Below are 144,179 nucleotides of genomic sequence, written 5' to 3' on the forward strand. Positions count from 1 at the left end.
AATACGTACATATTATAAATGAAAAAAAAATACATGAAAGAGATTCATGTCAAAGTAATAGGAGAATCCTGCTCCGTAAAACCCCTTCGGATGCATGGAACAGATCAATATCCAGAGCGATGTTGTTCAAATGCGTTACCGAGATATTTGCGAAAAACTTTTTTTTTTTAAATTGTGAGATTTGTAATTATGCTTCACCAACTCAATGGAGAACGCTAAGTTTGCGGTACCAAGTAGTATAATTGAAATTTGTTTTTGCAAGATTTAGAGACGGTTTTAATTACGCTATTATTTACTTAGGTTGGTATACCTTCTTAAGTAGTAATTTTTAAAATTCATATTGTTATTTTTTATATATATATTTATTTACGGTTCTATGAACCTTTTACATAATTACAATAAAAGCAGTGAAAAAAAATACAGACAAAAATAACATCATATTAAAAAAAGAACAAAAACATCAAGAAAAGTTTGCGGTGCCAAGTAGTATAATTGAAATTTGTTTTTGCAAGATTTAGGGACGGTTTTAACTGTGTTACTATTTACTAAGGTTGGTATACCTTCTTAAGTTGTAATTTTTTAAATTCATCTTGTTATTTTTCTTAATTAATTAATTATGATTTTTTTTTTTTTTTTTATTTATTTATTTATTTATTTATTTATTTATTTATTTATTTATTTATTTATTTATTTATTTATTTATTTATTTATTTATTTATTTATTTATTTATTTATTTATTTATTTATTTATTTATTTATTTATTTATTTATTTATTTATTTATTTATTTACGGTTCCATGAACATTTTACATAATTACAATAAAAGCAGTGAAAAAAAATACAACAAAAAATAACAATATTTAAAAAGAAGAAAAACATTGAGAAAAGTATACAATGGTAAACAGTATTTATTTATATAAAAGAAAGGTAAATAAAAGAAAATAGTAGTTTTTAAAAATATATTGTATAGGAGTCCGGTAGCCTGTTGTATTCACTTCAAGCAAGGTACGGCAAAAACCTTAGACCATAACTTGTCGTGCGCGATCCAGCTTCGTGAATATTTTGACCCTGTCGCTGGTTATACTGGTGAACGTCAAAATGTGTTAAATAAATTGTTAATGTTCCGTGTGTGTATGTACTTCGGATGTGGCTCTTCTAAAATAAGCGTAAAATATTTAAATAACGCTTAAGCACTATTGTTTTGTCGTGTACAAGATCCGAGTACCAGTTATAACGCCTTCACATAAACGGACAATGGATAAGTGCATAGAATTTGTCGTAATAATGTTTAGAGTGATGTTTATGGGAAGAGATGTCAAAAACACACCGTGAAATAATAAATGTTTGATTTATATGGGTTTTATTACATTCTAGAATATGTTTTTAATTTTCTGGTGTCTGTGTACGTACCAATCTGGTACCAATGGATTTTAAATAACTGTAAATACCGTAATAATTGTATGTATTTATAATTTGGCCAGAAGAATTGATTTAAAAAAAAAATATATCTGCGTTGCGCAAAGAGGATAAAACGACATAATAAATGATAAATTTGGCTGATTTACACAGCGCCACATTTGTGAAAAATCACCTCAAGGGCGCTGAACAATTATTGTATACATAAACTTACATTTTAACTAAGCCAAAATGACATATTACAACAACAACAACAACAAACCATCACGCTGTTTCCCCGTAAGGATGGGTAGAGAGGATAGAACGCCACATCACTATATATTTGCATACAGATCTCGCTTCCTCTACATTCTTACATCTTCTCATGCACGCGCGCTGATTATTCCGACTTTTAACATGTCCATTTTCAAGTATTTGTTGGCTACTTGTCTTGCCATGTCTTTCTCGATCTTTCTCTATTTCTGCATCCATCAACGTTCGCATTGCAATTTTTTTTAGCAATGCTTTCGCTGTCCATTCGCTCTACACGTCTAAACCAGTGCAGAGCTCCTTTTTTTATTTTGTCGATAATGCTTATCTCAGCCCTAAATAATGTACGAATCTCAACATGTGTGCATCTATCGTACATAGTTTTACCACTAATTCGCCTGAGAGATCGCATTTTGACAACATTCACCCTACTTTCATCTCTGTATTTCCAAGTCCATACTTCACTCCCATACATCAGGGTCGGGACCTGGACTCCATTGTGAACTGCTAATTTTGCCGCTTGCGACAAACGTTTATTTACCATGGTTGATTTAAATGCACCGTTCACTCTGTTCCCGGCACTCACCCTCCTTTCAACATCTTTCTCAGTCATTCCATCCCTAGTAAACATACTTCCCAGGTATACAAATTCCTCTACCGGTTTTCGTATAACTCCATTCACAGTGATTTCACATTTAGTCATACTTTCATTTCTTTCAAAAACCATCACATTCGTTTTATCGACATTCATCAGCAAATTGCTTCTCTTGCATACATCGTAGACCTTTGTTACCAAGAATTGCAGTTCCTCTTTGTTGTTAGCAAGAAGCACGGCATCATCAGCATACAAAAGACAATTGACAGTTAAATCACCCATTTTTAAGCATTTCAGTTCTTTCATGCAGTTATCGATACACGTTGAACAGCCATGGTGACATCACACATCCCTGCTTGACTGCTTTATGAATGTCAAACCACGATGTGTATGACATATTATATTTCCTGATTTAAAATTGATGGTATGATAAACTAAATAAGTGAATAAAGTGTCCAGAAAAGCTTGTACTTTATTCTCTCTGGGCTTTTATTTTATTTTTATTTTTGCACCACAACAGGCCAGGAAGCCCAATTACAGTGGTGAATTGCATCACAAAACACCCAGGCTTGAGAAAAATCACATTAAATTTTTGTGTTCTCGCCGGGAATCGATCCCGAAACCTTCCGTGAGTGAGTCAAGCGTCTTGACCACTGCGCCTCGGAGGCCGCCAGTGAAAATCTCGAAGATGTTGTGAGAATATTTTTTTACTCCCGTAATAAGCCTCGCTGCTGCATTGAAAACAGATTGAAGTTTATCAGTGTGGTATTTTGGAAGATTTACGATTAGTATTATTTATTTAGATTTGTTTGCATTTTGTCATTTCACTGATATCATAGATATTTTACGATCTAAATATTTTTTTTGGATATCTCTTGATGGTGTATTTGATGTTTTTTTTGTTTGTATTGTCTCCTTATTTGCTATATTACAGTACCTATATTTGCTATATATATACATGTATGTACATTTATTTGATTTTATTCAAGTACCGGTTGCCGACGAAGGAACTTTGAATTTTCATACAAAAATAGACATTTTCTAACACAAATATCAATATTAGTATATTATACCAATGAAGACGGCCGTTCATAATCGCGGTCATATAATATACGTCAATGTGTAAATGCAGTTTTCTGGCCTTTATCTGATAACTGCGTGTCTTTGTAACGATGCTTCAAAGCCACGTGTCGTGCTCATTGCACGTTGCACGCCACTTGTGTAAGAAGATTGGTCGCTAACTGCTATAAATGTCAAAAAACAATACGCGTCATAAAACCAAGAATTTATGGGATATCCCGCGGTTAGCGCCGGTTAGAATTACAAACCATTTTGTTTTGTGGTAAACTAATAAATTACTGGCAAATTAACACATTAACGTTACATAAATTAAAGATAACCGCACACTCAGAATTATTACAAAATTAAATAATGTTTTCCGGGTATTGTGTTTATAAGGTAAGATTTTTTTTCTCTTCCATTGACACAACTTATTTCATGTATTTAATATCCTAATGAAAGCACTTACCGGTATCTTTCTTGGCTTTTTCAGGGTATTTGATATCCGTTGCTTCTGCTACACCATACAGTTGCTAAAACAAACCATTTGACTATTAATAAATGTTATTAACTATTTGTATACACCCACCCATAGTCCTTAAAATTAAGCTTGATTAAAATGACAGTTGTCAGCAAAAGTGAGGACATAACTTTGTATTTACGTCTAAGGAGTGGTTTATATTGACACACGAAAATCGTTCGTATCTAGCGTGTTAATTTATTTCGTTTATACAATGCTTGGCATATAAATCAACATAAACATATAAAATCAGCTTTAAAACTAAAATAAACATAATAATTAACGACGCTCTTACAAGGTTACATCATTTTGCAAAAACTTTAGAGATGGGACAAATTGATCAATGTAAATTGACCGAATAAAAAAATTATTATTATTTGATGTTGTTCGTGAAAAAAATATAAATGTATTATTTTTGGTGAATAACTGTCTTAAGCACACTATAATAGGCTTGTTTTTGCTTTTTTATATCAATTTTTGGAAACAGAGTTTCATGTTTGCATGAATAAACTGATAAAATCGATTTGATGGGTACATAGTGATCAGTAATTTCATCACTATTGACATGAGTTTGGCAGCTGTCATTTTAATCAAGCTAAATTTTAAGGACGATAGTGACGAGAGAACCCTTTTAATACCCTTTCGTCGCTCTAATTTTCTTGACACTTCTTTCATAGTAGTAGCTGCTCGATTCTGGAATAATACCTACTAATTTTAGAGACCTTTATTGACATTTAAATCAAGATTGAAATGTCACTATCTAAATGTTTGAATTGTTCCTTTCTCCTTCTTCTTTCCTTCCTATCACCTCTCCTCTCCTCTCTTCATAGTATGGTGTAAAATGTTTGGATAAAATTATATTATTCTGTATAATAACCTAGAATATGTCCATGTATTTGTATTTTTTTCCATGTATTTGTAATTATATTATTCTTTATAATAACCTAGAATATGTTCATGTATTTGTATTTGTAATTGACTTTGAAAGTATTGCCAATCTGAATGTTGTTTGGAATTAACCACTTTTTTGGATATTTGTCACGCACTAATTTAATTGAGCGGCCTCCGTGGTGTAGTGGTTAAGACATTTGGCTCACACATGGAAGGTTCTAAGTTCGATTCCTGGTGAGAACACAAAATTGAAATGTGATTTTTCTTAAGGCTGGGTGTACCGTGCTGTAATTCACCACTGTAATTGGGCCTCACGGCCTGTTGTGGTGCCAAAAAAAAATTGGTCTTGTAGAAAAGTCCTGGGATTAAATATAACAGTTTAAATTTTTAAAAAATTTAAAAAAAGGAATTCTCTCTATATTTTTATGTATATGGCAATGTGTTGATCATCACTGTATGACTTTCGTATTCTGAAATACCATTCTTGACATAACAAGATTCCAGCAAGTTTTGTCAAAACTTGTCTCTTCAAATTTGACATAACAATATTCCAGCGACTTTTGATAAAAACTTGTCGCGTCAAATTTTCCTTTTCAACCTTCCATCAATCTTAAATCAAGTTTGTACCAAGTTTCACTGCTATCTGGGAAGTGTTAAATAAATATGTTAACATGTTAATTTGTCCTGATTGATGTTAGCCATACGCCCTAATCTCTTCATTGATGCAGAAAATCTTTTAGGGTAGACCTTGCAAGGGCACAAATACACTATATTAAATATCACAATGGTATTTTAAATATGCATATGGCGGTGTTCCACATTAAAAGGTGCATTTTTCACATCGTAATTGGACAAAGAAATAGTAGGGAAACTCGCGGCCGTACCAGACTGTCGGATACATACGATATTATTATGCAAATACGCCCCGACCACTGCCATTATGCATTAACAAATAATAGCTCCAAATTAAGTTGTTTGTCCGAAGTGTTGACAGTTTAACCCGTTCGATATTGCTTGCATATTCACAAAACGAAATTATTAATTTTGATCACGCTCCTGTCGGATTCCTTAAATGCCTTACGAAAAATCAAATCCCCTCCATCCACTTATCCTGAGGACGAGCTCTGCGTGGAAGCTCGATTTCTTCTTTCTTTATCAGAGGCGTCCAATAAGAGTATTGTTATGTCCTGGATCCCTAGCCGTTGTGGTATTCCCGGGAATGAAAAAGTGGATGCGTTAGCAAAGGAGGCCTGGAATCTGAAAAGAAAAAAATCGAAGCTTTCGAAATGTGGTGTTGACGGCGAATGCTGTGGATTCCGTGGACAGCCAGATGTACGAATGCATCTATACTCCAGGAACTGGACATAGGGCGAAGGCTTACATCCATGTGCAGGAAAAGAATCCTACAGTTCTTTGGACATATTTCCAAGGGGAAATCTGATGGTTTGAAGGAACCTATTCTCCTGGGAAGTGGCGAAGGTACCAAATCGCGTGGACGTCAACCGACAAGATGGAGCGGCACAGTAACTGAGTTATCAGAATCATCACTGACGAATGCCTATAGAAGAGCACAAGACCGTTCCAGATGGAGGGAGACTGTCCACAGACGAGCCATGCCTGGAGTCAGGCGTGATCACCATCCTCAGACATGAAGCACGGAGTGAAGAGAGCGTAAAGCGTAAAATAAATAAATAAACAATAAAATAATACATTTCGTAATTGTCACTTTTTAAGCACAGTGATAATTCTGAAGATTGCCACGAACAAACAGGCGAGCGTATTGAACGGGTTAAATTAATATGAAATTTATGCAGGAAAATAAATATTATACATCGGACCTGTGGTCGATCGCACAAAAGTTAATCATATATTTACAACATCTATAAATTATGGGAAACCTCCGCGCATTGTTGTCAAACCATAAATCAGATTTATATCTAAGAAATTGTTCATATCTTACACATAAAAAATACATGTAATTTAAGAGGATATGTGCCGTGCGCCGTGCCAGACAATTTTGATGAATTTTGATGTCACTCTTTAGCATATGCCTCCTCGATACTGTGCGAAAAAGGCGACTGCACGTCGAACTAATTATTTTACCTATTTTTATTCTTAGAGGTGCGTGTCAGTGCTATTCAAGCTTCTGACGTCACTGCGACCTGTGAAGATCTATTGTGACGGGTCCCGTGAATAGTTCTCGCCCTCCAAGCCCAGTAGCTCAATCACAAACAACTATCGACGTGCTTAAAAACATGCTAAGCATTTGAGCGATCACAATGAACAATAATAAACATGCTTAAGTTATCGCAGTCATAAGTCAACGCGTGTGTAATCTCTAAGTCAACGCTCGTGTCGGTTTGTTTTTTGTTTTCCTCGTTAATAAATACAGTTCCCTGGCGAAAAATCGGTGTTTACTATAAAAAATAATACAATATATTGCATTTGCAAAAAGAAAGAAGTATCTAATACAAAAAAGTGAAAAATAAATTACTATTACTACGGCGACTGCTTTTCTTGACATTTGGCTTGCCAACCGCTGCACAGGGGAGTATTACCAGTCAAAAAGTGCGCGAAATTATTTATTGAGGCTTTGTGGCATAATATGTTTTGAAAATAAATAAATAAATTGTTTAATATTCATTATCTTAACTAAACACAAATATAAAATACTTTCAAAGGTTAATTATGTACTCGGGTTCCATAATTTAAGTAAACAAAAAATAGGTAATTTTGAAGTTTAATTTTCGTATTTATTTCAAAAGCACAATTAATTATAATAATTTGTATGAGCATACAAGATACCTAACTAAAATATTAATTAGAAATTTGACTTAAAATCAATTTTTTAAAAAAACAGAATCTGCTGAATTTTCAGTTTCAGAATCTTCTTCTCCACTATCTTCATCTGCTGATTCGGGCAAGAGTAAATTTATTTTGCCGTAGAAAAGCAAGGGTTCTACAAAACTAATGCTTTTTTTGTCATTAACAGTTGTTTGGAGTCTTGTAGAGACTAGTGAGCTTTGAAAAAATTAGCGTCACTGTATGTATTATTCTGGAATTTTCGTTTGAACTGTTGTTGTTTGGATCTGTCACAACCCTATTTCGTAAGCAATTCAAGTTCTTTTAGTTCTTTTACAGGGAGCGCTTTAAAAACCTCTTATATTTATTTGATTATTGATTGTATGTGATGATTATACCTTGAATGATTTCTGGTCAAATCAGCATCTACAAATATTCCTAAAGCTTCAGATGGGGTGAGTTTGTGTGCAAATTTTTGGTTTGCGGAGTAAATATTTTTTTATACTTGGATGCCCGTATTGGAGTAGCTGTGATGTCTTTAAACAGTTTTGAAACCTCACTGTGCCCGGCAGATTCTTAACTTATAATGGTTGTATAGCTCAATTTATCAGTTGAAACATTTTCCTTCAAATTTTTCGGTTTTCGTCGCTTTCTACTTTCGCATAAATTTCCGAGAAATCTTTTGTGGTTCGGCCAAATTTAAATAATTTATTGGTAGGCAATGAAACACAATTCGAAAGCCATTTCTGTTTTTTTTTTAGTAAACTGTCTTTTTTATAAATTACAGCTGCCTACTTTTTTTGTAAAATTGTATCTAACATTTTTTTAATGAACGCCTCAGAATCAAAAGATTTTCACTAAGACATTTTGTATGTTTTTTTTCTTTATACTTCATATTTTCATAATGTCAAACATGTAATTTTATGTCATTTTTTTAATGTTTTCTATTCTTTCGTCTGTCTCTGTCAACAAAAGAAGAATAATAATGTCACAAAAATTTTAATTTCTTTGATAGACCTTTTTATTTTTAGTTTTTTTTTTTTAAAAGCGGAAACATGCGGAAGTTTTTTTTACTAATCCAGTACAAGAAAGAACTATATTTATCTCTGGTAAGGGTTTGGTTGCCCAGCACAGCCCAGCAAATAAACATATTCACCAGTTTTCAAAAAAAATACTGACTATTTTTCGGTTTTTTACTACCATAATATATAATATAACTGTACTATAAAAAAACAAAAAAATATATTTAAAGAAAATATGCACCTTTAGCCTTTTTTTCCATTAGAAAAAAATAGTGATACAACAAAAACTAAACGAAAGACAATATGTTACGTAACGCTCTAAATAACAAATAAAAACTGACGGCGTGTACGATCGCCACAACACTCGGGTTACAACTAACGTGGCATGCAGAGATGGTAAGAGAGAGGGTTGTAGGGGACGATTCCATGCCATGATTTTAGTTGACTTCGTGACCAAATGGTGATTTTTTGTAATTAACGATTTTAATATTTTTTACTTTCGCCCGCTTTTCGCCTGGAAATACTCCTATGTGCGCTGGCTAAAATGCAATAAATAGCATGATAAAAAATAAATAAAAATAGCAGTTTTGGAATATTTGTATTCGTTATATCTTTAATCTTCGCAAATTTGACCACATAACCGAGTATCGCACGCAACTACACTGGCTCAGTATCAGGTATAGAAGAAACATTCACATTCTATCACTTCTTCACAATATTTTTAATAATCCCACTTCGCCTGTTTATTTGAGAGAGCTCATTCAACCTCTTTCACAACACAGACTATCTCTTCGTTCTAGTAACGAGAGAACCCTTTTAATACCCTGACATCGCTCTAATTTTCTTGCCTCCTCTTTCACAGTAGTAGCCGCTCGATTGTGGAATAATCTACCCACTAATGTTAGAGACGCCCCTTCTTTATTTACATTTAAGACAAGATTGAAATGTCACTATCTAAATATTTAAATTGTTCCTTTATCCTTCTTCTTTCCTTCCCATTCCCTCTCCTCTCTTCATAGTATAGTGTTAATTTTTTTTTATATATGTGTTTATTTTTGTTAATTTTTGCTTTCATTTTTTGTATAAAATTGTAAGATTCAATAAGTCCATCTATTTATAATTTTCTCAAACTGAACAGTTTGGGTAGGTAGGAAGAAATTGCCTTAAGGCAATATGCCCGCCCTTATATAAGCTTCTAAGGGAATTTAGTGATATAAATTTACTTTCGTCCTTAATGTACCAAATTTACCGAAATCAAACGGAAATATATTTTTTAAATGTTGATCATAGATTAGACTTTTTGGGCAAAATATCCATCCAGAGCAAAATTTAACGGTTTCGCGGTATAAAAAGTTTTGATGAACAGAATGACTGGCTTGTTATTTTCAGCGTGTATTTGAATTGAAACCTCCATCAGATTTTTAAATCTTATTTGATAAATTTTTGGCAAAAAAACTAATTTATGGGCCAGTTTCAACAAAACATCCGGTTACCTCGTTTAAAACCATGTTTTTGTGGCTTCCTTAATTTTCTTTTAGATTTTCTACTTTGTTTAAGCAGCAGGTACTTGCATTTTCTCAGGGTTGGCTGATGTATTCTTTTTCTGCAATTTGGTTTTTGTCTTGGATAATGTTTTTTCAAAGTAGTATGTAGCGACAACCCTAAAAAAACTTACTTGCCTCGTTTCAATACAAACTCCGCAACAACTAAAGTTTTGACACTTTTTATAGTTATACAAAAACAGACCTTCAAGTTTAACTTCAAATTTCAAGTGATCAACCGAAACTGGAGGTAAACTGAATACTTAGTTTTGCCATGGAACTATCAAAATACACTTACCAAATGTAATTCTAATGATACCAGTAATTTTTCTTACTTTAATACATGATATTGTTAAGGATTTCGGCAGTGGGAAAAATTGTCCTGCTTGGGCAAAATTGACATGTTTGACGGACCAAAATATTTCAATTTTGGTGACCATTTCTAACGAGTTATAAATAACTCACTATTAGAAAATAGAAATCAAGTTGGGGTAGTGGGGTTCGAACCTCGGACCTCTGATCCGTGAGTCCGCAACACTAGCCACGGGACCAAAACCTGATTCAAATAATATAGTAAAACTTAACAAAAGAGATTTTGATAATAATTTTATCAAATCATTATTTAAACATAATACAACAGAGATAAAGAACCTTTAGAGAAGGTAATATAGAAGTCTAGGCATCCACAGGGCTTATGACCTGTCATTGACTGGTTTAAGTGGCCACTTTACACACTGTGTAACATTCACCATTCTGCCTATATCTGAACATCTATATTTCGTTGATTATCCATCTGTTGACGTTTGTGAAGTTAAAGAGCTGAAAACTTTATTGTTGCAGGTGAGATTCATATAATTGAATTATTTCACCTGCATACATTATTTAAATTTAGGTAAAAATCCCGCTAAAAGAAATCGACTGGTGATTAGTCGGTCTCGTGGTCTACTGATTATTGCGTTTGCCAGGCATTCAATAATTTTAAAAAATATATATCGATTCACCGTATTGTATTTTATTATACCATGTAGATTTTTGCCGTGGTGTGAAATAGGCCAATCATGCTATATCACGTAGGGGGCTTGTGGTTTGCATGTGCACAGCGGTCCAGTCTCTGTGAATGTGATGCTTTACATCATAAAAAAAGCCTCATCCTCGAGGGACCACTAGTTAAACCTGAGGATGTTAAATAACTCGCCCCCTACCTAATTGCCCGATACTTTACAGATCTGGGCTTGGAGGGGGAGAACTATTCACCTGTCACAACAGATCTTCACAGGTCGCAGTGACGTCAGGAGCTTGCATAGCACTGATCCCCACATTAAAGAATAAAAATATTTACTTATTTATTAACGAACATTGTCCATTTACACAATTTTAGGGTTTAAATATTCCATTAAAAGAATTGTTAAAAACGTTTAAAAAAGAAAAGAAGCATTGACAAACATAAGAGACACCAAAACAAGATCGGGAATATTTATTAAGTGCTTGTTTAAATCGCTGTAAACTTAAGCCAAAAAGTCCAGATCTTGTTTTGAGTTAACAATAAGAGAAAGACGGGTCATTGGAGAATTAAGGCCATGGTTTATTCTATGCTGTTCGATGAACAGTACTTCATTGTTTCTCAACCTACGAGTCGGAATATTGAATTTTACTTGTCCCAGTAATGATGCAACATCGATTATACCATTTAGTATACCGAACATATATATGGAATCAATACTAGTTCTACGTTTTGTAGACTAAAAAAAATTAACATTGACTATATCAGCATAAGACTAATTATCTCTCTCTAGTCCAAGCATCCACGCTACTTTTCAAAGCAAGCGATGTTGGACTAATTCAATGTGATTTATGCGATTGACATAGAATGGAGACCAGACCACGGAGGCATATTCTAGAAAAGGGCAATCAGTTGAGCAATAAAGCGTTTTGATTGTACGGACATTAGAAAAATCAGAGGATATTCTGATAATGAAGCCAAGTAATTTCAGTGATTTATTTACTACATTATCTATATGCTCGTTGTATGTCAGTTTAAAGTCCAAAATGACTCCTAAATCTCTGATGGACTTAACTACATCAATTTTTGAGTTTTCTATTAGGTACTCAAAGGAAATCGGTTGTTTGGTTTTATGAAATGACATTATTCTGCATTTTTTAATATTCCGTTCTAATTTATTGACTTTACACCATTGGTTAAAAGAGAAAGAAGAAAACAGTCTTGTTAAGGTTGAATTAAGAATAAGAAATCACATGATATTTTTGATAATAAACCTGAATAGGTTTCTAAATAAACAATCAATAAATAAAACACAGTATTCTTATATATTATATTACATTTAATAATTATTTAAACTGGCTTTTTTCTATTTTTTCTATTTGTAATTTGAGAAGGTGCATCTGCATCCTACTCTCCTCCTTCAAGAAGTCCATCTTCATCTTGTGTATCTCTCTCCGCTGTTCCAGCTGCAATTTCTGTAGTTCTATGACCAGGGCGTTTTCCTTTTTCTTCATAATGTGTTCCTTCCGCAGATACTTCTCCTGAAGTTGGACCAGCTTTATTTTCGCCACAGCGAGCTTGTTCCACAGCTCGTTGATGCGCTTCCTTTGTATAGTCCTAGAGTTCGTGCCCAGTCTCGAGTACCCTAGAAACACAGAAAGATACTTAGATAACAACATTTTTAAGAAAACACGTTTTATACAAAATTTATATTTGAAGCGCTAACTTTGTAGTTATTCATTACATAAGGAATTTCTGTGGTTTTTAATAATTATTTTTTTTATTTAATAATGGATATGTCTGTTTTATGTTTTATCTAAACAACCCAAAAAAAATTTCGCCGCTGAGATTTCTTAAAGATTATTAGTTTTTAAATTACTTCGCCTGTAACTTCACAAGTTCAGATCGGTGAGTTTTCTTGACATTTAAAAGGAGAACCTTTATATAGAGAGAATAGTTATATAAAATTAACTTTTTAAAATATAAACCTTGTATATCCTCTGATCATAACTCCCTTTTTAAAAAAAAAAAAAAAAAACTGCAAAGGCTTAACTTTTAAAAAATACATTATTTTATTTCATTTTACAATACGCCCAGGGGCATTTACAAAAAATATACAGGTAAGTACAAACATAGTAAGTAAAAATTTAAAAAATAAACAACGCCTTTTGGTATACATGTAGAAACAATAAAAAGCATACTGCCATGCAAAATAAAAAGTGAAACTTTACATAGTAAAAAAGAAAAAAAAATATATGGAAATAAGAAAAGTAATTGAATTAAAAAGAAAATTGTAAATAACTTGTAAAGAATTTAAACAAAAAAATAAATACATTTACATATACATATACTTATAAGTATAAAAAAAAATGGTATTAACAAATTATTGTCAAAAACAAATAATAAAAATTAGTTTACAGTAAGTATTATGTTATACATATCAAAGGATGGGGAATGTGGAATTAGATAATGAGTTTGGAAGGAGAGAGAGAAACCAAGGAAAGAAAAGGGATAAAAATTTATATTTTAAAAAACAAAAAAATACAAGGAGTTCAGGATTCTGAGGATATATAGCAATGTTTCGGGCGTTTCTTGAAAGTGGCTAGAGAAGGTGCATTTTTTATATGAAGAGGTAGCTCATTTCAAAGTCTAGCAGCTTGAACGGAAAAGGAATAGCTGAAAATGATCTGCTATGTCGAGGAATGGAAAGTGTTCTCTCCTGAGAAGAGTGAAGCGAAAGACCATGATCAGAAAGGATCTTCTTCCGCATTCTTCCGAGGCACCTATTCTCAAAACTCAATAATTTGCTGTTTTGGGCCCTAGCCTGGTGCCATGGTTCGCATCCATAGAGAACCGGTGCTACGCAGGCATTGTATATGCGACTGTAAGTTTTCGCCGAGTGAACATCAAATCTCTAGACAGCTTTCATACTATTGAATGCGGTGCCTGCTAATCCTAGCCGAAATCCCAGCTCTTTTTTAAAGCTGCCATTTTCCATTACATACTACTCTTACTCAAATGAAAGACATAACCCCTACAATACATCACATACAAATAATATAATCACTAGATCCTCAACACAACGACAACTTAAACAAATACAAACTAATACCACTTTCGGACAAAGGGATTTTGAGTATTATTCAATTAAAATTCACCTACTTTCACTATCTATTAAAACAATTAGTAACGAGAAAATGTTTAAAAAGGCTATAAAAAAATGGTTAGTGAAGCTGGTAGAAGTAAAATGGATTGTCTCATTCGCCCAAACCAATATTAAATCAACTGCTTCATAAGTGTATAGCTTGTTAGGTTTTTGTTATTTTCATTGTGTGTTTTGTGATATAAATAATATAGATGTACATAAATACCTAGTTTTTAAAACTGTCTGAATATTTTGTTAATTATCTCGGTTTATTAATTAAGTCTTCTTTGTTTATTCTCAAATGTAAAAACATTTTAAAAAAGTATATTGTTAAGTGTCCTCGGCACGGGTAACCCCAGTGAGGTCACATTATTTTTATTATTAATTATAGTTTGTAAGAGAAAAATATGAATAAATAAATACACTTACAGGTATTTCAATTTCATCATACATAATTGTAATTAATTTAAAATTCAACTTACTTGGAGGTGTTTGCATTTTGAAAAAATTATCTTGAACTAATGAAGTTGTTTAAACTTAATTTAATTTCCTTATTGATAGCTGTATCTGAAACCAAAATAACATTGTTAAACTCTCTAGGGTTTCAAAAACAGTACATGTCATCAAACATTGAGACACTCTCAAAATATTGTCGATTTAACACACACGTTGAGATAACGCCCCGTTGTGGATGCTGAAGGCTTTCGGGGGGACGATAGAAGGCCCAGGGGGTCGTCGTCTAGGGGGGCGTACATTCATTGCTGATTTAAAAAAAGGCAAAAAATTATGTATTCCGGATACTGAGCCTTCAGAATAATGTGTCAGATTTATATTTGATCCGTTTACAAATATTCAATTTTAATTTTAATAAAATTAACAGCAGTTTTGATAGCTTATTTTCTATGGAAGAAAAGTCCATTTCATTGTGAGCACCGCCATGTAAAATGAAAACATCATATTTAATTCACTCACTCAAAGGCAATTCTTATATTGTCCACCCCCTGCGACATAAATAGGCGAATGACTAATTAAATACAAAAAATCCCGTTAGGTGTTCAAAGTAATTGAACCTAGGTTACAGTCATGGGTTATCATTTCTAGGAACAATTAATAGCTACATACAAACCTGGAAAGCCCTAAATTTCTTCAGTTATATACCTGATTTGAACTGAAAAACTACTCTTACTCAAATGAAAGACATAACCCCCACAATACATCACATACAAATAATATAATCACTAGATCCTCAACACATAGACAACTTAAACAAATACAAACTAATACCACTTTCGGACAAAGAGATTTTGAGTATAATTCAATTAAAATCTATAACCTACTTCCACTATCTATTAAAACAATTAGTAATGAGAAAATGTTTAAAAAGGCTGTAAAAAATGGATAGTGGAGCTGGTAGAAGTAAAATGGATTGTCTCATTCGCCCATACCAATGCTGATTCAACTGCTCCACAACTGTATAGCTTATGTTAGGTTTTTGTTATTTTCAATGTGTGTTTTGTAATATAAGTAATATAGATGTACATAAATACCTTGTTTTTAAAACTGTCTGAATATTTGTTAATTATGTTTGTTTTTTAAGTTAGTCTTCTTTGTTTATTCTCAAATGTAATTTCAAAAAACTATATTGTTAAGTGTCCTCGGCACGGGAAACCCCAGTGAGGTCACATTATTTTTATTATTAATTATAGTTTGTAAGTGAAAAATATGAATAAATAAATAAATATATATAAACCGTTTCTTTTTGTTTCATTTCTCTTCAGTATATATCAATATGTATTATATAAATCTTTATAATAAATAAAATAAAATAAATAACTAAAAAGAGATTTATAAGTCCTTTTTTAAAAAATTCCCTTTCTCTTCAGTGTGTTTTTGGAGCCCACCATTTTTTTTAAATTCAGTAAACAAAGAGTTAAAACGGTTTTGGGTGTGGATGGAATGCTTTAACTGTTTAATTTAATTTATTTATAAGTATTTTTACCCCCAGAGGCCATTTACTCAAATATAAATTATATAAACATAATTACAGCATGAAAACACAACGAAATTGATTGCAGTTCTAAATTTACATAGAACAAGTAAGGTTTATATACAATACAAGTATGGGATTGCCTTTGTGTGAGTGAATTATGTATTATGTTTACATTTTACATGGCGGTGCTCACAAAGAAATTGACTTTTCTTCCATAGAAAATGGGCTATCAAAACTGCTGTTAATTTTATTAAAATTAAAATTAAATATTTGTAAACGAACCAAATATAAATCTGACACATTATTCTGAAGGCTTAACTAGTACCTTTTTGTTTTGATGCCAGCGGAATATCGATTATATTCCCATCAACAAAACTCGATTAAAGCCAGTCTCAATTTGTTAATTTAATTGAATGTCTGCCCTGTGTCCGTTGCGCAATATTATTTGTTTTACACACCTTTAATGAAGCATCAAATAAAGGCAGCCATGACAATTAGTACGATATTTTCACCTTCTGAATCGCGATTTCACATAAATAAAAAACAATTAAATCAAACCCGCTGTCAGTGACAGATACAGATTCAGTGCTGCCAACTGCAAGCTGATCACAGATTTGTACACGAGAAATCTTGGTGTTCCAACCTAGCGTACCTACTTAGAATCCTTAAAATAATCAGTATCGAAGAAATGTTGATGCTCTAACCAATATCTACTAGAACCGAACACCGACTAGATTAGGTATTGCTCAAACAGACGCTTAATTTCAAAAATTACAAAGCCCGTATAGTGATAATTGAGGACCTTGTATGAAAAGGGGAAGCAGATCCTGTTTGCATAAACTTTGGGAAATTCTAAAAAACTTTTTTCATCTTTATCAATTATAAACAATATTTATGGATGCATATATTTTTAAGTATAGTTTTAAGATTTATTATAGCTTATTTCGACGGCTTAGTCAGCAAACAAGACTACTTCAGTAAACCAAAGTATGAAGGAGCTACATAAAACTCTATTTTGTACCTTAAGTACACCTACATGTTTTTTATTGTTGTTTTATCATATTCTTACGTTCAATACCATAATGAATGTCAACATTTTTATTTTGTTGAATGATTTATTAGAAGCAATAAAATCTACTAGCGCAATTAAATCAGTTTGACTCAAAAAAAATGTTGTTTTTTTTTGCAGGTTAAGCCGTTGATTTAAAACTTTGGGATAGGTTTTTATTTTGGAGCTGCCAGATTTAATAACAATTTTTTTTAAATCTCCACCGTTTTATACACAATAAAACACACAAACTAATACTCGTAGAATTATTTTTTATTTAAAAAATAATAAAATGTTTACATTATATTCATTGTTTGTGGCAAAAAGGGGCAATTATGGATCTGTTTCTATATTGCACCGCAATACAATATACATGCTGCAGATACAAATTTTGCAATAGCTCGCTTGTTTTTCAACGGAATTGACTCTCTTGTGTATCAAACGAAAGCGTATTTTAATTTCCAAATAGTAGGTAGAAAAAATATATCTGCCTCCTCTTCATGCAAGGTCCTTGATTTAGAACCAGTCAACGACAGGTCATAAGCCCTGTAATAAATTCCTAGACTTAATCTCTTTTCAAAGGTTTTCTTCATCTTTGTTAAGATCCGTGCATTATAATAAGTATTATCGACAAAAAAAATCTACCTTTGGTTTGGGCATGTAGAGCAGATGGGCGATGAAATAACGAATGAAAAGATTTACGATCTGAATGTTAATGGTCGCACAAAACAAAGAAGACCGATAAAGACATGGCATTACCTAATCCAACAAATACTTGAAGATGGACATTTTGACGACCTCAGTAGTGTAATGGCTATTTGTTTGTTTGTTTCTTCATTGTAATATCATCGGTCTTTCGATATATATTTGTTTTTTAATATATTATGTGCACTAAAATTTAGATATTCCTTTGAAAATCAAAATTAAATTTTGCATTTGCTTTTTGAATAAATATATCTGGGTTAATAAATTTACTGTCGGAATCTTATGACAGAATTTTTTAAAAATATAGTTCCCACCTTCATTTATTGATATTTTTAAAAATATTGAATCAAATAGTAACAAAATATCAAGATTTTTGAAAACTGGAATAAGGAATCACAAAATTTTTCGTCAAACGGAGGCGATATGGTTGGCTGGGCCAAATACTGCGGATGCCTCCTGAAAGCCTTAACCACGCTTGCCAACTTTACAAGACACCAGGTTCTCGATGCCCTGGACGTCCGCTGCCGACTGTTCGTCGTCAGTTTACGCCAGAACTACGGGACGCAAACTTGACTTAGAAGGACGCACGGAAGTTGGCAGCTGACAGAGATGCCTGGAGGCTATTTGTGGACACCATATGTTTTTTTATTTTTTTATTTAACTTTTTGTACATAATGTTATTTGTACATTGACGTATGTTCCAACTAGGGAACGGACACATAATGATGATGATGAAGTAAAATAAATATTTTCTCGATAAGGCATTCTGTTTCCCTTTATACATTTATAGCGTGATGGCAAAAGGGTACACCTACCTGTCACTTTTTCCGAAATATACATTTTTACATAAAACACGCTAAAATCTAATACTCTTCCACATTAACAAATGATATATAAATTTCTCTAGTCTAGAGCTTCTTTCAAAATGACAATTTGAAAATATGGAGTTCGTCTTTTATTTTCACTAGGTACTGAATGTTTTCATTATTACAAACCTTTTTTCGCTTGTCCTGTACATTTTAGAAAACGACAGATATATCCTTTGGTCACCTTACTACTGACATGACTTCATATTTTTTTCGAATTCTTCTCCAAATGATCATTGAAAAATTTATTCATTTTCAGTCTTAGGAATTCGTGAAAAAAGTTGTATGGTTATTTATGGTACATACTCAAATATTCAATCGTTTTAGTTGTCCTTTAATCGTATTTGACGCCATAGCATAGCATTTTAATAATTGTTTACCAAATTAACGTCAAAATATATATATAAATGCCCACGTTTTAAAAGGTGTAGGATCGCTGAAAACATAGATATAATAATGCACATCTTCAGAAATTCGTATTTTTAATATTTTTCTACAGCGGTATCACTAAAATAATGTACCGTCTTAGATATTTCCATGTTATTCTAAGTAAAAAGCCGTTAGTAAAAAAAGGCAAAATTTTTGTACTGTAATGATAAGAAATACTCTTTATGAAAAAGTTTTTTGTACTAGCGGTTATTAATTTGCTTGATGCTTTTTAATCGTCGATATGATTTTTTATATGCCGCTTCGGCTTTTCTGTCAAACTGATTTTCTCGGGTGATCGCTTACATGTTTTATTATCGCGTCCTTAATATTTAGGATACAATCAATATTTTTCTTACACCCTCTATACTTTAAAGCACCCGTATATCGTTTAATTCGTAGATAACTTTCTTAAATATTTGACAGCCACTATTGACAAAGTTGCAAGTTTTGAGAAATATTGACACGATGGAGAATAACAGGTATTCTATATTCAAAATGTTTTAGAGTTTTAACTGCTCGAAAAGTCTCTATATTTTAAGTTTATTATCCTGTCATCGTTTTTGTATTTTTTACTATCATTGTATATTCTTTGAAATGTATGTAATGTATATTTCGCACAAGGCCTAAAGTATTATTCGTAAGCGCATCACTAATGCATTTGTGAAGCGTTTAACCTAGTATTTAATCTAATTTTTATCAATTTCAAACCACAACTTACAATTTTTCTTTAGTTTACGTAGTGAAGTCAATTAAATTATGCGGCGGGTGTTCTGATTACAGTGCCCTATGAACAGCTACAGATGATTAAATTGGAAAAAGCCGTTTTAAACATATTACAACTTTTATAAATCTAGCCATATAAAATGCTTGTGACCGAATATCCAATTTCATTTGTAAAAACACATTCTATCCTCTCTGCTTAACCCTACTGGCATGGGCGTGGTAAATTATTATTAATAACTTATATATCGCCATTTTCGTAATATAATACCTACCAAATCTGAAGAACCTATTTCAAAAAAGACAGAGTTGTTAAAGAAAGTCCAGAGAAGAGCCACTAAAATGGAAGTTTCTCTAAGAAATAAATCATACGAGGACCGCTTAATGGAGCTCGGGTTAAGTTCACTGGAAGAGCGGAGGCAGCGTGGTGACTTGATCTTAACTGAGCAATATAATGTACCACCCAAGTTGAAATATATGTTCACTATGAATGAAAACTGCCATCTCAGAAGTCGTTCATTGAAACTAAACACTGCCTCCTTCTTATCCAACGCCAGGAAGATCTTCCTGACAAACCGAGTTGTGGAGAAATGGAATGGCCTTCCCGAGGAAGTGATCGGTGCTAGTTCAGTGAATGTTAACTAGATGCACACAGCAATGTATAATGTTCAATAACCGTGTACACTTGATATACACGCATCAGCTAAATAGCTGCTAGTGTATTATTAATAATAATAATACCTCACGGGCGCTTTGCAAAAGCGAATTTATGACATTTAATTTGCTATAGCCAACTCTGAACTATATTGTGTATATTTTTTTCTGTGTCCGGATGGAACGAAGAAAACAGTTCTGTGCGTGAGACAGCTACTCTTAGGTCACTACTACTACCATCACGCCATTTCCACGTAGAGGTAGGCAGAGAGAATGGACCGCATTCAGCTTCTTCCACATTCATACATCTTGTCATACATGCCCTTCGGTTCTGTCTGCTTTTGACATGACCAGACTTTGGTTTATCTGTTCATGCCACGTCTTCCTTGGTCGTCCTCGTCTCACGTTACCGTTCATTTTCGCCTTATAAACTTGTTTTACCATTTTTTCGTCGTCCATTCGTTCTACGTGACCAAACCATCTCAGAGATCCTTTCTTAATCTTATCAATTATACTTGACTCAGATTTACACTCTCGCCTGATTTCATCATTTGTAACCCTGTCATACATTGATTTCCAACACACATTCGTCTAAGAGATCGCATTTCAACCGCGTTTACTCGGCTTTCATCCTTCCTCTGCCAGTTCCATGTTTCATTTCCATACATAAGTGTTAGGACTGAAACTCCGTTGTGCACTGCCAGTTTAGCTTAAATTGACATATTTTTATTAGCAATTACTGTGCTTAGTACTTCATTCATTTTGCTGCCTGCATTCACTCTCCTTTCAACATCTTTTTCTCAGGTAAAAATCCTTCAAAATCAAGTGGTGATTGGCCCACCTTGTAGTGTAGTGGTTAGTGCCTTTGATTTACATTAGTTTCTTATTAAAGTCATCATGGAAAAACTTGTGTGACTGGCCCTTATGCACAAATAATTTGTTACTTTAGCTTATGCACATATAATTGGTTACTTTAGCTTATGCACATATAATTTGTTACTTTAGCTTATGCACATATAATTTGTTACTTTAGCTTAAGCACATATAATTTGTTACTTTAGCTTATGCACATATAATTTGTTACTTTAGCTTTGCACATATAATTTGTTACTTTAGCTCATGCATCGTCTTAATGGTACTGGAACTTGGCAGTCTTGTTAATCGAAATGTAGAAAAACACTTTTGATTGAACTTTCCTTTATTTCTCTCACAAATTTGAATGTAATGCATCAGAACATTACAAGTGGGTAATGTCAGATAAGTTTAAACCTTGCCCTTGAATAGTAAACATGACTACTAACAGAATTGTTTCATATAAACTTTATTTTTAACCACTAATTTTTATTTTTCACCGACCGGTTTCAAAGCAAACAAGCTTCTTCGTCAAGGTTTACGTAACTAATGAATTGATTCCTTTTTTATTTTTATCATGTTCACTAAATACTGCACGTGGACCCTATAAATCAAGTCGTTTTTTCCTTACACGGGTGGTAATTTGATATCATTATTTTCGAAGTTATACAGGAGAGGACTAAAAGAAATATTGTTTATTTGGTTATTAATTATTGTTTTCGTATTATGAATCGCTTTTTTAATTTCTAAGATTTCTAAGTTGTCTAATTTTAATATTTTATTTTCAACATGAAGTACTTTTAATCCGGTGTCTTTTTTGAAGTTATGATTATTTTCTATCAGATGATTTGCGAATTCAAAAAATTTTTTATTATTTAAGCATCTTAAGTGTTCTTTTACTCTAATATTAAAGTTTCTTTTAGTTTTTCCAATGTAGATTGAATCGCAATCATTACAATTTAATTGGTATATTCCAGATTTATTATATTTATGGACTTTGTCTTTGTGGTTTTTTAACAATGTTCCTTTATTATTAGTTGTGTAGAAAGCCGGTTTAATGTTTGATGGTAGGGAATTAGATAATTGTTTTGAAAAAAATGTCATTTGTAAAAAGAATCCGCCTCCATTGTTTACGTGGGTTTGCTTTATTTACTGTGGGAGTCGAATATAAATATTTGTTTATAAGTTCACGTTTTTGTTTTTGATTTAATATTTTATCAATTAAGTTCTCATATTAATAGAATCTTATTATTAGAATTGTTTCAATTTGCAAAAAAGTGGCAATTATTTGTAAAATAGAACGTGGTATGAAATATGTTAAAGTTTGTAAAAAGTTTTCTCTATCCATATCACATGGTCAACATTGTGAAAAAATACAAATGTTTATGTATCTTAATTTGCAATTTAGAAACTGGTATGTTTGTAAGCATTTATTATAATTTTCAATAGCAACAATATGCAATGGCGATTGGGTTTAACAAACCTTTCTCTGGTATAACGAGTAACGCTTATAACGAGCAAATTCAGTCGGTCCCGTCTTCCTCGTAATAACCAAGTTCGACTGTATGTTCATGATAAAGATGCCAGTCTGGAACACTGATTTTTCACTGACAAACTTGAATATTTTACAATTTAAGTATAAAATATTTTCCTTATCATTCCATATTATTTTTTTAGTGAGACTGATCAGGATTCTGGTGCCAAAGAAGATTTGGAGGATGCACAGGAGCCGGTTAAGAAGAGAGGAAGAAAAGCCACCAAAAAAAAGCCCGTGAAAATGTTTCAGGTTAGTTAATTGACAAAGATCTCCATTTCTGTTGTAATATATATATTTTTTTTATGCCAGTAAAATGGCTACACAGTGCAGAGCCAATTCTACCATATAAACATAAACATCAAACAAAAATTCATATTTGCAGCACTTATGGTGGTCTTAGCATATCCCGCCATCGCTCGAACAACGGTGAATGGATCCACCCTGCAGTGGCTTGAAGAAGCGCGTTATTAAAGCTTTTCAGGCGTTCCCATAGGATCCAGGCTCTTTGGCGAAGTAGGGCAGCGAAGGTGTTTACCCGTCCAGCTGTAAACATTTTGGAGGCACTGCAGTACCTAGGCAGTCCGAATAATTGCCTGTATGAATTATTATACGTGACCCTCAATTTATTCCATGCTGCTTGCATATAATTGTTCCATAGTTCCGCTGTATACATGGACGTCAAATACGATGTAAAGATGATTTTCTTTACTTCGTCACTGCACTGAAAGAAGCGTCTCGCTAGCATAGAGACCCTGACATTGATGGCTCTTCTCTGTCTCTCTATGTCCTGATCATCTTTACAATCATTAGTCAGTATGTGCCCTAGATACTTGAAAATAGCCCACAGAAACTCCACAAAACACCACTCCATTCTTCAGAGATCGCCTTCACCAGTGTATTGCTGCTGACGGCTGCCATTTTGTTGATATAATTTTCAAGATATTTAAAAATTAGAATAAACTGCTTTTCTCTTAGACGCACCGCTATTTATTAGCCTCTCAAAACTCTTCAGTCGGCTCCAGCCCGCCCTGTATTCAATCATATTTTCCTCTAGGTGGTGGAGGAGATCCCCATCGAGTTCGACTTCGCCCCGACGGACAAGCAGAGCGGGGACGATGACGCGGACGCGGACGACCCCCCCTTTGCGCCGCGGCCGACCAAGAGGCCGCGCAAGATGACCACTCCGCAGCGGAGCCGAAACCCCCCCGAGAGGCCCGCGCCCGCGCCTGAGGGAATCCCCGACCCCCTGGCCGAGGCCAAGGTGCAGAAGCCGGCCAAGTATCTGCCACCGCCGACAAGTAAGCTCAACGCATTAGTTTTTAGATCAACTCTGCTGTTTTCGAGCCAAACTCTCGACCTTCTTCAGTATTTAATCAAACTCACTAACCTTTACAGTGTATTTTGCCAGATTGAAGAGCGTTAAAAACTTTACAAAACTGCATCATTAAGTCAAATCTGCATATTTTCTTTTACTATGTATTTTAATAGGTTTCTAAATATGTTTTTTACTGTTTCTTTTAATACATTTTTTACTATGTTTTTTTTATGTGTATTCTACTATGTTTTTGACTATAACGTTACTATTTATTTATTTGACACTTTATATACATATACAATAAATATACATATAAGGGCGGGCATATTGCCTTAAGGCAATTTCTTCCTACCTAGCCAAACCGTTCAGTTTGAGAAAATTATAAATACATGGACATATTGAATCGTACAATTTTATACAAAAATTTAAAGCAAAGATTAACAAAAATAAATATATGTATAAAAAAAATAACACTTTACTATGAAGAGAGGAGAGGGGATGGGAAGGAAAGAAGAAGGATAAAGGAACAATTTAACTATTTAGATAGTGACATTTCAATCTTGACTTAAATGTAAATAATGAAGGGGCGTCTCTAACATTAGTGGGTAGATTATTCCACAATCGAGCGGCGAGGAGGCAAGAAAGTTAGAGCGATGACAGGGTATTAAAAGGGTTCTCTCGTTACTAGAACGAAGAGATAGTCCGTGTTGTGAAAGAGGTTGGATGAGCTCTCTCAGATAAACAGGCGAAGTGGGATTATTTAACATATTGTGAAGAAGTGATAGAATATGAATGTTTCTTCTATGCCTGATACTGAGCCAGTATTGTTGCGTGCGATACTCGGTTATGTGATCAAATTTGCGAAGATTAAATTACTATGTCTACTATCTATATTTTTTTTCTGTGTATTGATTATTGTTATTTTGTATGTACCTTTTTTGACGGTCTTAGAATGGGGTAAATAACCCTAGTTAGACAGTCAAAGCAACTTTGTATAAATGTGTAATTTTGTGTATATAATATAATACTAAATAAATATTATGTACGAAAAGTTTAATGAATATTTTTTATTCTTGTTAATTATTATGGCTTAACACGGGCACAGCCTAAAAAGCCTTAATAAGGTCATAAATATGTAAACTATAGTCCTTAAAATATAGCTCGATAAGAATGACATTTGTCAGAAAAAGTGACGACATAACTTTGTAGTAACGTCTAAGGAGTATTTATATTGACACACGAAAAATCATTTGTATCTAGCGTGTTAATTAATTTTTTTAATACAATGCTTGACACATCAATCAACATAAATATATTAAATCAGCTTTAAAACTAAAATAAACCTAATTATTAACGACGTTCTTACAAGGTTATATCATTTTGCAAAAACATTAGAGATGGGACAAATTGATCGAATAAAAAAAAAAATAATGTTGTTCACGATAAAAGTATAAATGTCTTATTTTTTGGTGAATAATTGTGTTAAACACACTATAATAGGCTTGTTTTTGCATTTTTATATCAATTTTCCGAAACAGAGTTTCATGATTGCATGAAAAAACTGATAAAATCTATTTGATCAGTAATCAGTAATTTCCCATCACTAATGACATTAGTTTGACAGCTGTCATTCTAATCAAGCTATATTTTATGGACTATAGTGTAATTTGGAATAAATCAATTTTAATGAATAACCACAAAGTTGGTGCCTCAAATATAAATTTTTAATTAATGTGTTTTTTTTAGTTAACAGATACCCGTGCGGCTTTTGCGACACTGTCTTTACGGATATCAGCTTTCTGGAGCGCCATCACAAGCGTTGCAAAGCGAAGCGCTCCGCCGAGTGCTACAATCCCCGGCCGGGGGCTGGGCCCTCGCCCAAACCGGCCCCGTCCGTGGTCAACATGTCGGGCGGCCGTCAGACGTATTCCTGCGACCAATGCACCTTTACGACCAAAAACCCCGAACATCTCAAGTACCACAAACCGATCCACAACGACGACAAATTCTTCTCTTGCGAGGAGTGCAAATTCACCTGCAAGGAGCTCGAACAGCTGAACACGCACAAGAAAATCCACTCGGGATACAAAGAATTCATGTTCGTCGAAGGCGGCGACGCCAACGAAACGGCCGAGAAAGACAAGGAACCGCAGCCCGACGACAACCAAGTCGAAGCCGCAAACGACGACGGGAAGTTCTCGTGCGACCAGTGCTCCTACACGAGCACCCAGCCCGGATACCTCGTCATGCACAAGAGGATTCACGTGCGCGAGAAGCCCTACGAGTGCCTCGACTGCGGTTATAAGTGCACGCGACTCGCGTACTTTAAGAAACATCGCGCGACCCACACGGCCGGGTGTGAAATGCTGTCGTGCGACCGTTGCAGTTTCGCGTCCACAAGCCAAATTGTGTTTGAGGCTCACAAACAGTGCCACAAGGCGTAATGAACGACCCGACAGGCATTAGTTGCCCTACGGAACGATTTTTTCTAGAACAAGTCACAAAGTATGCTCATTTATTAAATACCTGGGTTTGAAGTATATATATCACATTTATATTATTATTATTATATTCATTTTGAGTAAGCAGTAACTTTAGTCTAGCCCATTTTTGAACCCATTGAGACTACGCATTAAGATCAGCTCTTGCGGCAGCTATCCATCTAACCATCAACAACCATATTGCTCAGGAAATGCTTCCGTGGATTTAGATTCATTCTCGTTTCCATCACCAAAGGCCTTATTTAGCATTTTTAATGAATCTGCCCCCACAAAATTTTAAACAAACGCGTTGTTCCACTATTTTTTCCATTGTAAAATTCGCCGAGCACTCTTGAGGACATCTATTACTAACAGCTGCTGTAAACACACTGAGTGACAGATGGCGCTCTAAACAGGTTAATGATTTTATAACCTTGATTCATTAGCACACAGAAGAGATATGTTTGATCAGATCCTGCTTTACAAAATTGTAAATAATAAATTCGATTCCCCGGAACTCATTAATCTATTTGCTTACCGTGTCCCCTCCAGGCCAACTAGACTCTCTGATATTTTCTATATTCGTAAAATTAAAACTAATCATCGGAAACATCTACAATCCCTCGTATATGTGGAACATTTAACAAAAATTTTAATAGTCTTGATATATTTAACACTCCATACAATATGTACAGAAGAGAATTAATGGGCTTGATTCATGCTCTTCATTCATAATTCATTAAATCAAATGCAATTTTCCACTCTTACTTTCCTTCAATCATCCTTTACCACTCCTTATCAATTTCCTTCTTTTCCTTTCCACTATTTCCTTGTTTTGTCCATATTTATCTTATTTAATATATAGTATATTTATTATTTTTATAGTTTAAACTTTAAGCCGTCGTCGCTTTATTACAGTATTATTTAGTGAATACATATGATTGGATGGCAGGCCCTACTATGTATACATTTTATATAGTTTTTTTTTAATATTAATTTAACCTGTACATCTGTTTGTATTCGAAATAAATAAAATAAAAGTAATTACGGAAGGCGCTACCATCCTGAAGACAAAAAATTTGACCGATTCCTTTTATCGGTTCATTCAAATCCTCTTTCCAGAGTAAAATGAATTCCGTTGAAAAAATAAAACCACTTTTTGTCGCAATGTATTATATTATAGACCCTTTATATATCAATATGTATCAGATATGATATTCATACAAATAAATATGATGAATTGTTTGAAAACTGTTAACTACCAATTCAAACCAATTGATTCGAAACTCATATGTGAGTGTTGCTTATACATGTCGTGCAATATTAACGTTTTGTGTCGGCTCATCCCAGAGTTGAGTATACCTGCTGCTAGGCTATCGTTCTTAAAAAATTGTTCTGTAGTTAATTTTTATTTTAAGTAGGTATAATACAAAGATATGGTTATCTTTAAAAATGTTTTTGTGGAATAGTAATTAAAGACTCGCTGTATACAAAATTGAGGCACATGAAATAATAAATGAAATTGGTCGGGAAATTAATAATGAATACCCCTTTTTTTAAAATAGCCTAATGTATCATGATCTAAATTTGTTGCAACAGAGAGGGAAAACATTTTTAGAAGGGAATGTGGAAGTCTAGGCATTTACATGGCTTATGCCCAGCATTGGCTGGTTAAGTGGCCACTTCGTTCACCATTCGGCCTATGTTTAAACATCCACATTTAATCGACTCTTCCATCTGTTGACTTTTGTGAAGTAAAAGAGCTGATACCTTTATAATCTGGGTGAGATTCATCCGGCTGAACAATTCATCTTTTTCATCATTCATCATCAGAAAACAATTTTCTAGTTTTTATACTTCTTCTTTTACCAGTTAGTTAATTCGACAATGTTTTCAGTGTGTCCAAATGTTTGCAGACTGGCTGGATTTCCTCCCTAGGGAGTTATTTAGATCTAAATTTGTTGCAACAGAGAGGGAAAACATTTTTGAGAAGCGCTATAGGCATGTACAGGGCTTATGATCTGTCATTGGCTGGTTTTAAGTGGCCACTTAACACAATGCTTTATGCACCAATCGTCTAGTTGAAACAGCCAATGACAGGTCATAAGCCCTGTAGAGGCTTAGACTTCTATATTCGCCTTCTCTAACATGTTTAAAAAAATAAAATCGAGTGAAGATATGTCCCCCTTGCAGTGTAGTGATTGACATGCTCGCCAGGAAAAAGAATTTCATAATGAAAATTGTAATTGCTAAAACACAAATCTAATTCATTAAATAATTTATCCCTCGATGAAAGCTAGTCTAACATGCAACTGCGTACTTTACTTAAATCAAATTTTTTACTATTAACATATTACATCAGAGATGAAGAACATTTAAGAGAAGGTAATATAGAAGTCTAGGCATCTACAGGGCTTATGACCTGTCATTGGCTGGTTTAAGTGGCCACTTTACACACTGTAACATTCACTATTCTGCCCATATTTGAACATCCATATTCCTTCATCTGTTGATGTTTTTCCTTGTCTACAAAAATTTGGACAACTCAAATTATTGTTGATAAATCCACCGGGTCCATGAAGAAGTATAGAAATTGAAAAAAATAATTTCAGGCGTTGCCTAGTATGTATAAAGTCATAAATAAAGGTTTCAGCTCTTTAACTTCACAAACATCAACAGATGAAAGAATTGAAGGAATGTAGATGTTAAAATATCGGCTGAATTGTCAATGTTACACAGTGTGTCAAGTGGCCACTTAAACCAATCATCAACCCTGTAGATGCCAGACTTCTATATTACCTTCTCTAAAATGTTCTTCATCTCTGTTGCAATACGTTAATTTTAACAGCTCCCCGGGGAGTTGAATCCAGTTCTTGTCTACAAAAATTGTCAAAATGGACAAAGTCAAAACGTTGCTTAATTTTTACACTTGTCTCACTAATTAACCGTATGATAGAAATGACTTTATTTCAAATAAAACACTTCGTAAATTTACCACACAAGAGTTTAACACATTATGACACGACTAGTTTCGGGTAATCAGTATTACCCATCATCGGGTGTAAATATAAACCAGTGTTTTATTTTAAATAAATTCAAAATGTTTTTCCACAAAGTAAATGCTGAAACAATAAATAATATAGATGATAGAAATGTTACATTTTTGCAAAAGAGTGCGTATTTTAAAAATTATAGAGGCTGGACCAATATTATTTTATGTTCCTCTATTTTTAATTTAATATTTTGTAAAATCCGTGCAAAAGTAATGAATCAGCAATAAGGAAATATCACATACTACGAATACCGATTAAAATGTGTACAATAGACTTTAAAAAATTAATTGTATTATCAATGTGTATACTGCGGAGAAATATTTTGATATATACTTTTTAAAATGAAATTGTTAACATGTTGGCTTTGACAATGAGGAACTCAGCCCTACGGGAAATTGGATCCAAAAATGTTTTCTTGCGTGCGTAAAAATTAAGCATTAAATTGTACGCCAAAGTTTCTTGAAAATGTACAAAAAAAATAACAAAAAATATTTTAATAAAAACACACTACTTTGAACAACGTCACTGGTTCATGAGAGCTGGGAAGGATATCCGGTTTGCTAATCGTAAACAAACCAATGGGGAGAGCTGACAGAGAAGAGCCTCTGATATCACACCGGGAGTTGTTTCAGAAGTAAAAAACTTTAAAAAATTAAGCGCTGATAATATTACTATTATAATTAATAATACACTAGCTATATCAAATGTACATGGTTATTAAACATTGCTGTGTGCATCTAGTTAACATTAACTCGACTAGTACCAATCACTTGCTCGGGAAGGCTATTCCATTTCTCCACAACTCTGTTTGTCGGGAAGTTCTTCCCGGGGTTGGATGAGAAGGAGGCAGTGTTGAGTTTCAATGAATGACCTCTGAGATGGCGGTTTTCATTCATAGTGAACATTGATTTCAACTCGGGTACATTATATTGCTCAGTCAAGATCATGTCACCACGCTGCCTCCGCTCTTCCAGTGAACTTAACCCGAGCTCCCTTAAGCGGTCCTCGTATGATTTATTTCTTAGAGAAACTACCTTTTTAGTTGCTCTTCTCTGGACTTTCTCCGACAACTCTGTCTTTTTTAAAATAGGGACTCCAGATTTGGTAGTATTAATATATATTTTTCTTTTTTTGACAAATAAAAAACAAATTAAAAAACACCGAACTTCCTCACTGTGACTTCAAGATTCGTGACAATTTTAAATTTAAACGGTCACAAACAATGTTCAAAATTTAACGGAATCGTGACACCCGCGGCCAATGCAATGAACCATTTTCGCGGGAATTTAAAATTATAAATTTAAAATATTTTTTATACTACTAAGTAAAAATAATTTACACAATATTTTTAAATATAAAGAAATAGCAAAATCTCGGTTGTAACGAGGAAACATACATCGGCATTTTAGTTCATGGTTTTCTCCATACATTTATTCACTTTTATAACGAGCTACTTCTCTGACATACTGAACAAAAATATTATCAGCAACAACAAACAGAGAGGATAGAACGCCACATCACTCTATCCTTGCATACAGATCTCGCTTCCTCTACATTCATACATCTTCTCATGCACGCACGCCGATTTTTCCGACTTTTGACATGTGCATCTTCAAGTATTTGATGTCTTTCTCGGTCTTGATGGAAAATTGATATAAAAACGCAAAAACAAGCCTATTTAGTGTTAACATATTACAACAGAGATGAAGAACATTTAAGAGAAGGTAATATAGAAGTCTAGGCATCTACAGGGCTTATGATCTGTCAATGGCCGGTTTAAGTGGCCACTTTACACACTGTGTAACATTCACCATTCTGCCCATATTTGAACATCTATATTCCTTCAATTCTTTCATCTGTTAATGTTTGTGAAGTTAAAGAGCTGAAACCTTTATTTATGCGGATGAGATTCATCTCTGTTGTAATATGTTAAAATAAACAGCTCCCCAGGGAGTTGAATCCAGTCCTTGTCTACAAAAATTTGGACGAACTTAAAATATTGTTGATATTATAGTGTGTTTAAGACAATTATTTACCAAAAAATAAGACATTTATACTTTTTTCATGAACAACATCAAATGAACTATTTTTTATTCGATCAATTTGTCCCATCTCTAATGTTTTTGCAAAATGATGTAACCTCGTCGTTAATAATTAGGTTTATTTTACTTTTAAAGCTGATTTTATATAATTATGTTGATTGATGTGTCAAGCATTGTATTAAAAAAATAAATTAACACGCCAGATACAAATGATTTTTCGTGTGTCAATATAATTCTTAGACGTCACTACAAAGTTATGTCGTCACTTTTGCTGACAAATGTCATTCTAATCAAGCTATATTTTAAGGACTATAGTGGCAATATGCGATGGCGATTGGATTGAAAAAATAACCTTTCTCTGGTACAACGAGCAAATTCAGTCGGTCCCATCCTCCTCGTAACAACCAAGTTTGACTGCATAAGATATTGAAAAATCTTTGTTATGTATTTTGATGTCATGTTATATTTTTTATGAAAATTAAGGTAGGTACACTAAATAATAAACAAATTATTTTTTTTAATCCTAAATTGATTTTTATATAGGGAAATGTACTCAGCATTGTTATTTTTTTTTCTTTTCTTTTTTACATGTAAAAAACTTATCTCCCATGTAAAAAAAGGTTCCAGTGTATTTCAATGTTTGACTTTCGTTTTTTTATATTTAAAAATCTACGTTTTAATATCTGTACCTTAGAGGATAAACCATGGGGAGTCACATCAAACAAAAAGTTCAAGAACCGAGTTTTGGTGATTTTGTAGTTTCCAAAACATCACAACTTTTTAACCAAATGAAAAAATTTCAACTTATGAAGAACTTTCAATGTAAAATATAGATTTTTTGATCATATTAGTACATATCGAGGCTTTACTGACATAGTGCATTAACCTTTCCCTTACTGTCCTAAAAACACCCGCGCGTTACGGTGCTGTGAAGTTACTCTTCAATCCGTGCCTCATGTCTGAGGATAGTGATTAAGCCTGACTCCAGGCATAGCTCGTCTGTGGACAGTCTCCCTCCATCTGGAACGGTCTTGTGCTCTTCTATAGGCATTCGTCAGTGATGATTCTGATAACTCGGTGACTGTACCGCTCCATCTTGTCGGTTGACGTCCACGCGACCTTGTCCCTTCGACACTTCCCAGGAGAATAGTTTTCTCCAAACAATCAGAATCTCCCCTGGAAATGTGCCCAAAGAACTGCAGGATTCTTTTCTCGCACATGGATATGTAGTTACTACACATTAATAAAAATAAATTTAAAAAGGAAAAATTGAATATTTATAGGGAATGGCTTTAATTAATCACAATTTAATTTAAAGATGATAATATTTTAAATCTAACTGCTGAAAACATGAAAAACCCATTGGGTATCGCTAACGACTCGGGCGAAACGTGCACCCGCACCAACTTCCCGAGAGCTACTGAGTTGCTATACAGTACTGGACTACGTGACTGACTGAGAGTATACTTTTGATGATATTCGTAATTTATCTCCAATTTCCGATAAAATGATTTTTTTGTGCCTAATAAGTACTTATTATTTAATAACAAATTATTTCAGTCGATACGTAAATGTGAAATGGAGGAATACTGAAAATCTTACCCAATATTTATAAAGATATTATAGTTATTAGACGCAATGTGTACTAGCTGCACATCACTGCGCACCGGGAGGGAGGGTTAAGAAAAGAGGTTAAGGCATTTTTTCTCCCAAGATTTTCTTTTATTTCAATTATTTTAAAGCTTTGAAAGAGTAATCTTTATTCTAGGCATAACATAAAATTTGAAATCAACATCTTGCACCAATATTTAAAAATATTTGATATATATCGAGGCTAACTGACAGAATGCATCAAGTCAACAGGCTTAAAATAAAAAAGCTTTAATTGTGATTATCACGGAACTTGATTTAACGACTTAATGCATTCTGTCAGTAAAACCTCGATATTAAAATAGCATATCTGAGACTAATGATGAAAAAGCAATTTTACAACGAAAGTGGACTCTCGTGTTTTATTTTCTAAGATACAGATATTAAATATGAATGAATTTGACTTAGAAGGTTTTCTGAATAAAATAAAATAAAAATTGACACAGCTTTTGCATGGATTATGTCTAAATATTTTAAACAAATTTACAATCATAATTTTATAATTAAAATAATTGCATAATATTTTTTCTTGCCTTTTTATTTAAGATTGTTTTATATCCAAGATTACATGTTTTAAACCCATTATTCATGTTTAATTTACTTTTATATTTAAAACAAAAATGTGAGGTATATCCAGAAATTAAGTTCCGTTTGTATTTCTCGCCGTCACAACGCTGCGATCGCAGTTTCGCGCAAGCATGGTATGTACCCTGACCTATTGAGGAGTTGATACAAAAAGTAATAAAATAAAAGGCAGGTAATGATTATGGAAGGCGTCCAAAGATGAGCGCAAGGGGCCCCTCGCAGCCTGTGGCCCCGGGCCTTGGCCCTAGAGTTAATGGGCCACTGTTGACAACACTGCACTAGAGCCGCTTGTCTCCGTATAATTTAATATTGAGGTATTCACGGAAGTCAATTCCACTAGATCAAGGAATATCCATCTCCTCCTCCCGAAAACTCAGCGACCTAGAGTATGCCGATGATTCGGTTATACTTGACGATTCAGTCGATGGTCTTCAGGCCACTGTAGATAGCCTTAATAGGTACTCCGCATGCATGGGTTTAAAAATCAATATTGCAAAAACCCATGTACTGTGTAACACTTCATGCCTTGATGCCTAAAATCCCCTGACTGTCAAACCAAGTCATCGAAAGGGTCGAGAGTTTCAAATACCTGGGAGTATATGCTACGGAGAATAGCAGCTTTCAAAAGTAACTGGGAGTGCGGCTAGGAATAGCAGGCCCCACATTCAACAGTATGAAGGCTGTCTGGAGATCGGATATTTACTCCGTGAAAACCAAATTCTGCCTATATAACGCCTATACTCCTCTACAGATACAAATCTTGGCGCCTCATTAGGGCCCAAAACAGCTAAATACTGAGTTTTGAAAATATGTGTCTCAGAAGAACCTTGGTTAAGCGGTGGTTTGACTAAGGAATGAAGTAACAAGAGAACGGACGCAGCCAACTCCGGTGGCAACTGTCATCGAGCAGAGGCGATACGGTTGGCTTGGCCATGTGCTGCGGATGCCTCCGAGAGCCTTAACCACGCTTGCCTACTTTACAAGGCATCAAGTTCTCGACGTCCTGGGCTTCCACTGCTGACTGTTCGTCGGCAATTCGTTTCAGAACTACGGGACGCGAACCTGACTTAGGAGGATCCGCAGGAGCTGGCAGCCGACAGAGATGCTTGGAGGATCTTTGTGGACACTATACGCTCCAACTACGGAGCGGACATGGAATAATGAATGATAAATAATATATCTAATAAAACAGAATACGTTGAGCTGAAGACATGTCAGTTTGAATCGTAAAATATAAGGCGGAACTGTGGGTACATAAAATACCTGGCCCGCTGGTTTGTCTCGGGCCCTGATGACCATAAACAAGAATAATAAATGGAATGACAATAAACAAAACTTTTTTAATATACTTAATTTATTTATCTTGAGTTGAATACAACAGATACAATATATTAGTAAAATATTCTTAAAAATTAAGTAGCAAATCAATAACTAAGTGACATGCATAAAATTTTTGAAAGTTTAGCATGCCTGAGTAAAAACGTTCTTAACATTTATTTTTTGCACCACAACAGGCCAAGGCCAATTATTTGTTTATTTATACCCATAGGGCTTTTACATATACATACTTAAGATAACAAATTACAAGAAAAGTGTGTATAGTAAAATTAGTGGACACATTTAGTCTTGAAAAATTTAAAATTATCACAAAATTTTAACATGTATATAAAAATATTATATTTCTTAGTAAATATTGTTTTTAAAAGCAAAAAAATCACATTCTTTTTACAGAGTATCCATCATGTATATTTCTAAAATCAATAAATGGATTGGAGGTGCAACTATAGACATAATTGAGTCAGTTCTCGAGGCATTGCGATGATTTTAATAAGAATTTGTTTTTGGATATACCAAGTAAAGCTGTAGAATTCTGCAGTAAAATCATATATGAAGTAGGGCCAGGCACAAAGCAAGTTGTTAAGGATACTGGAGACAAAACTTGGAGGTTTGTGTTCATGGTGGGGGAAGTTAAGCACGTGGTTGTATGCAAGACATACAAATTTGACAAGCTGAGGGATTCAGATGTCATTAGAGGTGATAGAACTATGAGCCTGACAGTCAAAGAGGCAGGCATGATTGCGATGAATACGCTCATCAAGTTAATACCATTGGGAGTTGCTAGGGATATATACCTGTTAACACCATTAGCTGGTGCAATTTTTTCAAAGACTGATATAAATGAAATAGCACATGAATATGCTAGAAGTGTAGAGAACACACTCATTGCTATCAACTCATCTTGTCAAGGAGGTGGTCAATATATGGGGGAATCTGATGGTACTATAGCAGCACTGGCAATATATACATCAACAAGGAATGTTACTAAGGAAGGAGTTAGGATGACTATGTGCAACAAGCTAGTAAGGCAATATATTAACCGTGGAAAGGAGATCAATAGAGATATGTTCTTTAAGTTGGCAAAATATAGTACTGGAGGGATACCAACTGAATTAGCATTTGAAACACTAGTTAAAGTGTATGATGAAGGTAGAAATAGGAGATTGAATAGGAGGGAAGTAGAAACTGCTCTAGATGAGGTAGAATTGTTACAGCGTGATGCTGTTAAAAAGGCAAAAGATACGTTAAAAAAATCTGCTCCTTACACAATGCCAAGAGGGATAAGGCCAACTACATCAACCCACCGAGACGACGATGCTTAGATATAAAACCTAACATCCCAATTGTTAAAAATAATGAAACTGTTGTTATAAAAGGGTTAGATGATAGTTTGATATTCCATAATAGTTTAAGCTCTAGGGCAATTTTTAATCATAATTTTAAAATAATTTTAATTCATATAATCAATGTAGGTATAGTTAATGTGCATATGATGGGTTCCTCTAAAAAACAGACAAATACAATATTAAAAATTAAATAAATCACAATGTTTGTGCTTCAAATAGTGAACATTGTGATTTTTCACGTTAAATACGTATGTGCCAATATGTACAGAAATGTGTTAACATTAAAAACATTTTTAATTACTAGGATCTTTAAGACATCCAGCGTCGGTTCCATACTTTTGATTCATAATAATTTGTACGCAATTGTTCCCATCTGTTCGAATCTTCTTCATTAAATCGATGTACTCCTGGCTTTTCGAATCCAGTTTTTCAGCCAAGTCGAGAGCCATTATATGGCAAACACTATACTTGCTTTCGATGAGACCATCGACGAATGGTTTGGAAACATTAGCAGGGAATTTGATAAGAAAATAAGTGTAGAAAGCGGAAAACGCAGAATAAAAAACAGGGTATATTTCATTCCCGAGATGGCTACAAGTTTCCATGAGATAAGTGCTTATTTTCTGACCGAAATCACTGAATATTTTGTGTGCTTCGGGCGAGCTAGTTTGCAATTGTTTATGATCGCAGCCTCCCAGCACTTCTTTGCACTTAATGTAAGAATTTAATACAACGTGAATATCAAACACTTTCTCAAAAGACAGCCTAGACGACAAAAGAGAAGATAACTCATTCAAAAGATTAATCGGATCGATATTCAATCTCGCCTCTAAAGATACTTCGCAACATTTGAGTATGAAACTGTTCATCGATTTCATTTTGGAGGAATCCTGCGAATCCTCCGCTCTCCATTTTTCTGATACGAGCTTAGCAAATAAAGCCTTTTGCTGAACGAGGTTTTGGGCTTCTAAAATATAATAAGCCAGGAATGTGAGCAAATTTTGCGAAACAGCACATTTTCCATCCAGCATGAAGTATTCATCGATGAGCACTTGGCAAAATTCTTCGCTAAAGTATTTTTTGTAAGTTTGCGCTTCCGAAGACAGCCGCCATAGCTTATCAGACACATTAACTTTGTCCGATTCTAGCCTTTTGAGTATGGCCCAAGAGGTCTCGAAATAGTCTAAAATTATAATCGGTTTGATATCCCAAATCGCGAAGAGAAATCTGAATAGTTGTTTATCTTCTTCGGAGAAAGTTTGCGCGAATTTTTTTAGCGTTTCCCAGATATTTTTATATTTCTCGTTGTCAGATTCAGTTTGAAGCATCCGGAACGTTCTTTGGAATATAACCTCTCGGATCGAAGCGTTCTTTTCCACTGCCCATAATTTTTCGTAGAATTGTAATAATTCACTTCTCGGGAATAGGAAATAAGCCAATCGAAGGCCGTTCTTTTTAACAGAAACTGGTTTTTCCGCTAACTGTTTGATGAAATTTGAAGTATCTGCGGATGATTTCTTAAAAGGCAAAGACAGAAGAGCGGGGACTGTAAATTTAAGGTAGTCCCCTATGGCGAATCGAGATAAAGTTTCAAATGACACGGGGGGTTCGATAAATATCAAACCCTTAGCGATGATTTCGCCATTTACATATTCCGCAGTGTGCTTGGACAAGTCCACTTTGGTAACTGTAGGAAAGTATTCTCTGATCATATTTTCACTTTTTTCAGTGTCGAGAATCAGAGATAAAGCCAGAGTAGTAACCGCATTCTTGTCTTTATTTTTTTCACAATGCTCTTTAATGGCCTTCTCGAATAATGCAACTAGTGGTTTGTTCATGTACGCTCGAATCTTGTGAAAGAAATTGACATAGGTCGGTAAAGAATATGTTTGGAGGCAGTAGTCGAGAAGGAAAGGTATGCGATTGATCAAAACACTGGCATCATGGCGTAGGAAATTCTCGCACAATTCCTTCGAGCAATGATTCACAAATATCATATCTGCGAACATGGCTCTGGCTTTGATATCTTTTTGCAGTAGCATCAACACATATTTCAAATCATGGTCCGGATCTTCGAGTAATTTTTTGATGACGTCCATCAACCAAGTACATTCTGTGACCGAGCGAACTTGACTATCGCTTCTGCTCTGAAATGATTTTATAAGTTTACAAATTATGCCGTTCACACTTGCGGCTTTCGGATTACTTTCGATTATATCTTTATACTTTGCAAAAAACGCGTCTTGAATGACGAATTCGTGATTCGGTACGCCGACCAGCAAGTTGATATTGTTAATGTTATGGTTTATAAACTTGTCTATTGTGGAATCAATCGAGAGTCCGTTGTCGAGACAAAACTGAAGATAAGACGCTAAGTAACTGCTCAAGAAGTACTCTCGGCCGTAGTTCGATATCTCCTTACTGACGCACATGAACTCGATCATTTCATTTGTGGCGGCCCAATGTTCCGAAGATAGAGTATGGAGAGGGAAGGATGATTCCAAGTGTTCTAGAAACCGAAACCGAAGCCTTTCTTGGTCATTTCTGTGCCTCTGCACTACGTATCTAAGCACCTTCAGAAGGTTTTCTCGGTCTTCATTTATCTTACAGCAATCGATCATCGCTTTCAACAGAGTAATCCTCACATCCAAGTCTGGAGTGGTCTTGATCAGGGCCGTCAAGCGAGGTATGGCCGTATCGGGAGACATGTACTTCAAAAAATGCTCTTCTTTGTAATGATCTCGCGGTTGTATATTGTTAATTTTTGTCACGGCCCACTGGTGTCGAGTTTCTTGCGGTAAGTACTCGGCTAAACTCCAATCGACGAACTCGGGTAGTTGAATGACAGAAGCGTTATTATATTTACGAGCGTATATCTTCATTAAGAATTGGACTCGGAAGGCCGGTTTGAACTTGCTAAGTATTTGGAAAAGATGACCCGAATACTTAAAATCCTTAGAATCTTCTGGCATGAGATTCAAAGCAAAATTCTCCAAGTTTTCCGCTTTCAGAGTATCTAATAAAGTAGGGAGATGGAGGAAATCTAGGTAAAATTCAGGATTACGTATAACATCGTCTAGCCCCAGATTCAATATGCGTTTCGTGGGACGTCCTCCGAGATTAACGTGGATTTCTTTTTCATACTTTTTATACACGGTTAAAAAGTCTTTAGGACCGTCCTTAGCGAACAAAATCCACATTTTTTTATAATCGTCAGTACTGGAAAAATACGACTGAGGCATTGTGTCAGCGCCATCCCTTCTAAGACGCTTTATCAAATATTCAACAGCCAAATTCCAATCTCTTTTATAAATATAGTGTAACTGAGAAACGGGGACTACGAAATTATCCATTAAAATTTGAGCTCTTATAAATTCTACGCTGCATCTTGGAAGAAGCTTAATGGCTAGATCGACTCCATAAATTGACAATATTTTAGTGTAGAAATCCTGGGCGAAATTTTCATCCTGCAACTGCGCCCCGAACATAGAGACAATTCTACAAACAGTGTGGTAGGACGCAATCGGAAATATTTCTTTGATAAAATAATCCGGGTTGATTAAATCCGAATCAGAAATTCCTTGGAAGAACCATGTCGCTTTCAAAGCGAATGCAATAACCATCTGATTCTCTGTCTTGAAGATATCACACAAGACCTTGGCATTTTTTGTGCGATCAGCTAGTTTGGCGATATAGATCTGATCCGCCTGTGTCTTCTCTGTCCAGTTGTGAAGATTCTCGGGAGATAAAACGTCTGGGTCTGATTTTTGTATTAAATCATTCATACTGCGGTGCCTCTCGACCAGAGACAGGCCTGTCAACTTGTCATCGATCGAACCTCCGTTTGACCCCATCTAAAATAAATAAAAATATTATTCAATTACATTTTTGGGGATGTTTGAAGACAAATTGTCTATTTAATTTTGAACTACCCTAAATCCTTGAAACCAAGGATCTCTGCGTTGGTTTGGACATGTAGAGCGAATGGACGGCGAAAGGACGGCTAAAAAGATTTACAATGTGAATGTTGGTGGATGTAGAAATAGAGGAAGACCGAGAAAGACATGACATGACATACATAACACGAAAAAATTATTAATAAAATATAAATATACAAAGATGGTAAAATAAAAATACCCAGCAATTGTAGAGAAAGAATGCTTTCCTCTCTGAACTTTTTTTCCCTAATATGAAAGATGTCAATATCCGAAGAGATATGGTTAGTAAAGACATTGCGACAATCGGCGCGCGTGCACGATAAGATGCATGAATGTAAAGGAAGCGAGATATTATGCAAATACAGAGTGATATGACCTACTATCCTCTCTGCCTACCCGTAAGGGGAAGCGGCGTGATGGTTTGTTTACTGATTGTAATTCTTTTATATTCCATTCGTTCTAAATAATTTGGTTTTCGAACCATCATAGCAATTCTTTCAACATTGTATTAATAATGCTTACATCAGCTTTTTTTCAACACGTATTTCAATGACGCATCGACCGGCAACCACTTAACTTAATATTCCACACCATAAAAATACAATATTTACACGGAAATACGCTAAGATCGCAAATTTAAAATGTAAATAGTATATAAATCATATCAAAATAGGAGGTACGTACCTTTTAATGGCTGTAGTTTCACCGAAAATAAGATTAGTCTAAACAATTCATTCGTATCAAGAATTCTAATGCAACTCTAATCGTGTTCAACGAAATAAAAATCGATAAGCCGATGATAAAACGAATACTGATAGTTCATGGCCTTGAAAACAAAACTAAAACCCTTCGGTTTCGAAGTAAAAAGACAACTTTTTAAATAATTTGGTAAGATTCGAGGCTTGACGTTTGACAGCTCACGCCGCCCGTAGTGATGTGCCGGTAGTCGATTATTTTAATCGAATAGCTCGATTATTTCAACAAAGGAATACTTCGGTCATTGTATCGATGATGATTACATCGGCTTTGTAACCTCTACAATTTTTTGTCTCTTTCCTTATGTTGCCTTTCCACTGTCTCCTTGTTTTGTTGGTATTTCTTTTCTTTTTATCCATTTTTTTTATAAATCGTTGCGATCGTTGCTTTGAATAGTTAAATTTACGTGAGTAAATTAAATTGGATGCCAGGCCTTAATGTTTTTTTATTATATTTATCTTTCCAAACATATATTTTAACCTGGACATCTGTTTTTATTCATAATACCTATTTATATTTGGATAATTTATTTAGCGCCGTTTTTGTGAAAATCACCTCAAGGGCGCTGTACATAGTTTAATATTTGAACAAAACAACAAAAACCAAAAGAGACCATATTTTGTTTATTTTTTTCATAATAATTATGCCTAAAAGCGATTTCAAAAAAAAATATTTGAGTATGTGTACAGCATTATTTTTATTTATTTACCTTTCTATACATTTTATCATCCAAACAACTTTTTGTACACTTTGCCCAGCTAACAAAGGTACAAATATCCCGTTCCAAGCTAGGCAATTACATTTTAAAACATTATAATAATTTTCAAGTTAATATAAAGGAACAGACAAATAAAATATAAACTTACCAGAGTATACGCATATGAAAACATATCATATATACACACACATATACATATATATTACACATACACACATGCATACATATACCCATGCGCATACACATACATAAAGTGTTAAGTTCACTGGAAGAGCGAAGGCAGCGTGGTGACTTGACTAAGCAATATAATGTACCCAAGTAGAAAGCAGCGTTGGAAGGAACATTACCACGCTTCTTCTACAGGTAAAATCACTGAAACGGAGCTATGAGAAGTTATCTATATAGGTTTAAATTAAGGAATGATGACTATTGTCCATGCGATGATATTTCTTCACAGAGTGTCGAACATCAGTGTTCAGTGCCCATTTTTCAGTTTGCAACACCATAATCTTGAAGCAGAATGCAGGAAAGATAAAATATCCTAAACAGATATCCACACTGTAGTTAAAAGTAGTTATCACGAAATATTGTTCTTGAACTTTGCAACAATGGTGATTGGACTCATAAAGGTAATAAACCAAAATCAGTGATCGAACATCCCATTTCCAAGACAAACAAAAACTATTTTTTCAGAGTACCTTAGCCTTGTACATGACACGTAAGGCTACTAAATACAGGGGTCCAAATATATATAAAAAAGAAAGAAAAAAAACCCAAGTAGAAATCAATGTTCATAATAATAATAATAATGTTTGGATAATTTATATAGCGCCATTTTTGTGAAAATCACCTCAAGGGCACTGTACAATAAATAAATATCCCAACACGTCATGCAGCTACAGAGCGCATGGACGGTTGGAATTCTAATTCCTCGTCTCCAATTATGATATATATGAGCTAGATAACAGAACGTTTTGCAGCTACAGAGCGCATGTACAATAAGAAATCTAGCCCCTATTTACATTTTTATTTTTAAATTTTTTATTTGACAATGAAGTTTAGAGTTAAAGTGATATTTTAAAAACGAAATAAAAAGCAAATTTATAAAATTAGAAGTTAGATAACAACAAGTCTTGCAGCTGAGCGCATGGACGGTTGAAATTCTAGACCCCATTTACTAAATTTAGATATTTGATAACATTTACGTAATATGATAAAAATAATATGATAGCTATCATCACAAAAAGTCTTGCAGCTTCAAAACGCATCGACAAATGGAATTTCAACAACATAAGAACAATTTAAAAAAGTTAATAAAAAAAATTATTTTAAAAAACGCAATAATAATACATAGAGCAAATAACTAGTAAATATGGCAATTAAGTGAACATGTAACAGCACAAAAAGTAAAATATAAAAAACTAAACAAAGATAGCATTCCTTAACTTAATATTAAGGTTAACAAGACAATAGACGATACTCAAACTCGTCCCTGTTTTATTTTGGTGTGCAGTAAACAGGATCTATTGTCTTTTTCCTAGTAAATAACTGTAAAAACACTTGGTTCACATTTGGCTGTTCCCTGGGAGATGATAGTAGAAACGCACTTGTGTGCGTAGTGTAGAGTGTAGGTACCAAGGAATATATCAGATGTCAGATAAACTTGTGTATTACTTTTGATATTCGAGTAATTTTACGTGATACAGGAAAAAAGGTATCATTTGTATTTTTAAATGAACATAGATAGGTAGCACTATATCATACAGAAATTGTTTTATAATAAATAGTTAAATTTTGGCACTTGATCTTCACAAATAAACACTTTTTTAAACAGTTTTAACAGAAGCACAGTTATAAAATCACGAGAGTTTTTGGCGTTAGAATATATTTTGGTTTGGTTAGGTTAGAACAAAGCGTTGAATTTAATAACGTTTATAAAACAATGCTTTAAATTAATTATCTCACTCTTTGTTTATAGTATGTCCACACCTTAGCGACTTAACTCAATGTTTATAACAATTTATTACATATTTGTGTATTTTAAACTAAAGTTGCAGAGAGGAACTATATTTCACACCCAGCCAGCTCCGAGGCTGGGTGTGAATTTATAATAACCATGTACTCTTGATATACACGCATCAGCTTAATAGCTGCTAGTGTATTATTAAATATATGCGTATTAAAGTGATCAAATGTAAATTTTATTTTCTTGTTCAAATACTTAACACTGTTTCCATTTAAATAGGCCATTACATACATTAATAAAATAACGTCATAAGAATCTTAAGCATTACTTATGAAGTACAAATGTGGAGGTCCTCGCCAAAACGTTACATTTCCATTATAAATGATTTTAAGTCATTTGAGAATGAATAATATCATGGATGTCTAAAACAAGTTCTTTTCCACAAAGGGGTGATAAATTGACATATGTACATAAGCACAAAACTATTGGGTAATTCATAAATCGATATTTTTGGCTTTCATGACAATGAAAGCTACGAAGCTAAACTGGCAGTGCACAACGGAGTTTTAGTCCCAACACTTATGTATGGAAGTGAAACATGGAACTGGCAGAGGAAGGATGAAAGCCGAGTGAACGCGGTTGAAATGCGATCTCTTAGACGAATGTGTGGGAAATCAATGTATGACAGGGTTACGAATGATGAAATCAGGCGAGAGTGTAAATCTCAGACAAGTATAATTGATAAGATTAAGAAAGGGTCTCTGAGATGGTTTGGTCACGTAGAACGAATGGAAGACGAGAGAATGGTAAAACAAGTATATATGGCGAAAATGAATGGCAACGTTAGACGAGGACGGCCAAGGAAGACGTGGCATGATCAGATAAACCAAAATCTTAAGTCTGGTCATGTCAAAAGCAGACAAAACCGAAGGGCATGTATGACAAGATGTATGAATGTGGAAGAGGCTAGGATTGTATGCCAGGATAGACGTGTGTGGCGGTCCATTCTCTCTGCCTACCCCTACGGGGAAATGGCGTGATGGTAGTAGTAGTAGTAGTAGTAATGACGGTGAAAATATTTTTTTTCAAATGTTGCTTTTAAGTGCAACTGATTGGTAATGTAGCGTTTTGATTAGACCATTGTAGGAATGTTGCTTTTTGATGAATATCTGCTAAAAAATTTCACTTTTTAGTTCGAACTGAATAAAAATAGAAATTTATTAAAGAAATAAGTTTATTATTATTGAAATAGAATCTATACAGAAATCAAACAAGAATTTTATTTTTAAAAACTTAAACTCTGCGCAATCTTCTTCGCAACAGTCACATATTTCTACTTGTTGATCAACTTGAAATCCAATATTTAAAGTATTAAATGTATTCCAAAAAAATGTTTTCTTTACTTGGAGTGTTTCATCAACAGAATCATTATACATTTTCCTTAATTTTGAAATAGTCGAATCACTTGACAAGTAACAGCGAACAGATTTCTGTCCGTTGTAGTGGCTCTCTTTTGCCGGGAGAGCCTTAAAAAATCTGGAGACATTTTCTCGTTCGACACTGTGTTTGGCTGCCTTTCTATCACCTCCCCGTTTTTCCGTCGAAGTTGCTCTCCCATACAATGCCTTTCCAATCGTATTCAATCTGCGATTTTCAATCAAAAACGTTGTCTGAAAGAATTTTTTGCAAACACAAGTTGGCTTCTTCTTCCGTTTTTGAGATATAGATGGACGATGCCGTTGTGTTCTATAGGGTGCTATAAATCTTGTGAGAAATTTATATTGCTGACTTTACCTATATTCTTAAACAGCAATTATCGGGGTCTCTTGAATTTCAATCTTAAAGGATCAATATTCAAATACCTAGAACAAAGCAAAACTACATTAAATATAAAAAAACGCACAAAAACATTGAAAAATAGTCAACCGAAACGTCATTGTAAATACTTACTTTTCGGCACGCGTTTCACGTCTCTTATTTCGCCATCGAGACACACGCTTTCGTTGGCCTGAGTTAACTTCGCCTACAGTAGACTCCATCACGTGGTTTTTATATTAAAAACGCCCTAAAACACTAATTTCTTCATAGATAATCACTAACCACAACACAATCACGCCACAAGATGACTGTCAACATCTGACATTTTGTTGACAAGTGGACAGGATTACCAACTTAACAAATTATTTTCGTCTATGAAAATAACTTCTTCTTCTTTTTCGTTTTATTATGGCATTTTCACCTCTTAACTCGGGTGTTCTGGCCAGTGTCGAGTTTTTTTTTTTTTTTACAAATTTACACATGTGTTAGTAATATAATAAATACATAATAGTATTTAATATAATATGAACTTAAAATAATATAACATATTTACAGCTTAATACCATGTATAACTAGATATTTAAGTAGAATTTAAATACATGTTTATTGGATGGGGACAGGGGAGTTAGAATATGAAAAGGGAATAGGATATTCATATCGAGAGGTCGGATAGGAAATCAGGATAACAATCATTTATGGGGCATCCAAAAAAAACATGTTTGAAATTTTTTTCATCTAGCAGACATTCGTACGTGGCAGAGTCCCGGGCATGGATTCTGAACAGGTGAGAATCATATGAAAATAACTGCTTCTTTCGAAATCGAATCTTAAATTTTTTTTAAACTGTTTTTTGCTTTGTTTTGATCATCACACAGGCAATTAATTATTTGAAAAGGAAAATGTTACATATTGTTGCGAACTATCGTAATGTTCTTAAGAAGTATGGTGGAAATGTAACGTTTTGTTGTGACAAATACATTAAAAAAATTAGATTGTAAAATTATTATGTTTCGGTGTGATTCAATGATTTTATATTAGTTTAACACAGGATTTTTCACGTTTTTTCATTTTCATTTATTTTGTAAAACAATTTTAGTTTTTTTTTCTTTTTCGTTACGTACTTAAATACACTTCCGTAAACCAGCTTTTTTCATCCTTAGAAATAACATTTGAATTGACAGTAAAAATATAAAATCTATGACTTAAACTGTCAAGTTTATTTTGATCTGGACGTTCTGACGCACGTGGGTTATCGTATCTAACCAAACTTAAATGTAGTTTACTTTTAAAAAATATTTTATTAAATTTATGACAATGAAGCATATTAAATTCCAAGAAAACATCTCTGCGGACGAATCGTATAGGCGGGACAGCGTGCCAACCAAAGCAGCCGTACAAAAACCAGCCTTTACAGAGAATGACGACAATTATGATATTCCCGAAACTAAGAAGTGGCACCAAGATGTATGTAATATAATGTTGATTTTATAAAACTTTTACATTAGAATTTTAGATGTTTTGAGGCAAGTTGGCCTTTAAACAGCTTGATATTCAGTAACTAATCTACTGCCAAACTTCTATAAAAGCGAATACTTGAAGAACGATGCTGCCGCATTTACATCGTTTATGACTTTAAACGGTCTGGTATAAAGGATCACGTCGCACTAGGGTTGCCAACTCAATGCTAGGTGCTCAAGCTCAGTGCTAGGGCTCATATTGTTTATCATATACATAAATTACATCCGTAAATCTCTAAAATATTGTAAAATCCAACTTTTTGCAGATGATGCACTAGTTAACATATCAGGAGATAATTATGATACAATGATAAATAAGATTAATCATGATTTATTCTCCGAACTAGAAGGGTTTTTGAGAATCCCCGTACACTCATAATTTTGTACAACTCGTTGGTTCGCTCGAGGCTTGAGAGTGGATCGGTGATATGGAGTCCGCACGAAGCGAGATACTCCCTCATGTTGGAGAGGGTTCAGAAAAAAATTCTGAGGTATCTACATGAGGGAGTATGGTAGTTATCCGTGGCTCTATCCCACTGGGTTCCTCTTGGGTTTGCTTGGGACCAATAGTTTGCAACTTAGAAGGGATGGGTCTACACTGACCCATTTTTTCAGACTGTTAAGGGGTTTCATCGATAACTCGGCCATTTAAGAGAGTATCAATTTTTATGTTCCTGATGGCTATCTCTCCCTGTTTTTTTATTTGTTAATAGACTATTTAATTAAGCCAAAATTTTATTTTTATATATCGCATCATCAGCGCTATGATTTTTTCATGTTTTGTATTTCTGAAATAATCCTATATTCATATACACCGCAAGACAAAAAAAATTACGAGTTTACCTGCTACCGCGCCCCTTGACTTTACTGAACCCTTTTTCTAAGAAATCCTTTATCGATACCTCTTTCTTTTGTTTAATAAATTAAGGACACTATGTGTCACCTTTCTACAATATTTACATTTTAAAATGTCTCAACAGTCTTGTTTTACCCGCGTTTGAGTGAACATAACACAACAATCATGGAAAGTGCAAAGCAAATGTCGATTGCGATAAAATCCAAAATAATCACATTGTCGCAAGAAAACATATCTAATTGTGAAATATCTCGTCGAGTTGGGTATTCAGAAGGTGCAGTGAGGTTTTTATTTTAAAAAATCCAAGAAACTGGATCCATAGAACGGAAAAAAGGAAGCGGACGGGGGCGCGTGACATCTGCCCGAGATGATCGCTTAATAAAAAAAATTGTTATGCGCGATCGATTTTTAACGGCACCTGAAATACACGCAGAGGTGCAGTCTACCAGCACATCAACATTTTCAGTAAAAACAGTGTCCAGGCGGCTGTTGGAGCATGGTTTCCAAGCACGGAGTCCCGCAAAGAAACCATTACTCACGGACAAAATGAAGAAGGCTAGACTGGATTGGGCGAAAGAGTACCAGAATTGGACCTTGGAGGATTGGCAAAATGTTGTTTTCTCTGATGAATCAAAATTCAACCTTTTTGGTCCAGACGGCAGAAAGATAGTTCGACGAAAACGTGGGGAAAGATATCATCCGTCGTGCGTCACTCGAACCGTTAAACATTCACCCTACGTGATGATTTGGGGGTGCATGACAGCATACGGTTTAGGACCTCTAAATTTTGTACAGGGTACGATGAATGCCATTCAGTACAAAAAAGTGTTAAAAAAACATATTATTCCAACAATCGAGGACATTACGCAGTATACCGCGGACCCAATTTTTCAGGACGATTCTGCGCCGTGCCATAGAGCCCGCACTGTGAGTACAAATATATATATTTTTAAATGCATTTTGTGACCACATGATAAATAATTTATTGTTTTTTTATAGATCAATGAATTCAAGGAGAAAATTGGCTTAAAATCGTTGACGTGGCCCGGGAATAGCCCTGATTTGAACCCGATAGAAAATTTATGGGCGATTATGAAAAAAAAAGTCGGGAAAAAAAAATCAAAAAACATTGAGGAATTAAAAAAAAAACTTAATTCAAGTTTGGGAAGAAGAAATAACTTTAGAAATTTTAGATTCGCTTTACGCTTCTCTAAATAATAGAATTTTACATGTTATAAAAATGTCGAAATTAGAGCAGAATGCAAGGCTGAGTTAAGCATTATCGACAAAATTAAGAAAGGTCTTTTGCGATGGTTCGGTCATGTGGAGCGAATGAATGATGAAAGAACGGCTAAAAAGATTTATGATGCGAATGTGTCTGGTTGTAGAAGTCGAGGAAGGCCGAGAAAGACATGGCATGATCAAGTACAACAAATTCTTGAAAGTGGTCATGTGAAAAGTCGGAATAATCGACGTGCGTGCATGAGAAGATGTATGAATGTGAAGGAAGCAAAGGAAGTGTGCCAGGACAGAGTGGTGTGGCGTTCTATCCTCTCTGCCTACCCCTCTGGGGAAATGGCGTGATGGTTAGTTAGTTAGTTAGTATAAAAAATAAAGGTGAATTCACTAAGTACTAAATATTTTTAAATGTTATAAATATGTTTAAATGTAAAATACTTTAATTTAAAATAAAGCGATAAGAACCTACTTCTTAAATATGAATTAAAAAATAACATGTCTTTTATTATTCCATCACAAACACTCGACCATAAATGAACCGTTATAGGTCTCTAAGGTTCGGGTAATCTGATACCTGATATATAATGGCAATTTCTAAGTACAATTCATGAGTAAGATTTTTTATTTTAACCTTGAAATAACGAGTAGTCATCACATATGTCAAACAATATAAAAAAAACTAATTAAATATCAAGAATAATTCATTATATGTCAATTTTAGTTTTTTTTGAGAACTCGTAAATTTATTTGTCTTGCGGTGTATATTGTTTTTATTTAATTTTAATTTTTTAAAAATTAGCCGTAGAGATACATTATTTATATCATGATTAAATTTGTCAATTATTGTTTTGAGTGTTGTCATAAGCCAGCAGAGTTTGTATTCCACCCTCTGTGGAAAATGTTGCAGTGTAATTCCGAAGTAGTGGAGTAATATGACTGAACTTAGAGATTCCGAAAATAAGTCTGTTGGCGAGTCATTTTGTTCATTGGTAAACCTACGTAGGTGCCATTACAAAAATCAACTCTAGACACTCTACAATATCATTAATGTATATAATAAATAGAACTGTTCCGAGAACAGATCCTAGTGGTACTCCCAATGCTTTTTTTAGCATTCTATCTCGGTATTTCCATACCCGGACCACATACTTCCTAGATACATGAAAGGTATATTGTATCATATCATTTTATTGCCTGTGTCCTTCATTTATTCTTGAGTTTACAAAAGAAAATGTTTATACAATAGGTACATTCAATAAAATTTTATTTATGGATGTAGCCACTCCACTGGCCCACAGGCACGTTCCGGAGTGTCAGTGTATCATTTATTTTATAAATAATTGTACATACTTTCAAATCAATTGTCGTGTAAAAATTCAAAAGAAATATGAAAAAGATTTTAAAACATACCTACATCAATAAAACGAGAAAGGACTTTCAAGAAACTAAAATTATATTCTGATACATGAAAAATATTCCTCAGCTTCCTGTCTAGTCTTTTTAGCAATCCATTTATAAACTCGAGCTTTGAAAATATTGTTTTTCATTTTGTTCACCAATATGTCCTTGCTTAAAAAGTTGTGTAGCTTAGGGGCCAGAAAAGTCTAATGCCAGAAGTATTGTTTTTTGTCTTTGCCTAGTGTCGTAAATTTGCTGTCTGTCATTATGTCTGTCAGTTTTATAGTCTGTTTCCTTATTGAGAATATAGATATCTTCCTATTTTGATTATAGATACCCGAAGAGCCGTTGGATGTGAAGCCCCTCCCTTCCGAAGAAGTAGCTACCCTTAAAAGAGAAGCAACTTCCTTCCTTCACGGGGAATCATTGGCTCTTGAAACCAGTAAGCTAAAATAAATACACCTGACCTCTTAATTATATATTCTTTTACACCCTTTCACAATAACACAATGTAAGAATTTTTTCTGTACACTTAATAAATAATATGTATAATACTATATAAGTATTCATTTTCAAACTTTCCTACACTTTTTAATAAAATTAAGATACTACTACCATCACGCCATTTCCCCGCAGGGGTAGGCAGAGAGAATAGACCGCCACACACATCTATCTTGGCACACATTCCTAGCTTCTTCCACATACATACATATTGTTATACATGCCCTTCGGTTCTGTCCGCTTTTGACATGACCAGACTTTAGGTTTTGGTTTATCTGATCATGCCACGTCTTCCTTGGTCGTCCTCGTCTCACGTTTTCATTTATTTTCGCCATATATACTTGTTTTACCATTCTTTCGTTGTCCATTCGTTCTACATGACAAAACCATCTTAATCTTATCAATTACACTTGACTCAGATTTACATTCTCGCCTGATTTCATCATTCGTAACCCTGTCATACATTGATTTCCCACACATTCTTCTAAGAGATTGCATTTCAACCGCATTCACTCGGCTTTCATCCTTCCTCTGGCAGTTCCATGTTTCACTTACATACATAAGTGTTGGGACTAAAACTCCGTTGTGCACTGCCAGTTTAGCTTCGATTGACATATTTTTTCAGCAATTACTATGCTTAGTGCTCCGTTAATTTTGTTGCCCGCATTCGCTCTCCTTTCAACATCCTTTTCTACTCTTCCATCTCTTGAAAACATGCTTCTCAGGTACACAAATTCTTCTACTTGTTCGAGACATTCGTTTTTTACATTTATTATGCAGTCAGTAACCTCACTTCCCCTTTCAAATACCATCACTTCAAATTTGAAAATTAAGATACAATGAACAAAAGAAAACGTGGGCCTCGTGGTGTAGCAAGAATTAATAAATTTGTTTACAGAATTGAGTAAGGTGGGCTCATCCGACCAGAAATGGGCGAGATCTCTCCTGATGAAGGGAGCCATGGCAGACAGAGTTGCAGCCGCTACCGTCTTGATACAGGTTCATGTTCAATTTATTTCATAAATCATATCTGTTCCTCAGAGGCAGACGGATGCAAATCTTAACGTCAAATGTAAAAGAAAGCCTTTCTCTTTTACTTTCTCTTAGTGATTGAAGAAGCTTGTTTGCTTTGAAACCGGTCGGTGAAAAATAAAAATTAGTGGTTAAAAACAAAGTTGTTCTATTTATTTTATTGTAATGAATAACCACAAAGTTAGTGCTTCAAATATAAAGTTTATAAATTAAATTTATTTATCCATAGAATCACTTTGTAAAGTGCCCTTGAGGTAATTATATTTCATAAATGGCGCTTCATAAGTTATCCATAATAATAATATCCATGTTTGAATTTGTTCCTAGGATAGTCCTATTCACAATGTGTCCACTCTGCAAAATCTGGTTGCTATGGTCAAACCTTCCAAGAAAAAAGACAGTCTTACTGCTATTGGTGAGTTAATTCTGAAATCAACATGATATTTAGTAAATAAAACGTTGTCTCGGTAGTTATAAGGACTGACCCACAATATTGTAGCTTTAAGAACAGCTATTTGTAAGTTGACTAGTTAACCCTCCCTTCGGTGATGTGTAGCTAGTACACATGCGTCTAATAACCATAATATCTTTATAAATATAATAAGTATTGAATTTAGATTTTCAGTATTCCTCCATTACACATTTACGTATCGGCTGAAATAATTTGTTATTAAATAATAAGTACTTATTAGGCACAAAAAAAGTATTTTATCGGAAATCGGGGATACATTACAAATATCATCAAAACTATACTCTCAGTCAGTCGTGTAGTCCAGTACTAAATAGCTCCTCAGTAGCTCTTGGGAAGTTGGCAATACTCAATGGTTTTTTCATGTTTTCAGCAGTTAGATTTGAAATATTATTTGAATTGAATTATGGTTAATTAAAGCCATTCCCTATAAATATTAAATTTTTCCCTTTTTAAATCTCTTATTTTTTTCATGTGTAGTGACTACACAGCACCGTAACGCGTGGGTGTTTTTAGGACAGTAAGGGAAAGGTTAAAAATACATTTTTATGTATGTTCTTTTATGCAAATACTGGGAAAAATAATGAAAAAAAAAAGTTTTTTTTTTCAGTTTTAACCCTTTATAGGGCAAATGAATTATTTTATAATTTGAATTTCAAATGTTATATTTATAAATAAGTACTTATTGCCCACATAAAATAAATTCGATAAAAAAATAAAAAATAAATAAATTTTCAGAAAATCTAAATTTTTCATTGGTCAATATATATTGACCAATGATTGTTTAGTCATGTTAGAAAAAAAATTACAAAATAAAAATACACAATTATTCTTTACAATATGTTATTATAAAATTTTATAATATAAACCATTACAAATACAAGTATAAATATCAGTAATTACATTTTTTTACGACCGTTTTGACAACGGCGAAAAAGCATGGATTTCTGGGTAACCGCGCCAACTTCACGCGGTTGGAACAATAACTTAACCAACGCCCGTTTTGGACAACGTCGTGAAGTAATATAGTTGAAATTTCTATGGGCGGTATTGGATAATACGACTCTTAAAGCGACTGGTTAATATACTAACCAATTTCGGCCTTTTGCCCTATAATTGGTTAATTTCATATTTTAGTTATGTGGACAATATGCTATTTCAAATATTAAAAAAAAAAAACAAAGAAATCACCATTTGAATACGTGCAACTGACTTTATGTTTCAAATTTTATTGAATTTTTTAACCCTGATGGCGATTTTCTAAATAAAATATAATGGCTAGTATGTATACAATATAATAAACTATAGTCCTTTAAATATAGCTTGATTAAAATGCCATCTGTCAAACAAATGTGATTAGTGGGGTCTAGAATTCCAATCGTCTATGCGCTTAGTAGCTGCAAGACGTGTTGTAATCTTACTCCTTTTTATTATTCATATTATTTTTTTTTTTAGTTTAGTATCATTAATACACTAAATTTATTTGACAATTTTTAAAATATGTAAATGGGGGCTAAATTTCTAACTGTCTATGCGCTCTGTAGCTGCAAGACGTCCTGTAATCTAGCTCTTATCTGTTATAATTTTTTATTGATCTTAATTGAAAACGAGAAACTAGAATCCCAACCGTCCATGCGCTCTGTAGCTGCAAGACGTACTGGGATATTTATTAATTGTACAGCGCCCTTGAGGTGATTTTCACAAAAATGGCGCTTTATAAATTATCCAACTATATATATATATAGTGATGGTAAAGTACTGATCACTGACCATGTACCGATCAAATCGATTTTATGAGGTTTTTTATGCAAACATGAAACTCTGTTTCCGAAAATTGATATGAAAACGCAAAAATAAATCTACTAAAGTGTGTTTAAAACAATTATTTACCAAAAAATAAGACATTTTTACTTTTTTTATGAACAACATCAAATTAATTATTTTTTTATTCGATTGATTTACATTTGATCAATTTGTCTCATCTCTAACATTTTTGCAAAATGATGTAACCTTGTAAGAACGTCGATAATAATTAGGTTTGTTTTAACAATGTTTGATTATGTCCAAATGCTTGCAGACTGGCTGGGTTTCCTCCCTAGGGAGTTGTTCATATTTAAATTTATTTCAACGGAGAGGGAAAACATTTTTGAGAAGGGTGTAAAGTGGCCACTTAAACCAGCCAATGACAGGTCATAAGCCCTGTAAATGCCTAGACTTCCGTATTCCCTTCTCAAAAATGTTTTCCCTCTCCGTTGAAGTAAATTTAAATATGAACAACTCCCTAGGGAGGAAACGCAGCCAGTCTGCAAGCATTTGGACATAATCAAACATTGTTGAATTACTACCTGGTAAAAGAAGAAGTATAAAAATTGGAAAATTGTTTTCAGGCATTGTCTAGTACAGGGGTGCTCAAACGGTCGATCGCGATCGACCAGTCGATCGCGATCGACCGAGTCGAAAGCTAATATCTATATATGCTACGGTACACCCTACCTAGGTAGGTAGGGTGTATCGTGTATGTACGACAACCCTGCATCACACATACTTGCAGCCTCTCAAGTCGATCGTAAGTAGTCTAAAAATATTGAGGTAGATCGCCAGCAGTTCAAGTTTGAGCACCCCTGGTCTAGTAGGTGATTTGATTTGAGCTGGATGAATCTCACCCACGTGATAAAGGTTTCAGCTCTTTTACTTCACAAAAGTCAATAGATGGAACAGTTGAGGATATGTGGATGTTTAAACATGGGCAGAATGGTGAATGTTACACAGTGTGTAAAGTGGCCACTTAAACCAGCCAATGTCAGGTCATAAGCCCTGTAAATGCCTAGACTTCCATATTCCCTTCTCAAAAATGTTTTCCCTCTCTGTTGAAATAAATTTAAATAGGTTTGTGTTGGTTTTTTTTTAGTTTTAAAGCTGATTTTATATAATTATGTTGATTTATATGTGAAGCATATGTATTAAAAAAATAAATTAACATGCTAAATACTAATGATTTTTCGTGTGTCAATATAAATCACTCCTTAGACGTTACAACAAAGTTATGTCGTCACTTTTGCTGACAACTGTCATTCTAATCAAGCTATATTTTAAGGACTATATGTTTGAAATCACTTTTATACACCGATTATCGATATGTAGCAGATCGTCTACATTGGGCATTGTAAGATCAAAAAACTACGTCCTGCCTTCTCAGTACTGAAATTTATTCAACAGGGTATTTAAGCATTCGGAGATTTTAATTTCTGTATATGCTACAAATTTTAAAAGATAACATCATGAAAACTTTGGACAATTTTTTTTTTCAGAAACTCTGACAGAGCTGTTTATCTTCGATCTGCTAATTCCCGACTGCAAGCTAAGGCCCTTCGAACTCAGGCCTTGCTATGCTCTGGACAAGATGTGTTCGGGCAATAAGGAGCACCGGAAAAAAATCCTTATGATTTGGATGTATGAAGATAAACTTAAGGAGACATACGCCGGTTTGTTTTTTGCTAAAACTAACGGATCGGGGTTTACACACAGCAGAATAGAACTTAGCTTTGTCATTTTTTACGACGATTAAAGCGTTTGGACTATGAAGTGCAGTGAACAGAAATGAGAGGCAGAGATAGTCTCTTCGCTATCTGATTTCGAGCCATTTCAGTTTCCTACGATAATCAGATATTTATTTATTTGACAAATTGTAGTCTGCATTACTTTACAGGCTGTTTAACCCATTACATAATGCAGACTGTAAATATAAGTTAGTAGAAAGCAGATAGCTGCTAAACTGCCGATGTGTACCGAAAAATAGATCCATATACTTAGTTTCTCTAATAAAATCTGATTTTATCTCTAATTCTAAATACTTTATATATTTTTATATTTTCGACACTTGTGCAATAATATTTACACACATGTCCACCCTCATTCCATTCTAACACCCTCTCACACACTTATGTTATATACGCAAATCTCCCAAAATATCAAACTTACAAACTTCAATCTGTTTTCAATGCAGCAGCAAGGCTTATTACGGGAGTACAAAAATATTCTCACATCTCAACATCTTCGAGGTTTGCTCTGGTTAAAAGGCCCAGAGAGAATAAAATACAAGCTTTGCTGGACAGTATTCAAATCCCTTCATGAAATGGCTCCAAAATACCTATCGGACCTTTGTATTAGAGAAAATACATGTCAAAGAAAATCGACTCTTAGATCAGCATTTGATTCAGGAAGAGGAAAACTTGTCGAAATCCGGCGCTCCCCAAACACTAGATTTGTAGATCGTGCTTTTGCCGCCGCCGGCCCCTCTGCCTGGAACCAATTGCCTTCAAACTTACGAATCATCGACAGTCCCAGTCAGTTCAGATCCCAACTAAAATCCCACTTCTTTAGACTATCATACCCTCAATTTTAAATCAGGAAATATAATAAATCACTTTAGTTTAGTTAGAATGTAAGTTTAAGTATACAATTGCAAAGTGCCCTTGAGGTGATTTATTACAAAAATGGTGCTATGTAAATCAGCCAAATATTATTATTATTATAACACTAACACAAACACACTAGCATGTATTGTACGTGTATTTAACGTATTTCTGTGGATATCTGTCATTGGTTTTATTCTCTGTATATTTTATTTGTCATATTTTTTTAACATGTATTACTGTTGATATCCCTAATAAATAAAATGAAATTTAATATTATCCGCAGAAGCCATATTTAGCAAGCGAGTTGACCTATCAATGGGTAAATTCTGACTTGCATTTGTACGACTTCGTATGTATGGGAGCGAAGTATGGAATTGGAAAAATAATTATGAAAGTAGGTTAAATGCTGTCGAAATGCAATCCCTCAGGCGAAAAACGACGCGTGATAGGTGCACAAATGTCGAGTTCCGTAAACTGTGTTAGGCTGAGACATGCATTATCGACAGTATCAAGAAAGGGGTGCTGCGTTGATTTGGACATGTAGAGCGAATGGACAGCGATAGAACGACTAAGAATATTTCCAATGCGAATGTTGATGGATGCAGAAATAGAGAAAGACCAAGAAAGACAGTAAAATAAAATCAATTGATGACTGTCATAAACTACAAAATGACCTACATTCTTCGTTACTTGGTGTCATGAAAACGACTTATTTTTTAATATAAATAAATGTATGTATTAAATTCACAAGAAAAATAAATAAAATCATTTTCAATTATTCAATCGACAACACAATTTTAATGTACGTCGAGACAATTCGAGATCTTGGGATACTTTTTGATAGCAAACTTAAATTCAACCATCACATTGACCACATTTCAAAGAAAGCGTCCAAAATCTGTGGATTTATTTTGAGAATATCTTAGCCATTCAAAAGCCCGAAAATTGCAATTACATTGTATAAATCATTTGTTCGTAGTTTGCTTGAATTTAATTCTATAATTTGGTCTCCTAATTATAATATTCATATAATGCGGGTTGAATCGGTGCAACGTCAATTTTTAAAATCGTTAATATTTAGAATCGGATCAAATACTTTCATAATCAACTATTATGATCGTCTAGAGTACTTTCATATCTTTAGTTTGGAATTCAAAAGGATTTTGGCTGGTTTGATATTCTTGCACAAATTAATATCTAACTATAGATGCCCATGATATCCTTGCTCAGATAAACCTTAATGTACCTCGCCGTAACTTGCGTACCAGTCCTGTCTTTGCTGTGGGAAATTATAAAACTAACATCGAATTATTTTCCCCTCCGCCGAGGACCTCAGAACAGTGGACTAAATCTCACTAAACGGTACTGTCGATGTGTTCCTGCAGCAAGGGCAGGCATTTAAGAAGCAAGCGGTGTTGTCTCTTCTGACTTGCGATGTCACTCTTGCCATTTCCGCCTAGATTATGCTATATACATACCTTTTGTTAATTATACACTTTGTTAATTTAAGTAGATTTTAAGAATGTTTAGATTAAGTATTACTCATTAATGCCAATCTATTAGCCTGTTGATTGACATAAAAAAGACATGGCATGACCGAATCCAACAAATACTTGTAGATGGGCATATCATAAGTCGGAATAATCGGCGCGCGTGCATGAGAAGATGTGTGAATGTAGAGGAAGCGAGGTCTGTATGCAAAGACAGCTTAGTATGGCGTTTATCCTGCGGGGAAACAGTGTGATGATTTGTTTGTTATACATTAATGATTTATTTGGTGTGCTTTCCAGAATTTATTAAATGCCTAAATAACTTTGCGCACGACACCATAGAGGCGCATAAAGAAAAGGCAGTCAGCGCCATGGCTAAACTTCTGATGCACAACCCAGAACAAGAGAAGGTATTTTAAATATTATAATAGGTTGGGGGAAAAGGTCATTTTGTATTTTTCGCTTTATTTCAATGCTTTATAAAAAGTCTGACCCTCTTTGAGCTCGAGACAGATTATGGTGAATCTATAAAGGTCAGCTGTACCAAGGTCATTCGAATTTATGCCTCGTCTGCAAAAAAGAAAACAAATATATATCTGTACCTTAGAGCAGCGCTGTCCAACTGGCGGTCCGCAAAACTTTTTTTGCGGCCTGTGGGCTGTACATTTTATAGCATTTTTTTCTTCTGACATTGAGGAGCAAAACTTTGTCAGAATTAATATTTGACGTGACATTTTCGGTGGAAGAAAATAGAACATTGTCTATATAGTACTGGACTACGTGACTGACTGAGAGTATACATTTGATTATACGGGTGTTCTTTAGACCCTGTCACATCTGAAACCACGATGATCAGTATGGGCAAGAAGACATATTAGCATATTGAAAAAAATATTTAAAACAAAGAAATTTTTTTAAATAAAATATTTAAAAAAAAACAAATGGTTGTTTACTTCGTCGATTTTGTTGTGATTCAGCGGCGATTTGCAGATGGGAATTCGGTCCATGAGGTTTTTTTGGGTCAGCTCGTATGGCTCCCGAACATGGAGCTTTTTTTTTAATCCAGCCTTCGGAAAATGGTTCAAAACGGTTGTATGATCGATATTCAGCTCCTGGAAGATGCTACGACTGCTAAATTTTCTATGATTTTATCGTCATTTTCGACGACAGGCCTTCCAGAGCGTGGTGCATCATTAATCTCCACTACACCAGAACAAAATCGCTCGAACCACTGTTGTGCAGCACGAACTGAAAAAGTATTGGCCCCGTACACATCGCAATTTTCTTTTGGTCGCTTTTGACGCGTTTTTCCCTTTCGGATAGTAAAAATGAAAAATATGGCAAATTTCTTTCTTTGAGACCTCCATACTCGGCGTATGATAGTTCACGACTGGACCGACCAAGCGCAATATTGTCAAAGAAGCGTTTGTAGTATACACTCACACCTTTACAACGCCGTATCGTATGATCCGATGTGACCAATAATGAACGAGATATACTTAGTTGAAAAAAAAGGGCGCAAAATACAAAATGACTTTTTCCCCAACCTTATATGTATTGGGTGTTAAAATAGGATGTGTCCGTTTTTTTCCAAGTGAAGAGAACAAGAAGACAACAATTTTTTTTAATCAAAGGCAGAATGGTGAATGTTACATAGTGTGTAAAGTGGCCACTTAAACCAACCGAAAACCGATCATTAGCCCTGTAAATGCCTAGACTAAATGTTTCCCTCTCTCTTGCAACAAATTTAGTTCCAAATGATTTATAATTAATATTTTTAATTGAATCGGCATTCACTTCGTAACACTTCATTATAAATTATTATGAAAATAAAACTTTGTTATCAGTGTTACACAATTTTATTCTTTTACAAGAACACAACTATAGTTTCGGGAGAGCACTCCTCCCATCGACGGGTGATATAAAACTAATATAATAAACACAGAATATTGATCACAATGTCATCGAATCTAAACAAAAAATAAACAGATTACTACACTTACTTATTGCAACTTCCACTTATGTGCTAAATTTTAAGAAATAAATTTGACTTGTTCTGCCCATGTTTTCATATCCGTACTTAAGATAACCATCCATTCATATGCTAACACCTTAGATAAGAATAAAACCCCCCTGCTCTAAGTTTCACTGATTAATCTGTTTATTTTTTGTTTAGATTCGATGACATTGTGAACAATATTCTGTGTTTATTATATATATATATATATATATATTTGGATAATTTATATAGCGCCATTTTTGTGAAAATCACCTCAAGGGCGCTGTACAATTAATAAATATCCCAGTACGTCTTGCAGCTACAGAGCGCATGGACGGTTGGGATTCTAGTTCCTCGTTTTCAATTAAGATCAATAAAAAATTATAACAGATAGGAGCTAGATTACAGGACGTCTTGCAGCTACAGAGCGCATAGACAGTTAGAAATTTAGCCCCCATTTACACATTTTAAAAATTGACAAATAAATTTAGTGTATTAATGATACTAAAAATAAATAAAAATAATATGAATAATAAAAAGGAGTAAGATTACAACACGTCTTGCAGCTACTAAGCGCATAGACGATTGGAATTCTAGACCCCATTTATAAAATTGAGGTATTTTTAAGTTGGTATATGAAAGCTAGATAACCAATCATCGTGCAGCTACAAAGCGCATGGACGAGTGGAATTCTAGCAAAGTTAGAATGATATCAATAAATCTATAAAAAATAGAGCATAGTAGTAAGTTTGTCAAGTGTTCATGCCAAGAACTAAGCAATAAAAAACTAAATAAATAAAGCACTGTATCAACTCCATGGTTAACAAAGGGAGATAGATGTCCGAAGAGAATCTTTTGTAGACAGTAGGTAGATATCGTCACCACGTGGTCCACTAGGCTGCTGGAGAATTTCTGGAAACGCACGTGTGTAGACTGGGGGATTATGCCTATTGTTCCAACGACTTGGTGTCCATTTTGGTCCGTATTATTTCATTTTATGAGACGCAACATTCCTGTTCAATTCACATTTTTAAATGAATATTTTTTTGTATAAGTTAGTTATAGAAGTTTGATTTATCATTTTGTATGTTATTAGAAGGCAGATATTTGAAATTTTATGTATTTATCAATAAATGTCAGTTCACTTTTAATAGCACTGTTGTAATTTATTAATTATGGGTGTAGTGTTCCAAATAGCAAAATTTAGGTACTTTCGCGTCAAAAGCTGATGGATTCTTAAACGGTTTTAATGATTCACATAAAATTTTATAATTTAAAGGTTACAGGCGCACTATTTTTTGAAAGTTTCCATTGTTCACTATTTGTCACATATTTTGTTAAGAATAAAGTATAAAACAATGCTATTAAATAAATAGTGTTCTTTTTTCCACTGTTTGTCTAAAACATGACTACACTACTACACACTAACGACTTATAAACATTAACTCATTGTTTTCTAACATATAACAACTTATTTTTAAATTTATTATAAGATTATAAGCTACGGTTGGAGAGGAACTATATTTCACGCCCAGCCCGTACGGTGGCTGAGCGCGAATTATATTAGTTTTATATCACCCGTCGATGGGAGGAGTGCTCTCCCGAAACTATAGTTGTGTTCTTGTAAAAGTGATTTATAATCATAATAATGATTTATAATGATTTCAGGTCCTTCTCTCGAGTATTGTGAATAAGCTAGGAGACCCTTCACAGAAAGTGGCCTCCAAGGTGATATACCAGCTCTGCCAAGTTCTGTACAACCATCCCAACATGAAGGGCGTGGTGTTGGGGGAAATTGAGAAAATGCTGTTCAGGTAATCTTTTGTTCTTTCTCTTGTCAATTGATATCGGGGCCCCGATTACAATGTTTATTGATTGATTGATTGATTTATTTTTTTTTATTTTATTTATTGGGGATATCAACAGTAATACATGTAATACAAATATAACAAATAACATATACAGAGAATAAAACCAATGACAGATATCCACAGAAATACATTAAATACACGTACAATACATACTAGTGTGTTTGTGTGAGTGTAAGTGAGTGAGAGGGTGGGTGTGTGGGTGATATATTGGAAAGAGGGTGTCAGGTATCGAAAATATAAATATATATAAAATATTAAGAAATAGAGATAAAATTTAATAAAATAAAATAAAACTTTATTATTGAAACTAAGTATAAGACAAAAAAGAATGTTTTAAGACGCGCATTTCAAATGTTATTTTTTTACAATCAAATGGATCAATAAGGGGAAAGTTCAAATTATATTCACTAGCAAAACGTATAAGTGGAGAGTTCTGGGCATAGTTCGTACGAACTGCTGGCACATGAAATAGAGAGCTCGACGTGTGACGGGTGCGGTAGCCGGGGACATTTAATGATAACTCTGACAAAAGAGCCGGACTATCAAGGCGTCCACTGAGTATGTCATGAAGCACCCCCATGTCCAACAGTAGACGGCGATCTTCTAAAGTAAGCAAGTGGTGTTTTTTGCAGGAAGACATATAATTGAGATCGGTATACCTGCATCTGGTGTTTATTTTGTAGAACTCCATATTTAAACTTATAATATAAAAAGTCAAACACTGATTTGAGTCTACTGAACACTTTATTTTATTTTTACAAATGTAAAAACAAAAATTTCGTGACAATTATTTACTAATCTATCTATTTATTTATTTACTATTTACTACTCGGTTAAAGTGTACAATCTACTTCCATTATCCATAAGGACAATTAGTAAGTTCTCAAAATATAAAATTGCTATTAAGAAATGGATAGTGGAGGTGGGTTGCGCACGGATCGATGAGTGGATCAAGCCAAATATGTAAAATGTATGCACTGTTTATGAATTTTATTAATTAATCTATATAAATTGGTTATGTTTTTTTATGAATATTTTTGTTTTTTATTGTTTATTATGTTAATTGTAATTAGGTTAATTGGTTTAATTAAGTTTTTTTTATTGTTATTATTTTGTTAATTTTGTTAACTTTGTTAAATAGCTAATCTTATTCATGTTTCACTTTTTTTTTATTAACATATTACAACAGAGATGAAGAACATTTAAGATAAGGTTATTTAGAAGTCTAGGCATCATCTACAGGGCTTATGACCTGTCAATGGCTGGTTTAAGTGGCCACTTTACACACTGTGTAACATTCACCATTCTGCCTATATTTGAACATCTATATTCCTTCAATTCTTTCATCTGTTGATGTTTGTGAAGTTAAAGAGCTGAAACCTTTATTTATGCGGGTGAGATTCATCTAATTGAATTATTTCACCTACATACTAGGCAACGCCTGAAAATGTTATTTTTTCAATTTCTATACTTCTTCATGGACCAGGTAGATGTTCAAATATAGGCAGAATGGTGAATGTTACACAGTGTGTAAAGTGGCCACTTAAACCAGCCATTGACAGGTCATAAGCCCTGTAGATGCCTAGACTTCTAAATAACCTTATCTTAAATGTTCTTCATCTCTGTTGTAATATGTTAATATTAACAGCTCCCCAGGGAGTTGAATCCAGTCCTTGTCTACAAAAATTTGGACAAACTCAAAATATTGTTGATTTTTTAAAATGTTTCCCTCGGCACGGGACACCCCGGTGAAGGAACATTATTCTGTATAAAAAAAAGAATACAAACAATGTAAAAGTACAAATAAATAAATAAAAAATAAACGTACCTCTAGATAAAATTGCACACGAAAAATAATTAAATACAATAAATATCATAGCTGAAAATAATGGATTTAGAGAAAAGACTATAATTAAATTATAAACAGTAAAACATACAAAAATATTATTAACTTAATATATCCTCATATCAAAAATCAATTAATAAACAAGTTTGCTTGCATAGAATTTTTAGGTCCGATTTCCTTAAAAGTTTCCAATGTTTTAAAACAATACGAAATAAACGTAGCCTTCAAAACAAATAATAATAACGGAGCTATTTTAAATAACTCAAAAGATAAGCTAAATATTTTTAAATACAATGGAATTTACAAACTGGTATGTAACGGCTGTAATGCAGTTTACGTGGGGCAAACTGGGCGCTCTTCTTAGCCAGATATTCCGAACACATAAGATCCTTTAAAAATAAAAAACAGGATTCTCAATTTACCAATCACTTAATTGAAAAAAATCATAAAATTCATATCTCAAATAAACCAATTCCGTCACATGTTGAAAACAAAGGGCGTAAACTTAATATACTCGAACGATTGGAAATGAATAAATATCTAAACAACCCTTATATCTTCACCACTATTAAACATTTTTAAACAGACTGTTATTTTACACTATGTCCCTTTATGTACACGCTTGCATAATGCGTTATTAATAGATTAATCATTTTACAATTGCATTTATATTTTTAGAAATTCTTAAAATATAAATATTGTACAAAAATACATTTATGTTTAAATAAATTTATTCATAATATTTCAATCAAAAATTAAAATTATAATGAACACCAAAGTATTATAACATTATTGATATATTTTCCACAATATTATCTAAAGATATAAAACTATAAAGCTTCATTAATTACCTCACAATACATACATGTATGTCAATAAATACTTACTTTGTTATAATTTTTTCCGAAATTCAAATATAAATACCCAAATTCTCCATTACCTATTAAACACTTAGCCTTGCCCGTAACTTTGGTTTTACCCACAATTATGATCAATGCACATGCTATTTAATTTTTTTATTTTTTATTTATAAATTTATTGCAAAAAAATAATATACATACTTAATAACAGGGAATCTATATAAAACCAATTAATGTAAAATGAAAACGGAGTGTTCTCTGTTTATGATAGTCTCCATCTAACATGGCACAGCCTGTTCTAAGATGGAGATTTTTTATCTTTAGAGCGTAAGTAGTCCTATACTAATAAAACAATAACATAAAAAAGAAAAAATAAAACTACTTAATTATAAATGCCTAGCTAATCAAATGTAAGAAATTAAAAATCATTATTATACAAATATAAAGTATATTTATGTGCCAAGAATACATGTTACATAAATAATATAGTATGTAAATATAATAAAACAAATATAAAGCAATGAAATACATAAAAATATAAATAATATGTGTACCAATTATGTAAAGTACTACGTTTATTGATTTACATATATTTTTCAAAAAAATCTCTCGCTACACTATTTATATGTGCAGTTATTTTTATTTTTAAATTTGTTTTACATTTTGAGTCTTTTATATTTGGCAATAAATCATTAAATATTTTTGGAGCAATTACATTGTATTGCTTTTTACCAAAGGCGGTTGATACAGATGCTATAGTTCATAAGATTATTTCAAATACTTGAAGATGAACATGTCAAGGGTGGGAATTATCGGCATGTGTGCATGAGAAGATGTATGAACGTAGAGGAAGCGAGGTCTGTATGCAAAGATAAAGTGAGATGGCATTCTATACTACCTAAAATGGCGTGAGATTGTTTGTTTTTTGTAAATAAATATAATTTTGCAATTTCAATATGTTTTCTGTTCTCTTTCAACAGACCCAATATATCGGCCAAGGCGCAATACTACGGAATATGTTTTTTGAACCAATTCTACCTTTCAAAGGATGATTCCAAGATTGCGGAAAATCTGGTCCGTGTTTATTTCTCCTTCTTCAGAGCTTGCATCAAAAAGGTGAGAGCTTTTTTTAAAAAGAAATATTTGCATTCCTATAATTTTTTGCTATTATTTAACTTTATTGCTATAAAAATGTTTTTTAAAAAAGTGATATTTCGTGAGATTTTTACCTTAATGTTTCTGGTAAGACGAACACAGAAATAAAACAATACACCGTTGATGATGTATTGTTTTATTGATATTAATGTCAATTCCTTTAAATATTTAGGTACTGAAATGACCAATGACAACAATTATAGCACCGAGATTAGAGCACGACTATCGGAAGCAAACAGATGTTGTTATGGCTTGTTTAAACACCTGGGATCCAAATGGCTCACTAGAAAAACTAAGACCATTATTTACAAAACTCTCCTCAGACCGGTCATTGCAAATGGTGCCAAATGCTGGGTTTTGACCAAAAGAGATGAAAATTATGCTATTAGTATTTGAAAGAAAAAAATATTAAGGAAGATATTTGGTGCTGTCAATAAAATGGAGTGTGGAGTAGACGGTCCGGAGACGGAATCATGAATTAGAGGCACTGTTTGCGAACCCAACATTGCACAATTCATCAAAATAAGAAGATTACAATGGTTGGGCCATGTGCACAGGATGAATGATAACTGCACCCCAAAAAAGATTCTTTATACCACTCCCGAAGGCAGAAAAAGCAGAGGCAGACCAAAATTAAGATGGCTGGATAATGTGGAAAGTGACATTAGAGCGATTGGCCTGACGAACTGGAGAATAGCCGCGGGGTGCAGGGACGAATGGAGACAAATTCTGGAGGAGGCCAGGGCCCACTACGGGCTGTAGCGCCACTGCTGATGATGATGATCATTGATGATGCAAATGAAGCTAACCGTGATATTTGCATGTTTAGGGTGAAGTCGATTCGAGGCTCATGAGCGGGATCCTCACAGGAGTGCGACGCTGCCGCCCGTTCCTGGGAGAGGACGCAGCCAAGGCGCTGCAGCAGCATGCCGACCCCCTGCACCGGCTAGTGCACATGGCCGGCTTCTCCGTCGCGCTCCAGGCGCTCGCGCTTCTGCAGCAGATGGGGACCACGGACAGGTAAAAAGGAGAAAAACGGCGTTTTGTGTGTCCAAATCTTTGTACACGAGTACGGGGCTCAAGACTGTAGTCTGATGAAAAGTAAGGAAATCGTATGATTTTGCCATTTCAAATTGCCGTTCTACCAAAATTGTGCCATCAAACATTTATTTATTTAACACTTTTTTTTTGACACTTTATATACATGTATAATACATATACATATAAGGGCGGGCATATTGCCTCAAGGCAATTTCTTCCTACCTACCCAAACCGTTCAGCTTGAGAAAATTATAAATACATGGACATATTGAATCTTACAATTTTATACAAAAATTAAAAGCAAAGATTAGCCAAAATAAAATTAAGACTATACTATGAAGAGAGGAGAGGGGATGGGAATGAAAGAAGAAGGATAAAGGAACAATTTAAATATTTATATAGTGACATTTCAATCTTGACTTAAATGTAAATAAAGAAGGGCGTCTCTAACATTAGTGGGTAGATTATTTCACAATCGAGCGGCTACTACTGTGAAAGAGGAGGCAAGAAAATTAGAGCGATGACAGGGTATTAAAATGGTTCTCTCGTTACTAGAACGAAGATATAGTCCGTGTTGTGAAAGAGGTTGGATGAGCTCTCTCAGATAAACAGGCGAAGTGGGATTATTTAAAATATTGTGAAGAAGTGATAGAATGTGAATGTTTCTTCTATGCCTGATACTGAGCCAGTGTAGTTGCATGCGATACTCGGTTATGTGGTCAAATTTGCGAAGATCAAAGATATAACGAATACAAATATTCTGCGATCGTTCTAACTTATCAAGCAATTCAGAGTTAGCATCTGGATAACATACATCCTCGTAGTCAAGGAGTGGAAGAAGTAAGCTCTGGACTAATGTTTGCGTAACATTAATTGGCAAGAAATTCTGTAATCTTTTAAGTGAGTGCAAACCGCTATAAAGTTTATGACTAACTTTGTTAACCTGATCGTGCCACCCTAAATGCTTATGAATGATAATACCTAAGTTTTTGACTGAAGTCATGAATGGAATTTCTGTACCATCTATTTTGAAAAGAGGAAGTGTGGAAAAATTCACTTTTGAATACGTTTGTTTACTACCAACAAGTACAATTTGGGTTTTTATTGGATTTATGAGAAGTCCATGTGTTTTTGTCCATGAAGAGATATGCTCTAGTGCAAGTGACATTACTCTACGTGTTTCAACAATGTCGACGGGTTCGAAATGAATATACAATGAGGAATTCCACTGTTTTCTAATTAATTTTTTTCTATTAGCGTACTATTTAAGCAAAAATATTTTTTTTTTTTTTTGTGTGTTATTTACAAAGATATGATTTTTTAAAGTTACATTTATCAAATACCGCGCAAAATGACAGTAATCAGTGTGCCACTTTTCAGTAGTGACGTCATGAAACGGTTAGCGTTCTTACTTTCACTGACCGCGGTAAGTTGTATTTTTCCAGCCAATAACAAAACTGACAAGAATCTATGGAATATTGCTTTGATTACTTCATTTAGTTGATCGTAATTTGCTCATTTCTATGCTATGGTTGTTTTTACGAACGTTTCGATTTGGAAAAACCTAGAAAGTTGACATAATCTCTGGTTGAAATGTCAACAAAGTATTATTTGCCGGATTTCAGGTCGTAGATCGTAATCGAATTATTCGAATCACAAATTATGCTCTTTTTTTTCTATGGTCAAAACGTTCCTTACAAGGTGTGGGGGCTTTAAGCGGAAACCGGTAATACTACACGTAGATATAAGGAGTGACATCATTATTTACGATTTTAAAATGAATTAATAAATTTTTTAACAAATTACAACAGGGGTAGAGAATACCTTAAATAAGGGAATATGGAAGTCAAGGCATTTACAGGGCTTATGACCTGTCATTGGCTGGTTTAAGTGGCCACTTTACACACTGTGTAACATTCACCATTTTGCCTATGTTTGATCATCCATATTTCTTCAATTCTTCCATCTGTTGATTTTAGTGAAGTCAAAGAGCTGAAACCTTTATTGTTGCGAAGAGATTCATCTGACTGAATTATTTCACATACCAGGCAACGCCTGAAATCAATTTTTCAATTTTTAAACTGCTTCTTGGACCAGTTGGTTTCATTACAATATTTGAGTTTGTCCAAATGTTCATAGACAAAAGACTGGATTTTACCCCCTCGGGGGTCATTAAGATTAACAAATTACAACAGGGATGGAGAATACCTTAAATAAGGGAATACATAAACTCGAGTCAAAATGGAGTAGTATGTCTTCAAACTTTTTCCCTGTGATTTTCCTCATCCACCCCCAAAGTCCCTATCCACCCCAAATGACTGTAACGATAGTTAATTGTGTTCAGGTTCTACTGCGCCCTTTACAAGAAACTGTGTCACCCCGAGGCGCTGACGACAACGCTGCCCGCCACCCTCCTGGGACTGGTGTACCGGGCCGTGAAGGTCGACCCCAGCGGCTCTAGGGCCGCGGCCTTCCTGCGCCGCCTGCTGCAGCTCGCCACGTATGCCGAGGCCGGTCGCGCGGCCGCGCTTCTCCTGGTTGTGGCGCGACTCGCTCGCTCGCACCCGCTGCCGCGCTCGCAGGAGAGGGAGGTAGTAACCATTTATTATTATTACTTTAAGCGGCCAGCTGAAAGCTAATATCGTGGGTATACAAGGAAAACCGGCTAACTGCAAAAAGCCAGTTTTGCGTAAATTGAATTTTAAAGTTTGGTTGTTCTTTCCGTGGGTAAAGGCCGAATCTGGTTTTCTCCAGCCTGAGACTGGCCTCGGAGTCGAGCATCTTGTTTTAGTTTGAATGTGGAATCCAAATTTGGGAAGCTATAGTTACAACAATTCGCGGAGAGAAATCAGGGTAATTCTAACCATTTTTTTTTTTTAAGGAAAAAGAAGACGAAACAAAATCCATCGCACTAGGATCTGAATCAGACAAAGAGGGAATCGAAATAAATGACCTGGCAACCGATTTGGTTGAAAATACTCGAGAAAAACCCAAGAAGGATAATATAAATGAAGGAGACACGAAAGAAGACAAAGTAAAGGTTCAGGGGAAATCAGAAGACTTGAAGAAGAGCAAATTGGATTGGTGGGTGGGGGACAAATCGGATCTTTTAAATGGTTATTATTATTTTATTATTTTATAAATATTTACCAAAATTTCCTCAGACATCTCAAAATCTCTTAATATAATATCTGTACCTTGGGGGTGAATCACAGGAGTCCACTTTTTGTCGTTTTGGAGTAAAAAATGCAGAAATTATAGCAATCAGTTATTTTATATCAACATATTACAACAGAGATGAAGAACATTTTAGAGAAGGTAATATAGAAGTCTAGGCATCTACACCACTCACTCACACAACACTCACCATTCTGCCCATATTTTAACATCTATATTCCTTTAATTCTTTCATCTGTTGATGTTTGTGAAGTTAAAGAGCTGAAACCTTTATTTCTGCGGGTGAGATTCATCTATAGACCTTAAAATTTAGCTTGATTAGAATGACAGCTTCTAAACTAATGTCAATAGTGATGGGAAATTACTGATCACCGATCACTGATCATGTACCGATCAAATCGATTTATCAGTTTTTTCATGCAAACATGAAACTCTGTTTTCGAAAATTGATATAAAAACGCAAAAACAAGCCTATTATAGTGTGTTTAAGACAATTATTCACCAAAAAATAAGACATTTATAGTTTTTTCATGAATAACATCAAATGAATTAATTTTTATTCGATCAATAAAAATAATAATTGATCAATTTTTCCCATCTCTAACGTTTTTGCAAAACGATGTAACCTTGTAAGAACGTCGTTAATAATTAGGTTTATTTTAGTTTTTTTTTTTAGTTTTAAAGCTGATTTTATATATTTATGTTGATTTTTGTGTCAAGCATTGTATTAAAAAAAATAATTAACACGCCAGATACGAATGATTTTTCGTGTGTCAATATAAATAACTTCTTTAACGTTACTACAAAGTTATTTCATCACTTTTGCTGACAAATGTCATTCTAATCGAGCTATATAGCTTGTACAATATTGTAAGGACTATAATTGAAATATTTCACCTACATACAAGGCAACGCCTGAAAATGTTATTTTTTCAATTTCTATACTTCTTCATGGACCAGGCCAGTTATTTTTTACGCGAATAAAACATCAAAGACCACTTTCGTCATAAAAATGCTTTTTTAAGTTGAAATAAAAATAAGTCATTGTCACATTTTTTGCACATCCGGCGTTGTTCTACAATAACGACGAATTGACAGAATAGATTCTTTGTTACAAGTATGTTTTAACCTCAGAGTAATAATTCTCTAGAGAAGTCCTTAAGCTCTTTTGTATAGAACAAAAGCATTCCAAATATTTGGTTTGATTTTTAGTTTAACAACAAACATGTAATGGACGGTTTTGGTTTGAGCCTTGAAATTCTCAGCCCAAGTACCTATGGTCTGTTGTATTTATTTGGACATATTTATGCATAGAAAATGATTATAAAGGAAAGTAGAAAGACACAATGGTATATAGTAGACTTGGTGGGAGTGGAAGCGGGAGAGAGGTGTTTATAATTGAATTTGATTCAGTGATCGTTTGAAAGAAGACAACTTGCTATCAAAGAAATCAAGACTGGTACGTTTGTTAGCAGACCTGAGAATTCCGGGCATAGGGGAATGAAAACCATAGTTAGTTCTATGGTTATCGGTATAAAGAGTAAGTTTTGTCTGAGGTTTCTAGTTGGGATATTGAATTAAATTGAGCTCAGTAGTTCAGGCTCATCAAAGAGTGAGTTGAGAATTTTAAATAGGACTAGGTCGGATTTATTTCGACGGTCTTGAAGAGAAGATATGTTTAAGCTAGTTTCTAACTCATACGTATATTGGTATCTGGATAAGCCCAACCTCCAGCCTTTGTTTCTTAAAAATCGATGTTGAACTGATTAAATATTTTTGATGTTAACATCATAATATGGAGACCAGATAACAGAGGAATACTCTAGATGCGGGCGAACTAGGGAACTTAGGAGTCTTAAGGGTATTGATATTTTTGAAGTCAGCTGTGCTTCTGTTAATAAATCCAAGAAGTTTTAAGGATTTATTGATAACATGTTCAATATGAATTGTAAAAGAAAGTTTAGTGTCAAGTACTTATTTGTTTATTTATTAAGGAAATCATACAGTCTTTATATAAAACAAGGTACAAAAGAACAATTTTAAAAAGTAAGACCATTTATAGATTTCATACTAATTTATTATGAATGCAGGAGGAGAAGGCAAAAATAATTGAATTCTAAAAAAGTAAAAATATGAATATTAAATAAAAAGTACATAAAAGGGAGAAGACATTGTATAGCTCCAACTCTATTTTCCTCCCTCTCTCTCTGCTTCCGTGAACATTTAAATTTCTTTGTAAAAATTCACAACCAACAATAATTTATTAGATGCAGGTAGTAGATGTTTATATGAATAAGTATAAATTAAGAGTTGAAATCAAAATAATCAAAGTATAATACCTAAATCTCGTATACTAGACACATATGATAATATTTCATCGTTCAGTGAGTAGTCGTATATTTTCCAGTCGAAAAAATCTCATTCACAACCTCGCACTTACTTAAGTTGAGATGTAGATTATTGGATGAGCATGCATGTTGTATTGCTGTAATCTGTTGCTAACTTCGTGGTCAATAATCATATAATGGTTTTTCTCTGTAACTAACTAACTAACTAACCATCACGCCATTTCCCCGGAGGGGTAGGCAGAGAGGATAGAGCGCCACACCACTCTGTCCTGGCACACTTCCTTTGCTTCCTTCACATTCATACATCTTCTCATGCACGCACGTCGATTATTCCGACTTTTCACATGACCACTTTCAAGAATTTGTTGTACTTGATCATGCCATGTCTTTCTCGGCCTTCCTCGACTTCTACAACCAGACACATTCGCATCATAAATCTTTTTAGCCGTTCTTTCATCATTTATTCGCTCCACATGACCGAACCATCGCAAAAAACCTTTCTTAATTTTGTCGATAATGCTTAACTCAGCCTTGCATTCTGCTCTAATTTCGACAATAGGGCACCTATCATACATTGTTTTTCCGCACATTCGCCTGAGGGATCGCATTTCAACAGCATTCAGTCTACTTTCGTCCCTTTTTTTCCAACTCCATGCTTCGCTTCCATACATTAGGGTTGGTACCAGAACTCCATTATGAACTGCTAATTTAGCCTCTTGCGATAGACACTTATTTGCTACGACAGACTTTAAGGCACCATTAACTCTGTTACCGGCACTAACCCTCCTTTCAATATCCTTGTCCATATTTCCATCTCTAGTAAACATACTACCCAGATATACAAATTCTTCGACCTGTTTCAAACTATCTCCATTTACTACAATCTTACATTCAGTCATAGTTACATTTCTTTCAAAGACCATGACGTTCGACTTTTGCACATTCATTAGCAAATCACTCTCCTTGCACACTTCGTAAACCTTTGTAACCAAGGATTGCAGTTCCTCTTCGCTGTCAGCTAGGAGGACTGCGTCATCGGCGTACAGAAGGCAACTGACAGTTAGATTACTCATTTTCGCTCCCACATCCATACTTTTCAATTCTCTCATACATTTATCCATGTATATGTTGAATAACCACGGTGACATTACACATCCCTGTTTGACTCCTTTAGGGATGTCAAACCAGGAAGTTAATGACCCATTTACTGTAAGGGTGACTCTATTAGGTTATAACTCTAAGGTTTTAACCTAGTTTACTTAAAATTAACCAAAATGGACTTGGCTTGTGAGCCATTCATTTCATAGTCATTTCATTAACAAAAAAATATAGAGATGCACAATGTTTGTTCAACACAGTGCCCTGCAAACTTTTTGAAGGTGAAATTGCATTGTTTTGGTTTCTAGATGACGACGATGAAGTTTACCACGACGTACCTTTAGAAGAAGACGAGCAGGACCACAAGAAGAAGCTGCAAGGCATCGCCAGGAAAAGAAGGGAACTTCCTTCCGGGGGGTGGGTACACTCCTCACTGGGCCCCGCCCCCCTGGAGGGAAACTCCGTCCCCAAGGAGGGCCCTGCCCCCCGCGAGGACGGGGACTACGGCAAGAAGGAGATGCCCAAGGAAAAGGAACTGGAGATTCTCATCAAGCGGAGCAAGAATATGGAAAAGGTAAGTGAGGAAGCAATGCCACCTCGATTCGAGGCCCGGGCGTTGGAAACAATTTGAAAATTTGCAAATTTTGCAAGCCAATGACAGGTCACAAGTCCTGTAAATGCCTACACTTCCATATTCTCTTCTCTAAAATGTTCTCCATCCCTGTTGTAATTTGTTTATCTTAATGACTCCCTGGGGGGTGAAATCCTGTCTTTTGTCTACAAACGTTTGTACAAACATATTGTATTAAAACCAACAGCAGTCTGATTCTAAGTTCAATCAATTTGATGTGATTTATACCGATTTTTCTAAAGCTTTTGACAAGGTCGATCACCAAATACTGTTGACCAAACTGTCTTCGTTTGGAATTCGTAATCCATTGTTATCTTTCTTTAAGTCATATCTCAGTGAAAGGAAACAGTTTGTAAGGGTAAACAATTCCATATTTAACAGCTTTAATGTATCTTCGGGTGTACCACAGGGTGCTCACCTTGCTCCTTTGCTATTCAATCTGTTCATCGATGATATTAAAAAATCCTTTCTTACTTCACCAATTTAGCTGTTTGCTGATGACACTAAAATTCTCAAACAGATTGACAGCCCTTCCGATTGTTCACTATTACAATCTGATTTACTGCCTTTTAGCACCTGGTGCTCATCCAATAATCTACATCTCAACTTAAGCAAGTGCAAGGTTATGAGATTTTTTCGTCTGGAAAATCCAATCATATACGACTACTCACTGAACGATGAAATATTATCATCTGTGTCTAGTATACGAGATTTGGGTATTATACTTGACACTAAACTTTCTTTTACAATTCATATTGAACATGTTATCAATAAATGCTTAAAACTTCTTGGATTTATTAACAGAAGCACAGCTGACTTAAAAAATATCAATACCCTTAAAACTTTCTTCTGTTCCCTAGTTCGCCCGCACCTGGAGTGTTCCTCTGTTATCTGGTCTCCATATTATGATGTTAACATCAAAAATATTTAATCAGTTCAACATCGATTTTTAAGAAAGAAAGGCTGGAGGTTGGGCTTATCCAGAGACCAATATACATATAATGAGTTAGAAACTAGCTTAAATATATCTTCTCTTCAAGACCGTCGAAATAAATCCGACCTTTTAGTCCTATTTAAAATTCTCAACTCACTCTTTGATGCGCCTGAAATACTGAGCTCAATAAAATTTAATATCCCAACTAAAAACCTCAGACAAAACTTACTCTTTCATACCGATAACCATAGAACTAACTATGGTTTTCATTCCCCTATGCCCAGAATCCTTATGTCTGCCAACAAACATACCAGTCTTGATTTCTTTGATAACAAGTTGTCTTCTTTCAAACGATCACTGAATCAAATTCAACATTCAACACCTCTCTCCCGCTTCCACTCCCACAAAGTCTACTATATACCATTGAGTCTTTCTACTTTTTTAATAATAATTTTCTATGCATAAACATGTCCTTAAAAATCGCCATTGGACGTATAAATAAATAAATAAATGTGTTTATATTTTCCAGGTAGTGAAGGAGTATTCTCCGCTAAATAGGAACCCCATGTACTGCGGTGCGGAATATTCCGCGGCCACAGAGTTACTCCTGTTAAAAGATCACTACCATCCGAGTGTGAGGCTTTTTTCTGAGAAATTATTGCAAGGTTAGTCACGGCCAGACTTTCGTGTATTTCAGTAATATTCATGAGTACGTATTAGTCGCCGCCAAACAGTTCAATCAGCCACTCAATTGGGCGGCTGGGCTGTTTATTATTTTTTTAAAAATACATATTTGGACCACTGTATTTAGTAGCCCTACGTGTCACGTACAAGGCTAAGGTACTCGGAAAAAATTGTTTTTTTTTATCTTGGAAATGGGATGTTCGATCACTGATTTTGGTTTATTACCTTTATGAGTCCAATCACCATTGTTGCAAAGTCCAAGAACAATGGCGCGTGATAACTACTTTTAACTACAGTGTGGATATCTGTTAAGGATATTCCATCTTGCATTCTGCTTCAAGATGATGGCGTTGTTAACTGAAAAATGGGCACTGAAATAACAGATGTTCGATACTCTGTGAAGAAATATCATCGCATGGACAATAGTCAAGATTCCGTAATTTAAACCTACATAGGTAACTTAGATAGCTCCGTGTCCGGTAAAAATTTGGGTCGTTTCAAAAGTACTTTGGTGATGATGATGGAAGTTTGCCGCATCAGCCAGCGTTGGGAAAAACGTTTTAGTGATTTTACCTGTTCGGCTGTTTATCAAATGCAAATGAATGTTGGTCGCAAGAGGCAAAATTAGCAGTTCATTAGGAGTCCTGGTCCCGACTCTGATGTGTGGGAGCAAAGTATGGGCTTAAAAAAACAGGGATGAAAGTAAGCTGAATGCTTTTGAAATTTTCAATTTCATTTATTTTATTCGGATATTTAAAACATTACAGAAAAAAAACCCAATTCATTCTTAATATAATAATAGATGCAATAAATAAATGCGATCTCTCAGGCGAATGTGTGGTAAAACTATCTACGATAGATGCACAAATATCGAAATCCGTACCTTATGTAAGGCTGAGATGAGCATTATCGACAAAATTAAGAAAAGAGCTCTGTGTCGGTGTGGACATGTAGAGCGAATGAACAGCGAAAGAACGGCTAAAAATATTTACGATGCGAGTGTTGATGGATGCAGAAATAGAGGAAGACCGAGAAAGATATGGCATGACCGAATCCAACAAATACTTGAAGATGGACATGTTAAAAGTAGGAATAATCGTCGCGCGCTCATGAGAAGATGTATTAATGTAGAGGGAGCGAGATCTGTATGCTAAGATATAGTGATGTGGCGTTCTATCCTCTCTGCCTACCCTTATCGGCATTAAGTTTGTGCAATAACATGATTAAATAATTATATATAATTGAACGCTTTGTTTCAACTCAGGTGATAATAATAATTATGGATAACTTACATAGCGCCATTTTCGTAATATAATATCTCAAGGGCGCTTTACAAAGTGATTATATAAAGATATAAATTTAATTTTAACTTTTTAATTTAAGAAAAATAATGTACTTTTTCATATTACTTTTCCACCACATGCTAAGAATTTATTCAAATGATTTAGAGAACAAGTGGGTTTTAAGTTTCTTCCGAAACATCACTTCACTCTCACAGTTTTGGATTTCCGCTGGGAGAGCATTCCATGCCGTAGGGCCTGCGACCGCAAATGCACGTTTGCCGAATTTAGTGCGCTGTTTGCGTAGAGGTATAATAACTTTTCCTTTCGACGTAGATGTAGCTGATCTAAGCGTAAGACGTCTGTCAGCTAGTTCATCTGGAATGCAGAATTCCCTTAGATATTCTGGAGCAGAGTTGTGCGGTGACTTATACATAAGCCAACAGAGTTTGTATTCCACCCTCTGTGGAAAACGTAGCTAGTGCAACTCCCGAAGTAGTGGAGTGATATGACTGAATTTAGAGATTCCAAAAATAAGTCTCGCTGCGGCATTTAATACAGCCTGTAGGCGAGCCATTTTATTAATTGGTAGACCTGCATTATACCATTACAATAATCGACTCTAGACACTACAAACGCATTTATTAATTGACGGGCGGCATCAACTGGCAAATTTTTGCGTATGCATTTAATCTGTCTCAGCTGGTAAAAGCATGAACTTATCGTTCTACTAATTTGAGCGTCAAGAGAAAGGTCAGAATTAAGGATGACTCCCAGTAGTTTAACGGTGGGTAAAGCGGTACTCCCTTCATCGGATAGTGCCGTATCCTGGATCAAATTCTGTCGTCTGGCTGAAGCCATCCATAGTTGTTCCGTTTTAGATGGATTAAGTGTTAGTCTATTTTCAGCTATCCAGTTTCCTATTTTCTCAATGCATCCATTAATCAAATCAACAAGCACATTTCTCTCGCTCGGTTTACAATAAAAATAAATCTGCGTATCATCTGCATAGCAGTGAGACCACAATCCACATTCTTTGATAATATTCTCTATATCTTTGGTGTACAGGAGATAGAGGAGTGGTCCGAGTACTGATCCTTGGGGTACTCCAGTAGACACCTTAATGTTGGATGAGCTATTACCCTGGAACACAACTGCATATTCCGTAAATAATCGTAAATATAGGTGGTTATATATATATACGATTATTTACGGTGATCTTTATAACCCAACAGTTTACGTCAGCATATCACAAAATGCAAATTACCGCTCTTAAAAAAATCACTAAAACTCGTTAATTTCAATACTGCCTTCTTTAAAAATTCCAACATCTCTGTTAAAAGATATACTTCTCTCAAAATGTATCTATTTTAGGTGCTGTGATTCAATACAACGGCGACCCTCTGAAGGACTTCTCCATCGCCCGTTTCCTGGACCGTTTTGCCTTCAAGAACCCTAAAAAGGACCCCTCCAAGTCGCTGCAGCCTGAAGGGCTGGAGGCGGGCCCCAAAAAGACCCGCGGTTCGCATCCCAAGTTCGCCGTGCGTAAAAACTACACTCCCACAGGAATAAAAACACTTCCGGTCAATTCTGCCGCTTACCTTAACGAAGACTCGCAACATATACCAGTGGATGAGAGATTTTTATATGAGTAAGTATTTTTGTATAGGGTTTGTCTACTTATTTCGAACATGTTCAGGTCGAAGGCTTCAAACCACAGTTCTGGAAGAAGCGGTCTCTTTATCGCATCGAATCAGTCCAACATCACTTATTGTTAAAATAATAATAATTATGCTTATGATTTTAGGATTCTACATATAAAATAATAAAAGTGAATTTACCGTCGGTTAATATCGGAGTTTTTCTGTGGCATATATAGAAACAACAATATTTCGAATATCGTTTTCAAAATGAAAGACTATTCTAGTTTACTTTAAAATCTGTCCTTCACAAATCTGCTCATCATTTTCGTCGGTTTGACATATTGAGTTATTATGGTTATTTACATTTTTTTAAATAATGTATATTTTTAGAAAAGCAAAACACGAACTATACAAAATGAGGTTTTTAATGTAATTAATGTAGTAGTTTTTATTTAAAGTCGTTATTATTACAAATATAATTCTTACATGTTTTCAGTACAACAGTAACACGAGGTATTCAATAATGCGATCAACGCACAGTTCTATAGAGATAACGAAATACGACACTCGAGATACGGCTCGAGGTCATTGCCGAGCGGGAATTTTAAAACTGTTGGGTCACTTTTTCGCCCGCTCTGATTAAAATCTTTTATAATATAAACAAGTATAATCCTAGGAGTTATTAAGAGATGTCACTTATCAGCAAATGTTCTGATACAAACTTTTTGGCCATCTGCTGTACTAAGAGATGTCACTTATCAACAAATGTTCAGATACAAACTTTTTGGCCATCTGCTGTACGCTTATCAAAGTATCAGCCTTTAAAGTCGAAAATGTCAGTTGAAAAAGACAGTTGCCGCGTACGGGGCACGATTTTTCAGACTGTCTAAATTTATTGTCTTATATTTCACTTAAAGATTCTTCTCATCGTTTCTTTGAATCCCTTAAAATAAATATGTGTTTATGTTTTTCCTTTTTTTAAAAAAATGTTATTACTATTTTATTTTATTTTTACATCTGAGCATGTTTTTCATTCTTTATTTCCATTCTTAATTTTTAATTACTCTTACAAATTTTCTTCATTTTTAATATTATTTCCATTTGTAAATACTCACTACAAACTACAAACCGTAAAATATATTTTTTTCACTTAAATTTTAATTTTTAAACAACTTTCATTTATGTTTTCTTTTTCCTTCTCTTTTTTATACTTTCATAATTAACCTTACAAATAATTGCTTTTTAATATGGAAACTTCACTGGTCCATTAGAATTAAGTCTAATTGTGTAAAATATTAAACTTTGTAACTGTACTGTATGTTTCCTGAATAAAAGAAAATAAAAATAAAAAATAGTTCCCGCTGGGATTGGGTTAATAGACTTGACTACATCTAAATTAATATTTTATATTTTGTAATCAAGGGAAATAGGTTTTTTCACTCTATAAAAAGACATTATCTTACATTTTTTAATATTTCATTTTAGGCTTTGCACCTAGAATAATAATTATTATATTATTTTGGTTAGTTAAGCTTCAAGTGTCATATTTTGTCCGCAGCTATTTCCAAATGCGCAGACAACAAAAGGGCGATGATTCGGATGCGGAATCAGACGCAGGCTCTGTGGACAGTGTTGAGTTTGAGAACTATTTGGACAGTATTACGGGAAAATCAAAGAAAGGTAAATGCACACTTATTTATTTATATATCAACGGTTCAAAGAACCTTTTAAAATAAAAAGTTTTACATAAATAATCACAGCAGTGAACAATTCATTATCTTTATATATGAATAATTCTTCTGTACATGTGAAATATTAACATTACCTCATTGATCAGATACAGTAAAAATATTATAAATATTTTGTTTTTCTTTTTAATTTATTTTAGGGGCTGAAGAGTCTGATGAGGCAGAAGAAGAAGAGGAAATGGACTATATGAAAGATATGGTCGCACATTCTCGTCAAGAAAAGAGTAAGAAACAAAAGGAGAAAGAAGAGGACCGAGAGGAGTCAGGGGAGGACGGTGCGAGTGAAGAGGAAGGCGATGATGATATTAGCCTTCCGAGTGACATGGGTAAGCGATGAAATACTTGACATATTATATTTATCATTGTTTCCCTATAGCTTTGATATCCTCAGAGTAATAATGCGTAACCTATAGAGAAGCCCTATCACTATGTTTCATAGAACGCAAGCGATGTTGGTTAGCAACAAATTGGTGGCCATTTTATTTTGTTTGACAACAAACACATGACGGTTTTTTCGGATGCTTTTGTTGCTGTGCTTGGCTTTGTTTGTAAATAACTTGTATATTTACATTATAATTAATAAAAATCGACATTGGTGAATTGCCGTATGTTTGGTTGCAGCAGTAGGAGCGTCAAAGGTGTTAAAGGAGACAGTTTTCATAGGCAATTGATTTCGAATATTTTCCACTGTTAACATTGTTTTTCGGCATTTATTGTCCCAACACGTGTATTGTGTTCCCTAAAAACTTTATAATTTCAACATATTTACTTCAGATACTATTTTTTCTCAATTTGGGAGATAAATTTGTGAATTAAAGTATGTTTACTGTTGATAATGACAGTTGATTACGGGCAATATGTCGGGGCCGCACTAGGCATCCATATAAAGTTTGAGTTTTTATCGAGTAGTGGTCGATTCAAATTTTACTCGAAAATGGCAATATTAACCTTAAAATCGTATCTAAAATGACGTGTCCAAATTTTAGGCCCCTACGACTCGCCATTTCGGAGATGTGACGGACAAACAAACAAACTCAGCACAGGACTTTGGTTCAATGGAGTTGGGATTTATGTCTCAATAAATGTAACATAAGTATATTGTGAATAAATAAATAAAAAAATAAACACTAACATGTATTTTCAGTTTTATAAAATAAATATAGGCGAATTATAGAAAAATACATCGGAACAACCCTGCAATGATAAATACACAGGTACATATTCAAAAGTAATTACAATGCAAATTAATATCCATTTGGCAATTCTCAACCTGAGTACGGCCCATTGTTTTGATGCGAACAGTAGCTAACTTAATACCCAATAGTCATATAATGGTTTTTCAACGTTTGGGCTCCTCTCTAGGTTACGCATTATTACTCTGAGGTATGAACTATACGTACATTTATTTGTTTACTCAGTGAGAATATGCAATGACGATTGGATTAAATAAACCTTTCTCTGGTACAATGAGTAATGCTTATAACTAGCAAATTCAGTCGGTCCTGTCTTCCTCGTAATAACCAAGTTCGACTGTATATATCCTTACCTAGCAAATGAAGAATACAGTTCTGTGTGAAAAAGAACTAGAACCCTAGATGAATGTTTTTGACTCTGTTGTTTCTGGACTGACACCTGAAGCGTAAGACTAATCACTTTACCTTGTGTAACATGAACTAGATGTCCTGCATTTTTTGTAACAACACGGTGCCCTACCCACCGTTGGGTGCCGACAGGAGTATGATGATGGTGGTCATATATTTGCATTTCATTTCAGATGAGGGTGAGGACATGGATGGTGATGACGACGATTCTGATTTAGTATTTTCCGGAGAAGACGAAGAGGAAGCGGCTTTAGAAGGAAAACCTAAAAAGGGAAAGAAAAAGTATTCTAAAAAAGGTGAAATCATATTTTTACTTCATTTTCACAGCGAGACCACCACCACCACCAGTGTTTTCTCTGTTTGAATGCATTTTCTCTGTTTAAATGCATTTTCTCTGGATGCATATTCTCTGTTTGGATGCATTTTCTCTGTTTGGATGCATTTTCTCTGTTTAAAAGCATTTTTTCTGTTTGGATGCATTTTCTCTGTTTAAACGCATTTTCTCTGTTTGAATGCATTTTCCCTGTTTGAATGCATTTTCATTGTTGGAATTTTTTTTCTCTGTTTAAATGCATTTTCTCTGTTTGAATGTATTTTCTGTTTGAATGCATTTTCTCTGTTTGGATGATTTTTCTGTTTGGATGAATTTTCTCTGTTTAGATCTATTTTCTCTGTTTAATTGCATTTTCTCTGTTCGGATGCATTTTCTCTGTTTAAATGCATTTTCTTTGTTTAGATGCATTTTCTCTATTTGGATGCATTTTCTGTTTTAATGCATTTTCTCTGTTTGAATTCATTTTTTGTTTGGATGCATTTTTTCTGTTCGGATGCATTTTCTCTTTTTGAATGAATTTTCTCTATTAGAATAAGTTTTCTCTGTTTGAATGCATTTTTAAATTTGCTTATCATCAATTTAATTACAGATGACTCAGATCTGGAATTCTCTGAAGACGAAAAAGACCTGATTCCTGTTAAATCTAAAAAAGGAAAGAAAAAAGGTTTGGATTTTTTTAGTACATTTTTTTATTTGTGTTTTCAGATCTCTATAAAGTAAAACCCTCATCTTGGCGGAAAGAACTGAGCCACATTATATGTATGGTGTTCACATCTTCCAGGTGCGGATTCCGTTTTCGCCTCCGCCGAAGAGTTCGCCACGCTGCTTGAGGAGTCAGGCGACCGCCGCCAGGGGAGCAGCCAAGCCGTGGCCACCGACGACCGGGCGGGGCCCAAGCAACTCAACTGGGAGGCCGGCCGCGACCATTGGGTGCGCGGCAAAAGGCCGGCCAGGGGTGGCAGGGGGGGAGGCAGGGGGGCGAGGGGAGGCAAGAGGCCCAGGAAGTGAAGGACAATGATTTACATTAATGTGTAATATAAAGTAAACGCTTGCGAAATTCAACATATCTTGTTTTATTGTTTCAACTGATTTTTCGATTGCTCCAAACAAAAAATATAAAAGAGTGAGATCTCTTCTAGGCGTTACCAGCAGTGGTCTCTTTATAGGCCACGTTGCTTTGTTCTTCATGTCTCCATGGCGTGAATGTACTACAGGACGTTGCTCTTATGTAGACGGACGTTTTATGTGCAATACTGTTAGTCTTGCAGAATATAACGTATTGTATTAAATATTATGTAAGACTGAGATAAGCATTATTGACAAAATCAAGAAAGGAGCTCTGCGCTGATTTAGACATTTAGAGCGAATGGACAACGAAAGAACGGCTAAGAATATTTACAGTGCGAATGTTGATGGATGGAGAAATAGAGGAAGACCGAGAAAAACATGGCATGACCAAATCCAACAAATACTTGTAGATTAACATGTCAAAAGTCAGAATAATTGACGCGCGTGCATGAGAAGATGTATGAATGTAGAAGAAGCGAGATATGTATGCAAATATAAAGTGATGTGGTGTTCTATCCTCTCTGCCTACCCTTACGGAGAAACGGCAGGATGATTAGTTTGTTTAAACACATTATCTGTAGTAAAGAAAGTAAAATTTACACTAAATGTAATTTCTAAAAACCTGAAAATATTTGGCCATGCACTTTTTGTGACCGCTACTGAATGAGATTAATAACACTGGCTCGAGTGATGTGGCGTTCTATCCTCTCTGCCTACCCTTACGAGGAAACGGTGTGATGCTTTGTTTGTATTCAATATAAAATTATGACTTTCTTCATCGGTCGTTGCTCTCTATTTCAGGTGAAACGATTAAGCACGTGTGCGTGTCATAGATCATAGACTATGAACCCCACATAGAGTAGTTCACAGCGTTGTAGCATATGGTTTAATACGAAAAGTGTGTTTTTTTTAAGTTTAAGGTGCAACTAGTTGCGTGGCAAAACCAATCAATGTGAACATAGAACTTTCCTTTAAGAAGATTTGGGATTTCGTGGAGATTAAAAAACAGGTTTGTTCATACTTTTTAATGTAAATAAATATTTATAAAATATATTTAGTGGTTATAGGGCTCGTATTATAAATATTTAGGGTTCCAACTTTGTATTTTTACATATTCATTTATTTACTGACATTGTCCATTTATACAATGCATAGGGTATTAAACAAATGATACATTTTACATGTTTAAGATCACTAAATTAAATCGCATATCGACTGATTTTGTAGCACCTCGTCAAGGTATAAAATTGACTATCAAATAAACATTCCTCAAACAATGTTCTCCATCTCTGCTGTAATATATTAGTCTTAATAACTCCCCAGTAAGGCAAATCCAGTCTTTTGTCTGCAAATATTTAGACAAACTCGAAATATTGTTGGTTAAACCGACTGGTCCGGGCGTTATAAAAATTGGAATAATTCAATCAGATGAATCTCACATACTCATTCACTCTTACTTCACAAAAGTCGACAGATGGAAGAGTTGAGGAAATGTGGATGTTCGAACATAGGCAGAATGGTGAGTGTTTCGCAGTGTGTAAAGTGCCGCCTTAAACCAGGCAATGACAGGTCATAGCCTAGAATTCCATATTCCGTTCTTAAGAATGTTTTCCCCCCTCTGTTGCAACAAATTTGGATGCACGTATGTGTGTAAAATATCAAATAATACTTCTTCTTCTCCGGTCTCAATCCTGGGATTGGCTGGCAGCAATTACTTTCATCCTTCTCCTCCATTCCTCCCTGTCTTGTGCGGCAGTCAACATATGATGAGCAGCGCACGTCCTCTAATAGGTCCTCCAGGTACTCTCGGCGTGGGCGTCCCCTAGAATTTGTCCCCTCGGCCATCCCCTCCATTATGACATGCAGGAGGCCTTCTTGACATATTACATGGCCGATCCATCTCACTCACCTTTCGGACAAGGTCCTGAGCAGGTGCCTTCCACCTTCGATTCTTTGGAGAACCTCCTCATTTGTAATGTGGTCTCTCCAGGAAATTCTTAGTAGTCTTCTATAGGACCACATCTCAAAAGCCTCTAGTCTCCATTTATCTCTTTGGATAGGCACCATGTCTCGCAGCCATACATCAAGATACTCCATACATAGGTCTTGATTAGGAGTATTCTTAGTTTTAGGTCTATATTATTTGATTCTATTATTTTTGACCTTTTATTAAATGCAAGTCTAGCTTGATGTATACCGCTGTCGACCTCGCTCTTACCTCGCTCTACCTCCCGAGGTAGACAAACTCCTTGGTGTTCTTTAGTGGTATTCCCGACATCACTACTCTCATCTGGTGTTGCATTCGGCCTACAGTCAGTAGCTTTGTTTTGTCTTTATTTATCTTCATACTGTAGTTATTTTAATACATTTGGTTTTAAATGAACTTTCGAAGATTAAAAAAAACTCGTTTTTGAACAGCCTTGTTTTTCTCCTAAAAAATTTGAAAATGCCCCTAAAAAGGCTTGATGCTGCAACTCTTGAGCCATTTCCAATGCAGTCAGCTTTTGTTCATTCCTCGCTTTGGTGACAGCCGCAATATCGTCTCCTTCACAATTCGTTAGTTTGTCAAACACCGCCGCATCGTCCCGACTCGCGCAGTCAAAAAACTCCTCCGTCAACTTTAAAAGATTGTGAATGTCGTTTCTGGAATACTGTACAGGAGTCATATCGTGGATTCTGTCTACTGGATTATAACAAGCCCCATTTTTGAGAAGGATCCTCGCTATTTCGGTGGCGTTTATTTTGGAGGCTGCGTGTAAAGAAGTGGCACCGCCAAGAAATGTTTCGGCGTTGATGAAACTGCTGAATTTATCACTTTTTTTCTGCGCGACGTGCTTCACTAATATTTCAACGACAGTAGGATGGTTGTTGTATACAGCGGCATGTAGGGGCGTGTTCCCTTCCAAAGTGACGGCTGTTGCGTCTGCCCCGTGTTTTAAAAGCGTGTCAACAATGTATTTGTTGCCTTTGCTGGCTGCGAAGTGCAAAGGAGTTCGCCCTGCAGAATCTACAGTTTGAACGTCTGACCCATTGCGGATTAACAGAGCAATTTTCGCATCATCATTGTTAACAACGGCATCGATGACCTCAACTTGGCAATCATGTACGCTTTCGAAGTCCTTTTCTGCGTGTTTGGAGTTAATGACTAACTCTTGAAATATTTGATTTAAAATGACATTATCCGGATTTTTTGGCCCGAGTATTCTATCTCTCTCTTCTCGGCCCTCTTTGTAAGCTTTCAAAGCCTCTGTATATTGGCCCCTGAAGAAATGCACGCAAGCTATATTTCTCCGAGTGTTTATCGTATCGATGTGATTGGCTCCTAGCAATAATTTCTGGCGAGCAAATACGGGGTGCAGTATTTTGTAAGCTTCGTCATATTTCTTCTGACTCGCTAGCAAGGCTCCTATGTTGTGTTCGGCTCTCATTGTATCCGAGTGATTGATTCCCATGACCTTTTTCTTGTATGTGCACACAGACTTAAAAATATCAATGGCCTTTTCGGTCTTTCCCTCACGGTACAGGATATTTCCGATGTGGTTCAGAGTGTCGAGGGTTAAAACATTATCCGGACCTAACATCTCTAGACACTTGGCGTAATTCTTCTCAGCCAATTCTAAGGATTCTGCATTCCTCTGTAAGTTTTTTAGTACCAAGGCCAATCGAAGATTAGACTCCAAAACATCTTTATGATTCTCCGTCAACAGCTCCGACTGTTTTCTGCAAACTCTTTCGAGGATATCAAGGGCCGACAGATTCTTCCCTTGTTTGAAGAAGACAAAAGCTATGCTACTTTGAGTTTTAAGAGAAGCTTCGCAATTATCTCCCAAGGTCTTTTTTTGTCTGGAATAAATATTTTCCAGCAAGCCGAGTGCACTTTCGTAGTCGCATTTTTTATAAAACACTTCAGCCAATTTTGTTTGAACTTCTAGAGTACCGGGACCCATTCCACCCGAACCTAGGATTCTATTTATGGTTGTGTTTACTAAAATAGAATGAGCCTCGTTGAAATTTTCTTTTAGAATCAATTCGTCGGCTATTATTAAGACACGCGTCACGTCATCTTCTAAGATACTCCGTAGCTGATTTAACTTAGGAAATTTGTTTATAGCTGCTACAACCGCGAGTATTTTACCTTCTCTGTTTTTTACCTTCATAATTGCATCTAGAATCTGCGAGTCCTTTATTTCTTCTAGTTCTTCTATAACTCCTTCGTCGCCATTTTCAACTTTACAAAACAAACTGTGAATAAGTTCCAGTAGACGCTTGATGCTCTCTATTCCGGCGATATCTAATGGCGTCTTATTTTTATTATCAACCGGGTTATAGATTGCCCCTTTCTGCAAAAGTGACGAGACGATTTCATAATGAGAACCTTCGCAAGCGTAGTGAAGAGGAGTAGAACCATCTATATCTTTAGCATTAAGGTTCGAATTATGCAGTAGTAGAATATTGCTGATATTCTGTAGATTGTTTTTGATGGCAACGTGCAACAGTGTTAAATGGTCGAATCGTGTAGCGCCAGCAATAGCGTCTCGATCCAATATAGTTTGGACAGAGGATTCGTCATTATTTTCTACAGCTTCGTAGAGATTATCGATTAATTCAAACATTCTGCTGATATCAACATTATCTGTCAAATGCTGCGGCTTGTTTCCGGTTAAATCAGCATCATTATAAATGGCTCCGTTGACTATCAAAGTCTTGACCAAATCAAAATACCCTCCTTGCGAGGCTATGTGTAACGGTTTCGTGTGAAATTTATTGCACGCGTTCAAATTTACACCTTTTTCCATCAAGTATTTGGCGCAATCGTACTGCCCGCCGATAGCTGCATGGTGCAAGAGATTATTTTTTATTTCATCTTCGCAATTGATATCCATACCGCTATTGATAAAATACTCCACGGTGTCTATATGGCCTTTCTGGGACGCCAGGTGGATTGGCTTAGCGCCTGAAGCGTTTGTTACATCGACATCTGCACCGGCGCCTATTAAATATTTAACAATATCAACATCATTAACTGACGAAGCGACGTGTAATAATGTATCCTCATTATTGTGTTTAAGATTTATGTCAAAGTCTCGGGATTTAAATAGGATATTGAACTGTTTGATTCGATGCATACAGATTGCGAATCGCATAAGGAAAAACGTAACTTCCAGATTTGGCTGCTCTTTGTGCAAAATACTAGTAATAATGTTGCACGAGCCTTGTACAAGTGCGGTGGCCAATAAATCCTTAACATTTGTAGAATCAACAAGGGCGCCATTTTCAATTAGGGCTTCTACAATTTCATCTTGACCCAGTATTATGGCTTGTTTCAGGGCTGTGCAATTGCTATCATCAACTGCATCTACGTCACATCCTTTCTTCATCAAGGCTTTCGCGATATTCCAATTACCGTTGCCAGATGCAATATGGAGCAAAGTACTCCCTTTGTCATTTCTAACAGTGATATCAATATTCTTATTCCTAAGAAGAGAATCTACGACATTTCGAAAACCATTTTCGATGGCGACTGTCAGACAGCTCCCATTGTTTGCATTTACATCCGCTCCCTTTGCAATGAGCAAATCGACGAGGTCCTTAAAATTGTTTTTTACAGCGTAGTATAAAGCAGAGGCGTTTTTATTCGTAAGTGCGTTCACATCGGACTTCCTTTCAATCAACAATTCCACTACAAGTTTGTGATTTCCTTCGACAGCTAGATGGAGAGGAGTCACTCCATCGGTAGATTTAGCGTTGACATCAGCTTCGGCTCGGATCAAAGTGTTAATAGCTTCATAGTAACCGAGTAGACAAGCTTTGTGTAAGGCCGTATATCCGTTATTACACGCTGCATTCACATCGGCATGATTATCTATCAAAAGCTTAGTTATATTTTCATTGCTGGGTTTTTTTACAGATTCAATCAACGGCGTATAATTATCTTTATTTCGCGAGTTGACATCTGCTCCTTTTTCGATTAAAATTCTGGAAATTTCTAAATGTTTTTCAAACGCACTGAAGTGCAGCGGCGGCAATAAACTCTCCACACAATTCACATCAGCTCCTGCACGCAGCAAAACTTCCACTACCTCATAATTACCGTTCATTGCAGCTAAATGTAGCGGCGTAAGAGATTCTATATTTCTAATGTTCACATCGATTCCCGCGTCGATTAGAGTCTCAACGATTTCTTTGTTTTTATGGACTGAACTCAAGTGCAAGGGAGATAAACCGCGGTACTCATGGCAGTCAGTGACTGATCCATTCGCTAGTAAAATCTTTACAATATCGTTGTGGCCACCCACTATAGAGCTCACTAGTGGATTCATCCCATCAAATCTAAGTGCGTTGACGTCTGCCTCGTGAGAGATCAAATCTTCGACGATTTTCGTATGTCCAAAGTATGCGGCGGCATGGAGAGGAGTTTGATTCAACGTCCTATTCCCGATGTTCACCGAAGCTCCGTGCTTTAGAAGTATGTTCACTACTTCTCCGTGTCCATTTTCCGCGGCGTTGTTTAAAGGCGTACAGCCGCTGTATAGACCTTTGAAGTTGATATTAGCGCCTTGGGCTATAAGAGCATTGACAATATGTATGTGGCCATTCAAAGCGGCGAAATACAAGGGAGTTGCACCAGTAAACGACTTGGCATCAACATCCGCATTGTTTTCAAGTAAAAATCTGACTATTTCTAAATATCCAAGATCTGCCGCTATATGTAATGGCGTGAAACCGTTACAACTTTCGATCATATTAACATCTCTGTTCGCAAGAGTTTCAACAACATTCAAGCAGTTGTTTCTGACAGCGTAATGTAAAGGACAATGACCCTCCCAGTCCTTCAGTATTCTATCTGCCCCCAATTTGAGCAAAATTTCAACAGTTCCTGCGTGGCCATTTTGAGCAGCAAGATGAAGAGGTGTCGACTTAGATCTATCACTTTCTTCTGCTGTTAATCCCTTTTTTTCTAATAAGAATTTAACAATGTCCTCTCTGCCAAATGCCGCGGCAACATACAAGGAATTTTGATCTCTCAAATCTTTTTCAAATACTTCCAAATTACATTCATCAACCAAATATTTAAATAGCTCTAGACTAGGTCCCCGAGCAGCCAAATGTAACACATTACACTTGTTGAAAGACTTGTAATTCGTATCGGCTCCATTTGCTATACACATTCTTAAAACCTCCAAATTTCCTTCTTCTAATGATCTTTTCATTTCTAACATGTTCCTGATAATGGTTAAACCATTTTCGTAACTTCCTTTAAGGCTGTTAGGATCTATCTTTACGACGTGTCCTATCTTTTTACTCCGCATGGCATCACACTCAGCAAGTTTAGCGGCGTTTAAATACACAGCAGGGAAAACATCTTCGAATAAAATATCAATTAAAAAGCCACCGTGCGCCAAATAGTTTCGCAAACACTTGCCCGTCAATAGGGGAACATCGCCATCGATGAAAATGATATTACCAACGAGACGTTTGCACGTGTCCAGATCAGACAAGACATCCAGAAACATCATCTCAATCATGAACCTTTTTCCGTGGTCGCCTAAAACTTGAGTTAGAGGATTGTCACGAAGTGTACTTTTCAATTCATTAATTTTCTCGACTAATTCAGCTTCTATTTCTGTGTTTATTACATCGGCTACGGGCTTACTTTTGTTTTTCTTTCCCTTTTTGTTATTTGCCTTGTGTTTTTTCAATCGTTCGTTGAAATCATCGATCCACCTAATGCTCATCTTTTCGGTGATTATGATATGCCGAATCTTCGCCACGACATAGAGCAAGTCGGTAGCGAGCTGCGGAGATATTCTCAAGTGTACGCTCTTGTAAAATACGTCCAGCAATTGGGACAGCTCTTTGCAAGCCTTAATATCGGCAGGATCTGTCAGTGGGGAACATTTGAGTAACATTTCTGAAGCCGTGCGTTTTTTAACTGCAAAGATGATATCTTTGTCACTTTTTGTTTTTGCGTTCATTCTTAAAGACGGGTGAAAGAATGTTTTGAGAAATGCAAAGCCCATGGCAAAGTCCTCCTGATGGGAGACGAGTTTGGTTTGGTGAAGATTTCTGTTGATCTCAACTTCTATTACACTTTCGAAACTGTTGAGTTCTATATCTTTACAGGTGAGTTTAAATAGCTCTTCAATCAGCCTGTCTTCCTTAGTTATGTGGTCGACATTTGTTACATTAACAATAGGTAAAACGCTTAGGCCTTCGAAATCAGCAGAGAGTTCGTTAATCTCGTCTAAAGTGGAACTTTTGGCAACTTTTGAAAGCAATGTTTTGACCAGCTTCTTTTTTTTTCCAAGCAGTATTTCCGAAATAACTGAACCAATTTTTTTAATGTCGTTTTGAATGCTGGTGTAAAATTTGAGTTTCTCTTCTGCGCCTTTTCCCTGGACGATGTGCGAGTGAGATAGGGAATTGCGCAGTACGGTCAGGACTTTTCTAGTTTCTATGGGCGCGGAGAGCAAAATAAGATCGCAGACGCTTTTCGATACATTCGGAGATTCCAGAGAGCTCTTTAAATACTCTCCAACGACCTGCAGCGCGCGCTTTAAGAGAAGCTGTCCTTTCCGTGCGCTGGAATCGGCTTCCAACGCAACTTCTATATAAGTCGTCATCCTGTCGAGAGAGTAGACGTCTCGAACCTCTTCGTAATGTTCGTACAAGTCCACGAACTCCGGGTTTGCTTCCAGAACTCCAGAAATTGCTTCTTCTCTAGTACAGCAGGGAAGAAAATTGACCGTACCGATGTCATAGCCGGATATATTAATTTTAAGATATTCCATCGATGACTTGAATACTCTCAGATGTTTCAGGATATTTTTCCTCGTTAACGTTGCCCAACAGAAAATATTCAATTGTGTATGTTTAGTATGTGCGGATATGAAACTGATTAAACAAAAAAGCATTTCTTCCCAAGGAATTAGTGAATAAGTACATCTTACTTGCTGTTTTATTATATATAAATTCCTCGCGATACATTCTGCTATGTACAGAAACATTTCATTTGTTTCATTCCACTGGTTTTCAAGAATAGAACACATTTGTTCCAGAACTAGATCGATTCTGATTTCGACATCTCCGAGTGTCGGGTAGGACACTTCATCGTCAGAAAAGAAACGTAGATCCAACAAATGTTTTGTAAAATTGATCTCGTCGTCTTGAGTCATACACGCCCCATTTAATCTCAGTTTTCTGCGCTCTCCTGAGAGGGCGATATCAATTTCCAATTGTTTTCTGATAAAGTAATTTTCATCCTCTTTATTTTCAAATATCGCGGGAACTTCTAATTCGGAAATTTTTTTTTTAATGATCTCCAATCCAGACATTTTTGCCGCCATATTTAGCACAAACGAAACATTTATTTATACTAAAGAATAACCTCGCTTTTCATAGTGACTAATACCTATGTCCTGATAACCGATAACGGGCTGATAAATGAGCATCAGTATGACTCATTCACACAAAAATACTAAAAAATTTACTTTTTAAATACTAAAACTAAACTACTAAACATTTAACTTTCATTTTGAAAGAGGGATAAAAATACGCAAAAAACCAAACCCGATCGGAATTGTTATTGTTTACTTTTGTTTCGTCATTTTCCGGTTACCGTTTAGCCGGTTCAGCCGGCAGCCGTAATAAAATAATCATTCAAATGTAAGGTTTTTGTTATTTTGGCTTGAAATTTCCGAATCAGGTAATACAAAATATAATATTTCAATTGTTTTGACATGACACGTGATAATCGCGCCTCGAATTTTTGATTTTGGTGCAATTTAAAATTTTGAAATTGAAATCAAAACAACAAAATTATCTATAATCTATTGTATCTTTTATCTTAAGTCTGTGTCTATGATTGCGATGAATTCCTATTGTCTATGTCAAGTCAAGAGTCACAATAATTTTAGTGATTCGAATAATTAATAACCAGTTATCAAATAATAAAATATATTATCGAATAAAATATGGGAAATACTTATTTTTTAAAAGCCTCAAAGAGAATTGGCCTACTACTCGGTTAAAGTGTACAATCTACTTCCATTATCCATAAGAACAATTAGTAACTTCTCACAATATAAAATTGCTATTAAGAAATGAATAGTGGAGGTGGGTTGCACACGGATCGATGAGTGGATCAAGCCAAATAGGCAAAATGTGTGTACTGTTTATGAAATTTTTTCTATTGGTCTATTTAAATTGGTTATGTTTTTTATGATTATTTTAGTTTTTTTATGGTTCATTATGTTAATGATAATTAGGTTAATTGGTTAATTACGTTTCTTTTATTGTTATTATTATGTTAACTTTGTTAAATAGCTAATCTTAGGCATGTTTCACATTTTGTAAAATGTTTCCCTTGGCTCGGGACACCCCAGTGAGGAACATTATTCTGTATAAAAAAGAATACAAACAATGTATAAATAAATAAAAATTACTGCTACGAATAAAACATGATCATTCGTTTTATAGCTACAAGTCATCAGCGCTTTGCGCTATGTATTCATCTGTAGCTGTGGTGCTGTCAGCGGATTTGAAATATTTTGAAAATATCGAATAATTAAAAATATAATTCGATCCGATACCTACTACCACCTACCAGGGGCGAACCGTGTATAGAAGCGATTATGCGCAGCTTACCAGTATATTTTACTATCCATAGTAATGTTTTACTGTAACTTTTTTACAGAAAAACAAACAAACAATTACAATTTCTTATAAATCATTACCACCATTTGCATTTTTCTCCAAATGTAAATGAAAATATTAATAAAGCGTGAACTAATTTAAGGCATGTTTTACATTTTGTAAAATGTTTCCCTCGGCTCGGGACACCCCAGAATATTATTTTGTATAAAAAAATAATACAAACAATGTTAAAGTATAAATCAATCAAATAAATGAATAGCATTCAACGAAAATTTAAAAATACAGAAAGAGAATTATAAAAAACATTACCAAAGACTTCAACAACAGAAGGAACGGGAGTTAATGATCTAAAAACAAAGTTAATGAAAGTAAAAGCAAGGAAAGAAACATGAAAACGCACCCTGAAAAAACATACCATAATTGCTTTAAACGATCAGAAAAGCAAATTTTGAATAAACTGGTAAAAAATTCAGAAAACCATACAAACATATATATGATAAGATTAGGTAGGTACACCAAATTCATGACAGCTGAGTTTGTGGTAACTGTACTTGATACTTTGTTAAATTTATACCAAGCAGTGTTGATGTTAATTTGTATGACTATTAATGAACAAGGAAAATATATAATATTCTTGGTTTTATTTCAACCTCGTTCATTTTTAGGTTCGCTTTTCTCTTATGTGTAAACCCAGATTAGTCTGTCGCTTTTGCGACTGTCCCCCGTTTCGCCACGAAGAAATTCTTAGTTTTTAATATAAAGACTTACAAATAATTTGAACGCATTATTTGAAATTGTTTTAACGTTCCGGAATACAATAGCTACTTGCCGATCAAACTACATATTTATTATTATATTGTAAAAGTAATGGTTACTTTTGTATCAGATGTTTCAAAACCGAACTTAAAACTAGCATAAATGGTATTTTATTGATTTGGTGACTATATTGACCTAATTTTCAAATAATATTAATAATAATATTCGTAACACCTCAGAGTAATAATGCGCCAAGCTATTAAGGAGCCCAAACGTAGGAAAACCATTCTATGACTATTGGATATTAAGTTAGCTACAGTTCGCAGCAAAACAATGTGCCGTGCTAATGTCGAGAATTGCCAAATAGATATTAATTTCCATTGTAAATACTTTTAAATGTGTACCCGTGTATTTATTATTGCAGGGTTTTTCCAATTTATTTTTCTATAATTCGCCTATATTTATTTGATAAAATTGAAAATACATGTGTGTGTTTTAAAAAAAAATTGTTTATTAATTTTATTCAAAATATACTCATGTTACATTTATTGAGACATAAATCTCAACTCAATCTACCCAAATTTGAACACCTCATTTTAGATGCGATTTCAAGGTTAACATTGCTATTTTCGAGTAAAATTTGAATCGATCTCTACTCGATAAAAACTCAAACATTATATGGATGCCTAGTGCGGCTCTGACATATTGCCTATAATCAACTGTCATTACCAACAGTAAACATACTTTAATTTACAAATTTATTTCCTAAGTTGAGAAAAAAATAGTATCTGAAGTAAATGTGTTGATATAAGGCAAGTTTTCAAGCAACATAATACACGTGTCGGGACAATAAATGTCAAAAATCAATGTAAATCATTACTACTACTACTACTACTACTACCATCACGCCATTTCCCCGTAGGGGTAGGCAGAGAGAATGGACCGCCACACACGTCTATCCTGGCATACACTCCTAGCCTCTTCCACATTCATACATCTTTTCATACATGCCCTTCGGTTCTGTCTGCTTTTGACATGACCAGACTTAAGATTTTGGTTTATCTGATCATGCCACGTCTTCCTTGGTCGTCCTCGTCTAACGTTGCCGTTCATTTTTGCCATATATACTTGTTTTACCATTCTGTTGTCGTCCATTCGTTCTACGTGGCCAAACCATCTCAGAGACCCTTTCTTAATCTTATCAATTATACTTGTCTCAGATTTACACTCTCGCCTGATTTCATCATTCGTAACCCTGTCATACATTGATTTCCCACACATTCGTCTAAGAGATCGCATTTCAACCGCGTTCACTCGGCTTTCATCCTTCCTCTGCCAGTTCCATGTTTCACTTCCATACATAAGTGTTGGGACTAAAACTCCGTTGTGCACTGCCAGTTTAGCTTCGATTGACATATTTTTATTAGAAATTACTGTGCTTAGTGCTCCGTTCATTTTGTTGCCCGCATTCACTCTTCTTTCAACATCTTTTTCTACTCTTCCATCTCTTGAAAACATGCTTCCCAGGTACACAAATTCTTCTACTTGCTCGAGACATTCGTTGTTTACATTTATTATGCAGTCAGTAACCTCACTATCCCTTTCAAATACCATCACTTTTGACTTACTTTCGTTCATCGCCAATTCGCTCTCCAGGCATACATCATACATTCTAGAGACTATTTGCTGCAAATCAGCCTTGCTGCTTGCTAACAGAACTGCATCGTCAGCATACAACATGAAAAAAAAATCGGAATCAATTACCTGTGAAAACTGTCTCCTTTAACACATTTGACGCTCCTACTGCTGTAACCAAACATACTGCAATTCACCATAATCGATTTTCATTTATTATAACGTAAATATCCAAGTTATTTACAAACAAAGCCAAGCACAGCTACAAAAGCATCCGATCGAACCGTCATGTTATGTTGTCAAATAAAACAAAATGGCCACCAATTGGTTGCTAACCAACAAACCAACATCGCTTGCGTTCTATGAAATCGGATTGTGGTCCTGTGGCTATAGTGTCTCGGACTCACGGACCAAAGGTCCGTAGTTCGAATCCCACTCTACCGAGAACGGCTATCTTCATCGGTATATACTGAGACGGTATAAACTAGTACCGATATTTTTGTGTGAAAGTGTGTATATTTGTATGAAAATTCAAAATATCTTCGCCGGTCACCGATAATTGAACATGTTTAGAAAAAAAAAATTGTAAGCATATTCTATTTTTCATACAGAAAATTTCAGTTTACTTAGTATACAAACTTGAAGATAAATTTTATCTTCCCATCATAATCGAGGCCCTGAAGATTTTATTGATATATGCTCAGAAACAACAAAAATAAATGCGTTTTTATGATACCTACTTCGGCAAATGCATTATTTTTAGGTTTCTATAAAAATAATAAAATGATTATCTGGAAAGGGGGCATTTTTTTAAACGTAGGTATCATTCCCTTTTATTGTGCTTTACTTCGAGATCTAATAATTTTCAAATATGGGTAGAAAAAAATGGTTTAACGCAAAAAACTATGTGATTGATAAACTTAAAACATTGTTAACATACATAATTATTTAAACGATTCCCTTTTTCAGTATTTTAAATTTACACAAAAATACCATATAAATTTTTGGTGTAATTGAGGGTATTAAAAGCAAACTTCGAAATCTAATTTAAGAAGTTACTGAGATATTTGCGAAAAAAGAATTGTGAAATTTTTTATTATGCTTTTATAGCAACTCAATGGAAAAAGACAAGTTTGCGGTATCAAGTAGTTTAATCAAAATCTGTTTTTGCAATATTTAGAGACGGTTTTGAATTACGCTATCTATTATTCAGGTAGGTGGGTTTTTGTGTATGGTTAATTTTGGCATCAATAACTAATTTTCCATTTTTGGTGGAGATTTCTAAGTTTACTTCTAATACCCTCAACTGCTACAACTCGGTTGCTTCAAAAGCAGTATTTTTTAGTTACCCACTAAATATATTTGTATCTTCCTTCATGAAAGCTACAAATAGGCAAGGCATGATTTGTTGAAATAATATTTTGATGATTTGATTGCATGACTTATATGTTTATTTGTAGCATTCATGGATTCCCAATGCCGATTTTTATAGTTGAGTAATTACCCCGCTAATTACGAATGGCTACGTAAGTGCGTCATCGAAAGATGAAATTAGTTTTATACTGTAAACACTTTTTATTCGTAAATAATAACTTTTGTCCTCGTTTTCCGCTGGCAACATCGTAATTCCATCATCATGGAGCTGCTGCGGAAATTTCCTTTTTGTGCAATTTTTTTAATGTTAGTTATATTTTCACCGAAATTTAGTAATTGCACATCGCTTTCCGTCGTAGATCTCAACGAGGAAAATTGGTCTAGAATGCTGGAAGGCGAATGGATGGTCGAATTGTAAGTACACTAATATTTGTAACATGCGGTAAGCGTATTCTACCCGTGAGTTGGCGTTGCAAACGGTAAACTAAGCAGGGCGTGAAAAATCTCCTAAAATATGATCATATTCTGCCTTAACTCGGCCTTCAAATATGACGATGCATCTACTGTTTATGCTGAGTATCGATCAAAAGTGCAGTCACTTAATTTCATTGATATTTTGAACGTTTTCAGTTTGACAGACCGAAGCCGACCGGAGTGTGTACATACTTTTCAAGTTCAATAACTCTTTAACAAGGTCGCGTTGCGCTCCTTTATACAAACTTTGAATTAAATCCTTTCATTTTTATTCAAATTATGCTAATTGATCATGTTATTTATCAATCAAAAGCTGCCTCTGGTTGCGGAAGTTTTTCGGAAAGAAAAAAAAATCTCGCGTATTATCGTTTGAAAACTGATTCTTTTTACAAATGACTTACTAACGAATGGAAAAACAGCAATTGGATAAATAATTTTAATGTTTTGCGGCACATGAATTTACTATAACGTCGCCAACCTGTTGCACGCTTAACGGTAAGTTGTCATTCAAAACTAGTATCAACACTTTTTTTATAGGGCATATGGGCGTTTACAGGGCTTATGACCTGTCATTGGCTGGTTTAAGTGCCCACTTTACGCACGGTAACATTCGCATAGTGTAATCGATCTGTGGACGTTGTAGCCACACATCTGTTCATATATGAAAGGTCCACTGCAGTAATGCTGAATATCTCGGCAATCTAGTTCTGAAATATTTGTGTTTAAAGGTTTCAACTAGATAATGCAAAGCTGCAGTTAAATGATTTTAAAAAATGTATATATGAACTTTAAGTATACATATTTAGACTTTTAATTTAGACATAGCTAGACTTTTTTGATCATTTTTTGAATAAAGAAATTATGACAAAAATAGTTAACGAATCCAATAAATTTTATCAGTACAAAATGAGCACTGTCGATTTTACGGAAAAGGCGAGAATTCTCAAATGGGTGGACACAACAGTTTCGGAAATGTATGTTTTCATGGCTATAACTTTCGCAATGACGAGGACTAAGCGTTTGACAATAGAAGGATATTGGAGTACAAACTTTATACTTCACACTCCATTTTTTGGAATGACGATGCCCAGAGACAGGTACCAACTATTGTTGCAAATGCTCCACTTTAATGATAGTAATGTCCAAACACCGACTAATAAACTTTATAAAATTAGATTTCTTCTTGACCATACCAGAGCAATTTTTAAAGCAACTATGATGCCTCATGAAAATCTATGTATCGACAAAAGCATTATTGTTTTAAAAGGTCGTCTATTCTTTAAACAATACATCCCTTCAAAACGTCTCCGGTTTGGCATGAAAATGTTTGTTTTGTGCGATGTTACAACGGATTTTATTCTTGATTTTATTAAATACGTCGGAGCTGAAACTGAAATCGATAATACGCACGGTCTCCGTATTACAGGTGCTGTAGTTACCACACTGTTATCGGACTATTTTGGAAATGGTCATAATTTATGATGCGATAACTGGTATACCAGCCCCCAGTTATTTAAGTATCTTCACAACCAAAAAACCAACGCCTGTGGCACCGTCCAAAAAAACAAAAAAGATATGCCAATTTTCAAAAAACTCCCAGTCTCAGAAGAGGAGCATCTAGTTTAAGCTCGAACATGGGATCCAAATTTGGTATTTTGTTCTCGTTGCGTGAAATGTAAAGTGTTTTGTCTGATTGCAGCATGGCCCCCTGGTGCCCCGCATGTTCCTCACTACAGCCGACCTGGACGGCCCTGGCCAGCGAGGCTCGCAACCTCGGGATACGCGTCGCGGAAGTGGACGTCACCACCTCCCCCGGCCTCTCCGGGAGGTTCCTGGTCACGGCCCTGCCCACCATCTACCAGTAAGTTCCCGGAGGCGCTGCATTGTAACGTTGAATTCATCGTATCTCGATCAGTCATTTCAGGCGTCAGTCCAGAGACAGTGAAATATCGCAGCGTTCAACCCCAGGCGCATCCTTTGAATATTTTAAAATTATAGTTTGTAATTTATTAGGAGTTTTTGTCCCACTCTTATGTATGGAAGTGAAACATGGAACTGGCAGAGGAAGGATGAAAGCCGAGTAAACGCGGTTGAAATCATATATATATACTATTTTTTTGCACCACAACAGGCCAGGAGGCCCAATTACAGTGGCGAATTACATTACAGAACAACCAGGCTTGAGAAAAATCACATATTTAATTTTTGTGTTCTCACCGGGAATCGACCCAGGAACCTTCCGTGCGTGAGTCAAGCGTCTTGACCACTACACCACGGAGGCCGCCGATGCGATCTCTTAGACGAAATGCGATCTCTTAGACGAATGTCTGGGAAATCAATGTATGACAGGGTTACGAATGATGAAATCAGACGAGAGTGTAAATCTGAGTCAAGTATAATTGATAAGATTAAGAAAGTGTCTCTGAGATGGTTTGGTCACGTAGAACGAATGGATGGTGAAAGAATGGTAAAAGAAGTATATATGGTGCAAATGAACAGTAACGTGAGACGAGGACGACCAAGGAAGACGTGGCATGATCAGGTAAACCAAAATCTTAAGTCTGGTCATTTCAAAAGCAGACAGAACCGAAGGGCATGTATGACAAGATGTATGAATGTGGAAGAAGTTAGGAATGTATGCCAGGATAGACGTGTGTGGCGGTCCGTGTTCTCTTCTCACCCCTACGGAGAAATGGCGTGATGGTAGTAGTAGTAGTTATTTAAAGTTATAAATATATACCAATATTCCTAAAATTAACAATATTTTGAGTTTGTCCAAATTTTCGTAGACGACTAGATTCAACTCCCCGGGGAGCTGTTAATATTAACATATTACAACAGAGATGAAGAACATTTTAGAGAAGGTAATATATAATTCTAGGCATCTACAGGTCTTAGGACCTGTCATTGGCTGGTTTAAGTGGCCACTTTACACATTGTGTAATATTCACCATTCCACCTCCATTCCATCTCTGTTGTAATATGTTAATATTAACAGCTCCCCAGAGAGTTGAATCCAGTCTTTGCCTACGAAAATTTGGACAAACTCAAAATATTGTTGACAAATCCACCTGGTCCATGAAGAAGTATAGAAATTGAAAAAATAAAATTTGCAGGTGTTGTCTAGTATGTAGGGGAAATAATTCAATTACACTAATCTCTTCCGCATAAATAAAGGTTTCAGCTCTTTAACTTCACTAACATCAACAGATGAAAGGATCGAAGGGATATAGATGTTCAAATATGGGCAGAATTTCTGTGATAATTTGCAGAATTTTTTTTTACAATATGTTCTGAATATTGTCGAGAAAATGTAGCCAATTTTATCTTCCGCAGGATGCTGTATGCGGTCAATATTGCTTCGAGCTTTCACAAGTTCTGTCTTTATTTTGATCGCTTAAGAAATGCGTACCGCGTAAAGGAGCTGAAACCTTAATCACGTGGGTGAGATTCATCCGGCTAAACCAAATCACCTACTAGGCAATGCCTGAAAACAATTTTCCAATTTTTATACTTTTTCTTTTACCAGGAAGTTGATTCAACTATGTTTTGAGCATGTCCAAATGCTTGCAGACTCGCTGGATCTCCTCCCTAGGGAGAGTTATTCCAGCTCTTTCACTTCACAAAAGTTAACAGATGTAAGAGTTGAGGAAATGTGGATGAACAAACATGGGCAGAATGGTGAACGTTACACAGTGTGTAAAATGGCCACTTAGACCAGGCAACAGCTTCCATATTCCCTTCTCAAAAGTGTTTTCCCTCTCTGTCGCAATAAATTTACATGTTCAATTAATTAGAATGTGTTTTCAGCGTCATAAACGGGGAGTTGCGGCAATATAACGGCCCCAAGGACGTCCAGTCCCTCGAGAGCTTCGTGTCCAGCAGCAAGTGGAAGGCCCTTCCCGTCCTACCCTGGTACCGGGACCCCATGCAGCCTCACATGGCCATGCTCTCCTACCTATTCAAGATGTCACAAGTCCTCCGGGTGAGTGTGAATGTGCTCCCGGTATCAAGCTGGACCGGGTGAGTGTGCTCCCAACACATGCGGATCGGACCGCAGAAAGCGTGACGCGCCATTCCGATCTATGCACAGATCCGTACTTGTAAAGGCCGATGGCGCTTCGTAGCCCACAGTCCGACCTGTCAGGCTGGAATTGCGCGGTTTTGATGCGCAGTCCGATTTGTGCACATATCTGTATGTGTAAAGGAGACGGCGGACAAATACATCAGTTTGGAGTATTTCAGCTATTATAGAGTTTATACAGATGTATAGAACTCACCCTTGTCTTTGGAAAATAATGAGTAAAGATTGTTGCAATCAACATTTACGCAATGCAGTGTACGATGAGCTTGTGGAGTTTTGTAAAAAATGCTCACTATGCCCACTTTCGCCGCGCGCATTCGCGATGTCGCCGCATAATGTTGCACGATGGCAAAAAAATAATCATAACACAAATGTAAGGTAAAAAAAAGCAATCTGTTAATTTCTTAGAAATTTTATTGTGCAAGCGTAAATATTGATTGACACAACAGAGTAGAAAAGTAAAGGGTTATTTAAGTAATTGAATTAATGAACTTTTAACTTAAAATATAAAACAAATTTTATTTGACATAAAACTGATATTTTTATATCATGTTAAATAATATTTGATGTTTTGAAGATAATGTCGGTCGAATGTCCACCACAGAGTTGTTTAATCCGCGGTCGAATTTTCATTAGTTCTCTCATTAGATGAGCAAAGTAGGGTAAAAAAATTTACCACCCTGGTAACTACTATCCATCGTTATCTGCTGTTTTCCTGCTCGCTTTTAATGATTTTTTATTTTAATTCACAGTACTCTCAATTCATAGTTCTTTTTTGTGTAAAAACTTTGTTCAAAAACAATTTTGAACAAAGTTTTTATTTGTATGTATTTTTTAATTCAGCGAATACCAATTCGCGTTTGACAGAAAGAGCTTAGATAAAAAGTTTTTTCATAGACAATTGACAAAAAAATATAGAAGCTGCGACTAAAATTGAATTGAATTAAACTAAAATTGAATTGAATTTACCGGCGACCGTCTGTTAACAAAAACACAAAACTGTCGGTTATCGTAACGAACGGTCAACGGTTCGTTACACTTACGGAAGTTTGATAGATATTTTTAAAACCGGCCCTTAATCAATAATCGCATCATCCAAGTACATTTTGTATGCTAAGTTCTATTATTACTTTTGTTTTAGTCTATTCACAATACTCTGCTGGAAACGTACGGAGTCCCTACTTACGGATCGTATATAATATTCGCTATTGCAACCATCTTCCTCGGAGCGCTACTGGGATTAGTGAGTATATTGTATTCATTTTCGCACTCAAATATTGTTATCGTTTTTGAAAAATCATCATCAATATTCCCTTTCCGCACCCAATGGTGCATTAATTTTGAAGATGTTTTTAAATTGACTTAAATTATTTTCTTATTTAAAGATTCTTTAAAGATTCGTCTCATCGTTTCTTTGAATCCCTTAAAATACGTATGTGTATATTTATGTTTTTCTTTTTTAAAAAAATGTTATTATTTTTTTATTTTTTTTTACATCTGAGCATGTTTTCACTCTTTATATTATTCTTAACTCTTAATTACTTTTACAAATTTTCTTTATTTTTTACTTTAATTTTATTTTTAAACAACTTCTATTTATGTTTTTTTTCCTTCTCTTTTTTGTACTTTAATTAATAACCTTACATATAATTACTTAATAATATGGAAACTTCACTGGCCCATTAGAGTTAAGTCTAACTGTGTAAAATATAAAACTTTGTAACTGTACTGTATGTTTCCTAAATAAAAGAAAATATAAAAAAATAGAGCCAGCTGGATTATAATTCTCCGATATGGTCAGCTTATCAAATCACTTTCTCAGAGTCTATTGAGAGAATTCAGAATGAGTTTCTAAGATATATTAATTTTAAGATGGGTTTTCTTAGTAATCAATTAAATTATAACAAAATTCTAGATTCTAAAGAAGGAAGAACATCGACCGATCTTACGACTTTATATAAAATAATAAAACTAATATTATTAATATTTAAAGCATTTACTTTGTGGTGTAAGGTGTTTACCAATTAAAATGCAATTCTTGTCCTTCAGTTTACGTAGAAAGAACATCAAGAAATTTTGATATTCGTGTTAAAGAACATATGAGGTGTCTTCACAATAACAGTTTCTCTGAATTGGCAAATCACCGAATCAATTTTAATCGTGACTTTGATAAAAATACTAGAGTTAAAATCTTACATACAAATAATAAAGGTTTAAAAGTAAATAATATGGAAATATTTAACATTAGGAAAGCTTTAAAAAATAATGTTCCTTTGATCAATAATCAAACAACCTTTCAATATAGTCCTTTATATGATGTTCCACTGTAATGGTCACCCTATAAAACCTATTAAGCTTATCCCCTCCCTCCATCCCTCTACTTTTTTCATTAATTCTCAAACGAAAGAATATTTTCATAATTTAATCAGTGCATGTGCTTATTAAAATGCACGTCGTGTTGGTTTTATATTTTTGCGCAACAACTACGGTGAAAGTGTATAGTGGGTTTTACATGTTGGTTTAATTGGTGTCCTGACGAAGAGACGGGTACGTCTCGAAACCGGTAGACATAGAAAAGTCAGTAAGCGAAATATACAAATATTTAATAACATTTAATAAAACCAGATATTGAAAGGAGGGTGAGTGCCGGGAACAGGGTGAACCGTGCACTAAAATCTACTTTGGCAAACAAATGTTTATCGCAGGAGGCTAAACTAGCGGTTCACAACGGAGTTCTAGTGCCAACTTTAATGTATGGGTGCGAAGTATGGAATTGGAAGAATGATGATGAAAGTGGGTTGAATGCTGTCGAAGTGCGATCCCTCAGGCGAATGTGTGGTAAAACGATGTATGATAGGTGCACAAATGTCGAGATTTGTGAAGTGTGTAAGGCTGAGACATGCATTATTGACTGCTGCGTTGGTTTGGACATGTAGAGCGAATGGACAGCGAAAGAATGGCTAAAAGGATCTACGATGCAAATATTGATGGATGCAGAAAACGAGGAAGACCGAGAAAGACATGGCACGATCGAGTCCATCAAATACTTGTCAAAAGTAGGAATAATCGGCGTGCGTGCATTAGAAGATGTATGAATGTAGAGGAAGCGAGGTCTGTATGCCAAGATAGAGTGTTTTGGCGTTCTATCCTCTCTGCCTACCCCTACGGTGAAACGGCGTCATGGTTTGTTTGTAATAAAATCAATGTTTGATACCCCTGATCTACTGAAGTTGATTTCATTCTATGTACCACCCAGGTTTAGCAGAACTTCTACAATATTTTATTGTCAAAATTGTCGAACGATAGCTCAATATAACTCACTTATTGTTAGATTACAGAATACCGGGAATGATTATGCATCATTTTTTAATATATTTAGTTTATCTCTGACTAACTTAAAAAATAAAGTGACTAACATCTTCTTACCAAAAAGAGCAAATCAACTTCAGGAGATCGGGTTAGAATAGTTATAATTTGATCGATTAAAGTATTTTGTTATTTTATAATTACTTTGAAATATTTATGTATTTCCAGTAATTTATCATTTGTATTGTATTTTTAAATGTTTTATTTTTAAGCACTCTTTAAACCACATATATGTAAATGGCAGAAATGCCGTTTATAAATAAATAAATAGGGCACACTGATTGCATTGTATCTTGATCATTTTTGTCACACGGAGGTAAGATGCTCAGTCTTACGCTTCAGGTACCAGTCGAGGGCTGGTATTCTGAACGCAATTATATCGTATTTTTACGTACTAAATACGCATTATAGCGCGCTGTAAATGCGTTCGGAATACCGGCCCAGGGACTATGAAATATTATAGTGTAAAAACTCCCTTTTTAAATATATATTTCATGTCAACCGTGCCGGGAATCGAACCCGAGACCTCTTGCATGGTAGGCAAGTGCTGACCACTACACCGCGAGGCCGACAAAAAAAGAAAATTCTGAAAAAATTCTCTAATCCATATAAAAACAGTATCTTTTCATTCCTTTAGCTATTAATGAATTCATTTGTTTTCAATTGTTTTTTTCAGATTGTTGTCTGCACGATTGACTTTCTGTGCCCAAGGAAGTCCAGACCTGACAAGAGACCTTTACCTACCAATATTTCCAAGGTATTTATTATTATTACATTTTTTACCTTGGTAAACAAGCATACATATTTAATACCAGGGAATCTATATACAACTGGTGGATTAGAGAATGAAAACGAGGTCGAGATAGTCTCTATCTTTTTTTATTTATTTTTTTTATATAGAAGTTGCTTTATTATTTACCTGCTTATAATATACAAGGTTTATATTTCAAAAGTGGATTTTTCTGCAATTAAATTTCTTTAAATTGATCTAAACTGTTGGGATCAGGAGGGATATACTAATGTGGGCGATAGTCTCTATCTAACATGGCTCAGCCTGTTCCAACATGGAGACTTTTTATGTATGTAGCTGAAACCTTTATCATGCGGGTGAAATTCATCCGGCTGAACCAAATCACCTACTAGGCAACGCCTGAAAACAATTTTCATTTTTTTATACTTTTTCTTTTACCAGGTAGTTAATTCAACAATGTTTGAGTATGTCCAAATGCTTGCAGACCGGCTGGATCTCCTCCCCAGGGAGTTATTCCAGCTCTTTTACTTCACGAAAGTTAACAGATGGAAGAGTTGAAGGAATATAGATGTCCAAATATAGGCAGAATGGCGAATGTTACACATTTTGTAAAGTGGCCACTTAAATCAGCCAATAAGCCCTGCAAGTGCCTAGACTTCCATATCCCCTCAATAATGTTTTCTCTCTCTGTTGCAACGAATTTAGATATGAATAACTCCCCTAAGGAGATCCACCCAGTCTGCAAGCATTTGGACATACTCAAACATTGTCTCACTTCTTTAGTTTACGATACCCTCAATTTTAAATCAAGAAATATAATATGTAACTTAAGCTTCGTTGGAATGTAAGCTTACATATGTAAACGTAAAGCTTGATAAAGGTTTGATATTCTTGCACAGATTAATATCTAACTGTATAGATGCCCGTGATATCCTCGCTCAGATAAACCTTGATGTACCTCGCCGTAACTTGCGTACCAATGCTGTCTTGGCTGTGGGAAATTATAAAACTAACATCGGAACCAACACAACACCGTCAATTTTATCAAATAACTATATGTGTATCCATAGTGATATTATGCAGCCGTGCATGTGTGAAAATATTGAAAATATTGAGCAGTATGTTTATTTAGGTTTAACTATAGATTAACATATTACAACAGAGATGAAGAACATTTAAGAAAAGGTAATATAGAAGTCTAGGCATCTACAGGACTTATGACCTGTCAATGGCTGGTTTAAGTGGCCACTTTACACACTGTAACATTCACCATTCTGCCTATATTTGGACATCTATATTCCTTCAACTCTTTCATCTGTTGATGTTTGTGAAGTTAAAGAGCTGAAACCTTTATTTATGCGGGTGAGATTCATCTAATTGAATTATTTCACCTACATACTAGGCAACGCCTGAAAATATAATTTTTTCAATTTCTATACTTCTTCATGGACCAGGGTTACACAGTGTGTAAAGTGGCCACTTAAACCAGCCATTGACAGGTCATAAGTCCTGTAGATGCCTAGACTTCTATATTACCTTTTCTTAAATGTTCTTCATCTCTGGACAAAGGGAGTTGAATCCAGTCCTTGTCTACAAAAATTTGGACAAACTCAAAATATTGTTGTTAACTATAGATTGTAATTTTAAATGGGATGTACATATTAGAAAATTGTGTAAGCGATTAAGAGCAAAAAGTAATGTACATATTAAAATATTATGTCCCTGTTAATACTTTACGAATAATTTATTTATCTCTCTCTGAATCAATTATATGATACGCCATAACTTGCTGGGGGTTATCAAGTGAAACTAATATTAATTTTATTCAAACTTTGCAAAATTCTATGATCAAATTGCTACTGCATAAAGATGTATACCGCCAGAGACACAATATTTCAATATCATTGATGTATAAATCTGTAAATAAATTATCTGTTAGGGCTCTACTTTGGTACAAATTAATTTGTCAGCATGCGTCGCACTCCGAGGATAAACACAAGTTGGTACATGATTACAACACCAGGTTTACTAGTATGGAAGGGCTAGCTGTTCCTAGATATTGCAATAAATATGGCAAAAGGACACTGCAACACAGTATACCTAAAATATTTAACATGTTACCAAACAATATTAAAAATACTGAGCTAAATACAGGAGTGAGACGTTTGCTCAAATTATGGTTAATAGAAAAAAGTTTTTTGTATTAGTGATAGTTTTTAATTTTTGATAATGTAATATGTAATGTTTTTCAAGTAAAATTATTGTTAATGTAGGTTAAGTGTAAATAATCGATGTAATTTATAAGAACCTGCTGACGAGTTGTATGTATGCAACTCAGCAGGACTTTAATTTATTTTGTAAATACTTTTGAAAAATAAATTTTAAAAAAAAAATAATAAAAAATCTTACCCCTTTGCCGAGGATCCTAAGAACAGTGAACGAAATCTCACTAAACGGTACTGTCGATGTGTTCCTACAGCAGGGGCAGTCATTTAAGAAGCAAGCGGTGTTGTCTCTCCTGACTCGCGATGTCACACTCGCCATTTCCGCCTAGATTATGCCACATACATACCTTTTGTTAATTATACACTTTGTTAATTTAAGTAGATTTTAAGAATGTTTAGATTAAGTATTACTCAATTAAGCCAATCTATTTGGGCTTACTTAAGTCTGTTGATTGGATTAAAAAAAAAAATTTTTTTTGAAGCGCCATTGAGGTGATTTTTCACAAAAATAGCGCTGTATAAATCAGCCAAATATTATTATTTTTATGAAAAACCTCAAACTTAAATACAGTCTAAATGGTGTAGATTTGAAAACTGTGAAACAACAAAAAGACCTAGGAATAACAATAACAGATGATTTAAAATGGGAATGTCACATGTTAAACATAACAAAAAATCCAATTTAATGAGGAAGTTCAGCGGTTTTTTTCAAATTTTTTATTCGTTAATAGACGGTTAAACTAAGTCAAAAATTTTTTTTTTTAATTTTTACGTATCGTATTATCGGCGCTACGATTTTTTAAAGTTGTGTATTTCTGAAATAACTCCGCGTGTGACGTCAGAGGTTCATTTCCGCTTATTCCCATTCAGTTCTTCCTATTGGTCCAGAAGCGACAAGCAGACCGGATATCTTCCATAGCTCTCAGATCATAGGTTGATTCACATGAACCAGTGACGTCATTTAAAGTAGTGCGTTTTTATCAAAATATTTTTTATAATTTTTTCTGTACATTTTCAAGAATCTTTGCCCTACAATTTAATGCTTTAATTTTTACCCCGCGTAAGAAAACATTTTTTGTACCCAATTTCCCGTAGGGCTGAAGTTCCTCATTATCTACTTGATAAAAAAATCTTCGCGTTCTTGCCCATACTGATCATTGTGGTTTCGGATGTGACAGGGTTTAAAGAATACCCTGTATAACTCCGAATATGCTACTAAAATATACAAAACCTATATCAGACCTAGTCTCGAATACGGGTTTTAGATATGGAATCCCTATTTTGCTAAGGATATCAACTTGTTGGAAAGAGTCCAAAGACGAGCTACAAAGTTGTCGCTGAGCCTAAAACGGCTTCCATACGTGGAGAGGCTGGAGGCTCTCGGTTTCACAATGCCGCAGGAACGACCAGAAAGGGGGTGACCTGATAGAGACGTACAAGACACTCGACAGTTGCCCAAATTTGGATCCCATGTTCGAGCTTAAACAAGATGCCCGTCTTCGAGGCCACAGTCTCAGGCTGGAGAAAACGAGATTCAATCTAAATCCACGGAAGCATTTCCCGAGCAATAGGGTTGTTGATGGTTGGAGTAAACTGCCACAAGAGCTGATCTCGATGCGTAGTCTCGATGGCTTCAACAATGGTCTAGATTTGTTTGGGAAAAGTTAAAGTGCGCCAACAACTAACTTTCATTCAAATAGATTTAAGCATCTCGGCTTTAAGCTCTTCGCTTAAAACGAATAATAATAATATCTGTGTAGGGGAAACTATCAGTGTGATGGTACACAAAACGCTCGCAAAAAGATAAAATTTTGTGTAATTTTCCAGAATGAGGCGGAAGTAATAAACGACGATCTCGTGGATGAGGAAGAAGAGAATCAGGCAGCGGAAGAAGCGGATGATAGTGACGCAGAAAGAAATTCCTCCAGTGATTCTCTTGTAAGTGTTATTGACAATAAATTTAGTTTATTTATTTATACATTAACGGTTTTAAGAACCCTTTACAAAAAAAATAATTCACAGAAATAATCACAGCAGTGCACAATAATCATGTAGTACATAGTATGAAATAATAGAATAATTAAAACTAAAAAAATTAGTAAACATATAGTACAAAAAACAAAAGAGTAAAAAAGAAACATAACATCTCCAAATAAAAGATAACAATAACCATGAGAAAATCTTATGTTCCAAATATAAATATGTGTACACAGTAAAGTTGAGAATAACTAGATAATAAATATATTTTTTTAATTAATTAAAAATTTATAAGTTTTTTAAGCAATAAAATAAAAAAATTAAAAAACTTTAATTAACTAAATAATACATTTATTTAGTGAAATCATCATCATCAGTTGGTTGGAAAAAGTTGCCATTTGGCAATAAATCCACCAATGTACACTTTAAATTATATCTAACATGTCAAAGAAATAAAAAATCATGTATTCCAGGAAACAAAGTTAAATTGAATAATATATTTTTGAATAAATACATTGCTTTTTTTTAACGTTTACGTTGAAAGCTGGCATTAGATTTAAATAATAATAATAAAAAGAGTGTGAAACAGTTTTGCCGCAATGTAAACGACAGTTGTAAATACTATGTGATACCACGTAAACAAAATTTCCCAATATTTAGGGAAAAAATCATTGTATGCGTTTTATACTTTTAAAAAAAATATTTTCGTGTTTTAAAAATTAAGTACCCACATAAAATTATTTAAATGTGTTTTTTTTTAATTCAATAATAAAAAAACACATTGTATTGATTGAAAAAGTACAAAATAATTTTAATGAAATCATAAAAAATCCCCAATTATGACAGTTTTTCTGCAGTTTTTCATTTCCTTACTTTAGCGTTTTCCTCAGTTTAACACTCTTTTTTCTGCTCCCTTGAAAAACATGGGTTTTACTGTACTTATAGTCATCAAAATATAGCTTGATTAGAATGACAGTTGTCAGCAAAAGTGACAACATAACTTTGAAGTAATGTCTAAGGAGTGACACACGAAAAATCATTCGTATCCGGCATGTTAATTTATTTTTTTAATACAATGCTTGACATATAAATCAACATAATTATATAAAATCAGCTTCAAAACTAAAATAAACGTAATTATTAACGACGTTCTTACAAGGTTACATCATTTTACAAAAACGTTAGAGATGAGACATATTGATTAATGTAAATTCATAGAATAAAAAAAATAATTCATTTGATGTTGTTCATCAAAAAAGTATAAATGTCTTATTCCTTGGTGAATAATTGTCTTAAACACACTAGAATAGGCTTGTTTTTTCGTTCTTATATCAATTTTCGGAAACTGTTTGCATGAAAAAACTGATAAAATCGATTTGATCGGTAATTTCCCATCACTATTAACATTAGTTTGACAGTTGTCAATTTAATCAAGCTATATTTTAAAGACTATAGTTTGGGTTATTTACATTTTCTGGATGTGAATTGAATTTATTATCTTGTCTTTTATTCTACTTGAATTGGGTTTTCATACTGTAGTTTTCTTTATTTATTTTGGGTTTTTTATATTGTCACTTTCTGTACTTGATTTCATACTGTTTACAGTCTATTTTTAATATTTTTTAGCAAAATTCTGACACAGAAAACGACGATGCAGAAGAAGAAATGCCGAAAGAAACCGAAAAAGATCCATCTTCGAGTCCCCAATTGACAAAACGCAAACCGAGAAAGGCCGATTAAGTCGCGTTTCACCAGAATTGAGGAATTCCCAACCAGTAATGAGTTTATGTTAACCATCACCTCTGCTTCTTAATCGGCGATTACATTATATCTGCGGCTTCGATGAAGTTTAATAATATTAATAAGTATATCTTTAATGTACGTTTTACCCGAGTGATGCATCTGTCAGCGTTTTTATTATATCTAAAATATTTTGCGTGTGTCCAAATCTTCGTAGTCTTCAATTATCAGGATCAGTCGAACTTGGTTATTACAAAAAAGATGGGACTGACTGAATTTTCTCGTTGTAAGCATTACTCGTACCAGAGAAAGGTTTTTTTTTTTATCCAATCCCCATTGCATATTGTCACCAAGTAAACAAATAAATATATGTATAGTTCATTATTATTATGGATAACTTTTAAAGCGCCATTTTCGTAATATAATACCTCAAAGGCGCTTTACAAAGTGATTTAAGAAAAATAATGTACTTTGTCACCACATGCTAAGGATTTATTCAAATGATTTAAAGAACAAGTGGGTTTTAAGTTTCTTCCGAAACCTTCCTTGTATTATTTAACCCTTAAATGACCGACATAGCATATTATCTACATACCTAAAATATGAAATTAACCATTTACAGGGCAAAGGCTGAAATTGGTTAATATATTAACCAGTCGCTTTAAGAGTCATATTACCCAATACCATGATCAAATAAAAAATAATTCATTGGTTTTTTTTATTTTATTTATATTTTTTTCTCTTACAAACTATACTTAATAATAAAAATAATGTGACCTCACTGGGGTTACCCGTGCCGAGGACACTTAACAATATACTTTTTTGAAAAAAATATTTTTACATTTGAGAATAAACAATGAAGACCAACTTGACAAACAGAGATAATTAACAAAATATTCAGACTGTTTTAAGCACTACGTATTTATGTTTACAATTAATTTATGTGCATTTATTTATATTACAAAACGCACAATGAAAGAACAAAAACCTAACATAAGCTGTACACTGGTGGAGCAGTTGATTCAATATTTTGTTTTGTTCTAATTTTTTAGTAAGTAATTGTTTTAAACACACTATGATAGGCTTGTTTTTGCGTTTTTATATCAATTTTCGGAAACAGAGTCTCAGGTTTGCATGAAAAAACTGGTAAAATCGATCTGATCGGTAGATGGTCAGTGATCAGTAATTTCCTATCACTAGTGACATGCATTTGACAGCTGTCATTTTAATCAAGCTATATTTTAAGGCCCGTAGCTCATTTATGTCTTTGTATCTTTGCGGTGTCTCTTGAAGACCGGGTCGTACTCGGAATGGTGATTTTTTAGCACGGATGGAAAACCTCTCACTTTTTTGTCTGCGAAGATTTGAATTCGCGCAAAATATTGTTGTAAGATATTTATTTAGTAAAATACTTGTGATTTTTGTGTGTTGTCTTTACAATAATGTTTATTTTTAAAATTACTTACCATTAAAACGTGTATCATGTATTCAGCCTTATTTAAGATCTGGGGATGATCAAATGCAGCGTATTTAGATTATCTGTTACATTAGTGTAAGGTGATCGGTCTGACGCTGCAGATTCCAGTCCAGAAACAATGAACCCAGAACCTCGAGAATAGTCGACGGACCACTACACCACGAGGCGGACAAATCTCCTCTCAACTCCCCTTTTAAGGATTTTCATCCGAGAGCGAATCGAGTGGAAAACGCTGGTCCAGGGTTCTGGTTCACTTTCAGAACTATTCATCAGCCTGGATGCAGTGACGGTGTCTTTACCTTCCCCAAAACTGGAAGATATAGGGTCGATTGTGTATCTTCGTAATCGCTCGGGAGAATTTATCTTCAACCAGTCATCAATGCTCAGTTTTAAACAAGGCTCGATTACATAATACAAATGTTATTTGTTAGTGTCATAGCTAATTTCCCCTTTTTAATGGTGTTTTATAGTAAGAACACATTCCGATTATTTGCAATCGTGTTTCAATGATAATTTAATAGTAAAAAATACTTAAGAAAATGGCCTCAGTGCAAGAATGCAAATAATAATCTTTAAAAAATGATAATACAGTAGAACTCCAGTCATCCGAATTGTCAAATATCCAAATCGTTATCAGGAAATAAGGATTAATTTAATTGTGAAAATTGCTGGGCATCTTTAAGTAAGTTTTTAATGTGATTCCAATCCGCGGGCATTCTCAAAACAAATTACAAAATCTGGCATAATTGAACGTAGTCATGCCGATTTCGAAAAAAACGAGATGTTGGTGTTATCAGGCGCAGTAAGGTCAATTCTATGTTCTGCTGAAAACAGCCAGACCGCTATCATACAAAAAACTGTAATAATCACCTTCTGAAAATAGTGTTGATCTCAAAAACGGCATTTCTAAATTTGCAGAAAACACCCACAGCATTAGAGAAATCTTACTGTACTTTAAAACTATGACTAAAACTGGTCAAATACTTGTTTGAAATATAAAAAAACTAGTGAATCAATTGTTTATCCAACAATGTTGAATTACCTACCTGGTAAAAGAAGAAGTATAAAAATTGGAAAATTGTTTTCAGGCATTGCCTAGTAGGTGATTTGGTTCAGCCGGATGAATCTCACCCGCATAATAAAGGTTTCAGCTCCTTTACTTCACAAGAGTCAACAGATGGAAGAGTTGAGGAAATGTGGACGTTTAAACATGGGCAGAATGGTGAATGTTACACAGTGTGTAAAGTGGCCATTTAAACCAGCCAATGACAGGTCATAAGCCCCGTAAATGCCTAGACTTCCATATTCCCTTCTCAATAATGTTTTCCCTCTCTGTTGCGATAAATTAAATTGTTTATCATTTGTCGAAGTCAAAAACATTCCAACTGCTGTGTAGATTTGATTATTCACTATTTTCACAAACGCGCTATTATCTCGGTTCCACTTTATGGCTGGCCGCTTTCCGCATATGACTACGTTCAATTGTAGTTTTACTGTATAAATAAATAATTAACAACAATTAATTATCTTTGGAGACGCTTTATTGTGTGACATGTTTAATTTTGTCGGCATAATATTGAAATGATGTATAATGGGGCAAAATGAAAATTGTGCACGAGGGGGAGTACCGATTATTACTTGCGTTGCATAAAATTTAAATTTTATTTTTTATCTCAAACAGTTGAAACCCTGTCCTCTACGCCACTTCTCAAACTTTCGCAGACAATATGTCGCATTTCTGAAACACGGCTCCTCTCGTGCGTAGCGATAATTAGAAAAAAATCCATTTTTATATCTGATGACAGCAAAATGGTGCTATTTCGAATATAAGATGTTTTATGAACAATTTAGATAGGTACGTAATATATGCTTTACAAATTACATTTAAACTCTCAACACGACATTCAAAAATTGTATTTACATTTCCCACGTAGGGAACTGAATTTAAACACTAGATTAGCATTATATGGTTGTTATTACTTACTAGTTACGTTTAAATATTAAAATGGTTTGATTGAAAATGTACTATTCTACCAAGCCAAAACAATTGTTTTCGATTGATTATTTGCTTCTGCTGTGATTGTTTAATGACGCGGGTCATGGGGGGGCAACGAAAGCCGCATTATGGATTTTCATATATGTAAAGATTAACCATAATCACATTCTTACGTAGAATTGAATACGCAAATTCTAATTTATTTACATGTTCTATACCGAGGCTGCTCAACCTAAAAAGGTGATTAAAAAAATAGTCGGGCCAAACGGACGGTTCAGAAATCTTTGGCGGCCATTATATGATGTTCCGTCACCTACTAAATTTAATCCCCTCCCTCTTTTTATAACAATTTCTCCACGCGCATGTAAAGGGTAGCCTACATATCGTGTCGGTTTTATATTTTTGTGCAACTACTATCGAAGATGTCCTGACAAAGAGACAGGTACGTCTTGAAACCGGTAGACGTGGAAAAGTCGGCAAGTGGTGAAATACAAATATTTAACAACATTTAGGAAAATGTTTGACCACAAAATTAATATTCATAATAGCTTATATTTATTTTCTAAAATGAAATTTTAAGATGTTGCTCAATCTGTTATCTTCAAACCATTAGATCAATACAGTACCAATTTACCTAGATTAAGTCTTCATTTCTTGAAATGAAGATAATCTGTCGGTTGAAACGTAATTATATTTAATTTATATAAAACTTTTAAGTATATTTTTTATAAGAAATACCTTGGAAAATGTTTGTTTGTTTATTTATTTTCAATTTCTCAATGGTCCGATTTCAAAACAACGTCGTGATCGTATGATTTCCTACAAATGTGTTTTGTGATTTCTGGGTTTTGTTGAAAATCGATTGCTGGCTCGGTGGATCAGTTGTAAGGCGCGTCAGAATATCGAGCGTGTCCGATTGCGAGTTTACTGTACTTCGGACCGTAGCCAGGGTAGCACTAAACTTACGCATTTAACCTTAGAGTGATAACACGCCACTGGCTAGACTCACCCATACGGAGAAAAACCATTCTATGATTATTAAAAATGAAAGTTAGCTACATATTACAGCAGTACAATGGGCCGTGGTGGTTGTGTCGAGAATTGCAAGATCAAACTGAAACCGTCCGTTACAAGTTTTATGTTAAACTAAAAACCAAACCAAAATTTGGAACGCTTTTGTTCCGTGCGATGAAGCTAAAGGGCTTCTCTAGTGAATTATACTCTGAGCATTTAACGCTTTTTTAATATATCTACATAGCTATGTCATCATAATTCAGAAGTTAATAAGTTTTCACGTAGTAGGAAAAATCCACAGCCTTTTTAAAACAACTCGAAAGAAGTATGTCACAAGTAGATTTTAAAGTGGGACGAATTATTAAATAATCATAGCGTCAAAATAATACAAAAAATTGTTTTGGCTTAGCATAAGAAATGCTACATTTTCTCACTGATGTTGGTTAGATAAAAAGTGATCAAAGCTAAAACTATGCCTTTTATATACCCATTCCAAGATGCTTTACAAAGTTTTGATATTATTTTTGTTCGCCAATCTCGCGAAAGTATTAAGCGCCTAGATATCGTAACTAGGTATTTTTATAATGACAATAGGAAGGTATTTCTGCGGGGAATGTATTGCTGTTTTCTCTCGCTGTATTCCCCAAAGAAATCATTGTATATTTGTGAAATCACGTTTGTTACACATAATTTAAAAGTTTGATCTATCTTTGTAAAAAAAGACAAAATAAAGATTTATTATTACATCTGCGTTTTATTTTGAAGAATACAGTTGTGGGTTCAATAGGAATGGGATCCTGGACAAGTGTTCTCCGCTCCGATGGCTACTCTAAGTTAACCATTATTGTCTATAAAGTAAATTCATTTTTTAGAACGAAAATGTAAATCATCTTTGTCGGTAACATGTAAATTCAATGTTTTATTAAAAAATTGAATCATAAAAATATACACATTTTTGTACAGAAATATCGTACTTGTATCAATAAATATTTTACTTTATGCACAATTGAAGGTAACTCTGTTAACTTTGCATCACGCCTGGGTAATAATTCTGAAAAACAAAATCGAGTAGAGTTTAATCCGGCTTTTGGTCACGTTATTTTAGTGCATTTTCCCAGCATGTCTTACTGGAACGCTATCTTCATTGGTACATATCGAGACGGTATAAACTAACATGGATATATTTATGTACTAAAATGTGTACGTTTGTATGAAAATTCAAAGTATCTTCGTCAGTAACCTGTAATTGGACGTGTTTAGAAAAAAAATTGTTAATATATTATATTTTTTATATAGAAAACTTCGGTAGTCAGATGGCAGTAGGGACTTTCGGTATTTTTGTCTATGTTTTAGTTTTCAAAAGTTTTAATTAATATTTTAGTAAATACACGCAGAAAAAAAAAATCATCGTCATTTAGAATGGTAATTTATTATTAAAAAGCAACACTAAAATATTTTAGTTTGTGGATTAAAGTCTTGAAATTGAGACGGATTTCAGCTCTCCTGAACATTTTTGAAAATTACAGATGGTCCCTTCTGCCATCTGACTACCGACTTAATTTTACTTTGTTGATAAAATTGAAGATACTTTTTTACTTCACAATATAATACGGGCTCTGGGTCTATTCTCAGCAAGGTAAATTATTCATTTAATTATTGATTTTTCACTGGAATATTTCAGTTTCTGGCCTTGCACCTGAAGAAAAAAACTGATCATACCTTCCCGCGTATTTACAAATTATCCATAATACACTTCGATTGAAGTACCAATGCAGTGTCCTATGCACCATTATTTGTAGATAAGGGAATGATGATAATGTCACGTAATAATATTCTACTAACTTTATTTATTTCTATGTATTTTTTACAAATATTCAAAAATCACTAAATTTGTCCTTCAGGGCTAGCTTAAAAAAATTATAATTTATGATACTACAAAGAAGTCTAGGCACAGGGCTTATGACTTCTTTTTGGCTCTTGAATTATCACTTGACAAACTGCAACATTCACCATTTTGCCTGCGTTTCGACATTGTATTTCTTCACTTTATCATCACATCTGTATTTCTTCATTTCTGTGAGGTAAAAGAGCCGAAAACTTTATTGACGTTGGTGAGATTCACAAATATTGCAGCAGAGGGAGATTTATTTTTGATAAGGGAAGATAAAGCATTTACTTACTCTAGGCATTTACAGGTTCAGGGGTTCGGACTATCAGTAGGGATGCATGAGCCACATCTCGCTGGAGAGTGTGATTCTATAAAATTCTGCCTAACATCCAGTTGCGTCACACCGGCAACACTACTGACTAGTCCGACTCGTTAGCGTCCACGTCACGAAACCCGGGCAATGGGACAACAGATAACGAGGATGAAAGACGAGTTTCTGGCGCCTCCAAATCGAATTAACCAGCTTTGGGGAGGTAACCCCAACAGAAAAATCCACCAGAAAAGGCAATGGGAAACCACTCTGGGCCGCGATTGTAAACGCTTTCTTCATTGATACATATCAAGACAGTATAAACTGGCATCGATATTTATGTAGGAAAGTGTGTGTATTTGCATGGAAATTCTAAGTATCTTCATCTTCTTCTTCTTTTCCACATCCGCTCCTAAGTGGAGCATGTGGACATCATCAGTTGCCTCCAGGAGACCCATCCTATCGCCAGCCAGCACTCTCGCCACTTCCCATGTCAATCCAGCGCCCCTTAATTCCGCTGAATCAATTCTAAAGATCATCATTGACGGCCTTCCAGGACAGCGTGATCCCGCAGGTTTAAAGAAGAGGCAACTAGGGTTTAGGTTCTCCTGGGGCATGCGCAGTCCACTGCCGCATCCTCAAGACGCTCGTTATAGGAGGCTGCTGCGTCCGTTCTCGAACTTCAATGTTAGTCATAAAATCGAACCACCTTATACCTAATATTCTTCACAAGCACTTACTCTCAAAACTCAGAAGTTTAGTGTTTTGAGCTTTGGTAAGGTGCCAAGATTCGCACCCATATAGGAGAGCTGGCATTATACAAGAGTTGAATAATCGGCATTTCGTTTTGACCGAATATAGACTAGAGTTCCATACAACACGCATCATGTTAAAAGTTGGTCCAGCAATTCCTAGGCGGGTTGCGAGCTCTTTATGCATGCTTCCATCCTCAGTTATGTGTACTCCAAAGTATTTGAAGCTGTCAACTTTCTCAATCCTCTGTCCAATATTATAGAGGGCTGATCAGGGTCAGGACAGGATTTGTTGCACATAATCTGAGTCTCTTTTGTATTAATATTAAAACCCGACGAGATGAGTTTTCCTGCAGTGTGTCAACAATTTCCTGAAAATCACCAACAGACTTTTCAAAAAGGACTGCATCATCTGCATATTCCAAGTCGCACAACTTTAGGGGGGAGTTCACTTCTATACCTCGATCAGGTGGTATTGATTTGCATAAGATAAAATCCATCAGTATCTTCATCAGTAACCGGTAATTGAACATGTTTCAAAAAACAAAATTGTAAACATATTCTATTTTTCATACAGAAAACTTAATTTTACTTTATAGATAAAATTGAAGACAAATTTAAACTTCCCACAGAATACGTACCCTGGTCGTCGCACACGGTGAGTACATCCAATACGGAGAGTTGAGAACCTCGTCCGAGTAGCGCAAGACGGAGATGCCTTCGCTGCAGGGATTGCCGACGTCGGGGGCACCTGACAAGATGCCAAAGAAGGCGATTTACAGGAATTATGATCTGCCATCGGCTGGTTTAAATGGTCACTGTACACACTGTGTGTGACATTCACGAGCAAGTGGCGAGTCATAAGCTCTGTAAATGCTTTAGACTTCTATAATACCTTTTAAAGAAGGTTTTCATATCTGTTGGAATATCGATAAATTCTAAACAATAAATTTAATTATAATAACCTTATAAAATATTAATAAAAAATCTTGTTTTGTTCTTAATAAAGATATATTTTTAAAATTTTTAAAACATTTACCGAAACAATAAACGCTCACAACACATTTTTGTTAATTTTACAAAAAAAAAAGATTGTTTTAAATATATATTATATTTAAACGTAAAATTGAAAAATATAATCTAATGTTAATAATTTACAGTAAAATAATTAATACTTAAAAGTAATTTGTGCAAAATGAATACAATTTTCAATATTCTTAACTGTATCTAAAAATACGAAATTCATAAGATGGAGATATATTTCTAATTGTATTTTGTTAACTTAAAAAGAAAAATAATATTTAGTTAAAAATATACATTTTATGCATATTTTGCAATGGAAGTTTGTCAAGTCAAGCATCTTCGCTCAGATTTTGTTGATGAATTAATGTAAAAATTATTATTTCCTATGTTTTAAAATGGACAGTTTGTTCAGTTAGTGTAGGCTGAGGGACGATTACAATCGGAAGGTACAGAGGCCTATGACGATATACTTAAAGATGAATTCTTCTGAGCGATTACGAAGATACACAATCGACCCTGCATCTCAAGTTTTGATATTGCGGGCACATATCTACGCACTGGTTGACCATCCCAACTCAACTTTAGGACTTTTAGCCCCATGGAGTTGGGACTCGTGTCTCAAATAATGTGTAAAAAAAACTGTCTTTGAGTAAATGAATAAATAAATTGTGTTTAAATTTATTGCAACAGAGAGGGAAAACATTATTGAGAAGGGAATATGGAAGTCTAGGCATTTACAGGGCTCATATGACCTGTCATTGGCTGGTTTAAGTGGCCGCTTTACACACTGAGTAACGTTCTATTCCAACACCATTCTGCCCATTTTTAACCATCCACATTTCCTCAACTTTTCCATGTGTTTACTTTTGTGATATGATGAAATGGTGAATGTTACAGTGTGTAAAGTGGCCACTTAAACCAGCCAGTGATAGGTCATAAGCCTAGACTTCAATATTCCCTTCTCAATAATGTTTTTCCTCTCTGTTGCAATAAATTTAAATATGAATAGCACCCTAGGGAGGAAATACAGCCAGTCTCCATATTGTCGAAATAAATTGTGATTTATTTTAATTTTCATTCATTTTGAGGCTACTTTTTATAACAGAAGCCTGAGTAAAATACAAAAAAGAAACAAGTCAATTTTAATTTGACATTGCGGAGTAAATTTGGACAGCACCATCTAGATCGTCAGATCATACGACATTTGAGATGACATAAGTCGCTTGTCGGTAGAGCCGGCTTCGTTATTACGGTATTCCGAGGTAGATAGAGATAGAAGAAAAGTTAAGTATACAGTCTCGATACATACCGATGAAGATAGCGCTTGTAATCGCCCCCCAGGAACAAGCCAAGCCTTTGATAGATTTTCATTTGTGAAAATTGTATATTTTTTGTTTAGCCACGGCCTAATTTTAAATATATTTTAACTATCCATTTTGTAAGTAATCGTATGCGAAAATATTATAAATACATGTATAATTATGTCTCTTTAATTCTAAAACAGTTGATACTTATTCATAATGAATATTTATAATATGTAATTCTTAAAAATACAAATATTTAAATGCGAAAAACATTACGTTATTTATTTCATGCCTAGTAGTGAAAAACTTCAGTAAAACGTCAATAGGTGTCACCTATGAGGCAAATAATACGAAAACACTCCTGCTTTGATAAATATAAATTAATGAGAATTAACAAAGACAAAACAGATGTCAAATAGCCATGGGCCAAAATAAGCAGCAAATTAGAGTCATGATGTCAGGAGTTTCCATTAAAGTTTTTACCGAGGAATTGAATGTTCCTCGATAGATTTCGGGTTAAATTGACCCTTGTATGAACTGATTTCATACAAAATTTCAAATGCATCATAACCCTTACTATAGCCCTAGAATAGCAAAAATGTGTCCCTTACTAGGTTTTGAAATTTGACAGTTGTGATTATGAACTTTTAGGGAATATTAATACTACAAAATTTCAAAAGAAAACGTTTTGTCGTAACGTTACGAAAGAGTTTATAACAAAAGAGATACTTAGTATTTTTCACCACTAAGAAGATAAATGTACTGTATTATATTTTAAAAATAGAATTTTGGGTAGCAATAAGTAAATATCCTCATTATGAGAAAGGGTGTAATCACACACATCCGATAAAATAGTCAAAAATAAAAAGATTTTTAGTTAAGTATACAGAATAAATTGTAAAAAAAAAAACTGTCACCCATTCAATTCTGAAAGCAAAAATATAAAATGTGCAGGAGAGCGATTCTTTAGACTTCACAAATAGTGCATTTCAGAGTATTGTTAAATTACTGTTACTGTTAAATTAAAAATAATATATATATACAATACTCAAACTCATTAAAATAGCATTATATTAACTCATTAGTTTGACCTGAAAAAAAATTGTTAATGATCTTTAAGATTAAAAATTAAATTAGGAAATTAAAAATTTAAAAATTCTTCAAAATAAGACAATGAGGATTATACTCAAAAGAAATATCTATTCTAATGCAGAAAGAATGCACAAAGAAATTGGCCCGCTCACAGTAAAGCCGCAAATAAAATATAATCAAATTTAACCAACAATGTCATACATATGAAACTGGGGATAAAAAAAGATAAGATTACCAATGAGAAGAAAAACAGAGTCTTAAAACTTATTGTACAAGGGATTGAAGCTGTGCAATGAGTTACCCGAAGATATAGAAAGGGTTGAAATATTTCTAATTAATTTCAAAAAATATGTTCTTGAGAAATTTTGATGAAAATTGTAATGTTATTAAAAGTTTATATTAGTTCTTAAGATTTTATGACCTAACCCAATAAAGCAAAAAAATATATCTAAGAGAAACTAACTATATAAAATTTAAAAAAAAATAATTGGTATTTAGGACAGTTCAGAATTGAATAGACAATATGCTAAAAAATTATTACAATTCTATCTTTACTATTTACCCACTCGATGGCTTTATGACGCACTTGCACTAACGCTTAATTGATCGCCGCCGCCCTTAAACAGTGTCATATTTGAACTATTTTCTTATGTCTGTCATAACAATTGAGATTGCGTTTAAAACATGTTATAGCATTTTTCAAGACAAATCTAAAAATATATACACATTGGCATTACTTTAAAGGTGAAAAGAAAAACTAAATAAACGCATTATCTTTAAACTGCGTATTTTTCATCAAGCGTTTTTGTTTGGGCTCTCCTGGAAACTTATCTTTTTTTAGTTATGACTCTATTTCATCGGATGTGTGATAATATCATATTTCATTTCAATAATACATAAACAAATCAAAAGAAAAAAAGGTAAAGTACCATATTTCGTTGAGTTAAAAATTATTTTAAGGCATTCTATGCATATTCAAAATTGTTTCAAAGATTTAAAAAAAGTTCATTCTTATGTCTAAAGATTAAATATATTTTCCTACAGAAAACATGGGAGAGCTGAGTATATTTTATCATTTACTTTAGGCACTGCAGTATATTATATAAATAGTGAATATAATATAAAGCTAAATTGTAATAAAATAGATTCTATTATATTTTTAGGGCAGAATAATTACAGTACTTCATTGTTTTATATATTAATTTTAAAGATATATTTTAGACTGAAAAAACGAACTGGATCAAACTTTTTAAAAAATAATTTACAGATTAAAAATATTTTTTAACTCATAAAAGACAGTGGGAAATAATCCACACCACGCTTTACGCGCGGTGATGTAACATCGTGTTACTACTAGTAAAAGATGGAATATTCTAAAGTTCAGACATTTGAATGGAGACACACTGTTCAATGATTCCTTTTCCATAATTTACGCAAATAAACATATAATTTAGCCCTGTTATAGCTAAACAAATTTAAAATCATAAATACGCCGCTCATACTACGGGCGTGTCACCGTCTTTAACCGACTGAATCTGTTTTACACAACACCTGCCACAGAACAACATCTCTGTCTCTGTCTGAAATTGTTTAAGACCCATGACACCTTATTGTTTGCATGTTGTAATGTTTGACTCGAAAAGAAAGACTGTATTTTTAATTAGTTAAAATTCTTTACTGCACATATTTTTTTTAATTGACTGAATTTTTTTCAGTTTTACTTATAATGCGCCTCAACTCCCGGAACCCCCGTGACCCTTCCACGGAAAACCTTTTAGGAATCGCTGCTCTAGGGAGTTGTCAAGATTGACAAACGTATCGCCGTTGGGCCGGCAATATCTATCTGTTGAGCCTCAATCACCGACGTACGTCTGAGAGACGTCAATGCGATTGTGTTTGCGTTATTACCCTGCGTTCTCCTTTTTAACAGGTTTCTTAAATACCGAAGAACTTAGTTATATCGATATAAATAATCAGGTTACATTTATACATATGTCTCAGAGAAGTAGGTCAGAGTATGAATAAGTAAATTGACATCAGTGGTTGAGGGTCAAGTGAACTTTATTTTGTAAAGGTGATTTTAAAAAAAGTTCAGTTTGAAGGTAAAATTTGATGGTCATAAAACTACCTATAAAAGATTTATTAAAAAAACCTTTTTGGGTAGTTTTATGACCATCAAATTTTACCTTCAAATTGAAGGCGTCGTGGCGCAGTTGGTTAGACGGCCGACTGTGAAACTGGCGTCGCGGGTTCGATTCCCGCCAGTTGCAAGAAAAAAATCCATGAAAGATTTTCTTCTCAATTGGTCTGGGTGTTGTGGTGAATTTTTCACTACCTCCTTCCATATCCCCTCTTTCCCACCTGCTGACAAGCCTCTAAAATAGAGGCTTACCGGGTAATTCCCTTTAAAAAAAAAAAGTTTTTTTTATAATTACCTTTACAAAATAAAGTTCACTTTTCAAATACTAGTTACTGCCTTCTTGCTTAGAACGGCAGTATAGGGCATAGCATGTCTATGTTTTAATATGTCGACGGTCCAATCGGACCCATCTCCGGTAGGTATAAGTTAAGGTGCATATATTTGAAAGCATCACGGGTTGTCTATTTGCAGCAGTCACGAAGGAAGATACGAAGATGGGTTTTAGTTTAACTCAAAACTCCTGATTTTGAAGTCACTTGGTTGCAGTAATTACCCAGAGATATATTAATGTCCAACATTTATACGCAGAGAAGAGAAATGAGCGGTGGCCATGAAAATTTTAAACACACACTCGCAGACAGTAAACAGAATTGAACACATTTTCACAATATACATATTAAAGTACAAATGCTTTGTGCATAGAATTATAATATACCAGAAGACGCGTACAATTATGTTTGCGTACATCGCACCATGTCCAAAAGTCTGACATCCCGCCTGCGCGCATGCGTAAAGTGGCCGATCATAACACAAATATAAGATAATTTTGTGTAATGATATGTTATGTTTTACCACAAAAAATATTTTGCTGACTGGACTATAAAAAAGAAACAGGTATTTTAATTAAGCAAACGTTAAAAAAATCATGAAATAATAGTTGAATAATAAAGTAAATAAATACTGTTGAATATCATACATAGGTTCATTAATAGAAAGCCGGGTAAAAAAGTCGACTACCCTGGCAATACTAACAAAATGTCCACCATGTTTTATTTAACAATCTGACAGACGGTAAAATAATCAAATTCTTAAATAATATTATTTGTAGATTTGCTACTTATACATGAAATGTGATCCCACCGTATTCACCTATAATCCCAGCAGTATTTTGACACTTATAAACGACCTCTACAGAGTAACTAATGGCCAAAACGTAAAACTACCCATTTATGAATAGTTTAGTCGGCTTCAGTTTGATGCGCGTACGCGGTTTCTGGGCTATTATAATTCTATGGCTTTATAGTTACAATCTGTCAAAAAAGAATAGAAATGTCTTAAGCCCATTGTTGACGACCGTTTTTAGCAATGGATGGGTATGCGTTATTCGCACCGTGTTCAATGGGCCAGTATGAATGGTTGTTTCCTCGGTGCGACAGATACCAGCCCATTGCCAGTGAGCCGCACAATTGTGTTGTGTGTTGAAAACAAGTGTGCTGACGACGTCAGACGTGTAGACATTTTTCTTGTATGGGATGTTAACGTAAGTTTTTTAATTATTATTAATAATAAAGTGTACACGGTTATTAAACATTGTACATTGCTGTGTGCATCTAGTTAACATTCACTGAACTAGCACCGATCACTCTCTCCGGAAGGCCATTCCATTTCTCAATGACTCGGTTTGTCAGGAAGTTCTTCCCGGGGTTGGATGAGAAGGAGGTATTGTTTAGTTTCAACTAATGACCTCTGAGATGGCGGTTTTCATTCATAGTGAACTATGCTTCAACTTGGGTACATTAAATTGCTCAGTTAAGATCAAGTCACCACGCTGCCTTCGGTCTTCTAGTGAACTTAACCCGAGCTCCCTTAAGCGGTCCTCGTATGATTTATTTCTTAGAGAATCTACCATTTTAGTTGCTCTTCTCTGGACTTTCTCCAACAACTCTTATGTCTTTTTTAAAACAGGGACTCCAGATTTGGTAGGCATACTCCAGGAGTGGACGAACATATGTTTTATAAATTTTGAGGAACAAATCTTGGGTGATGTGAATGAATGTTTTCCTTATTAAGTATAAGAGAGAATGGTGTGTTAGTTTGACAATTTGGATAATATGTGATTCCCATTTAAGATCGCAAGTAATCACAACTCCGAGATCTTTTTGTGACGTTGCTGCTTGCACGTTGCACGTTAAGTTGCGTCTGTTTTTTTTTATTTAAAACTTACGTTATTCAATATTAATACATATAATGCGCGAAGGGTACCGACTGATGCTTATCGGCGGAAAGGGTAGAAAATACCCGCTAGGTTGGCTCCACTTAAAAGGCAGGAAAGACAGATTTACCCGATTATTTTATGTCAATGCTTCAAGCTGTGATATTATTCACTATATTTATACTGTCAACGGAAGCTTCTCCGTTAAAATAAACTGATATTAAACAAGGACTCTCGTTTACGCGGTATAAAAACGGTAGTTAACAAGAGGCCTTAGGGCGTGCATGTTTTGATGCCAGATTGTAATTCTGAAAAATATTTTCATGTTATTTTTTTCACAGGGGGCTTTATTACTAGACAGAGCTGTCTATGATTCCGCTCTCCTTATACAAAGAACGAAGATATATAATAATCTGACATATAAATAAATAGACGCGTTACAACCGCAAAGTCACAGACATTTCAATTGATGGACAATTGCCTTCCTCGACTTCGTTCTCCAATGGAGTTTCTGCGTCATGACTGCATTTTTAACTTATTTTGGTCATTTAGAAGATTTTTTTAGAATACCTGTTTGTCTTTCTCACACAAATGTTGTATGTATGTCTAAATTTGCTATCTCCTTATTTGAAATTGTCCAGGACGACGTAATATTTTCCGAATACAAGCAAGGAATAATAGAATAACGCGTCTATTTAACATACGTCAGCAGATATAACAATATATTATTTATGTATATTTAAGAGTACACGGTTCTTCTTAACCAATCTTCGAGTGTGAAAGTTGCTTTTCCGGGTGATCTCCTGTCCACGCTTCCGTTGAAGCTGTCTGAAAATTACAAAACAAAACAATTTAGAATGCCGCATTGATGTTCGCTTGTTTCGAGGTGACCCTGAACTGCTTTTGTTTTTTTTGTCCACAAGATTTTCCTAGCTAAGGAGAAATTACAACTAAATCGGTCGTACAACAATCAAACTTATATATAAATTAAAGAATCACAGTGTCATTGGTGTCCTGATAAAACCAGTGGACAGAAATGTCAGTAAGTGGTTATACACAATTATTTGCTAACATCTGAGAAAATTCTTCATTACAATCTGAGAAAACATAGTTAATTTATAAATTTTGATTGTTATACGACGTGTTAAGTACATCAATTATATTTGTAAGGTGGTGGATGATTATGGGAAGCATTTCCCAGCTAATTATTGAATATTCGCTTGGCAAATTTTGTTGATTTTCAAGATTCTGGTGAAAATATCAAGAACCACGGTAGTCAAAGCTAGGTTTATTCAGTGTAAAATATTTATCGCCACAATGAGTCACCTTTAATGACGTATTTTAGTGTCACAATGAGTCATTATCAATGCCGTATTATTAGTGTCACAATAGGGAAATATCGCATACTACGAATACCAATAAAAATATATGAAATGCATTTAGAATAATTAACTGTAGTTTCAAAATTAATGTGGATATTGTGAAGAAATTTTTTCCAAATTCAATAAAAATACCCTCGTAGAAAAACCTCGGTTGTTGTGACGTCAAGATTCGTGATATTGTTCAACACAAATTTCAGTGGCAGGAACAAATAAACATGAATCGTGACATATTAGGGGCGTGGCTCAGTAGACTCAAATCAGTGTTTGGTTTCTTGTATTATGAGTTTAAATATGGAGTTCTACAAAATAAACACCAGACTTTGAGTTTCAGCTGTTCTTCCCTCGCCTTGGTGGTCTTCCGGGCAGACGGCAAACGGCCGGGATTTCGTGAGCAATGGTGTAGGGGATTTTAGAGCTGTCGATTAATGGAATTATTGACGTAATCTCTCCATAATCTATTTACTATGCAATGGGTATCGCAAATCTGTCTAACTTCTTGACTCTAGATTCTGTCTCTTTTGGGTTACCCTGCGATTGCCTTTAGTACTTTCATCTCTGACGTTCTGAGCAGTTATTTGGTTTTTCTATTTAGTTTTTCTACTTGGTTTTCCATATTTTTTATTTCCTCTCTATCTATCCTCGCCTCTGTTGTATACACCATGATTTGGTCTGACACACGTTTTGTATATCCGAATTATGTTTCCAATAATCATGTGTTCATTATACTATACGACATTTCTTAGGCATCCAGATGTTTACTAACTGAGATGGATATGTTCTCATCATCACTATGGCAGCATCATCTGCATGGCATGTGATGTTAATGACCTTATCTCCCTAAGTAGATTCACTACTTTTTTTTATTCTTAAAAGCGTTTTTTTTATATATATTTATTCTGCTTGTCTAAGAAAAGGTTTTAGGCGTATATATTGCTGTGCTATATTTAGTTATAAAGGTGCTAAACTTGCTTTGTTTCTTTGTTGTTCTCAATATGTGTTATTTTCTAAATGTTAATATTATTTATGTCCCGAATTGAGTTGTTGTAACTCCTGGGAATGTAATTCAACGTTTGTAGAATACTTTGTGTTATATGATTTATAAATAAAAAAAATAAATCACACAATTAACACTGCATTTTTTCACAATAAGATGATGTTAGTAGATAACGGGCATTCATTTTAGAGTCGCAATGAGTTGACGACAGTCACAAAAATTTCATTAAGAGTATTACTGTAAACTATGAAACCTCTTCAACATTAATTTGCCAAGGAACATGGTAATATTTAGCGAGGATATGTCCCGGGTTAGTACCACACCGGGGGCGGGAGTAGGGCGTAATATACTTGGGCTGCAGTAGTGGCCAGCAGCTAGTAGCCGGTAGCCGGTAGCGGGCCTACGGAAGGTCAGGAGTCCCATAACGGCATATCTCTCTCCAGATTCTCCAGGGGTTCGTTCTTGGCTGAATTCAATAGGCATTAATAGACACACATCGCACATCATACATCATTCTTCACCTCGGTAATAATTTTTATTTTATTAGGTAATTTAACAAAGATACATACTAGAAAACATACAATTTGAAAACATTCGTCGGTACAATTTTAGATGCATAAAATAAACAAACAAACCATCACGCCGTTTCGCCGTAGGGGTAGGCAGAGAGTATAGAATGCCACATCACTCTGCCTTTGCATACAGACCTCACTGCCTCTACATTCATACATATACTCATGCTTGCACGCTGATTATTCCTACTCTTGACATATCCATCATCAAGTATTCGACGGACTCGATCGTGCCGTGTCTTTCTCGGTCTTCCTCGTTTTCTGCATCCGTCAACATGCGCATCGTTGATCCTTTTAGCCGTTCTTTCGCTGTCCATTTGCTCCACATGTCCAAACCGACGCAGCGTCCCTTTCTTAATTCTGTAGATAATGCTCATCTCAGCCTTACATAGTTCACGGGTCTCGACATTTGCGCACCCATCACGCATCATTTTACCACACATTCGCCTGAGGGATCGCATTTCGAAAGCATTTAACCTACTTTCATAATTATTTTTCCAATTCCATACTTCGCTCCCATACATTAGGGTTGGCACTAGAACTCAATTGGGAACTGCTAGTTTTGCCTCCAGTGACAAACAAAAAATACATCACAAATATTTTTGGATTTTTTCTTGTAACTGGTGGGAATCGAACCCGCGACGCCAGTTTCACAGTTGGCCGTCTACCAACTGCGCCACGTAAAATCACTAAAAAAACACGACTGATAAAATATAATAAAATTCGTAAAACTGTCAAATGACAAATTTGCTAAAGTTTGTGTTTTTTTCATCACGACAAAGTAGAAAACCCGATAACTTAACAATATCACACGGCACGAAACCTAGGGCTAGATAAGAATCACATTTAATTTAAGTCCCTAAAGTAAAGCTTGATTAAAATGACAGCTGTCAAACTAATGTCACTAGTGATGGGAAATTATTGATCACTGATCATGTACTGATCAAATCGATTTTATCAGTTTTTTCATGCAAACATGAGACTCTGTTTCCGAAAATTGATATAAAAACGCAAAAACAAGCCTATTGTAGTGTGTTTAAGACAATTATTTACTAAAAAATAAGACATTAGATACTTTTTTTCATGGATAACAACAAATCAATTATTTTTTATTCAATCGATTTACGTTGATCAATTTGTCTCATCTCTAAGATTTTTGCAAAATGACGTAACCTTGTAAGAACGTCAATGTAACTAAACCTTGATGAAAAAGCTAGTTTGCTTTGAAACCGGTCGGTGAAAAATAAAAATTAGTGGTTAAAAACAAAGTTGTTTTATTTATTTTATTATAATGAATAACCACAAAGTTAGTGCTTTAAATATAAACTTTATAGGTTTATTTAAGTTTTTTTTAGTTTTAAAGCTGATTTTATGTAATTATGTTGATTTATATGTCAAGCATTGTATTAAATACAAATGATTTTTCGTGTGTCAATATAAATCACTCCTTAGACGTTACTACAAAGTTATGTCCTTACTTTTGCTGACAACTGTCATTCTAATCAAGCTATATTTTAAGGACTATAGTATGTTTTCACCGGGAATCGAACCCGGAATCCTCCGTGTGCGAGGCAAATGTCTTATCCGTTACAAATAATAAAATTATTTGCGGTTATCATTTTTCCGTAAGACGTATGATAAATTTTCAACAATGTTTCAAAGTTTGCCGTATTTTGAATTAGGTGTCTGAAAATGAGATGTTTCGCACCGTATAAGCCAAACAGCACATATATCTGTGCCATAATATGCAAATAACTGTTAAAATTATTGTCTCGCGTACAAAATATTAATTTTTGTACATTTATTGGAAACAAGAAAGTATGACTAACCTATCATTGTTTTGAGACGAACGGCACACATCAAAAAGTCATCAAACGCGATATATCCATCTCTGGAACCGTATCTGAAAATTACAAGCTTCATTGAAAATCGAATTTGTAATTAAATTCCATTAAACATAAAAATATCAATACATCATCAAAATAGAGTCAGAATTACTAATTAGTTCTTAATACAAGTTAAAAATTATATTGAAAATGCGGTTTTGCAGTCCGAGCACAAAAAAAAAACATTTCTCTCAGGGACAATCTATTACTATGCAGCTGTCAAAATTTCCACCAATTTCAGTGTGTTTTGACTGTGAGAGTATTTGCAAGGATGCTATTCAGCTTTGAGTTATAGAAAAAAAATTGGCTGACCAAAAGTGGCAACAAGTTTGCGATTTGAAAGCTTGTTTGGGGCGGTTTAAGCGCAATCCTGAAAGGGAAGTTCAGTACTACAGGAGATTAGATATAAAAAATATTTTCTTAAATGTGGTACAAGTTAGAGCATTTAATTGTGCGGGGAAGTTTCTCTAAAATGTATAAAAAAATATTAAAAAATTACGTCGTAAGTTCTTTTAAATCAAATAGAGTGTTGTGATGGATTTCCAGTTTCCAACTCACCAATAAGGAAAACTCAAGAAGAGAACTAGTGACGTCATGCACGTAGCAATTGAAAAACATTTAAAAATCGTAGCGATGATAATACGATACATAAATTAGTATTTTTTTGCCTTAGTTTGGTTGTCTATTGACAAATAAAAAAATAAAAAATCAACACTAGACTTCCTCATTTTATTAATTTCTTCATAGTTAGATCCGGCTAAGCATCAGGTTCCACCTAGGAAACGGGTATAGATCGAGTAAGCGATATTATAAAATTAGCACCTGTGAGCGAGGATGTTGAGTATGTGATTGTTGAGGGTGTAACCGGAGGAGTGTAGAGCGTCCCGCAGGCTGGACGCCGGGATCTTTCCGGTCCCCTGGGGATCGTATAGTCGGAATACGGCCTGGAAACACACAACAGAGAAGAGCAACTGAAAAGGTAGTTTCTCTAAGAAATAAATCGTACGGGGACCGCTTAAGGGAGCTCGGGTTAAGTTCACTGGGAGCGCAGGCAGCGTGGTGACTCCATCTTGACTGAGCAATATAATGTACCCAAGTTGAAATCAATGTTCACTATGAATGAAAACCGCCATCTCAGAGGTCATTCATTGAAACTCAACACTACCTCCTTCTCATCCAACCCCGGGAAGATCTTCCTGACAAACCGAGTTGTGGAGAAATGGAATGGCCTTCCCGAGAAAGTGATTGGTGCTAGTTCAGTGAATGTTAACTAGATGCACACAGCAATGTACAATGTTCAATAGCCATGTACACTTGATATACACACATCAGCTTAATGGCTGCTAGTGTATTATTAATAATAAAAATAACACAACTGATCAAGTGTATCATCACAATGGCCTTATTGCTTTACCGCAGTGGTTTTAAACCTTTTTAATACGGGACCTTATTTGTTTTATTTGTTTATTGATTTTTACATAAACGCCATACATATTAAACATAAATATGAATGAAAAATTTACTTACACATACATATATAAATACATAACAAAAAATGATAAAATTGCATAACTATAACAATAGTAACAAGTAGGTAAATACACATAAGCAACCAAAAGTATTAACGAAATTTACATATAAATATGAAAAAGCAAAAAAAATAAACATTTTTAAGCATAAAGAAAAGTTTAAGAATTATATTGCGAGAAAAAAAGAAATCAGACTCATTTCACAACTATCCTATTTATATTTATTTTACTGTACTTCCTTCGAACTGATCCTTACAAGAATAGACAAGAACACATTGTACAAACCTTCCATTTGCGGATGTCCACCCAGAGGGTCTTGAACTCATCGAAGCCCAACTTCCCCGATCCGTCGTTATCCAACATGGCGACCATAGAACGGCACACATCCTTAGAAAATCCTTGACCGCGAGTCTCTGCAGAAACAACATTTCATATTAAAATAAAACCAAACAGATTTGATACAGAGTCAAAAATAACACGGAAAAATGTAGATATAGTAAGTAGCCCATTAATAAAAGTTATTAAATAAAAATAAAGTAAACATATTTTGATTCTATTTATCGTTTTCATTTCATTAGTAAACCTGAACCATTTTTTAATTTGTGTGTACGAATGTAATCTGTTATAGAAATTAAGGGGGAGTGATACTGAAATCTGCAAATTTTGAATAACCGGTGACTGGTTTCATCGCTTTCACGACATCATCGATCGACATGTTTTTTCTGTGAACCAGAAACCAGAGCCCTCAAAGAGTGCTTTTTCTCGATGACTGCTTTCGGGTAAACATCCCGAATGAAGAAATCGAGTGCAGATAGGTCCGCCTCGTTGTATTGTGGTCGGCGCGATTGCCTACTGTTTTTGAGGTCTTGAAACATTGATTTTAAAAGTTGTTAAACTGCAATATATCATTGTTCGTACTGGCACCTGTGCCTCAATTATGAACGCTATCTTCATCTGTACATATCGAGACGGTATACTTAACTTCTGCACTATCTGTATCTTACCTCGGTGTGTTCTACCTACTTGTCATATCCACATCATATGATCGAAACTAGCCAATGAATGATCGCAAACAATTAGTCCGCGTTCCTTACGTCATTAACATTTAAAATAGTTCTCCAATAAATACCAATTCAAGCAAAAAAAAGCTCGCTTAAATATGATTTTTATATGACTTTTAACCATTGCGTAAACGATATGCATAACGATCGTCTGCATTTATCTACTGAGGTAGTACTGAGCGAGTACAAGGCCGACTCTCGATACATTCTCACAGAAAAATAGTAAAACAGATGGAAAAAATGTAATAACTAAATTTATTTTTTAGTGGTAACTTTCAAACTATGGAACAAACTATAGAACCTAACGAGATTATTTTTGCATCTAGCCGCTTGTTTTTTATAATCTGACAGTTATGTCGGAATACAATTCGACTTCAAAAACGACTTATTTCTCTTGTCTTATTTTTAATTGGCTTTTAAAAAAAAAAGTGCCAACCTCAAAATGATTAAAATTTTTAATAAATCATAATTAAAGGAAACATTTCTTGGTGGAACAAAATTTTTGACACTTTTAATGCGTAGATAAACGTATCGAGGGGTTCTAGACCCGTCGGTATAAACCGATGTACTTGCATCAAAACTTGATGGTGGGGGGATCGGTACTCTATCGTTGAAGTCGGTCGGGAGACTTTTATCTTCAACTATGACGTCGTACTGAAGCTATGTATATGAAGTGTGTACCGTGACGTACGCTTCCCCTTGTTTAATATCGATGTACCTACCCAAAACTTGAAGGTGGGGGGTCGGTAGTGTATCTTCGTAATCGCTAAAGAGAATTTATCTTCAACTATATCGTCAAGGTGAAGGTACGACGTCTTTATCTTCCCATCATAATCGAGGCCCTGAAGCATAAGACTGATCACCTTATCTTAACGTAACAGATGATCGAACTACGCCCTCGTCGGTTTATCAATGCAGCGCCCTATGCATGACTGGAATGATGATGATATATTGATAGTAAAAATACCGGTCTTAAAGATGTCGCAATGGCGATGGATTATAAATTTGCAGATTTAAATATCATTAGTTCTTTACTTCTCTATAAAATATGTATGCGAAAGGTAAACTATAATATACCCAAAAACCCAACTTTTCAGGAGAGACAAATTAGTATATTATTTTTAACAAACCACAAAAATTTTAACACCGAACAAACAAACGAACCATCACACATAGGCACAGAGGATAGAACGCTACATCACACGTCTAGCAGTGGCGAATGGTGATTTTATTTACGGGTAAGCTATTAAAAAATATCATATATTTGTACCTACATAGGAGGTACATAATATAATGTAAGTAATATATACTATAAATTTATATTTTTCTGTGGTTCTGTGTGATACAACAACTCTCATCCATGAAATCAACTCAAACGATGTAACTTCGTGATATATTATATTATATAGCTATTTTATACATTACTTTAATATATAATTCATTAAAAAATACCACTATGAATTCAGTCGATATTAGGTATTCAATTGAAATGTCAACTGGCTGAATTGTTCTAGAAATTAATAGTGCTGAAAACGGCCGCGTCGAGCGCCATATGTCCTGCAATATGACGCATGAAAGTAATTATGGTCTTATGTCAAAAGTACCATCTCAAAGAAAAATAGTCCTTAAGAAACAATGCTTGAAATAAATAATAATCTAGGAGAAAAAACCCGCACTGGGGTTAATATATTCAAAATATAGTATACTTATTTGTATGAAAAATAAGCTGGAATAATCGGCTAGTTTCTTGGCTCACCGCAGGCGCTGGGCGCGCTTTATTAAAATTTATATTTATATTAGGATAAAAATACAAACGGTGGAAATGATTTAAAATAAATGTTGATTATTTATTAGTTTTTCTGTAAATAAAGTAACAGTAAAACATTATTATGGTTAGTCAAATATAATGCTAAGCTGCGCATAATCGCTTCTGTACAGGGTTCGCCCCTGACGTCTAGTCACCGTTACGACAGCTGTCCACCGCATCACCGTTCACTACGGCTGTTAAGATACGGGCACTGCTGTCCTAGGAAACCCTAGCTTTATGAGAATGAAAAATTTGATATCAACATAGTGATGACTCAATTTCATCATATTCGTATTTACCGTAGTTTACCTCTCGCATACAGAAATTAAAATGAACCACCAAAACTTTTCACTGTTTTAAATACAAGAAGAATGAAAAATGTGTTTTTATTTTTTAAACAATAGAAATAATACAAATCAATAAATTAAGTAATATATGTATAATGTACTGAAATTATAAACCAAAATACTGAAAGGACTCTTTCTGTCAAAATGTTTATAGCAGAGTTGTTTCGGTAAAATATGTTACAAAAAGAGTAAGTTTTTATATGTTTTCTTAGTGGGAAAAATGGCGCATGCAAAAATCATGAATTTGTCAATTTTGCAAATATTTTTTATGATATATGCTGCAGCCAGGTTGTCATTTTAGCCGGAATACATATTGTTATTATTATTCATTACAGGCAGGCAGCCTTGACTGGTACGCCTATATCTCGTGTACTGATTTTTGTCCAAGTTCTTCCTTCAAAAAAGCATCCAAACCTTAGAGTAATAACCCAATAGAGTCTCGCCCATATGGGGAAAACCATTCTATGATTATTGACCACAAAGTTGGCTACAGATTACAGCAATACAACGGGCGTACGTACTTGCGTTGAGAATTGCAAGCGCTAACCGAAACCGTCCATTACTTGTTTGTTGTTAAACTTAAAACCAAACTTAAACCAGACCGAAAAATTGGAACGCTTTGGTTCTATGCAATAGAGCTTAAGGGCTTCTCTAGAGAATTATTTCTCTGAGATACTAACGGTTTTTGAACTGGTGGGCTCAAATGGAATGGACAATTAGGCTTGGCAATTTATTCCGGTCTGAAACCGCCAGATCGAGATGGATTGGGGACGATAGAGCTTCCAGTTATGACTCTGTAAATTTAGACTATACAACGGCTCCGTATTGTAAAAGAGCCAATAGACAATTAGCCGTATTGCATTTTGACTGAGTGAAATATATTTTTTAGTTTTTTGCAACAGAGGGAAAACATTTTTGAGAAGGGAATATGGATGACCAGACATTTACAGGGCTTATGACCTGTTGGTTTAAGTAGCCACTTTACACACCGTGTAACATTAATCATTCTGTCAATGTTTAAACATCTACATTTCCTCAACTCTTCCATCTGTTGACTTTTTTAAGTAAAAGCTGAAACCTTTATTGACGGATCGTAATTCAGCCAGATGAATCTCACCTATGTCAATAAAGATTTCAGCTCTTTTACAATACGGTGCCATTTTGTTATTTGGAGCCAATATGTATTTTGGGTAAAATGACAATCTGCACGCATTTCATGACATTAATTTTAATCTACGTTCCCAATGGTTCTAAAGATATGCCATTTATCCATTGTGGGAATTTACTACTAAAGTGGATTAAGTCTGTACTTAAAACATATTTATACTAAACCCAGGGTTTTTTTATGTGGTGTTTGAACGTGGTGTAAATATATGTAAAATGACCAAATAATTAAGAAATTCAAATACTCTTTGACATGACATATTTTACCAAAATACAGGCAATCAACGTGGACTAATGAATATATTGGTAACACCCTCAAAAAAGGGTCCCTAAAATGGGTCAATGGACGGATGACGGTTAAACAGGATAGGAAGAGAATGGCATAGAAAGACTCGGCACGATCTGATAAATTGGATGTTAAAAAAAAAGTCTACATCATAGAGAGGCATGCATGAAAAATCGTGTGGAAAGCTCGGATAGACAGAGGCATGTGGCATTCCATCCTCTCTGGCAAGAAATGAATAATAATAATAATTACACGATACAAAAGCAAAAGACTCTTTAAAATGCAAACTTATTCAATAATAAAGCTAGAGATAAAAATGTTCAAGAATTTTCAAATCAACGATATATGGTACTATTAAGCCTAGATTGTAACGCATAGAAATATTATTTAAAAAATCATGTTTATGGCTTGTTTTGTCTATTGAAACCCATCTTCTCCACAGAAAAAATAGTAAGTTTCTAAGTGGTCTCTCATCGCCACCTGTCAATTTTAATGCGAGTTTTTTGAAAGACGTTACAAAAAAATTACATAAGCCAACAGAGCTTGTATTCCAGACTCTTTGGAAAACGTATCCAGTGTGATTCGATTCAATGTAAATGTAGTGAATGATAATTAAAACAAAAAAATACCATTTCTAATTGATTTAAATACTTTCGATGTAATTAAAATGATAAATATGAACAAATAAATACATGATGAGAGAAATATGATCGTGCCATCATCAACTCTTAAAATACATATTGTCGAAGTAAATTTAAAATGCTGAAAGGACACAGTGTAAATTGTTCAAGAGGGAAGAAAAAATTCAAATAAAATAGAATATCTTGTTTTTGTTTAGATATTAATTATAATATGAAATAAAAAACATGCGAAAACATCTAATTTATTTGATAAAAACAAGACATCATTTTATTCAATGTTTTCTTTTCTCTGCCTTGAAAAATTCACACATTGTCACTGGTTAGATTTTATGTTACTCTGTGGGTAGGTTCCAGTGCAATTAGATGCATATTTTGGTTTATATATCTATATAAGACAGTGAATAAGCTCTCTTCCAGTATGAGAGCCCTTCCGATTTAACTTCTAAGAATAAATCTCTATAGAGAAGCAACGGCAGTCCACAGATAAAATAATATAAGAAAGAACCGTGCATTCCCAGCATTTAAAATTTCTTCAAAAGATATTAATATCATACAAAAATCATATTCAAATATGCCAAATATTATAAATCGAGATGGTCATAAACAGATGAATTTCTAATTAAAAAAAATAATTTTAAACACTAATTTTGTCATCTAAGTATGCGTCATTCTATCACAGTGCTGACATTATTTATTCGGCTAGGTTAATGACATCTTTAGGAAATATTAATTTATTCTAAGCATCTCAAAAGAAAACATTATGAAAAAGTTTGTTACAAAAAAGGTATTTGGTATTTTTCACTTGGGTCTTTTCACCATCGAAAGGACCCCATTTTGTATTATTAATGTTTGCAGCGAAAAATTAAAAAAAATATATATTTGGCATATTTGAATAAAAAACAATTGAATCCTACCTACTGGGATACTTGTGGATTTAAAATTAAAACAAACAAATACACTTTACATCTTTTAAAATTTACTTTTAAAAATGGGGAGTCTAGATACCTAGAAAATAAACAAATTAAAACATAATAAATACAGATAAATATATTTGCAATAAACATTTTGACAGTAGTTTTTTAAAATAAAAATATTTTTGGATTTAATTTGATTTTTAAATTCAGTACGCAGAAAAAATAATAATGTACTAAGAAATAATATAATATTAAAGCAAGTTAATTAGTAATTCAAATGTGTTATTTTTAAGGTTATTTAAGGTGAACCTTTTTGATCCCAGTCTACAGGGGTTGTTTGATATGCTCTATCCCTGACCTGTTTCGAATTGATCAGTCGAGCTGATGTGTATACATAATGTAGCCTAATATGCCTAAATGTAAAGTGCCGAGCGAAAAGTTCAAACCGGCAACGGTTTAATTACAACAGGCTGCTGACCGCTGCAAAATGCTGGACAATGCTCCAGTACACGAGCCGTTAGTGTCAATGGCTGCTATTCACGAAGCTTGGTTTAAATAAGTCAAACACCTTCCATTTACACCTGGTCTAGCAGTGACTACTGGCTGTTCCCGAAACTCAGAGTACATTTGCGTGGAAAAAAAAAAAAAAAAAATTTGACGACAATGAGGTCATGCGCTGTGTAGATGGGTAGTCGGCAGGGGTCGGACAAATGTTCTACCAGGAAGCTATAGCCATGTTGGCTCATCGCTGGAAGAAGTGCGTACCAGTCCAGGGGGACTACGTTGAAAAGGTACAAAAACTTTGTCTCGTCCACTTCAAATATGTCAGGGGTCGAGCATCGCAATCAACCCTCGTTCAATGCATAGAACATGCAAAATAGTTGTTTATATTATGTTTATTATTCGATGTTTATACGGGGCGAGTTTTATAAGTAAGTACCGTTTTGAAGTTCCACCGCAGAAGCGTGCATGCGCACTGTATACCTACATCTGTTGACAAGCCACAGACGCCATTGCGGCATCAGTCGTACCAAGTCAATCATGTTTACATTTGCTTTTGCGTATTTAAAATGCCTCCGCCGATTGTGAAATATGTGCAGTTATACGTTTTCCAAGTCAAAAACAAAATTTTTTCATCTGAGATTTCATTCTGAGACCGATAACCACTGGGATTAAAAAGGTTCATTTAAGTTTAGCATAGACACCGTAGTTTTTGTAACCATTAAAAATATAAATTTAATAAATCATCTTAGTTTTTTATTTACTATTGTAATGGGATTAGTTGCGTGAGGAACACCAGAATAAGAGAGATACGTGAGGCTGAGGGCATCGTAAGATGGAGTAGACAGGGAAGGCGGACATGGCACGGTCATCCAAAGAATGGACACCACCAGACTCCCTAATGTTGCACTGCATAATCAGCCTGACGGGACTCGTGGAAAACCTCCCAAAGGATAGGACAGCTGGGAGTCCACCTCACGAGAGGGGCAATCCTCTGGAGAATAGACCATAGGTCGATAGCAAGGAAGAAGATTGGTATTACTTAAAGCGAGGGTGTCTACGCTAGCCTTGCCTAAAATTATATTAGTAATTTTGTTAAAAAATATTTTTTTCATTCAATCTTACAGGCAGACATACATTGTTTGATTCAAAAATCATTTTGAAAAATCAGATTTTGTAGCAACCAAACATTGTTTTAAAGCATCTTGATTGATCATCTCTCCTTTTATTTGGTATAGCAATGTAGTTCCCTATGCACCATAAGGTAAGAAAAAGTAAAACGAATTGAAGTAAATTAAACATTTAAGTTGATATATTATGTTTTAACAATAATTAGCGCAAAAAATCGGATTTTCATTAGTTAAAATTTTCATTTTGTATAGTTTTAATTTTCTTTTGTGTGAATAAATTAGCATTGTAAAAAATATTTAATGAATTAAGATAAAAGCGAAGCTAAAATAAATGACATATAATGTAGACGCCACATTAATATTAAATATTTATATTCTCTTAAAGCAATTTCTCATTTAAAAGTTTGAAAAAATTAAATTTTTGACATTATTTTCAAGTCTTACCTTTCCGGAACATCATTTAAAAATTCAAACCTTAATTCCATAGATTTTCCCCTTGCGTAGACATGCGTGTAGAAATGTTGCCGCATTAAACGGCTAAGCTGCATACCTAAACGGGGTCGGTTGTGTGGATTTGGTTCTAAAGGGGGGGTGTGTTTGGAGAATGGATGTGTGGAATAAAAAAAATAAATCTACTGAAAATGTATGGAATACAGCACTAAGTAAATGAATTTTAATGTTTTTTTTTAATGCGATTATCATTATAATATTTAGGCCACAACGGTTTTTTTTTTTTAAATGGATAATGCATAAATCTACATTGTCATCGTTCCCTTTCTACACCAAATGGTGCAAAGGGCACTGGATTGTTTCACCAAGTGCAGCATATCTTGATTATTTTTATTACATGAAAGTAAGATGATGAAAAACAGCTTCATAAATAAATATTACATGTCAACCGTGTCGGGATTTGAACCCGAGACCTGTTAGGTGGCAGGCAAATGCGCTTACCATTAGATTAAAGTGGACTTCATGGTCCCTAAATTATCTTACCTTCATGGAACCAAAAAATATCGAGATTTACTGCAATTGGTGTACCGATACAGGGCCCTGTACCCCATTGGGTTTGAACAGGGGAGCAATAAAATGAATGAATTATAGTGATTTTTTACAAAGTTATTACGAAAGTGGTCTTCGTTTGATTTTAAACAAATAAAGGGTTCTGTGACAATAATGATGTGATCTTTTTCAATCCTGGATGTTCTGTCCTGTAATCGGGACTTTCGTGGTACCATTTTTTCCCTCAAAAGAAATCAAAATTTAGTACTTACTTCCATACACAAAGAACTGAGTTCGATTCCCAGTTCAGTCCACAAAAAAATACTAGGCAATTTTTAAATTTAAATATTTGATATAATATTACAATGAACTGGCATCTGAAAAGTAAGTCTTCTATTGAAGCGCTAATGCAGTGCCTTATGCACCAATTTTAAGTAAC

The 144,179-nt window shown here is 34.6% G+C and overlaps 7 protein-coding genes across 13 annotated transcripts in view; 3 read left to right on the forward strand and 4 right to left on the reverse strand.

The window, feature by feature from the left end:
* Window positions 1–12,413: 12,413 nt before the first annotated feature.
* On the reverse strand, window positions 12,414–16,847 carry LOC148275390 (uncharacterized). Of its 6 annotated transcripts, none has more exons than XM_088235758.1 (3): window positions 16,689–16,847; window positions 14,723–14,807; window positions 12,414–12,740 (listed from the first exon to the last, which is right to left on the reverse strand). In XM_088235758.1, the coding sequence occupies exons 2-3, from the start codon at window positions 14,736–14,738 to the stop codon at window positions 12,442–12,444; spliced, it is 315 nt and encodes a 104-aa protein (XP_088091884.1). In that variant the 5' UTR covers window positions 14,739–14,807; window positions 16,689–16,847; the 3' UTR covers window positions 12,414–12,441. The 6 variants fall into 6 exon arrangements, with proteins under 6 accessions (XP_088091884.1, XP_088091886.1, XP_088091885.1 ...); XM_088235760.1 differs by having other exon boundaries at window positions 14,723–14,801; window positions 16,689–16,829; XM_088235759.1 differs by having other exon boundaries at window positions 16,556–16,812.
* A 2,714-nt stretch (window positions 16,848–19,561) lies between these two features.
* LOC148275391 (uncharacterized) lies at window positions 19,562–34,106 on the forward strand. The gene is made up of 4 exons (XM_088235757.1): window positions 19,562–19,757; window positions 23,182–23,290; window positions 24,096–24,339; window positions 26,103–34,106. Exons 1-4 carry the CDS (start codon window positions 19,744–19,746, stop codon window positions 26,798–26,800), a joined length of 1,065 nt encoding a protein of 354 aa, XP_088091883.1. The 5' UTR covers window positions 19,562–19,743; the 3' UTR covers window positions 26,801–34,106.
* On the reverse strand, window positions 29,957–46,386 carry LOC148275392 (uncharacterized). Of its 2 annotated transcripts, XM_088235756.1 has the most exons (4): window positions 46,179–46,386; window positions 42,998–46,090; window positions 41,473–42,688; window positions 29,957–40,704 (listed from the first exon to the last, which is right to left on the reverse strand). In XM_088235756.1, exon 4 carries the CDS (start codon window positions 40,702–40,704, stop codon window positions 37,144–37,146), a length of 3,561 nt encoding a protein of 1,186 aa, XP_088091882.1. In that variant the 5' UTR covers window positions 41,473–42,688; window positions 42,998–46,090; window positions 46,179–46,386; the 3' UTR covers window positions 29,957–37,143. The 2 variants fall into 2 exon arrangements, with proteins under 2 accessions (XP_088091882.1, XP_088091881.1); XM_088235755.1 differs by lacking the exon at window positions 46,179–46,386 and having other exon boundaries at window positions 41,473–43,029.
* An 872-nt stretch (window positions 46,387–47,258) lies between these two features.
* On the forward strand, window positions 47,259–84,275 carry LOC148275393 (CCAAT/enhancer-binding protein zeta-like). The gene is made up of 19 exons (XM_088235765.1): window positions 47,259–47,510; window positions 51,390–51,498; window positions 52,456–52,556; window positions 52,917–53,004; window positions 56,367–56,540; window positions 59,264–59,373; window positions 62,631–62,776; window positions 66,520–66,655; window positions 67,524–67,714; window positions 70,080–70,326; window positions 70,617–70,851; window positions 74,667–74,932; window positions 76,453–76,588; window positions 79,262–79,538; window positions 81,089–81,210; window positions 81,419–81,604; window positions 83,053–83,175; window positions 83,803–83,877; window positions 83,995–84,275. The coding sequence occupies exons 1-19, from the start codon at window positions 47,355–47,357 to the stop codon at window positions 84,219–84,221; spliced, it is 3,105 nt and encodes a 1,034-aa protein (XP_088091891.1). The 5' UTR covers window positions 47,259–47,354; the 3' UTR covers window positions 84,222–84,275.
* Window positions 84,276–85,291: 1,016 nt separating this feature from the next.
* Window positions 85,292–94,115, reverse strand: LOC148275394 (uncharacterized). The gene has a single exon (XM_088235764.1). It carries the CDS (start codon window positions 93,626–93,628, stop codon window positions 86,675–86,677), a length of 6,954 nt encoding a protein of 2,317 aa, XP_088091890.1. The 5' UTR covers window positions 93,629–94,115; the 3' UTR covers window positions 85,292–86,674.
* Window positions 94,116–98,934: 4,819 nt separating this feature from the next.
* On the forward strand, window positions 98,935–114,804 carry LOC148275395 (thioredoxin-related transmembrane protein 1-like). Its single transcript, XM_088235766.1, has 7 exons — window positions 98,935–99,116; window positions 100,876–101,037; window positions 102,987–103,161; window positions 104,402–104,503; window positions 107,303–107,383; window positions 111,430–111,540; window positions 113,206–114,804. The coding sequence occupies exons 1-7, from the start codon at window positions 98,965–98,967 to the stop codon at window positions 113,317–113,319; spliced, it is 897 nt and encodes a 298-aa protein (XP_088091892.1). The 5' UTR covers window positions 98,935–98,964; the 3' UTR covers window positions 113,320–114,804.
* A 14,261-nt stretch (window positions 114,805–129,065) lies between these two features.
* Window positions 129,066–144,179, reverse strand: part of CalpA (calpain A) — a gene marked incomplete at its 5' end in the record, with an annotated part of 40,561 nt that continues 25,447 nt past the window's right edge. The window contains 4 exons of the mRNA XM_088235767.1: window positions 129,066–129,355; window positions 133,305–133,378; window positions 134,184–134,305; window positions 135,176–135,303. Of these exons, the coding sequence (XP_088091893.1) occupies window positions 129,267–129,355; window positions 133,305–133,378; window positions 134,184–134,305; window positions 135,176–135,303 (413 nt within the window). The remainder of the gene's footprint in view (window positions 129,356–133,304; window positions 133,379–134,183; window positions 134,306–135,175; window positions 135,304–144,179) is intronic.

The sequence above is a fragment of the Micrasema longulum genome, unplaced genomic scaffold (genome assembly GCF_059751315.1).
Source record: "Micrasema longulum isolate JH-2025_06_02 unplaced genomic scaffold, ASM5975131v1 h1tg001433l, whole genome shotgun sequence".
In the NCBI taxonomy this organism is placed as follows: Eukaryota; Metazoa; Arthropoda; class Insecta; order Trichoptera; family Brachycentridae; genus Micrasema; species Micrasema longulum.

What these genes read in the sequence shown, in the direction of transcription:
- LOC148275391 (XM_088235757.1), top strand. An exon ending in AGCCCGTGAAAATGTTTCAG is followed by an intron (nt 23,291 to 24,095) that starts GTTAGTTAATTG and finishes ATTTTCCTCTAG; the next exon opens with GTGGTGGAGGAGATCCCCAT. An exon ending in GTATCTGCCACCGCCGACAA is followed by an intron (nt 24,340 to 26,102) that starts GTAAGCTCAACG and finishes TGTTTTTTTTAG; the next exon opens with TTAACAGATACCCGTGCGGC.
- LOC148275392 (XM_088235756.1), bottom strand. Translation starts at nt 40,704, where the DNA reads ATGGGGTCAAACGGAGGTTCGATCGATGACAAGTTGACAGGCCTGTCT.
- LOC148275393 (XM_088235765.1), top strand. Translation starts at nt 47,355, where the DNA reads ATGACAATGAAGCATATTAAATTCCAAGAAAACATCTCTGCGGACGAA. An exon ending in CTAAGAAGTGGCACCAAGAT is followed by an intron (nt 47,511 to 51,389) that starts GTATGTAATATA and finishes TTTTGATTATAG; the next exon opens with ATACCCGAAGAGCCGTTGGA. An exon ending in ATTGAGAAAATGCTGTTCAG is followed by an intron (nt 62,777 to 66,519) that starts GTAATCTTTTGT and finishes CTCTTTCAACAG; the next exon opens with ACCCAATATATCGGCCAAGG.
- LOC148275394 (XM_088235764.1), bottom strand. Translation starts at nt 93,628, where the DNA reads ATGGCGGCAAAAATGTCTGGATTGGAGATCATTAAAAAAAAAATTTCC.
- LOC148275395 (XM_088235766.1), top strand. Translation starts at nt 98,965, where the DNA reads ATGGAGCTGCTGCGGAAATTTCCTTTTTGTGCAATTTTTTTAATGTTA. An exon ending in AGATGTCACAAGTCCTCCGG is followed by an intron (nt 103,162 to 104,401) that starts GTGAGTGTGAAT and finishes CTTTTGTTTTAG; the next exon opens with TCTATTCACAATACTCTGCT. An exon ending in TCGGAGCGCTACTGGGATTA is followed by an intron (nt 104,504 to 107,302) that starts GTGAGTATATTG and finishes TGTTTTTTTCAG; the next exon opens with ATTGTTGTCTGCACGATTGA.